Genomic DNA, 143,705 nt, shown 5'->3' with positions numbered 1-143,705 from the left:
ATGACAGCTGAGGTTGGCAAAGAAAAGGAGGGGGGGGGGAATAAATAAAACAAACGCATTCCCACACAAACATGCCCACTCTCATCCGTGTGATGTGACGTGTCCTGCCGTCTCGTAATGAGTCCCCACAGGAACGTGGTATTATCTTGTTCCCCTGAGCGACTCGTGGCAGCCGAGGGAAGACGAGACAAACGGCAGTTTGTCTTGTAAATGGAAGGATTTGGAAAATGTAAAATCGATGTTTGGCCTAATGGCCCCCTCTGTTGGTTGCGACTCGCCCGTCCGTGACACCATGTGTGTCCCTGGTGTCCACAGCACAAACAGTGTCACAGAAGTCATTGGATGCTGTGACGTGATGCACCCGTTCAGGGTCAGGGGCGGGCAGATTGTTTTTGACAGCTGCCATCATTTGAGCAGCTATTATTATTTGGGGCCTCCTCTGCCTCAGTATAAATATGAAGTAGTCGTTCAATTGCGGCCGTAGCTGGAACATACAGAACAATAAAATAATAATAGAGTTGAAAGGCGTGAGCGGGCAGGAAGCACAAAAGATGGCTAAGGTTTGAGAACTAAAATGGGCTCAGCAGGGTGATACAAAGTTGCACTTTTAGAGGGATTAAAACACTGGAGAGACGGGGACGCTAAGGGTTTAGCTGTGCATACCTCTCCTGTCATGTAGTATCTCCTATATAATCTGTAATTTCTATCCCATTGCTATCTCTTTCAAACTCGCAAACAGGCACTGGCATAGGGGACTTAAGACTGGGTTACATCTTGGACAATATTGGAGGAAATAATCTTCTTGGCTGAAAGTAAAACTAAAGGTCCCACCTTATCGAATTTCTTCCCCGTTTAGGACGTGTCTCCCATATCTGCTGTCCGGTTTATCTGATATGTTCCAAACGTACAGCCCAGCTTTGGCACTCTGAAGGTAAGACATGGTTACATTCAGGAGCAGATTGGAGAAACTAATATTCTTGGCCAAAGGTCTTCTTATCTCTTATGTTCATCTTCTCTGTCTCTCTCATATCGTCAGATTTATCTTAAAAAAATCAGCCAATTAAGTTAGTTAACATAGTCTATTACATGACAAGAAGGCCTAGATAGGCTTTTTAACTTTGCTCATTAAAATTAAAACTATTAACTTAAACATGGATTTACAATGTAATAAGCGGTTAAAGGGGCAAGGAAGGATATGGTGTTATTCTGATAAATTACTTTGCGACAAATGTGCGTGTATGTTTACAATGTTTGAGTGGTATGGGCGACATTGTGTGTGTGTGTGTGTGTGTGTGTGTGTGTGTGTGTGTGTCTGTGTGTGTGTTGTGTGTCTTTACTGCTCGAGGGACCATGACACCGAGGTGAAGGATCACCTTAATGTCCAAGTCACTGAGCAGACTCATAAAGGAACAGTGGTGTTAAGGGCTGATTATGGTCCCACGTTCACGCAACGCAAGGACCACGCAGACGCTTCAACGCAGTCGTGAACCTTTATGGTTCTGCGTCAGGTTTTGGTAAGCGGACCAATCACAGCCCTTGCTGCTGCGTCGCCTCGACGGAAGGTTACAATTTTTGAGAGGCGCCTGTCAGGCCCTTGCGGTGGACGCAAGGAGGGTCCGCAAGGACGAAAGGGGTCCGTAACCTGCTTGACCATAATCAGCCCTCTACTATGCAGGATTCCTTTTGTTGCATTTCTGTAGACACAGAGGTTAACTAGAGCCCAGTATGAAAACATCAAATCCCTTTCAAAGGCCTTCTATGAAGATCTGATGCACATGTACTTGAATGGCGTGAGTCTAAATTGGAACAGTTTGAAGTCCTTTTTTTTTTTCATCTCTCAAGACAGATTTTTTCTCCTAATGATGATGTTATTATAAAACAGGGCTGATTATTCACCCCGCTCCTTCTGACTAAAAATAAGTGCATAGCCTTCCACAATAATAGCGTCAATGGCAGCAAACAATAGTATAACCGTACTGGGAGAGAGAGCAGTGTTCAGGATGGCTGCGTTTTCAGCTTTTAATTGGCTTTTTCAAGCCACTTAAAGTTCTTTGTTTGTACTTCTCGTCTGTTTATTTTTACACACTCTGCAGCATATGTGCAACTGTACTATGTAGTGTAGGTTATATTTAAAAAAGACAGGAATGGCGATTAAGGTTTATCTTCATTAGCCTGAAACTAACAAATGCCAGTGTTTACGTGTGTCAAAAAAAATACTCAACTCCAAGCTGTTCCTTGATTGCTCTAACCGTTGTACTATACAGCATATGTTTAGTTTACTCATGTGTATTAACATCTTGAAACCTTTTTTTTTTTTTGGAAGAATACTTGGCAGCACTGCGGAGAACCAGCCCTGGCATCTCAGGCATGTTAACGTTTGATAACACTCTGGACCACTTCCAACTCCATCCTCGCAGCTTCTCTCCTCCTAGCCTTTTCTTCTTCATGGCATAATGGGGGTGTTTATAAAAACATGTGATCATAGTAAACTTGCTTCGTATCACAAATGCAAACGATAATGCGAACTGTGCATGCTGTTTCCCCGAGGAAGTAACTCTGGCTGGGGAAAGTGCAAATCTGTTGTCACAACGCATTCCCCGTCGCTGTGACACCCCCTTCACCTCTTCCTCGACCCCTTGAGTGACCCGCTGGAGTCAATGAGCGAGGTCGCTAATGCGAGCTCGTGTCTCGGTGGATTCCAATCAGCCTTCGGGGGAGGGAGGGGGGGGGGGGGGGGGGGGGGGGGGGTGGGGGCTGTATATACTGCCGGCTACGGAGGCAGGGTGGATGTTATCGTTGTTCCTCTGAAGTCTTCGATTTTCCTTTGAACACACTGTATCTCCTCCATCTCGTACCAGGCTGCAAATAGAACAACACAGAGTTACGCCCCCCCCCCCCCCCCCTGCATCTAACCCAACACCCCCACAGCCCCGCACGCTCCCTCGGAACACATCAACGTGGCTGGGAGGAGGGGGCTGGATGGAGGGAGCTGGGAGGAGGAGGCTGGATGGAGGGAGCTGGGAGGTGGGGGCTGGATGGAGGGGGCTGGATGGAGGGAGCTGGGAGGAGGAGGCTGGATGGAGGGAGCTGGGAGGAGGGGGCTGGATGGAGGGAGCTGGGAGGAGGAGGCTGGATGGAGGGAGCTGGGAGGAGGGGGCTGGATGGAGGGAGCTGGGAGGTGGGGGCTGGATGGAGGGAGCTGGGAGGAGGGGGCTGGATGGAGGGAGCTGGGTGGAGGGGGCTGGATGGAGGGAGCTGGGAGGAGGGGGCTGGATGGAGGGAGCTGGGAGGAGGGGGCTGGATGGAGGGAGCTGGGAGGTGGGGGCTGGATGGAGGGTGCTGGGAGGAGGGGGCCTGGAGGTGGGGTGGGCTGTATTGCTGAGTGAGGCGGACTGGGGTTTGGCATTCATGAACACCAGGTAACACCTGACAATAACGGTACATTTGTTAAACATGAATTAGTCAATGCACGAATTAGCTGACAAACTTTTCATTAACAGTAAACTAAGTAATCAGTTGCAAATGGCATTCTAGTTTACTAATGGTGTTCATGTTAACTGAGGTAGTGGCATTTTAATTTATCATAACCAAACCCACTAACCCCGACACTAACCCGTATGCTAATGCCATATAATAATACTTATTACTCCTTAACCACTGTTAATTAATGGTGAATTAATTTACCCTTATAGAAAAAAAAAAGTGTTACCAGACACCAAAATGAGAGTCCAAATGTCATCCATTCCCCTGCACATTCTCAACCGTGCAAGCAGATGAAGGAAGGAGGGAAGGAAGAAAGACACCAAGGCACAATCAAATAAAGAAACACAGGGAGAAACTAAGAGGGGTATAACGAACCAAAAGAAAGACATAATATAAGAAGGAAACTAAACTCGTAGCATACAGCTGGTGTGAGGTGCTCGGGCGAGGGGGGATAAGCATGACAACAAGAAAGAAAGAGCTGGAGAGAGAGACTGATAGAGAGAGGATAGCGAGAACAGATAGAGTCGAAGATAAAGACCTTCCCTGCTCTCCCTGGTGCTCCCTCCAGCTGCAGCTGTCGTGGATGGAAATAGACGTGTGTATGACACCGGGCCCCTGTGGGGCCCCCCGGAAGCGCTTGTGAGCTACACGGAGGCTCTGCTGTGGCTGTGCATTCAGACGTCTGTTGTTGATGCTGTTGTGCTGGATGATGTTGCACCGCCCAGCCGCAGCCGGGGCGAGGGGGGACCCGGGCCCTTAGCGGGGCCCCCAGAGGAGAGCTGACTTCATATCGCTGTGGAAACGCCAGAGCTTTCACTTTGCTCTCCAGTTGATTTATCTAGCTGCGAGGATGCTGGTCAGAACTCAGGGGCCTGAGTCACAGAGGCAGGGAGGCTGTGATTGTCCCCTCTGTAATATATATTTACCGTGAGATGTCTCTTAGTGCCAAATGGGTCATACCTCGGTGCTTGTTAAGGTCTTTTTGCATTATGTTTAAACATCCAAACAAGCAAACTCGGCAGGAAGTATAAGCATGATTGCGTGAGAGGGCATTTGTGTGGATGTCAGCATCTGCATATTTGAGGAGAAAGCACTGCGTACAGTGGCACTGAAATTAATAATTACTTCAAATGAATATATGTATACAGTATGAGTTTAGTTTCCCTAGGCTTCTGCTTGGTGATGTGTTTTATGTCCTGAAAAACCGCACGACATCCGTTCTTCATCAGCACATCAAAGAGTTTGTAGTTTTGCCTCCCACACACTGACACACACACACACACACACACACACACACGCACACACACACACACACACACACACACACACACACACACACACACACACACACACACACACACACACAAACACACACACACATCTGAATAGCTATCTCGCAGCAGGCTTGGTTTCTACCCGATAATTTTTTCTCTGGTATACTTATTGGTACAGCTTTGACACTACGTTAATAATTCAACCTCCTACCCTCCCAGCAGACGAAAGTGTGTCAAACACAGTTTGTTTCAACAAATGACGTCACAAATTCAATAATTAAAATCGTTTTTGCCAGTCAATCCATCCAAAATATTGTTCAGGCTTCATCCCTCAGCTACCAAAGCATAGTTTAGAAAAAAGTGCAGGCTGGTTGGTGCTCAAGGGGCGTATGATAAGAGATGTGTCTTTGTGTTGTGTGTTGACGTTGCAGTTTGCATGATCGATGCAGGTGTCTTACCTTTTGTTCCTTGAATGAAATGAAACGGCTACTTCTGGCAGACAACACGTCTCTGTGGCTAGAAGTGAGGCAATGTGGTTATTCATCCAGTAAACAATGGAGCCATTTAAATTTTATAAAGTTTGGCAGCAACTCAAACACTAGGAGCTTGCTTAGATGGTTACACCTGCAGAGCTGTGTGACAAACATTTAGACATCTTTAAAGTCCTGCAAAAAGACTGTGCTTGTGCAAAGATTATGCTATCAAATTGCTATTAAATCGTCTGCATATAGATCAGGAGTCCAATAATGTTTGAAAAAGATTCTATATTTTAATGTGTTAATGAATTTGAATTTAATGTGTGAATAGGCTAAATAAAAAATATTTTTCCTCTGTTCAGTGCAGCCATCACCCTCTGATTGTCACCTATATCAATGGGGAGGTCGTTCATTTATGTCAAGGACATGGTAATAGACTTGCATCACACAATTACCAAACAAAGTACAGCACTGTTTGAGATTACATTGTACGCTAAGTGCTTCATCAATCACTGTGTAAAGACGGATTATTACAAGCTGTCCAGGACGACATGATCAAGCAGTTCTGCAGCAGATTGCTACTGAATGACCCATCACATCTTCACTTGGTTAGCAGTGAGCCTTTAAATAACACATTCAGGACGGCATCTTGAGTTGGTATTCGCTTTTTAATATTCACTAATTAGGCTAATTATTAGGCGGCAAATCTGGCTGAAGATTAATTTGGGGTCGAACCATAAAATTTCAGGTTTTGACATTTGGTTCTCACTTAATTATTATACTAATCTGTTTTTCATGCCATTTATATTTAGAGATATTGAGGGGTGTAATTCTTGGCAAGATTTGAGTCCACCACAGCGAACTATAGTCTGTTGAATTAGTATTGATGGATAGGCTTTTGGATAGGTCTATTATTTTGGATGCATCGGTATTTTCCATATTTGGATTCAAAGTAAAAAACAATGTTAAACAATGTTACAATTGTCATTTAGTTAGCGATAAAAAACCCAAATTCTGCAACTAACAGTTCCACACGTACACCACGTACATCTTCTCTCACCCTACACGTTGTCCCGACACATATACCAAAGCAGATTCCTTTTTTTGCAATGTTACCTGCTTGTGTTTTCACACTGCAAACACAACACTCTCCTCCTCTCGGCCTGACGGATCTCTCCGTCTTTTAGCCCGGGCCTCCAACACCTTGGTGGTAATCTGCCGTGTGTGTGCCCATGTCCGCATCCTTCGTGCCAGACCGGAGGAGTCCCTGCGGAGAGCTGGACGTGCCTTTCGTGTTATCTTCTTCCAGGCCATTGGCAGGGGGAGACGGAGACAGGAGCAGACAAGGGGCCATCAGACAGCGGCCACGAGGGCCCCAGACCGGGGTCACAAGGTATCCGTCTGACATCACAGCCTCACACCTCTCCACCTGCGGGGCGTGGACGGTGAGGATCCTGGGAAGAGGCTGTCTGGATGCGTTTCCACACTCTGGCTGACACGCACACGCCTCGCTTTTGACTGAACTCCAGGTGCCCCGAGCAAGTGTGGCACGCTGCCAGGCGGTTAAGAAGGGCCAATAGGATTCGTCGATCGCTGTAATCCATTCCAAACATTGTACACCACTTCTGGATGTATTTCTAAACAATGTGATTTTATGGCAATAGCTGAGATTTAATTTGGCTGTGAATGTGAATTTTTTTCTTTGGCCTGCAGACAAACTTGAAGCCATTTCTGCCTCTCCGTATAGATCAAACATGGCACTAGTCGCTGCTCCCTGCAGCAGAGGTGCTGCTTATTCTGATGCTGCCAAGACCGGCAGACGCAGAGCTGCAGATCAAATGAATATTACCGCTCCCTGTGGACTTGTAGCTTTGGCTGCTGTTTAAAGCCCGATCAATAGAGGAAACCAGAGCTGTGTCTATCAGCCTTGTGCGGTGGACGAGGACAATGGGTTTCTGGGAAAATGCAAGAGGAAAAGTGTGGATATTTTAAATGGAATAGGTTGATATAATTGTGTTTCCACACCGCAGACGTTTGGAGAATTCAACAGTATTCGATGAAATGATTAAAAGCTACCTCGAAAGTCTGAGTAAATTGTTGAAAAGGCGATGAAATCCGGCTCTCAGGGTTTTACAGCTTGCCGACTATGGAGATTGGGCCGATTTACCTGTAGGCACTAGCTACCTTTCAATGTCCAAATCCATTAGTGATTCCTGTGCTGCTAAAGCATGGCTCCAAGGCAACCATTTTCTCACATTAATGTCCAACCATCCACCACACCACACCTCAATGGCTTATGCCTCCATCTACTTTGGCACGCCGTGTAAAATAACGGAGAGGTTCATCGCTTTGGGCTACTGAGGCGTTTGCAGGGTGGGCTCAGAAACCAGAAGAAAGAAAAGCCAATGGAATATCTTGAAGCAAAACCGATTTATTATTAAGAACAAGAATATCAAATAAGAGAGAAGAAAGAAAATTGTCATTCTTTTTAAATTATTTTTTTACAAATTTCAAACCGCTGCGATGTGGTGACTAATACAGCACAGAGAGAAGGACTTGCCAAGCTTGGGGATTCATTTTACATTTTTTTATGTGACCTTGGCAGTACAGTATACAGTATTGAAGAATTATTCCTAAGGCTTGAGATATCGGCCCGCTCTGTGGAAACCAGAGTTTACAATGGTAGTTATTACGAGGCTATTCGAATGGGTGTGGAAATGTCAGGTCCGTAAAGTGCTTCTCCCCCCCCCCCCCCCCCTCAGTCTTCCTGCCTTCCATTCATTCCCAATGCCCTCATCACAGGCAAGGCAAAGAAAGGACCCTCTCCCTCTTTGAGTCTGCCTGCCCAGGTGCCCTCATTGCCAGTCAAACGTGCGCTTCACCAGCCTGTAGAAGCTGTGGTTGTGCTCGCGCAGGTACGAGCGCAGCTTCTGCAGCACGGTGCTGTTCACAGCCGGGTGCGGCCGCCCTTTGGACTCGTGCAGGCAGCGCTCCCGCCCGTCGCTGCGGATGCAGTAGAAGCCCTTGGTCTGGTTGAAGTAGAAGTTAGAGGACACTATCCTGGGGGGCAGGTTGAGGAAGCGCTCCACCTTCTGCAGCTCGGGCAGCGGGTCGTGGATCAGCGTGTCCCCGTCCACGATGTGGATCTGCTCCAGGGGGAAGTGGCGCAGCCAGTTGCGCATGTGCACGTCGTAGAGGCTGCGGTGGATGGCCTTGTAGCGGGTGTTGAGGGCGCCGTTGCGCACCAGCAGGTTCTCGATGGCCTGCACGGGCTTGTGGCTCTCCAGCCGGTTGAAGTACACCTGGGTGTAGTCCGAGACCACCCGCTCGGCGGGGTCCCGCAGGATCAGCAGCAGCTTGATGGACGAGTTCATGGCGCGGATGCGCTCGGGCGCCAGGGGCGACGTGAAGTAGCCCGGCGTCTTCTCCACCGTGATCTGCCTGGGGTACGAGTAGGGCATCAGGTCGCGGTACCACTCGAAGCCCTTGGCGTAGTTCTCGTCCCAGTCGAAGAAGTGCACCTCGGTGGCCGCCACCGCCACCTCGGGGTGGATGTCCAGCATCTCCAGCAGGGCCCGAGTGCCGCCCTTGCGCACCCCGATGATGATGCTGTGCGGGGCTCGTTTGCTCGTGCCTGGGGGCGGGAGGTCCCCCGAGACGTTGGCGGATATTCCCGCGTCGAGGTCCAGCGGGTGCAGGCTGACCGCTGCCTGGAGCAGCTCCGGCGGGGCAGCGTACGACGGGAGGACCAGGAAAAAGACGGACGCCAGGAAGCGGGCCATGGCGAGGGAGAGTTTCAGGAGGAGACGAGGCAACGCAACAGGAAGCGGGTCATGAAAAAGGAGAGGATTCCGGTTTAGCTGAAGACCATCACGTCGGCCTTTCTGATGTCAACGTGGGCCGGAGCAGAACGGGAAACGGCGATCTTCTTCTTCTGCTGTTGTTGAACTCGCTTGTGAAGAGGCGAGACTGCGGCCAGGCCAGAGTACATCTGCAACAAAGACAAAGGAAGAACATTTTTGTATACATAATACTTTATGGAATAACGTGACAGAATAATCATTTCAATGTTTCCTTTATGCCCCATTTGCTTCTCCTTACATTGTTTCTCCTACCATTCATTGAACTTTTGAACCCACCTTACATTGTAATTTCTCGGGCTGGAACAGATTATTAAGCCAGACAGCTCATTACAATTTTGCTGCTGGAATGTTCAAGCGTGGCTCAAGGCCAGATCAGGAGGGCTGTTTCCCGGTGTGGGTCATAAGCCTTTGCCTAAGATCAATACACTTAACATCTGATCTGGGACAGCTCAAAGCCAGGGTGCAAGGAGAGGCAAAAGGACAAATTTATAGCAGGAAATCAGAGGAGTTCCGACTTCTAGGTGACTTTGATTTCGTTTACGTAAAGAAGAGTAAATCAATATAGAGGCAATGCAACTCAGCAGCTACAACATTAAGGGTTTAAGGTATTAGAAAGGCTTAGAAAGATGCCGAATATTTTGTCAGTCGAGAGAAACGCTGACATTTTTCAGTTCATTGTACTGACCCCAATATAAAAGTGTGCCATCTACACAACATTTTCGAAACTAAAACATGTATCACAAGTGTGTGCGCACAAAAATGCACAACGACAAATGAAAAACAGCACTTTAAATGTCATGGAATATGTTTAGGAAAACAAATACTCAAGATGCTTTCATGAGGAAAACAAGCAGAGACAGCTGCAGTGTACACTTTTGGAGTCAAAGTAACTAGGAGAGGACTATGCAAACATCCAGCTTCAACAGCTGAAAGGTCACACTGGGCAAATCTAATCTCACTGTGAAGTTCCCTGCTTGAGGAAAGAGCGAGAGATAAAGACACAACACACAATTCCCCAGCATCTTGCAAACCCAACATATACCCATTGGCATGGGCGCACACGCAGGCTTGTACATTGTTCTTTTGAATTGTCAGTCTAACAATGTCCAATATATCAAGAATAACAATTATGAGGTGCATAATAACTTCTTTTTTATTTTTTTTGTGTAGTATAAAGAAAGGTTTTTGAGGATGATGTTGAGGATGATCATGTTCATAATTCTGCACCAGGGTACACACACCTGCATTATTCATGTAGAAAATGCCATTCATGGAAAGTTATCATTTGTCTATAAACTATCTTACCCCACCGATATGCAATTGAGGGGGAAAAATTATTTTTCTCATACGCCTCGTCAAAGTTGAAACAGATTTCATGTGGCAGCTATTCTCAAGATTATTAAGAAATAATTTTCTACAGACAAAAATGTTTAAGTTAAGAATGATCTCCAAGATTGTTAATGGTTGAGGATGGTCAGGTTGAGGTATCCCATTTTAGTCGGTTAAATTCAGGTATATTAAATAAGGTATTTGACTGACAGGTGTTTAGGTACAGGTTTTCTCTGGTTAACGGCAGCAATGATCTGGACAGACGACCCCTTTCAGCCTCCCTCATTAGTAATACGTCAACCGTCTGTAGCGCACATCACCCAGGACACTGTAGATAGGCTGAGGCAGATTCTCACCAGGAGGGGATTCGTATACAATGTCGTTCTCAGGACAACAACAACCACAACAACAACAAACGACCACCACTGAGGGCAGCCTCGGCCGGATGACACAAGGCCCCGGCTCCACAAAGATAGCTGGGTCACGTAGCAAGAGTCGCAGTCTGGGAATCTGAAGGCAGGGGGAGAATGAATGGCCCGACCCACTCAGGCCCCAGGGGGGCTGAGAAGGCAGGCGGTTATGCGGTGTGACAGGAGTGCTTGCCTGTCAGCGTTTCCCCGGCAGAGAGCTGCCAAGTCCAATGCTAACAGCCAGGCAGCCAGACGAGCTTTCTGTCCCATCCAATTCCCCCTTGCTGCACCACTGCGAGGCCGCACGGCCACCTGGAAGCAGCCCTTGTTCCGCGGCACCAACGGCTCGCAACGCTCTGCTCCAATTTCAGCGTATCTATCCAGCATGCACACCCACCCACACAGACACGCATCAAGCATCTCACTGGGAACCTTGGGTTTGTGCACCGGGGCTAGACCTGCGGTCCTGTGTCACAGGTCATTCCCTCTCTTGTTTCAGCCCACCTTGTGGCCCTGCTTTACTGTCTGGGCCATAAAAGGCACAAAAAGCCCATCAAAAATTCATACATACTAAAAAAAGAAAGGGCTTAGAAATGTTATATTGGTTAAGGGCTACAGGGCCAAGCCATCAGGCCTGCTAGCGTGCAGCCATCCGCTCTGCACTGTTTATTGTGTTTGTGCTTATTGTGTTCCAGTAGACAGAGCAGGAGGGCGCCACAGGTTGGGAGGCTCTGCGGGGGGGCCAGCTTCCCTCAATAGGAATCCACCCAGCTACACCCCTAATACCCAGCAGCTAAAGATAGACTAAACGCTCATTTAAATTCAACAGCACCTCACCGCCACGCGCTAACGTAACCACAGCCGACAGAAAGTACAGCAAGGACAGCTTTGTTTACAGAATGAGAGCACATTGGAAAGGTGATGATATAATACCGTTATCAGTGTAATTTAGCCTGCTTTAAACAAAGAAACGGTGGATGTGCATCTTAATCAGCTCTTCTTGTTGGTGCAGTAGGAAGTGTGGCTGGCCCTCTAGAGGCTTTATATTATGACAATGTTGAAACCCTACCTTGGAAACGTACTAATGGATGGGCTGATGGTAAACAGACACACACACACACACACACACACACACACACACACACACACACACACACACACACACACACACACACACACACACTTTTTGTTCAGCAAACTTTCATATCCCTTTCCCTTTATCTCCTCCCTACTACCACCCTCCCTCGGCCCCTTTCCTCCTCTTGCTTCATCACTGGTTCCGATCTCTTCATCGCTGCTGCTGCAGTGACTTGTGACAGAGCTCTTAAAGCAGTGCAGTAATTATTTCACATCTGCACGCTCTCTGACTCCGATGTCGTGAGATGTCTTACTCCAGCGTCACTGGATGGGTTTGGAATAAGGGATCTATTTTCGCTGCCATTAAGGGGAACTCTTTTGGCCAACACGCCGTCTTGTCTTATGACAAGGTACATGCTTCGGCCATTTTCCACTGGATCCAGCAGGGATCAATTCTCTTGTTCTTTCCTACTCACAAGCCACTGTTCAGTTATTACGACTAGATAACGAAGGGCCCAGGCAAGGAAAAATGTTATATTAGAATGCAAAGCTTTCAGAAAACAGACTGAGACAAAAAAAAATATTCAGACAATTTCCCCAGCCTTCGAGAAAGGATCAGTGATATGCGAAGCATTTCTTTATCAGCAGATAACCGAAGGTCCAAACGGTTGACGATTGCATTCCTTTTTGTGAGAAAATGGTGAATTATGTTCCTTTTCATATAATCAGCACAACTATAGAGATAAGAGGACAAGCAAAATCATTTATACATCTATAATTTAGAGAGTAGTAATCTACACAACACTATATATAAAATATAATGCATCTTGGGTGAAGTCCTTTGTAATAAACTTCATCAAACAGTTATTTTTAAAAGTCTGTCTGGACTTCTACAGTGGCAAAGATTTGTTGACACAATGGCCTTACAAATGACATTCATTCTCGCCTATGGGTCCCCCTAGTGGCAGCAACACAGCTGGATGTTTAGCAAGTGCAACGCTTTTATGCGATGTGATGTTTAACATTCTACAATTAGGTTAATGGTGCCATTTTTTTGAGCTGAACGCCAAAGCGTAGTGTAATTGTTTGCTATCGTTGCTGTTTTGGTTTCTTGACACAGTGGTATTTGTAATCATTAGATGGCTCACCACACATTCCATCAAGGTAGAAATAGCATATGCAAATCCATCTATTCCACATTGGCAACTAATCAATAACCATTTTTTGACAGTTAATAGTAAATTGCATTGTGCAGAAGGGAACAGTGCTCCAAGCCTCCGACATGATAGGAAACAGATATTTGATGTCTAAGAAAAATGTGCTCTCGAAAAAAATGAAGACATTCTGGATCCACTTCATTTCACTTCATTTCACCACTTCATCGTTGACCAATCAGAGCCGTAAATGTAAACAGCCCTCACTGTGCAGCCTTGCATATGTGGCCATTCAACAAAACAGTACCTGCCACTCAGGGCGGAGGACGAAGCTGGAAGCATGGAAGGATGGATTAAGAAATAACCGAGAGAGGATGTTGGGAGTGGGTAAAACCAATATTAGGCTATTTCTTGACACCTTAATCCACGGCCACATGTTGACTAAAGTATTCATTACCACAGCTAGGAGGAAGAGGAGCGGGGTAAAGGGTAAGAGGGGAGGATGGTAATCGTCGATTTACCGCAACACTCAGACACGTCTGCCTTGTGGTCCAGACGCTGATTGTAGTTTTTTCACCTCAACGTCCAACCAAGGGTAAAATGATTGGAATCCAGGACTCGTCTCGTAACACTTTATTGCATAGACAAGCCTTTCCCAATTACAAATCCCTCGGCCCACTGCCATCTGTGGCAGCAACACTGTGATGTGCAGCACCTGTGTGTGCGCTCGTGTGTGCGTCATTGGTCGACGCTCCGAGGTGAACCTCTGAGCGTCAACTGACATTGTTCCTACAGTTCCCTTAAAGGCTTTTTGGCGGATGAAACATCACCACCACACCAACCGTTGGATGGGGTGGAGGCTTAGGACACCACTTGGCAAGCTGCGCTGACTCACTGGCTGTGAAGGCCCAGTGGTCGGCGCTGCTGGGGGCCCAGTGCAGTGACCGAGAGAGGAAGGATTCCATCTGGAGGGTACATGATCTCCATCCTGCCTGCCAATTCTGATTCAGCACCTCCTCTTTAGCCTGAGGCATGCATGATGCCACACACACACACACACTAAAGTTTCCGTCAGCACACACAGACAATTCTCCAACTCAACATTCTCCAACTCAAGCTTTGTTCTTTCACATCACAGAAAGATACGCACACACACACACACACACACACACACACACACACACACTCACAAAGACCTAACTGCTGCTTTGATTCTCTATCCTCTATCTCCATATATAAAAAGGCCTCAGACTTTGTATGCACTTTTTCGTAAAGCAATTAGCATGCGTCTCATTAAAAAGTACACATGTTAATTCAGCCTTAATCAAAACAAATGCCTTTGTTCTTTCTCTTACGTTTTTTTGTGTGTGTGTGTGGGGGGGGGGTCTTGTAGGCATTGTGAAATCTGAAAAACTCACATGAATTATATATTAATTACTTCATTAAATCAAAAGAAGCACATCGTGTAATGAACTGCAAGGATCATCTTAAACTTTGATGAGGCAAATCTGATGAATATTTTAATGAGGAAAACCAAATACAAGCCATTGGGGTGCCAACAAAGATGAGTGTGTTTTCATGGCCATGGATCATGTAGATACACACTACAGGGCAACACACTAACATTTCAAATAAACATTGAACTATGTAGTCCAAATCTAAATGGGCTATATGTAGCTGTAATTATTTGCAAACTTTGTAAAAGGCAAGTAGAAGAAGAATGGTCAACCATAAGGGACCACAAAACCAATAACAGCTAGACTGTGCTTTGACTTCAGCATACATAACAATTCCAATACTCAGATTCTTATGAAGAAAAGCTCAATTCTATTTTGTACACAAGAACTCAAGAATCCCTCCAGCTGCTTTCTGCCAGTTATATACGACTTGGAAGCTCAGGGCACAGCTCTGCTAGGCTTTTCTTCCCTTGTCAAAATGTGCTCAGATCTGCAGAGCTAAAAAGCTCACAATGTGAACAATCTGCAATGCGTTGTGCTGATTTGCCAAATTATCGTGATTCCCAACTCCAGACTTGGACCTCAGGAATAGAGTTAAAGAAAAAATAAACTACTCACCCAAAAGAAGAGTAGTTATTGTCTGAAAGTGCCTGCAGAGTGTAAAGCTCTAACTAAAGCTCCAACTAAGAACAGAGGCACTAACAAGGTCCGACTAGACAGCTTCTGGGTTGACCTGTTTAGGGCGATGAGGAGGGGAGCCTCCATAGGAGCCTAGGGGCAGGTATGGAAGACAGTACAGCAAGGTACATCTTACTTGGAAAACCGTATGTAGATACACACAGAGACAGAGAGAGAGAGAGAGACAGAGACAGAGACAGAGACAGACAGAGAGAGAGAGAGACAGAGACAGAGAGAGAGAGAAAGAGAGAAGTATGCAGAGGCTTAGTAGTGCTGGCAGCAGCTGCACAGATGTAATGAAGGAAAACGTATAAAGGAAGCCAGACTGTATCGGAGATGCTCTCTGGAAGGAAAGGTGTAACCCAGATGGAGAGGATCAGCAGTGTTATCAGCCTACCTTCAAGGCATAGCATGTATCCATATGCATACATATAGGTAGAGAGCTCCAGATAGAAGCAGGACAAGTTTGGTTCACTGAATCTCCCTCTATCTCTACCTCTTTTTATATCTATATATAAATGGTTATTTCAAGAGAAATTAAGTTTGTGGTGATTCTTCAGGGAGTGGCGGACAATTAAAGCAGTACTTGAGTGGCCAGTAAAGACATTGCGGGGCTGGGATCATATCGACCCCCAAAGCTCTCTTCCTCTCTCACTGGATTCTTGCGCTCACCCCTGCCGCCATCATCCTCACCCCCCCACCCCCAAACCCTCCGCCCTTGAACCCAGGCGCCCGCTCAGCATGTAAACACTGTGGCGGCTGGTTGTGTTAGCTCATCAGCATGAGTAATTTGAGTTGCTCCCTGACAAGCCGGCTATCGATCTGAAACCTAATCAGAGAGAGAATGGGCTTTTGTAGGCCAGGGAGATTACTCTGGTACAGTTGTTTAAAGGGGAATCAGCCATGAAATAATCTGTGTAGACATGCAGTGTTGTGTGGGAAACAAAACAGCTTTGTATTCTGAATGGAGATATTACCGGGATACTGTCATTGTTATTCAAGAGTGGTTTCACCTTTCATTATTTGTCGATTGTAAATATAAATATATATAGAACACCAGATTGGACCCCTTGGGCTATAATATCATGCACTTTATTTGAAACAAAAGTGTGCCTGTAATAGAAATGCATTATGCTGAGAAAAAAAACCCCGCAATAAATGAAGCCATATTTTGAAAACCGATCCCCGATCCAGGCAGCTGGAGACACAGAACCCGTCATTAAGCCCCGCCGTGTTGTTTTCGGGTTCCTCAGCGCTTTGGGGCTCCTAAAAAAAGAAAAAGTGGGCCACCTAAGATCAGGGCTTCCAGACGGCCTCCTTGTAATTCAGCCCTCCTCCCGGGAGCCAACCCTCGATGGAGGAGGAGGAGGGAAGTGCTTATCTATAATAACAATCTCCAGCTCCATTCCGCTGATGCCTGGGAACCAGGGCGCCCATCCGAGCTGTTGATTCGGCCAGAGATGGGGGGGGAAAACGATGCGAGCACCAGGCGGGGTCCACCTGGCCCCCCGTGCGACAGCCCAGACTCCATCGTTACACCGCTTCAGCCTCTCGCCCGTTAGCCAGCGCTACGCTTCGCAGCCCCTGCTAACGTGGGGCACGGGGGGGCGCGGGGCCACGGGGTCCCGCCCTCGCACTCTCTCCAGGTACCATGATGGTGGTGCTGGAGATGTTCATTCCGCTAGGGAGACGATGGAGAGAGTGGGGCTGTCGACCGGTACACCACCCTCCACAACCCCACTCCCGCTGTGCATAAAGTCCTTCACAGAGTCTTTCACCAGCGAACGCTCTGCCTTACAGCGGGCAGGGCGGCGCGATCGGTGAGACTGCCCCTGGGAAGCCTCCCAACAATTGCCCTAAATGGCATTTTTATTTAATGTTGGCTAACCTCTTAAAGTGAATGAGAAAAATGGGGGGTTTTAACTACTTAAAGCATTAACCTGATGGAAACCAATACTGTTATTTTAGTGCTGATTACTAATGCAGTTATTGGGCATTTTTAATCACTGCTTTAGATGAATGGTCCACTGCTAATTGGCCATTAAAATGTGTAGCAGCCAAAACACCGTTGCCCCTCTCGAACATCATGCGCCTCTGTGTTTATTATATTGAGGTTAACTTCTACAAATAGTCCAACCTGTCTGGAATTAGTTCGTGGTATTGATGATACATCCAGGCCCAGACACCGTAGTTGTAGTGGACTGATACTAAATATACACATTCGTATTGAAGCACTGACTGATGCACTGACTGATGCATCGATATGTTATCCATCTAACACCAGTGGATCAGAACAGCTAATGCATTGCAACAACCTAGATAGGGAACGCTCAGGTTGATTACAAGTTTGGAATAAAACTTGTGTTCAATGTGAGCAACCTGGTATACTTTGTTTTATTGCAGAATAACTTTAGTTTTAGACCTGATGTAGGACAAGCACAATTCCTTTAATGCAACTTGGCGCTAGTAAAACTATCGTTTGGAAGCAGTGAGGCATGGTTTTACATTATGAGGAGGCTTGAAGAGAGGAAGCTCTACTTCAAATACAGGTAAGGGGAGTTGTTAATGCAAGACACAATGTCGTAGAAAATAGCCTAAATGATGGCCTCACATAAATCGTATGATCTTTATGACTTTGTCTCCGGTAATCACAGACAATGTTATCACGATTACAATTCCACAAGCGAAAATCAGAGCTGACTATTCTCTGTCTTTTCGCCATTCTCTGAAGATAAACAAACCCACTGACATGACTCAGCAAAGTATGATGTCGTTTTAACATTCCCGAGCAACCCACGTCACACAGAATCTACATTTCATTATCCACCAATTAGCCTATACCCTATTGTACATGTCGGTGGGGTAGCAAACGCCATGAAGTCTAATACATTTTCAAACAGGCGTTTCTACCCCATCTAACAAAGTTAACTGTGGCAAGGGGCTTCTCACGATGCCACATCCGTCCAAGGCCCTCTTGTTCTACTGATGTCATGAATAAGTCATCAGTCTTCTCCTCTATCCCCCCTTGGCATATCGCCCATCTTCCCCCCCCCCCCCTGCCCCATCTCTGTGGGACACTACAACCAACTGAAGTGTTTATGGGAGATAAGAGACGAGAGGAGGTCGCCTCATGCAGCTCAATAACTCCTTTTATCACCCGGACGCTGTGCTGTGAGGGCCACTTAACGACAACACCGACCTAAGATGAATTCTTAATTAGCCAAGTTTGTGGACCCAACATGAGAGGCCTAATGGGGAGGATAAAACACAGAGGAAAAAAAGGCGCCCGCTTTGGTGCGGCGTGTCTTCTGGTCGCTGGAAGGCCACTGTGTTTCAAAGACACTGCTTCGCTTTTATTTATTTTTTAAGCCGTATCAGACGAAAAACACCTTGAAAAAAAGCCTTTTGTTGTTAGAAAAATGTCAGTTTTTCTAGACAGGTCTGTTTGGAAATGAGTTCAGGTAATTGTTTATTTTGGTGGCAGGCTTATCTTCATTGAAGTTAAAAGACCCTACCTTGTAAATGGAATGACTTCCTATAACGTTCAAGTTGGTTCCTGATATTCTCTTCTGTCCCCCAGGGACCAGGGGCTGCTACATCTGCCTAATAGATGGCACTCTGGAGGCTAATGTTGTCCCCTTTCTCATTTATTCATCTGACAAGATGTTATTTGCATAACCTTTCATAATACTAGTATTGTTGAACAATGCAAGGAATTGACAAGGCCAAACAAACGCATCACTAGATATGAAAACATGCTACTTGACCTGAGTAAATATGAGACTGAATAAATAACCTTTTCATTTTTTAAGGATTAAAATGATGTCTTAATTTCTTCCTCATTTAATGAAGTACAATGTTTTGAACAAAAGTGAATGTGCTGGAAGATTGCGCAAGCTTTAATTAGCTTCTCAGGCATAAAGGTTTACCAGAGAAGACCAGACCAGATAATGACTTGAATTATCTGTACATAGTTGCCTGCATAATAACCATGAACAAAAGAAAAAAGGGAATTAATTATTCGATCTCCCGAACTGGGAATGAGTGATTTCAACCTTGATTGCGTAATTCTGTAGCTCCATAATGTTCTCAACTCCATAGCAACAATAATGCGGGGGAATGTACATCAGAGAACCATTTGCTGGAATAGAAGCCATTGACAATGGTTATCCATTCTGAATGAATGCATAACACAGTGAGCCACATGCATGCACACAGGCACTCTCACTCCACACACAGATAATGAAGGAGTATACATCATTTTATCAAGCTAAATCAAAACTAAATTAAAAGTGTGATGCCACTCTCCACCTGGTTCGATCTAGCCGTGCCGAAACAGCAGCACACATTAACCACTTCTCCCATCGTTTAGGTTAAGGGGATTGGTTGGGGCTTTGCCTGATTATATTCATCCAGAGCAGCCACCTAGTGGTATTTAACAAAGATTAGCTTTAAATTAATGATTAACCTTTGTAATCCCGTGTGCAGTCGCAATGTCTCTCTCTCTCCCTCTCTCTATCTCTGTGTCTCTCTCGTCTTCACCTTGGCCATACAGAATAGAAGCTGCATTAGGGTACAGGGGGGTTTAGAAAGTAAATGAAGCAGCGTTATCTGACCAGTTCCCCACCAGATAATGAAGACCAATCCCCCTGACCACAGAGTCATCAAATATCCATTCCAAAGCTGACAATGTGTTTTCCACCATGCCTCTTTTAATAAATCCCTGATACACATTTGGACCCGAACAAGCAATCATCGGTAGCGCTACATCGAGGAAAAGGGCACAATCTGCTTAAGAGGAATTAGCATGCTGCCATTGTTTAAATGGCCATATTAGCGAGTCAGCACACATTAAATGGGCAATTTCTCCACAGTCAACTCAGACTAAAGGGGCAAGGATTTTAATTTCCTGGGCGATGAGTTGTCGTCGTCCTCCCCCGTAACCTCCTTAAAGGAGGCTATGACAGCAGGCATATCTATTGTGATATCACAGACTTATAGACATGGTGTAGATATTGCTGCTAATACAGAAACGTTGTTATCTTCGCAAACTAGTGACCCCATCGACAGTTTGACAAGAATCGACTGTCATTGGTTGCCATTTGAACGCGTTCTTATATCTAGCCTGTCTATCTTGCCTCTCTGCCGTTTAGTTCAATCCCATCAAAAATGGCCCCAAGATTTAGTCGCAAACAAATTATTTTAAATGACTTACTTTGGACAAAGTCTCATTTTGAAATATTCTACAAACTCAAGTTACGAAGCGATGCTAATTCCTTTGTCTGCGTCAACCAGTTTTTGAATGTACCAAGATCAACCACGGAGATACCAAACCCTAAACTAATTTCTTAAAATCTCAAAGTGTTAATATTCGAGCTGAAACAGGCGCTTCACTTAAACGTAAAAATCATTTGCTGTTAATTTTATTTCATATTTTTCGAAAAGCACGTCAGAATCACATGGATCATCAGAATCCATCCTGGTGGTCCTATCGGCTCCTGAGACCTCTATATCTGCGCAGCCCTGTGTGGCTTGGCCCTGTGTGGCTTGGCTTACTGGTGATTGCGGGAGCCAATCACCAGCTCGGTGATTGGCTCCCGCAAAAACGTATCGGAAGCAGAAAGAAATGTATTGCTCTTCTCCAGACCCTTGTGCAGGGCGACCTCAAATCGCCGGCAGAATGGCCGGGGCTACCCAGTCTAGAATAAGCCTACAATAGAGGCAACATACTGTATATCAGATTAGACCAACGAAACAATGAGTTGGAGTAAAACACGTTGTGCTTGGGCGTCTCTTGTTCAGCACCATGGAGAGCACCCCGTGTCGGAGGAGGAAGACAACACTATGCAAATGAACAGAAAACAAGAAGAATCGAGCAGCATTTAATAAGATAGTGTTTAGCACAATATGTTGTGATGCGACAAGCAATCTGTGATAGAATCAGCTTTCTAACTTGGTGAACGATATTGTGTGAATAAAAACAAAAAATTGATGCTCACAGTGAGTTATGAATAAAAGAAGACTCAAGTCTCTCCTGTCACCATTGAGGTGATCGGCTCTCTTTAAGAGCTTCCTACACTTAAAAAGCTTAACAAAAAAGCTGAGATGGCATAGATATCCTTAGCGGCCCGTTTTTCTCAGAAAACAAACACAAGAAGGTTTTTCAGGTATTTCTCCTGCAAGAGGTCTGACCTTCCCACTGTAAAAAAAAACCCAATTCAATGCCTTTTAAGATCAAATTTACTATTTGGACAAGCCTAACATTGCCACCTCTAGAACAAATGTCAAGCGCTGTTTGGGGGTGCCTTCTGAGAACCGACTAGTTGACATTTTGTTCTCCCACATATATGACCTACATCTGAGCTTAAACATGGACTAAAGATTAAATGAAATAACATAATTTTCAGAGAGATAAGAGCAATTAAATTCTACTCGACTGTGAGCGACTCATCTGCATGGCAAACAAAATTAAAGCTCTCTTCTGATCACCTTTGAGGCCAAGCCAGACGTAGGCATTACCCCTCATTATATCTGTGCTTATCACAGACTCATTCATGCACAGGCCCCTTGATAGGAAACTTTTCATAGAAAGTCTCTTAATCAGTCAGCCTGAGGATCATAAGATCGACAAGGGACATATTTATAATGGGCCATCAGAATATCGATATCTCTGCTCCTGGGGTCACGTTTAGCATATCATTTGAGTGTGTGTGTGTCTGTGTGCATGTGCGTCTATGATATGTGTACACACACCCTTCCTTGCATGCACACACACACACACACACACACACACACAAAAACACACACTCAAACTGCTAAAAGAGACTTGGCTGCATCGTCTTGAGCGCCGAACAATTCCCATTTCACAGGCCGGGGCAATGATCCCTCATAAGACCCTCCCTCCATTAGCATGACAAATGCGACACGGCACAGATGTGAATTGACGGGAACATGCATCAAGACACTGAAGCCAATCATGAGGTCTCAGGCTGAAGCCTTGCTCCTCATCCGCACTAGGAAACAAAGCCACACCGATGAATAAATAACTTGTCACCCATCAAGGGGAATGACAAATCTACTGCTCAGCGCGGCGGCGATGGCGGCTCGGGGACATATTTGCGCTTTCCCGGGTGCCATGGCTCTCACTGGGGTTATTTTTCTACCCGCTTCAAATATATTGCCAGTATAACAGGAACAATTCAACAAAAGACTTTCACTTTTTTTATTTGTTTCCTTATGGGACTTATCAAAATAATCTCTTTAAAATCGGTCTCCCTTTAAAAAGGGCCCCAACAGATATACGGATGAGAGTGGCAGATTCAAGGCAGCTCTTTACTTTCACACAGACTGCTGTTGTATGTCCTTGATGGAGCTCCAAGAGTGAGAGAGAGTGCGATGCACACAGATATACGGAAACACTGAATGAGAGAGGAGAGAGACAACACACAGGTCTAGAGAGCATATAGAGACCTAGGTGGTTGTTTCTTCTTTGTTCGCTTCCTTTCATACACCATGCATAGCGGCATTGCGCACACTCATGAATTATGAACACGTGCACAAATATGCAAATCCCAGTATTAGCCTAGTTACGCCCCTGTACTGTAAGTTATAGTGACTTATCTATTATGTACGACCTCCGCACCCCTCCCATTCCCCAAATCGAATGCAAGAAGAGGCCCTAGGCAGCCGACTTCACAGACCTCCATTCGCGGCTCTCGCTTGTCATTAGAAATAACTGGAAGCAGGGGAGGTAATACCCCAAAAACACTCCTGTTAGCCTGGCACCAAATCCCCGGGGTCTAGGAATAAGCTTGAATCTTCACGCTTGCACTGTTGACGTGAAATAACCACAACGAGGCCTAACTGCTTTAGGATATTGGGAATCTGTGGTGAGAAACGGAGGGAGGTGGTGAGAAGGAACAAGGATGAAATTGTTGTAATCCTTAAGCATACCGTTAAGGCAGACAGAGGTTGACACACATGCACAGCATGCAAGGAGTGTGTGCGCGCACACGTACGAGAACTGATCAATCCTTTGTGGCGGCAGACACAGGCTTCGGACAAACCCACACACATTTAATGAGGAGTTGCTTTAGCGTAACATTGATCATATTGAGCGGTCAATGTTCATATAGTCGTGTATTTGTCAACCCACTCAATCTACAGAAGACACGGATACGCGGACTACTAGATCTTCAAGTCTTCCTTCCTCTGACATGCGCCCACATTAATGAAATGTATAACGAACATTAGGTTGGATCAAAGGTGCCCCTTCAGGACATTGGGAACCGGAATGCTCTTGACACACAACGATAACTTACCGGCTCCTCAGTAATGTCCCCCGTCACTATGGCAACAAGGCACACCTTCGCCGAGGCCCTCACCAACCAGTGGTTACGTAACGGCTTGATCGGCCAGATCCCCCACTTAAATATTAATTCATCGAGACATTACGTGCCGAGACTTGGATCTGGCTGACAACTGCAGAAGAAGCGGGCTCTTTTCACCTTCACCAGCAACACCATGCACAGTCACACACTCTGCTCACACAAAAAAGCTCACAAATCCATCTCTCTTTTCAGACACTCACCAACAGGAACAATCCATACTCCGTCACAAGCACTCCTTCTCTTTCACATGCAGACATTATCTCTCTCTCACACACACACACAACTACAATTCATTCTCTCTCTCTCTCTCTCTCTCTCTCTCTCTCTCTCTCTCTCTCTCTCTCTCTCTCTCTCTCTCTCTCTCTCTCTCTCTCTCTCTCTCTCTCTCTCTCTCTCTCTCTCTCTCTCTCTCTCTCTCTCTCTCTCTCTCTCTCTCTCTCTCTCTCTCTCTCTCTCTCTCTCTCTCTCTCTCTCTCTCTCTCTCTCTCACACACACACACACAACTACAATTCAAGACTCTGGATCCCCCAGCTAAATGTCCTCCTGCAGAACAACAAACAAATCCTCATCAAATATTAATTCCCATCTTTTGTTATTTTTCATTAGCACTGATTAGAAAAATCCCAGGAAATAAATAAGCGGTCTGTCTGTTTCTTTTATTAGCAATTACTCACATGGAACCAGCTAGATAGACACTGCTATAAAACACGTTCAATTGACACAGGCAGGTCCTTCCTTCCCTGACTTTGCGATACAACATCCCATCAACTTCAACAAGGGTCATTCTAAGTATAAACACACTGATGTCATGATCCAATTGTTTTTCACAATTATTGATGCATTATAATTGAGAACACTATGTACTTATCTATCCAGAAAGACAGATACTTGGGTTTTAAAATAGGATAATGTGCCACCAGGCTTTCAGAGGTCTTTGCATGGTTTATAATTAACCCAAATGAGAAAGCTGTATGCGTGTTAATTGTGGTGCTGAAGAAAACAAAAAGAAATTAAAAGATGTGATTCATTGATTAGATTAGAGAACATCCTGAACAGTGCTGTGATTGACAATTGTTTGATTAATAACTACTTCATGATACTCAATTAATTGGTTAATGGTAAGACCCAAGAGACCATTTTCTAGTTGTTGTTGACATCGGCTATGGATACTGAGTACTCCATATACAGGGCTGGAAAGTTGTATCTTATTTCCTGTTATTAAATATAAATCTACATTTTCAGATATTCAATAAATCACCCTGCCTAGACATTATATGAGCAGAAAGTACCTTTCTTCAACATAACAGCACTGTCTAATTATATACAAATCCTTTTTTCCACCTGCTTCCCATTCCACTGAGATGCATGAGCTGAGGACCACACTTCCTACTGAAAGTCATGAAAATCACCACTGCAAACAACATTCATGTAAAAAAAACAGGCACGCATCAAACAGACACGCAACAAAGCAAAAATGCTCTCCTCTCCTACCAGCTCCCTGGTCCCCAGCATAGAGCACTGAGTGGCCCCCCTCCTGCCTAGGCTCCCAAACACATAAACACCAGCTCTGGCAACAGGAAAAGTACCTTTTATGGTTTTTCATATTTATAATGATTCAAATATTGATGTCATAACAACACACGTCCTGAAGGGAGGGAGGGTTTCGCAAATTCAACACAACATTAGTGTAATTGTTATACAACAGGCAGAAACTCAGAAGGACATAGTAGATTCATGACTCGATTAGATGAATAAATAGCATTGACTCCTGTCGGTTTGTATTGGTCATATCCTGAGAAAAGTGAATACCATCATGTGTATATAACTAAATCACTCCTTCTGACCAATCAATATAGTTGTCTGAGGTAATTTTCTTTCAAACGCCCAGCTGGCTGGCTTTCACCTGCTTCAAATAATTAATCTCAACACAGAGCTTGTCAAAGCCTAAACGCCCCATGTTTCCAAAGACATGTGAATTATCACAGCAATTTTGATGCGTTGGCTTGCTCCGTGAGGTGTAAAGGTGGCCATTGGCATGCAGCTCCATGGAAACACTTAATACGGGAGCATGAGAGGAGACCGCAGACGCCAGACTGACATTCAAATAGTTAGGCGACAGCGACCATGGCCATTTCCTGACTTTTGTGTCGGTCTGTCGTCTGGTGAATCTTGCAGTAAGACATTACCCTCAAGTTTAACTGCAAAAGTAACCTTCGTGGAAAAAAATAAATGTAATCCAAAGTCGATATGTGAACGTGGTTTTAACTTTAAATGTCTCGGATAGATTCGTACAGCACGTCCGCAGTCACCAATGTCCAACTTGAAATAAAATCGATCCAGTGTCAGCAGGGAAGGTTTTAATGAACGCTCCTGCGCCGAGACGGAACCCTGCACAACACCGCTGTATTATTTCATCTATAAATTGATGTTTCTGGTGAATAACAACAAATCATAACATTAAATTAAAATGCCAGAATCCCCTCTTTAAATTCCGGCAGGTTATAACGTTACTTATGTCATACATTGCATCGTAGCCTTAAAGTAGTCTAGGTTCTACTTAAATCACCTCGACAAAATATGAGAAAAAGATTTTACCTCGCATTTGTTTGGTGACCGGATCCGCTTTCCGAAGACCGGGGTTCTGTGATTTCAAGAGCCACTCTTTCCACTTTTGTGCGGAGGATCTTCTCGTTGTCTTCTTCTTGTGGAGACGCTCCCGACGGCCGATCTCATCACTGATTTATTGGAAAGAGGACACGAGGGGACGACGAGGAGTCCTTATTAATTTAAAGTGGTAAATTCGACTCCATCCTTCGTGCCCATGAGCTGCAGACCGCGCGCGCTGTGTCGGCACGCGGCTAATGTGTAATGTGCTCGAGCTGCTTGCTTAGTGCGTAGCACACCAGTTCTCATTCCGGGGAGGAGTCGCTCCTCTCGTCAGATGGTCAGGTGCGCCGAGGCACCTAGGAAGCACCGAGGAGCTTAGTTAACCAATTATTTGAGTTTAATCTGTAATTGTATGCGGTTTGGTTAGATCATCATTTGGAATCATTCGAGGCAATTAATCCAGTTAGTCCAGTCTTGCAATAGTTGTGAGCCAGACATTCACACATTTCTCACGTTCAACACTTTGTAGCAATATCCTTTTCTTGCTAAAGTCTTCACTGATACATGGTATACTTCTACAGTAGGCCGGCCTATATGAAGAATAATGTATGAAGTACAAGCTTATTACAATACCAGCCATCTATAGGCTTGCAGCCTAGCTTACAGGCCGGTAGACATCTACATTCACAGAGGATATGGGGACCCTTGTCCCCTTTCTCGACTGTATCTCAATTCAGCACACGCCTCCCCCATCCTGGCTTCAGTAGATGTGTGTCACTGCCTCTCTTAAGCCAGGAGGCTAAAATGGGAGACGAGGGGAAATAGAGGGAATGGTCCATGTATATTTTAACAGCAGAGGACAGGTAGAGATGGAGAGCAAAAGGTGAGGTAAGAGATCCAGCTATAATTGCGCTTGAGAGAGCAAGGTGGAAGATCATAGCTTGGAAGGGTATGGAAGGAAAGTAGCGTGGTGGTAAGCCATCTTGAATGGCCATCATTTTGACAGTGTTAATATTGGACAGAACACACACCGCTGTACACTTAGATGGTGGGGCAGAGCACCATAGCATACTAGTGGAGTGGTCCATCAGGGAATGGGCTCCCTATTGGCTTGTGTCCATATCTGCCTTATATGTTTTCTATAAAAGTACAACACTTTGCTATAAAATGTGCAAAAAATCTATCTTGTGCTCACATAATATTTAATAACTACTAATGAAACAAGTGCAGAATGCTTACTTATCGCAGAGTATGGTTGTGTCGTACGGTTTCTACCGTGGTGATTACCTAGTCTTTGGGACCCCCGCCTAAGTGATTAATAAAATGAACTCAGTGCTGACTCAATGGTATTCTGATTAAGAGAGGCAAAACGCAAAGTTATCTTTCTAAGGATCTATCATTAAAATCAGCGGTGCAATTCATTGTCCGTAATTGGAGAGTAATCTTGAGATCTTTTATGCTACGCCCCCCCCCCCCCCATAGTTCCGTATTGTTTTGCCATTACTGGATCACAGTAACTTTTGTTGTTACTCTCAGAATACAGAATGGCTACAATCCAAAGACGTTTACATGGCGAGATGAAAGAAGTATTGCTGTTCCTCCAGCAAGTGTTGCTGTGCTTTGATCGTAGAGAAGACGAGACAACGGTCTGACTGGCTCCCATCGCCGTCCCCGGCAGCCACCTTGCTGGCCTGGAAAAAATCTCTGGCAGATGCATTTTTCATCGGGGCAGACGAAGTCAGGCATAGTTTCATAATTCCCTCCGAAGTTACATCAGCTCACCCTGATATAATTCCATCGTATTCCAGCATGGTGAGGTCGGGTGTCTTACCCTTAGCTTAGCATGCCTATTGTGTTCATGGGTGACCTCTTTCCAAGGGTACCAGGGTAATACAATACTTTGGAGTAGAGCGGCTGTGTTGGCAAGTAGGGGCATTATTTTTTGTGCTTCACCATGTGAGAATTTTATTATCCCCTAACTGTGAATGAAATGATGCCTTATGGGTAAATGGCAAGAGTGATTGCAAACAATTTCAATGAAACTGCTGGCAGGTACTCTCACATTTGAGATGTTATTTTGCCTTAGGGTCATGCAGAATACCTTCTGGTGGCGGTATTATTATTAAGTATTATATTAAATGAGCACTCCCGGAAAACAAAAGAATTATATGCATCATTTTTTATGGTGTTGTTCTCGTTGTAGCTTAGAGCAGTATGAAACTGAACAAAAGATGTATCAGTAATTTGTAGTAAATATTATGATGACTCTTTAAATATGGATATGTTTTGGAGTCATAGCTGTCCTCAAGGCCTCAGAAACAATGAGGGATTGTAAACTCATGTTTCTATGTCAAGCTAATAAAATGTCCACTGATAAAACCATGCTGTTTGAAAATTAATGGAATGCTTTCATGAAGATACTTTTTGTTATAGGTAGGTCATTTGGCAGGATATCTGCTTTGTGTTTGTTTGAACATACGAAATTGAGAGTCTGTCTTTAGTTTGAGAATTATCTAGGTTGCTTTTGACAGCCAACCAAAACTATGGTGAAATGAATGCAAAGGTTGTATTTCATTTATTAAACATCCCCCAAAATCACATCCTCAACTAATGGACAAGTTATTTGACGCCTACATTTTTAAACAGGCTAAGAAAATGGATTTAATGGGCACTTCAGCTTTAATTGCCGTCTTGATGAAATATGAATGGACTTTTTAAAGATAATCCCCAGCTCAGGAATATGAAGGAAGAGAAACCCTCACCAGCCTTCCTCCAAGCCTTTTCCAGGCCTCGCAGCACTACTTTTTAATGCCTTACCAAAATGTTAACGAAGGACATGAATAATCTTGCAATTGCGACGCCGGCTGTACCAACCCACCGTGATTCCTTGTTCAGCGTGTTTTGTGATTTGTTAAATTTTTGTAGGACGACCGGCCAGGATATTTTCCATGATTGCTCACTGCCAGGTCGTTCACAGCAGTTGAAGATGTGATGTATTGTGTGGGAAATGTGTGGTGAAATTAGTCACCATGGCGACATACAAATCTTTGCATTGTCCCACCAGAAGAGGTGGTGGTCTCGGGCCTTTAACCCCTCACTCTTGCTCTCTACCTTTCTCTGATAGTGCTACCTCGCACATCCGCCTTCGCAAGCACTCAGCTATGATTTGTGATATTGTATAACACCATATGATACGTTACATCATGCCTGTCTATGTGGAACCATGTCATGCCGTAATGTATTACATATTAACATAAATACATGTATTGGTATAAAGATAAAATACATATATATATATATATATATATATATATATATATATATATATATGTATATATATAGCCAAGCCTATATAAATTATTTTTCTTGTAACATATTAGAGGCTATACTTATATTTTAACATAAACGATTATTATGTAGAATTAATTTTTTGACTTGTATTATCTTGAGTTAGTTAAAATAAGCTCTATTTCAGTCAGTGTATCTAGGGGCATCTCACTTCGTATGTGACAGAGAGCCATCAGTAGTGTAAGCCAAGATACTTTCCCAGATCAGCCTTGACAAATTAGAAGAAAGTTATAATTGTTGTTATGTGCACATATTCATAGCTAACAACGTTACCATATATCACCTGTGGGAACTGTACACCTATCATGTAACGTTCGTACCACACCGATTTTCACACATTGTCTCAATTCTCTCGCCTGTGTTTGTGTTTCTTTATACCCTGCTTTTCACTTGGTGAATATCATCCTTTTTTTATATTGCTTCTTCTCTTTGTCACCTAAGTGACAATTTTAAGGTCTTGACACTTGAAAGGCACAAGTTCAACATAAATGGTTTCACACAGCACTGTAGATATTTATAGCCCCATTGTTATTATTTCGGAGGGTTCGAGTCTGAACAACATGAAATTTGAGCCTTTAACAACACGCCAAATGTCACTTCTCTGTAATGTCTCTCTGTCCCTCTCCCTCTTTCTCTCTCTCTCGCTCTCTCTCCATCTCCAGGAGTACATTATCCCACTGTTAGCTCTTCGCTGGTGAGAAAGGGAGCCATGGCCCCGAGTGGGCAGCAAGCGGGGCACCTGATGGCCCTAATCTTATCCTCCACAATGGGCTGCTGTGAATGGGAGCGTAATCAGATGGCTGGCTCCTCTTCTCTTTAACTAGCTCAGCCTGCCTACGGTGCTTCTCTGCACGAGAAGCACTCGTCAAGTTGAAGCCGGAGGTATTTCAAGACTTCTCCTTAACTATTTTGGAAGTAGCGAGACTTCCCCTGTCAGACGTACAGAGCCCTAATCCTCAGACGTGAAAGGCCTGCTGCCGACTTTGAAAATCAATGAGGGCTTGATTGACGCTGAGTCACAAGCACTCTTGGCGATCAGGTTCATGTTGGTGTCTGATGGCAAGTTGCATTGTCGTGTAAGAGGCGTCATCCCTTCTTACAGAAGATTGATCTGAATAAGGCGCCGTCTCTGTTGAGACGTTTCTCAATTATTGTGAGAAGTTGTCATCCTGGAAGCAGAATTTAGTCTGAGCTGTTCTCAGAGTCTGAGAATAGTCTGAGCTGCTCTAAACCATAACCTTGTCAGTCCTGTCTGCCCAATCGCTGATATTTTTCAAATGAGTCATAAAAGGGCATAATAAGGAATGTGATAACAAACTGTATGGAAAGGAGTGAAGAAGTTTCAGTCTTCTTGGCCTGAATTCACCCCCAGCACTAACAATCAATCCTTTGACACACAAACACACGCACACCTACACACATTAACACATGCACACACACCTACACACATACAACCACCTACACACAGACACACATTTAAACACATTTTAACTCACACATAATTACACACACACTTACACTTGCATTCACACACGCACGCACATACGCACACACACACATTCACACAATCACAAACTGAGACACACAACCGCATGCACACCTCTCGCTCTCTCTCTCTCTCTCATTCCCACTCTCTCTCTAACTCTCTATCTCTCTTCAGAAGGAGGCCTTCATTAACAATGAAGTAGCTGACACAAGCGTGATGTACATCCACCGTTAGCAGATCCGACAGGGCTACATCGAACGTCTCCCTGCTCACTTATTAACAGCCAGGGAAATAGGTCAATCACAAAAAAAGGAGGGAAGGAGGTAATAGTCTGGTGCCTTACATATGTAACACCCTCCAGGATAGTACTTAGTATTAGTAAAAGCAATACCAAGAGATTTAGACTCAAGGCTGAAATATTTGCCATGCTCATATCTGCTTTTGATGCCGAAGTGTTCATGAAAGTGATTTTGGATGCATCACATATTTTATGAATTGCAAATTGGGTTTGCTCCAATAGCAGATTCAAAACTACGCTATCCCAAAACATTAAACACAGTTCCTGCTAATTAGTTCCCTTTTCCCCTGCTTGAGCCAAGCAACAGTCACAAGCTAATAGCCAATTAATGAATTTGTTCGTTCCTCTTTCAAGCTGACTAGAGAAAGCTAGGTTGTTGTGTTCACAGTGCATGCTGTGGCCTTGCTGATGTTATCCATGGAAACCTCTGTCTCACGCAGAGTTTAATTAATGCAGAGAGACTACTAAGGTCGTCAATTACAGTGATAAGGAAGCACCTAGGTGTGCTATTTGTCCTCCGTGTGTACTGTGATGTGATGTGTGAGTTAATAGGGAAAGTTGAATCCACACCCTTGTGATATGTACCAGCTTTAAACTGTTCACTCTGACCGGGTGATGAAACATGAGTTTATTTTCAGTATGACCTATTTTCAAATTTGTATCCATCTTCTTAACCAGCAAATGCAAATCAGATGACTGAGCCACCTAGCTGAAATATGCGACTATAGTGGGGAAAAAAAACCTTGATGCACAGTATAACTTATGCATAATCACATAAATAAAATGTAAATTTCAAATGTATTTCAATGGATCCACCATGATACAATGCACACACGAGCAGAGAGCTGAAGTAGCTCCTTGTAAAAAGAGGTAAAGAGTAAGAGTGATAGAGAATTGTATGTATTTTAGCCCCTGCAACATTGGAAAGCAACGCTCATGAAAATGCATGCTGTGATATTTTACCTTCCACTGTATGAATACCTATCTATAAATATATAAATGGTAAAACTGTATCCGGCTTGCATTCTGGTAACATTTCAAAGCTGAGTGGATAAATATTTGATGAGGCAAAAGAGATATTTCCTGATATGCTGTGTTTGCATATTTTAAACTTATTTGCTTTTAAGGCTCGGCAAACAAATAACAAATATGTCAATTGGCCCACAGAGGATCCAATAAAGTTGTCATTATGGGAAGGCTTGGCAAAAGCACTCTCTCTCTCGCGCTGTTTATATCTCATTTCAGTTGGCCCATAACGTGCCCTGTGTGGCCCCATAACTCTGAACGTAATGCACCGCACACAACGCAAACACAAAGCACACAACACAGTGATGGTTGAATTGGTCTGATGATTAGTGCTGCTGCTGATGATTATAGCATTTAAATATATAAATATAAATAAATAAATATAGAAAACATAACAGCAACAATGTGGATTCCAGAGAGAGAGTGGGAACCAAGACCTAGTTCTCAAAAACTGTTTTAACACATTTGAGTAATTTTGTTGACCCGCAAAATAGTTTTGCTTCTGCACAGAGGAAGCATTCCAGAATAACATCTTGAAGCCTTGTTGAGAAAAAGCAAACGCTAAATACCACAAATAGCTTTGCAGCCATTTCCCTGGATATATAGAGTGAGTGAGGAGACAAGAGATGTGTGTGTGCGGGTGATGGGGGGGAGTTCTCTTTTCATTAATTTTTTTGTCAAGAAAGCTTTTGAGGCTGATTTTGTTTCCTGAGGCAAAGTGTCATCGCTTTTTACTCATTGTAGTTATTTTTCCTTTTGTTTTCTTTATATTGTTCAGTCTCTTTTTGCAGTAAAGCATAAGGTAGACACACGGTGGCTGTGTCTTAGGGCAGCTAGAGTGCAGCTGGGAAGATCTATAGGTTTAAGAAGTGAAGATCAAAACACTGTTTGATTTCTGTGGTACGACAATGGTACCTATGTTATCCAAGGGCATCCGGTCTTGATCAAGCAGAACATAAGCATGCGTTAATTGCTAAGAACTTGAGAGCCACTGCATCCCTAAATTAGTTGACAGTTTAAGAATATAATTTATTAGAATAGAAGAGCATTGTCCAACTGTGGCTATAAATTTAGCAGGCTCATTTAAATTAGTATGTCTGCTGAAACAAATACATACATCATGTATTTTTAAGTGGAACGGATGCATAATGTATAAATTACCTCTTGTGCCATCTGTATTGCAACAAAGGCCTTTTAGTCTGTCTGAGCTTGCATCTCAGGTACTTTTACTTTTGGTTCCAGTATATTTTGTGATTCATGAGCTTGAACTCCCTCTCTGGGCCTTGTGTCCCCAAGTATATTTCAGTGTGTCACCAACCAACATTTCACATAATTTGAGCCACAACCTGACCATACATGATCATGATTTTACGACTCAATAAAAAGACTGTTGCAGAAGATACTTTCCGTTCATTGGGACTTGCTTAAGGAGCCATATACTCTAGCTGCATAGGCGTCAATTCCGCTGGGGTCGCTGGTGACGAGTACCCACCAGTTTTCGTCAAGATTCATTTTGTATCCACCACTAAAATAAACTTGAGTTGAATTACTATGGATTATTACACGGCTCTTTTCAATGCTGTTGACTGCTCCATTCACTTGTATGGGCCTTCCAAACGTTCAGCTGTCAATTATTTTTTGTTTATACCATGGTCTGGGGGAATACTAGATTCTGATGGGCTGCAGGGTGTGCATAACCCCTGATATACGGACACCTGCTAAGTAGTTCCAGTCAAATTGTCTGTTCAGCCTTCAAAACGAGAGCTGGTAAATTGTGAAAAATGCATTAAACTGTAATCAGAAAACGCTGTTTATATGCTATAGACTCTATAGTATCTGTGGTATAAAGGCTGGGACGAATTTCAAATGATAAATATGTACAATGCATAACATTAGCTCTCTGGCACATAGCTGAGCGGACTAGAATACCTCCCGTTGCCAAGTCATAGCTAAGGTCCGTCCTATTTACTGGAGGAGTGAACAACGTTTCCGCTGCATAAGAACTTTACGGGAGGGTAATGATTGTTCCAGGTATTAGTCAAACCCTCAGGCGTTACCAGGGAAACAAAATTATGGCTTTTGAAAACTTTATATTTGGATTGTAAAACGCATGAAAATATAAATGAATGGTCTCAATTTATTTTCTTTGGCAAGTGACCATGGTACAAGCGGGTTAATGCCCCCCGGTGTATTCGGTTGCTAAGAGACGTCAACGTCTTTGGCAAACTATTTCTCTGCTGATCAACACTATGAATGATAACAAATACATTGTAAAAAGACACACTGTGTGAAGTTATTTTTATGATACTCTTTGGCTGGGATGCAATGATGAGGCATCAGACAATCAAGTCATTTTAGCCTGAATACATAGGTAAAAAGCACCAGACCAAGTTGCTAGTACCAAGAACAGTATCAGAGCGATAACCTGTTGAACTTAATGGATGTGGTAGAGACCACTGCAACATAAATAAAGGTAAGACGCGATATTTATTGCTGAAGATTTGCTGTGCTGTGGCGAGGTCTTTTGTGTTTTTTGCACTCAAGTGGTCGGCTATTTTAACTTGCAATTGATAGTCGTGGAGTTAGTCTCTTGTTGACACAAAGTGTCTTTTGGTCTTTCTTGCTTTGCTTGAATTCTGGAATCAATTGTGGTGGGGATTGCATGAGTTTTGGTCAGAATGCCTGATGTAGGCTAGATTGGAAGGAATGCGTGAAGTGAATTGAGAACAGCCAGCTCATGATGTGATACAGCGTTCAGCTGTGCAAGTAATATTTTTTTCTTTTTCAATCTTGACGACTTTTGTAGTGCTGTGTGTAACCACACGTTTGCCCCTTCTGAACTCAAACACGCAGTTCATTTCCTTTCCTAGCTCCTCTTGTTTATGTTGGTAGCTTAGCCATATCATGTCACTTGTCAACATTGGATACGTGGAGCAGAACATAGTGGGTCATATGTCCAATGCTTATTGGAAACGTTTTCTTCATAAGATGTGCCAGACAGATTTTGTATACATTTTATTTCTTAGTAATAAGCATAATAATGGGAATGCTGTCTTTCAGAACCATTCATTACCTGCACTAAAGAGAGAAAAAAAGAGTGCATCCTCATTGTACCCAGCAATTCTGAAAATGCACTTCCAAATGCGTCTCTGTCCCCAGCACATTTCAAACCAAACTGACGCCCATGTCTAGCTGTACTTGTATTATGCATAAACAGTTACATGACATCCATAGGGCTTTATGTACTTGCCTATGCCTCATTTTCTTCAGTGTCAAACATGTGTACAGATGTTATGGTATTCATGAAACTAGGGCTGGGCCATATATCGAATATATGCGATGTATCGCGACATGTTCTCTAGGCGATGTATAAAATGCCCCTGTCGCGAACATCGAATACAAATTGGCACGTAATGTTTCTTTTTGCCGCCGCCGGCATACTCGTTGTGTTCCCTTCTCTCGCTCTTTCCTGTGGCTCTCTGCCTCACAGACTCATATGCATTAAACACACTCACTTCCCCCGCGAGATTCTAGGATTCTACGCGCGTGTGTGACGGTCGCGTGTGTGACGTCACACACGCGACCGGTGAGTGAGAACAGCGACCGGTCACTCATCTCCTACCGTTGAGTGAGAACAGCGAGAGAGAGAAAAGATGATGGAAACGGAGGATTTGGTTTCAAAAAAAGAATAGTACAGGATCCGTCGTCTGGCAGTGGTTTGGCTACCGAAAGGAAGATGTGGAACAAAAAACGGCTTTGAGCTCTGTTTTTGCTCGAAAATAATTAACGGTTTGAATAAATGCTGTGTTGGTAAATCTAACTTGCTGTGATTTTCCTTTTCTTATGTGCAAGTTCTAAATTCTTCCAATAGAAAGCACTAATGAGTTTAAACAATATGTTGTTTCATGTAATCTACATGCAGACTTATGTTTCAGGAATATTCGAATTATTATAACATGTAGTAACATTATGCCAGACATGGTTGAATCGAGCATTTATGAAGTGCTCTAGAGGAGATTCAAAATATATCGAGATATATATCGTGTATCGAGATATAGTAAAAAAATATTGAGATATTCATTTTGGCCCATATCGCCCAGCCCTACATGAAACACACAAGCATTAAAGCGGAACCTTTTGGCTGCATGTAAAAGGTAGCATCAGGATCGTCTTGTGAATAAATGTACAATAAACTATAGTTTATTAGTCTGAAAGAGTCGTGAAAGTCAAATTTTCATGTTGTGCTTGATTTCACTGCTATCTAGTTTCTGAAGATTGGTATTCTGTTTGAATAGTGTGGGACTATATATTTGTGTCTAATCTTAAGTGCCAAACAACAACAAGCAATGTTTTATTACACATCAGATGTTGGATGCATTTTGGAGTCCTGTCAAAAATTATTTATATCTAAATCTCGCATCCAAAAGTCCTACTATATTAAGGCAGAACTTCTGGGGGGAGGCAGCACAGAGACTGGGCTGGAAACCAGAAACTGCAGATGTATGCCTTGTGTACTGTTTGCCACTGAGTGATTATACCGAAGAAAACTTTTTGATTTAAAAAAAGTGTTTCCGCCGCAGCCATGCTGCACTGTGTCGTAAATTACCGATTTTCATTCTTTCTTGTGTACCCTCTTACACAAGAAGGTACAAGTTTTTCTTTGAGTAACTCAAAATAGATTTTAAAATAACAATGGATCTATGATTTGATAGGGGATTCAAACAACGCATTTTAAAATGATGCAGTAGTAGTAGCCAGTGGAGCCAAGAAAGAAATGTGAAGCACACAACTTATCTAAGCAGCGAGGGCTCATCCAATAACAGGGGTTTGCTCTGAACTCACCAAATTCACAACCTGGCTCTTGCACCAAGAATGGCTGCCTAATCTTCCCCTGGTCCATCATTGGATTGCATCAATCCTTCAGCTCTCCACTGGGACGGCCAGTTTGTGGTGAGCGTTCTGGTGAACACTTAGCCTGGCTAACGCCAGACCTCATCTCAATCTACATTGAGATGAGGTCTGGGAACCAGGCTGCCTAGCAGCGCGAAATGAAATCGCGCGCAAGGCAGCATGGGTATACCCAGGCTGGTGAACACTGGCTTTTGCGCAAAAATGACCTTTTTATTCTTCTATTATTCACTGTTTGGTTATTGAATGTTAATGTCCATTTTCTAATGTACAGCTCTGTAACGATATTGATTGATTTTCTTAATAATCTTATGTGACAATAGATTGAAATATGATATATTCCACTGGGAAGGGGGTTAGCTATTAACAAGGTTGATTATGTACATCAAAATAACTATCCAAATAATGATTGAGTATTTCTTTATTTTTAAACACCCTCTTTGTCCCATTAGAGTGCAATTATATTAAAAATATCAATTAATGACCAGACTCCCGAAACATTAGCATTGTCATCTATTTGCCATCTACCTGAATTCAATAACAAATAAATATAAATTCTCACACAGCTGCAGTTCATTCTACACTGTGTCGACTCACAGGGACATTACGGTTCACGGCGAAGCCATTCAGGGCTGCTCTACACAAACGCCCACTCCCTCGCATTCACATTCAAACTTGGTGCCAATTGCCTCGTCTGTTGGGGGTTGTGCAATTCACCTGTACACTAAAGAAAAGAAAACTGGGTTATGAACTTACCGTGACACCGGCGCGCGAATGAGCCTCGTCCCACGCCCTGAATAATTTGTGGGCCTCTGAACCAACTGAACCATTCAAAATGGTCTCCGGGTCCTTGAGCGTGGGGCATTCTCTGGCCCACAGCGTGAATCAGCCCCCTTTATGAAACCTCCAGGACTCCATCTGGAATGGAACAGGTCATGAAGGAGACGCCCACGCTCCAGGTGTCTACAAGATGTATGTGATCAATAAATGATTCAATCTACATTCAAGATGGTTTTGGGGATGATTTCTCTCACAAATGTGTTGCCTGGCGATGTGCATGTAGATGTATGTCACTGTTTAAATTCAGCAAATGAAATACAGCAATTATAAAAGTTTATAATGGTTTGATTTGCTGTCTGGGACTGCTGTTCCTGAGATGTGACTGTCCATCATGTGCAGGACATAATTGGTTACTGTGTAAGAACGTTCACCCACCCAACACTGTTATTAGATTCACCCACTATGCTTGATTGAACATAATGATATTGTAAAAAAATTAAGTCTGGTTCCAAAATAAGTCTACAACTCCCCCCAAATAACCGAACATGTGAATAGAAGCAACCATTCAACGAGGTATTACGTTATGTGCAGTACACGTGCGCCCTAGTATTTAACTCCACATAGTACCCTTTAGAAAGACCGAGCTGAACCAGGGGTTGGCTGTGTCCTGCTCTGTGGAGTGTAACATATTGAATAGCCGGGGGGTTGCAGGGATGCTCCGTGTCCGGGGTCTCGCTTGAGGGAGTGTAAACTATTGGGTGTATAAACAAGAAGGCGGGGGAGTTGGGGAGGAGAACCCTTCTCTTCCAATCATGTTTGCGCGTACATCTTCCAATTCCCCACCGCTCCAGTGCAGCTGTCAACAGCGAAGCGTTTACTGGTAATCAGTGTTATGTTGGGCTAGCTGCATTTTGGGTGTGTGGAGGAAAAAAAACAATTTGAGCATCATGCAAGACACATGTTGAAAGACAATGGTGTGTAAATACTACTTTTACTTTACAAATGCAAGGGAGGTACAAACTACAATCTGTACAATAACATAGATACTAGATATGATTTGATGAACACACTAAACCACCAGCTGAGTCAGGTGCCCATGCAGAATATCCCATCTAAGACCTCCACACACGACACAAGCCGGTGCTAATGACGTCTGGTAACAGCACACTTGTTCAATATTCCCTTAATTGTTAAACAAGTAAACGACTGCTCAAAGCAGGAGGCCTTCAGACCATCTCACAGGCTCAAGTACCGCCGGCAACAAAAAGCACTCACCTCACTGGAGCATGAGTGGCCCCCCTGTGGTTTGGGTCCGAGGCTGACATCGCACCCCCCCCACCCCCCCGCCATCTCCAGAACCGCCAAACCTCCCAATCTTCCACTTGACTCTGCCCACAGAGCTCGGAAAGATGAGGCACACTAGTGCCTCCACCTTCCTCCCCCATGCTCTCCTATCTCGCCTCCAAAATTGGCGGAGTGACTTTCTATACGGCGGTAGGAAAACCCAGACCTGGCCTGGTCTACATCCGTCTTAAGAAAAGCTGTTAAAAGAATCCTCTCCCAGGTGAAGATTTCCTCTTCCTCTGGTGCTTTTAAGTGCCCTTAAAAAGGTGCAGTTTGACTCAGTCCCTCTCTCCTGCTTTTTATCCTCGGCGTTGACAGTTTTTTCTTCCTATAGCAGAATGATAATCATCCCAGGGTCACTGGAATGAGGCCCAGATCGTTTAAAGCCACAGCCCTGCGCTTCCTGTTCGCTCATTTACGACGTTAATGACCGAATGCTGCAGCAAGGAATCTAGGGTAATAAGCAGGGTTTCTGCATCTCCTTGATTGCCTACTTCCTTACACTGCCTCCTCAGAAATGAGCTTGTTGATTATCCCAGTCTAAACCATGTATACAATTTAGCCTCTACTGCTAATTAGAGGTAATCATGCTGTGTAATTTTTTTCAAACAATCACAGATATAATTATGATTTAATTAAACAATGTTATCATGAAGTTAAAGTTTCCCTATCCATGGTAATAATCTATTGTGAATGACTGTTGCCAAATTGTGTTGTCGCCAACTAACGCCCACTACTCCGCTGTGTGAATGAGGAAAAAATATATATATTCTTCCTTCACCACTTCATCAGCTAACACCCACACAAGTACGGATTTGGCACAAGGAGATTTCCCCAGTTCCTCCATAAAAAATCCCACCTCATCTGCTACCAGTGGGAAGCACCCACCTGGGTGCTGCACAAAAGCCAGTGTTCACCACAACGCTCACCACAAACTGGCCGTCTCGATGGAGAGCTGAAGGATTGATGCAATCCAATGAGGGGCATGGGGAAGATTAGGCGGCCATTCTTGGTGCAAGAGCCAGGTTGTGAATTTGGCGAGTTCAGAGCAAACCCCTGTTATTGGATGAGCCCTCGCTGCTTAGATAAGTTGTGTGCTTCACATTTCTTTCTTGGCTCGACTGGCTAATGGATCATTTTATAATGCGTTGATGATTGGGCCGGTAGCCTCGGTAGTCAGGGGGAAAACCGCTAGCGGAGGTTTTTGGATTTAAAACTGGTTTTGATGGAATTAATAGATAGCACTTAGCCTAAGTCCACCTTTTTCATTTTTTTTCCAGCAATCCAAAGATTTCTGAAAAATTATCCAAAAATTCAAAAAAAGATTTGAGCCTGGACAAATCTTATCTTTTTTTACATTCATGGATTTATTGTCTTAGTTAAAAAACAATTATTTATGGACAAAACATCAAGATGTCAAATGAAGTCAAATGTCTATTCATCAGACAATACATCTAAGACGGCCCACATTATAAATAAAATAAACACAGTGAATAACATAAAAGCTCACTGAGAGCAATATTACTGTTGCAAGGATGCTTTTACTGCAGTCCAAAGAGACATCAGCACTCATAATGGAGTGTGGGGCTCCATCCATAGTAATGTTTTTAAAGGTTATGTCTCTATATTCAGGGTCAGAGAACATCGTAGCAGACGCCATGATTTCCCGAGTGAAGCTGCCTCCATGATGCACTTATAAACGCTGCAAAGCTGCATGGTACACATCAGTATAAACACAGACAAAGACACACACACACACACACACACACACACACCAAAACCATACACACTGAGACATATACGTAATCAGTCACAAACAAGTGCATGTAATCAAACAAACGATAAAGCTTATACAAAGGCATGAATAATTCATAGTTAGTCTTTTAATAATGTATGCTTTGTGGATGAAATATTTCTGGTCGAGGCAGAGGTCCAAGACCCTGGCTGCCTCAACTGAACTGCAGCAGAATGCTTATCAGGAGTGTTTTTGTGTGTGTGTGTGTGTGTGTGTGTGTGTGTGTGTGCGTGTGTGTGCGTGTGTGTGTGTATGTATACACAAGTGCTTGTGCAGAGCATCTTCCTGTGACTAGCGGTTTGGCCAAACGGCGCAACAAATTGGAGGTCCCGAGATCAGAGAGGGGAAACAAGGCTGCGAGCGAAACACATCTTTAATGGCGATGTTGTTGTCCTTTCATCCCATTAGAAGCCTGGTAAATGCTCTACATACCAGGCAGAAACACTGAGATAATTACTGTTAATTTCCGGGCGGCCCCTCGGAGCCCTCCTCTGAACGCCCGTCTCCGCGGGCCCCGCCCAACATCAAAGCGTCTGGAGGACGGGGCCTCGCAGGGGGGTGGGGGGGGCCCACGCAGGTTAATGAGGGTTATTGCTTTTGTCAAGGTGAGTTATAGGGAGTCAAGTTCAGCTGATTCTCTCCGTTTCACATCCATTCCAAATGGTTTGACACACACACTTACACCCTGGGTAACTAAGATGTTTTATTCGAACAAACTTGCACTTTTTCTCTTCTTCTTCTCGCCACAGAAGGCAGGGTGAACGGAGGGGAGAACAAAGGCCAGCAAGACACAGTAGCTTCATGTTCATTTGCATCCTATTTGCATGAGACCTTTTCCCTCTCCATTACTTATGTAAAGTACAAGCCAACCCATCAAGTCCGATCCACCACTTTCCCTCTCCGTTTGCAGAGCATACAGCCGTGCACTCTTCTTAGGCCCATATCATTACTCTCTACCCTTAGGGAAGGAGAGCTCAGGTCGTAAGGCCCTTTGTAACGGCAGACACACTGATTTCGTACACTTTGGAAGATAATAACAGACCCAAAAAAGTCCCAGTAGATTAAATCTTTCCAGCAGCGGTTGGGGACTTAGTGTATTGCACCGCCTAAAGATGTATTCCAGGACCGTGAACATGCCGTCTACATTAAATAATTGATTTAATATAACTCTTCTACCAATTCAACAAACTACTGAGAGTGGTTTTGCAGCAACACCTTATCCTCTTTTACAATGTCTGGATCCATTGGTATGCTCAATGAAATGTCAAAGGAATTGCTTCTATCCATTTCACACTCAGACATAGTTGTCATATATGTCTAGCATAGCAAGGTTATGTTACTGTGTAAATATAGCAATCTTTAGCCAGCATTTCATTTAAGTCGAAAGCACCACGCACCACTTGCTTTCAGATTGAATGACAATGATTTATTTTGCAGTGTGTTGAATCCTTGTAAAGCATGAAGCCTCAAAGGTGGGTGAATGTTAAACCAGTTCTTGGATAATGCCCATTCTCTTATGATAGAGTGATTCACACATGGGGTTAATGGTAATGATATCAGTGCTCTTAAACAAGAGCCTGAACAAGATTGTCTGTCGCTGCATGTGTTTCAATGTGCTGGGTTTTCAATTCCTTCGCTGTAGAGAGCCATGGTTGCCTGCTTAATAACGGCATTTTTTTTTTAAAGTATGAGTTGATGTCTCCCCTTTCTGTCATTAAAACCCTCAATAAACCGTGTGTGTTTCTGCCCATTGAATATTCGGTTTGAACATAGACATGTCTCCAAGAGAACCAATCCATTAAGTGAAGTAACAGAGGGGCATTATCAGGCCCAACCATAAAATGTAATTTATTTTAGCAGAAGATTAGGAATACCTGTCTGTATCTAGGACTCATAGGGACAGTAGACAGTCATCACTGGACCAATGTGGTGAGTAATTCACTGCATTAGCCCTTCAACGATGCTACTCTCAACAAACCTGGCATCAGCGTATGAGACAGCTAATTACTGTTAATTATCAACACGATGGCCAGATATTCCCTTCAGCAGCCTGTCGTGCCAATGCAATCATTCCACACATCCAACACACATACAAACTGCCTTGTTTTTTATAAAAACATTTTAAAAAGCTTTGGCTGAACAAGTGTTTAGATAGGGGTCGTAGGTAGGAGGATGCAACACTATGCAGTAAACTCATTTGTGAAACCACTAAAGTTAATGAGCATTCACCCAGATGCACCATAATGATAATTATTTACTGGTGAAGTGAAATCATTTGGCAGTTTACAGCACTAATGGCCAATGGCACTTGCAGTCTTTGTCAGAAAGACAAAACAAGGAAGGGAGCCTGGTTAAAATGAAGTCTACATTAGTGCATAATTAATGGTTTCAGCTGTTCACACTCACAAACTACTTACATAAATACTGGCAGGTAACCTGAAAGTAAATGGGAAATAACCAACCAACAGTCGGATCCTTATTTGCTGTCAGCAGGTCCATGGTCATTTCTAGTACATGATTATATATTTTTGTGCTAATGTTATTTCTTCTATCACTCTATAAAGGTGAAGTTTGTTGCCGATTTGCTAGAAGAATGAAATAGTGAAGTTGCATGATGAAAAATTAACACCTGTTTTCAAACTTTCAAGCTAAACTTATGATTCAGCCAAAGTCACAAAACTTTTAAACTGATTTACTATGTTACTATTCGGATGATACTCGAACGTCAACGCATTTTCATCAAATCAAGCCCTCAAAGCGATAACAATTATTAATATGAAGTACCTTTACCCTTTTTGAGGAAATAATTCAATTCATACAAATATTTAAAGTATTCACCAAACAATATGCTGAAAACTCAAGGACATTATAATATAGGTACTTAAGCATTAAGATGATAGCACAATTACCCAAGATCAGGACGATATTGTGTGCTGTATAAATGCAGAAAAAAAAAGTTGGTTAAGAAAGTGTTGACCCAGTTTTCTTTGGTCTAATGTTTTCTCATATTATGAGGATTATCAAAATAAAAACTGGATGAAAGTGCTTGTATGAAACCAATTTGTAAAAAAGAAATCTATCAGTTAATACAGTTCAACATTTGCTTTGCAAAGGCATTGAGTGAAACAAATTATTCACATGAGCACTATCAGCCTTCTAACACTTACTACACTTCTAACCACCTGATTAAACCTGCATTTTCAATCAATAACTCAGCAAAACCACCTGAGATTTCCTGGACCATATCTCTGATAAATCCTCCTCCTAATCACAATAGTGTTGACTGTTACATCACTCCTCCTAGCATGCACAATGGAGACATACAGCCCCCGGCACGGTGAACCTCTATATCGGAAATGACAGCTCTATTACCTTGCGTGCATGAAGAGCATATCACGGCGCTGGAGATGAATGCTCCCGTATCCCCCCCCCCCAGCAGGTCTCAACGTTATTTCTCATTGTGCAGCTTGTAGCATCCGCCGTCTTCAGTGAGCTGCTAGAGACCAGCCGCGCAACTATTAATACTCATTGTGAGACGACACTGAAAAGCAGGCATTTCGCCACTGAAGAGCATTATTTTCTGGTGGGTGCCAAAACATTATTAGATCCAATGATGAACCGACCTTGGCATTATTACACTATCTATTACTTTATCGACGGCCCACCCTGGTAATATAAGGAGGTGTGAGAACGAATGTGGGGGGCAAGTGCGTTCAGGCGTGAACATGTGTCTGTAAGGGGTATGTGTGTATGTGCCTGTGTGTGTGTGTGTGTGTGTGTGTGTGTGTGTGTGTGTGTGTGTGTGTGTGTGTGTGTGTGTGTGTGTGTGTGTGTGTGTGTGTGTGTGTGTGTGTGTGTGTGTGTGTGTGTGGTATAGTGGGTGAGCAGGAATACGTATTAGTCTTTCAGGGCGCTGTTTATCCAGGATTATGAATCTCTCTCTGAGTAAACCCGATTAACGATGAAGGTCCCCTCGTGTCCTCCTGAGCCACCTCGCCCTATCCATCAGGCCTCACCACCAGCCATAACCCTCCTCTCCAACCCCTTCTTCCTCTGAGACTCCTCTTCCCCTTTTTCAGACAAATTGGTGTTATGGAGTTGGTGGTGGTGGTGGTGGTGGTGGTGGTGTGGCGTAGGTGGTGGTGGTGAAGGTAGTGGTTTCCCAATGATGGAGGTGATGGTGGTGGTTCAAGTTTCAAGTTCAAGTTTCAACTTCAGTTTTTATTCATACATTATAGGAGTTGCGGCCAGTGTTGATGGTAACAAAGTAATCCATGAGAGTACTCCGATTAGTTATGTTGCTACGAGTAACGTCACACAGATACATTCGGCCATGGGCAGGTTAGGCCTTGTTTCCTGATTTGTTACAGAGATATTCAACTGAAGAAAACGCTGTCATCTCCAGCCACTGTATTTCTACAGTGGACAGTCTGCACAATGTCCATTTGAAACCCTTACAGACACTTTCTTTTAGGGTTTACTGCTGCAGGCCGAGATTGTGTTCGCCAATCATGAGCTGAGCTCCAGCAATACGGTTGTTGGAAAAAATGTTTGGGCTTGGTGAGAGAGAGGGGTGGTGGTGGCGATAGTGATAGTGGTGTGGTGGTAGTGGCGCTGGTGGGGATAGTAGTGATGGCCGAGTGATAGGGGGGCTATTGTTGGTTCCATAATGATGTTGGGGATCATGCTAGCGGTTGCGGTTCGATTAGCATAGCAAGAGCAGGAAGTCACAGGTCATTAGCACGCCTTGCAGCCATATTAATTGGATACAAGCAACCGCTGGGAAGCAGCTGTCTGCCTTCTCATTGGCTCTAATTTGATTTTCACACTGTTGGGAATAAGACGTCTCACCTTCTTCTACAGCTGTCACAAGTTGTCGGGCCAGCATGCATGGAATGAGTAATATTCAAACACAATTTCAAATTGATTGTCATTACCGTTCTAATTACAAATGTTTTGCCACCGCTAGAATCACTTGCTGTCAGACTGACTGTTGGCAGCAACACTATGACAGCACCAATACCCCATTGCAATGTCGATTTATTCCTGTGGGATTTATTTAGTCAATTGGATAAACTATCATAAACCAGCCCCATTTTAATCTAAAGCTAGTTAGAAGAATCAATGCTCAATTAAATCGACCAAACACAGTTTTGATATGCATCCCGTTCACCACGTTAGGACTCACCGGCCGGCGGTATTGATACTTCATAACTTCTGCTGTGGTCTTCGTCAGTCTTTGATTTATATATCAAATAGCTTTGCATATCAAAATAGCCTATCCCATTTTCTTTTGCACACAATGCCAACACTGGTTGAAACCCCCTGTTCCGGACACGCCCCCTGGATGTGATAACCACGGTGTTCAACGGAAGGCCACGCCCACGTCCCTTCATACGTGTTTCGCCAACGCGCTCTACTCATTACCCCGGCCCCAGAGCAGCAGCTCATCATGGGGCCCCCGCCATGCAATTTAATTGACCGCGTCTGCGAGCCCGGAGCAGGCCGGCTCTGTCTGTAAACAGCCCGATAGTCGGGGCCAGTCCTTCCTTCAGACACCAGATGATCAATACAGAGACAGGCGGGATCTAACCAACCAAAATAAATCCCAAACCCTAGGGAGGCGCTGTGGGGGGGCTGCTGAGCATGCCCCGCACGCAGGAGCTCCGCAGGTCTCAACCCATTCACGCCACGGCTTCCATTCGTGAGCAATCACTGGCGTTGTCCACAAAACCGCCGCTTAAACATGGTGTTACTTTTTGTGATTCGCTGAGAGTTGGGCTGCTGCTATTCTGGGCTGCATGGCACAGAAAGTCTTGGAAATGCCCTGTTTTCCTTTGTGTATGATATGAATATTGACCAGGTATAGGCCCCGGCTCCGTGCTGTGATCGATAACGATGTGTAATGTCTCTCTCGGCTGGTCTCAGTAATGAGCCTCTCCAAAGTGTTCTCATTTTGTTTGGCTTCGGAGGGGAATAACAAGGTTGTTAGGCACAGAGGTTACATTGATTAAAATCCTGTTCCCCTCGCTTGTTCGATGAGTAATTCTTGGTAATGGGACATGCTTTGCCTCAAGAATCGATCCGGTGGATTCATGGAAGAAGATGAAAATCTATCTGGGGGAAATAAACGAGGGCATGGCGGCAGCGCAGACATAGGCATAAGCTCCTTGGCGGGCTCTTCCCAACACTGGAGGTCTACAGAGTACAGCACAAATATTGGACATTTGCTCTGCAAACACAAATACGTCAGTCTCGTATCTGCAGAAGTTGCCAGCGCTGCAATCCAGGCTTTAGTGCCACGAGTCCAGGATATTTTGCAAAACCCACCAACGGAGCCGTGAATACAAAATAGTATGTGGGAAGATCACTTCCAGCACACAACCTGTTTGTGAGTCATTTGATTTGTGGCCAGGAAACGACATAAAGCGTGCCAGGGAAAGGAGACGGGAGAAGGGAGAGGAAGATGAAGAGACGGAAGAGAACGCACGCGGTACCCTATGGAAATAACCACAACTTCTACCTCCATTGTTCTTTTGTCATGTAAAGCTTATTCTCGCCTTCTCAAAGCAAGGAGCAGTTTTTTTTTTTGGACATTTCAATTAAAGGCACACACACACACACACACAGCATTTCGTTAAGGCAGATCATCGGCATTCTTAGCGAAGTGAGCAAGAGATGGCCTTTTGATCATAATCAACCCCCTCTGAAAGCCCCTCCACCCCCGAGCCTGCCCCCCCTTGGGTCTCTGTAAATGAGGCAGACTTCGGTGCAGGACCAGATGGTGTGTGCTACACTTGTTTCCTCACCCGTTGCCGACTGTTATTTATATGCTGCAGAGGCAATGTCCCCTCCCCCCCCCCCTGCCCCTCCTCCTCCCAGCAACGACGCGCGCACACACACACACACACACACACCAAAACACAAACACACATGCTAAGGCACAGTGGCTAGGAACGTAGCCGTCGGAATATCTCACCGTGAGTCTGGCGGTATCCGCAGTGAAGGAGGCTATGGATCTCTTTAATGTCTCCTCGCTCAATCACTCGCAGGATGCACAGTGGGGGGAGGGGGGTGGGTGGATGGATGACAAGACCCCTCTCCCCCATGCCCCTCCGCTTCCCTTCTCCTTCCTCTCCCCACATGATCCCACCCTCCGGTCTTCTAGACTTCTCCTCACCCACCCCGCCCCATAGAGGACCACCACCATATTCTAGGGTTCCACAGACGCAGCCCCACTCTAAACTGTGCGAGAGCGGCGTGGCACCAGAATGCAAGGCCAATGATTAAGGCTTATTTTACCTGATGTTGTTTCCCGTCCCGTGAGCCGTGAACAGTGAGCTCAGCGAGGCACGGCGAATTAGGGTCCAGCTGGTGTGTCGCCCCCCCGAAACCACCAAGGGCCCCGAGGAAGGGGCCCGCAATGTTCCTAACATCGTTAGTGCTTGTAATGAGAGGCAAGAACCCAAACTGATGAGTAGATCCTGTTCTGTGCTGGATATCTGTAAGTCTGTCTGCCTCTTTATACATCCGTCTGTCTTCCCATACTTGACTGCTGAACCGCCTAAATGATTTTCTTTGTTTACTTTAGTGTAACTTTAGAGCCACCTCCCCAAACAAACTGAACCAATCAGTCTAGTGAGTCCTCAGCATCAGGACCGGTCCTCCTCCTTCTCCACGGGAGGACCATGGCCTGCTGGTGATGCTTGGATGGTTGGAAGCACACGACTTGCTGATGCAGAAACAGCTAATTATCTGTCCTGTCAGCCCACTCGCCTGCCTCGCCAGCAGCCGGGTGTGATTGTCAGCGAAGTCGGCAACCATTTTCTGCTGAAGAGAAAACAATGAGGAGGAGAGAGAGGAGAATGATTACACCAGCGCTGGGGGTCCTTTCAAATGGGGGGCTCAGTTAATCTCATTAAATATTACTTGTTTTCATTTTTTGGAGTGCACTGGTGTGTGTATGTGTGTTTGAGAGATAATTAAGTGTGCAAAGGCCTGTGTTTATTAAAAAATCGCAGCTTTGTTTAAACTTGTTTCTTGATAGTTGTTTTATGGATCAATGCATTTATCCCTTCCACTCATATCCGTCCATTAATTTATTTGATCCACTCATCCATCCATCTATTTATCTATCCATTCAACCACTCATCCATCCATCGATGGATGGATGAGTGGATGGAAGGATGGATCCATTCATCCATCCATCCATCCATCCATTTATCCATTCATCCATCCATCTCAGATTTTAGCAAGTGCACTCACACTGACGAGTCAGAAACAGCTCTAATCACTCGCCGTGCACATCTGGAGTCATCAGCGCAGCCAGATGTGGCGCCGACACACGGCCCTGTCTCTCCCTCCTGAAGGAAGACGGCGACGGTGGCGCCGACGAAGACGATGATGATGATGGGGCCGGGTAAACTGTTTACCTCAACGTTCACGACGCCATGAAATGGAGCACACCTGCGCGTTGACGGCTGACTGCAATTAGCCCGGGCTGCAACAGCCTGCGCCGGGGTAGGAATGAATCGCAACCAAGCGAGTATAATGACTTGTTATTTCAACCAGCTCTCTGGTGGACGAGAGGGGGAGGAGAGATGAGCGTTGTATTAGGTGAACTAAATGAGGACGGGGACTTTGGTTTGGACCAGATAAGAAAAATGCCTTGGGAGGCCATCTAATGATAACAGCCGTCTCCGTCCGCCGCCCGCAATAAACGGGAGCAATCACAAAGATTGACACAATGAGAGCTTGGTGAAAACAGATCAGTTCAAAGACGGGGAGACGGGCATAGAGAGCCACTACCAGCCTGTTGGGTTTAACCCAGTTCCTCGTGTGCTCTTCCTGAGGATCTGAAATATTAAAAAAGTGACAGTATTAGCGCAGCGGGAATATGATCAAAGACGCAGAAACAACACACAGGCATGAGCACTGTACCTTGTTACACTGTGAATTATTAAATATGTGGGCTTATATAAGTATCTCAATTAAATATTGCCATCGAGTTTATGTGTTTTTTACCCTCGTTTTTTTTAATGTTTACTGAGGATTAAACAGCAGATATAGCGTCAGACTTAACAGGAGTGCAGTACAGTATATTTCAAATACTTTTTTTCCCTTTGATCACTTCCCACAAGGTGGCTGTTTTAGGTGTTTAATGAGCATGAAATTAGTTGATGGCTAAAAATATACAAGGGATTATGCGTGTGCGTGTTGTCTGATGTATGATTTTGTGTATGTGTATGTTTGTTTGTTCACCTGTGTGTGTGTGTTCGTGTGTGTGTGTTTATTGTTGTTTGTGTGTATGTGTGTGTGTGTGTGTGTGTGTGTGTGTGTGTGTGTTTGTGTGTGTGTGTTTGTGTGTGTGTATATCTGTTTTGGTGTGCTGTATAAAAGCGTAGCGTTGTGTAGTATGTTTGTTTGTTTGCTGTGTAGTACAGCTGTGGTAGAGATGGTAGTAGAGTGCGTGGAGCTGTTGTCTGGAAGGGTTGCGGTGGAAACAGAGATTGGTAAGACACAGGCTAGACGGAGAGAGGAAAGAGGGTCAGAAAAGCGCCTTGGGGCTGGCTGAACTCACACACACACACAGAACTACACACACACACACACACACACACACACACACACAAACACACACACACAGAACTACATGCACACTCAGAACTACACACATACAGACACAACTACAAACAGATACACACAGACAGAAACACAGCACTACACACTTATACACACACACACACACACACATACATACACACGCACACACAAACAAAATTACAGAGAGCTGTGTTCAACCACAAAGCTGTAGACATATGTCTGGCCCGGATTCTTTCACAGACACACCGAGACATGACCTATGGTCAGATAGACAGTAGGAAAGGACACGAGGAGAGGAGGGCAGAGGAAAGGAAGGGAGGACGAAAGAGAGGAGAGGAGAGGAAAGGAGGGGAGGACAGAAGAGAGGAGGGGAGAGGAGGGGAGGACGGAAGAGAGGAGAGGAAAGGAGAAAAAGAAAGGGAGGAGAGCAGGGGAAGAGTGAAGGGGAGAGGTGGAGAGACGAGTCCAGGGGAGCAGAGGAGAGGAGATGGAGAGGAGAGCAGATGGTGCGATGTCTCCTCCCCCACATCCTCCATCTCCATTTCTCCGCGCCGTCGTTCGTCTGCCACCTGTGGAGGAGGGGCCCTTCTCCGTGGGGCCATGCTCCCACAGCTCACGCCTCATAGGTCAATTGTCGCAAACAAGAAAGAACAGGTCACCCCCAAACTTTAACCGAGGAACTCAAAAGTGGTTAATAGGCGACAGATCATTTGAATCAAATGTGCAATGATAGACGAGACACGTTCAAGGCCACCCTGACATCAATTGCTGAATTTTTGTCTTTTGATTGAAACAATCCCTGAGCGATAAGTATAACGTAAAGTGTCTTTCAGTTGAAGGAAACTTCTCGGGGTGATATTGTGCGGCAGCAGGCAGCAAGACATTTCAGTGAAGTATTCTGATCCCTATGAAGGTCTTTATTTGCCGAGCACACAAAACAGAATGAAGAAGGTCAAGATCGCGACTCCTCGTCGATGACACCCACGCTTCGTCTGGGCGGGAAACTGTCCACGGTGCGACCAATGCCTGCTAGGCCGCGCTAACTGACCGACTGACTGGCTGGCTTCGCTCCTCTCTGGTTGACTGGCCACCATGACGAGCCTGTGAGAGGTGAGGATACAGGCTGTCCCTATTCTGTCAGCGCTCTCCCGTTTGGCTCTGACCGGCCCTCAACACATCCATTCAGGCCCCCTGCGGCTCAGCCAATAAATCACTGTCTTCCAACACAATGTGGACATTTGCACGTTTTTTTTCGCTCACTGAACCGAGCTCCGTCAAGTTTGAATAAGCCGACATTCAAGCATGTTCTATTTGTGTCCGAGTGTGAGCCGTCTTTAGTGTCTCGCTGTAAGCGGACGTGTAGCTAAGCGAGAGCAGATCCGGTTGCCGGCGCACATTGCCACCGGGCCAAATTCAAGAGTTGTTAAAGATGCGTGCCTTTCTTTGGATCGCAACCGTATCGGTCTCAATGGAGCCGCATCCCTCCAGAACCGCCACTTCAGTGGTTTCCTCATTTCCAGCATTTCCCTTCAACTCCTCCACCCCACCCTCACCCTCTCATTCTCTCCCCCCCCCCCCCCTCCCCCCCCCCCCCTCCCGGATTCCGTGGGATGTTAAGTGTTTCCCAGCTGCTAAAGTCTCATGCGGTCTGACGTCTCTGAGCCAACCACATTGTGCTACCCCCACCCCCAACCCCCCCCAACGACAACATTTTATAATTCGTGTTGCCTTCCAGTACCGCGCCAAACACTGACAACCCTGTCTCGCGTCGCTCCTAAAGACGGAACACTGTCACCGCTCTACCTTATCTGACGTCGCCAAATGTGGAGGGAGAAAGGAGAGAGACGCATTATTGGCAGTGGCAATCTGTCTCTCCACACGAGTTTTCAGTATCTGGCTGCCACGCTAAGTCATTAATCTCCGAGCGCTCTTCTATCAACGCAAAGTGTCCAGATATCCCCGGACCCGACTCTCCATCAACTTCACATTATGCACCGTGAGAAATGATAGCAGCTGTCCCGTGACCTGATGGAGATATGTGTGCAGTCATATGGGCCCATTCATGGGGAGGCCCCCGACACTCAATCAGTCAGTCAATAACCACCGATTGGGCCCTACTGTGATGGATGTGAGATGAAAGGGATTTAGTGTCCAACAAGTATGAATGAGGGCTGCTAATGGTCGAGTCCCGCCGAGAGCAAACTGGGTGTTAGGAAATAAAATCAAATAGAAAACATTGGATGGCAGAATAGAACGTCTTTTTGGGTCGAAACGAATCAAGCACACAATTCCTGCAGGCAATTGTTCGTACATTCACGCACCTGTCATCACTGTCAGATCTCAGAAATTGAACATGCAAAAAAGTGAGGCATTATTTTGCTATGCTCTGTGACCAGAGGCACTCTTTTGCATGGAGAAAAAGTAGGGCAGCTGGGATTGGCTGGAACTGAGGAGTAGGCAAATGGATGAACCCACAGAGACTCTCCACACTATCAACACCTGGGGCCCTATCTTGCATCCGGCGCAATTGACTTTCTCACTGGCGCATGTGTCGTTGCTTGTTTGCAACTGGCGCAGAGCGTTCTTTTCCCTCCTGCGCCATGCGTCGGTAAATTAGGGAATGATCTTGCGCCCCAAGGGCCGGTTAGGCGAAAGGAGGAGGCATGTTCTGGTGCAAACGTTCCCTGGTGCTTTTTTGCAATTTTTAGAAATCACTTGCGCCACAAACCAGGAAATACCTGGTTTAAAGTCAGTGGCGCGTTGTTCAGATGCTATTTTAAGGGTGCATGCATAATGTTGCTTGTGCACCTCGCGCATACACTTTGCTTCTCTCATCTAACTAGCCACACATTCTTGGTAAATTATTTGGGAAAGAACAGCTGATACAGCGGTAATAAGTTGTACTTTTAAATCAATGCATCTGCAAACACTGTACAGCAAACACATATTTTCTTGACACAGACATCGTGTACATCTTTTAGGATTGATGAGTATTTTATTGTGAGAAAACATTGTTACCGCGAGTGACGGTTAAAAAGAATGAATGAATGCGGGCGCGCGTGTGTGTATGTGTAAAAGAATTAATGAATGTGGGCGCGTGTGCATCCATCTGTTTAAACACACGCAAACTAAACACGTAACGCATAATACAGTCCATGGCAATGTATATTAACGGGGGGACACATGCATATTAGGAACACAAGTCGATAACGATAATGCATACAATACTGATAAGAAACAATGTTTATAATGTATTGCGTATATCATATAAATCATATAAATAGAACCACAGTTACCTCATATCATATGTGTGTTAAGTTTTCTTTGCCGAAATTTATTTGAGTATTTCTGAAGTTGTGGAAGAAAACCTTATTCCATGTGTGAATTAGGCCATATTATTTGACCATAAACTGAGCCATTTGAAGTTTGAAATTCATGTGCATCTGTCTCATCGGAGACTGCAGACGCGCAGTCAAAATATCAACCCGTCAGATTCAAATGCGCTCATGGATCTTAAAGGGGATGGGAGCTGGCACTTTCATTGGTTTATTGCACGTTACGCCCAAACCACACCTCCGGATAATTAGGCTACTTCAGACCAACCCTTTTTAGATTTGCGCCGGGCGCAAGAGTCATTTATGCGCCTGTAAAATAGCAACATTGCCATAGAACCGCCCACAAAGCTACTTGCGCTTGGCGCTTCTCACTTGCATTTCAGACCGTTAAAATAGGGCCCCTGGACTCACACCTTAAGAAAAAGGTTTTTTATGGACTATTAGTATTATTGTTGTTATTTTTCTAGCTGTAGTAGTAGTTGTAGTTGTGGTAGTCATCAAAGTAAATAATGGATTGAATTTATATAGCGCTTTTCTAGACACTCAAAGACGCTTTACAGTGAAGGGGGAACCTCACTAACCAGCACCAGTGTGTAGCACCCACTAGGGTGATGCGCAGCAGCCAATCTGCGCCAGAACGCTCACCACACACCAGCTTGAGGTGGAGATCCTTGTTATTTCTACATATGATCTACAATGGGGAGGAAAAACATTGGAGAACAAGAAGAGAATAATATTAAAATAACTTTCTTAATAGCGCATATTCTAATGAGAGTTACTGGAGCGAAGGGTCAATGGTTTGTTGATCTTTACTATCGATGCTAGTTATTAATGTGTCAGTTAAGATTGACGCCAAGACATGTTAATAACTGCTAATAAGTGCTCCTTAATTAAATGTACTAAAAACTTCTCCATCAGTGGATGATCATTGACATTCACCATGTAAACAATGGTGATGATCAATTTGCCAGCCCTTAAATCAATGTGGATGAGTCCATCTCCCAGAGAAAACAGAGGGTCCACTGATGTAATTTATTTATCTTTTCAATCCAACCAATGATGACCCAACTGGTGCATACAATTGCAGCCAAATCCACCTCATTAATGACTTTATGAATTAATCAGATAATTGCATAGTTGGGGCTTTGCAAATGCACATATTGAGGGGAACACATGAGAATGAATCATAAGATGTTCTATTAAACAGTATTAAACACTTAAACTCCCCAGACATAATGGCACATAATGGAACTTGAGTAGGAGTTAGCCAGATGGCTGATTTGAAAGAAATGAACCCCCTTTTTGAACAGTCCAGAATGTATGTCATCTTTAGCTCCGTGACATCACATCATCACACAGCGCTTACAGGGTGTTTTACAAGTGGCCAAAGAATTCTCAGAAACGATCCACAGGGATACTTCATCCGAGGAGAGCCGAGTTGAGTTGAGAAATATTAAAAAAAAATAGAAAAAAATACAAAACTCAGATCTTTCCCCAAATCCTTTCTGAAGCAAGGCTGAGGTACAGAAGCTAGTGAGACCCGGCAGCTCTGCAGCTGAATTGAATTCATATTCATGTTTTATTTGGTTTCTGCTTCATTATTGATTGCAAAGAGGAGACGGAGATCTATATAAAAAAAGAAAGAAATAACAGCCTGGTAGCAATGTAGAGCGATAGAGAGCAAGAGAGCGAGACAGCGAGAGGGAGAGAGATATAGAGAGAGGGAGAGAGAGAAAGTCGAGGTCGAGTCTTCAAAGGGCCAGACTGCTCTACTTAAAGATCTTTAAATAGTGCCCTTCACCAGAATGCTTTGCCCTGGTCGCCTCTTTCCGGCTTGCACTGATTCATCGTGGGTGCACCAGGGGCCTTGCAACATGTCTCAAATGGCCCTCCATTGAACCTCAAAGTCCAAATGAGCTACAGCTATTGTCCAAATCTTGGTGTAGTCTGTCCCTTCAAAGTCCAAACAAAAATAACTTTACACACACCGAGAGTGATTTAATGGGGGGGGGGGGGGGAACATCATCCACATGATGAGCAGCCATCTTGACCTGCTGTAGTGAACCCCTGTTTGAGTGCAGTGCGCCATTGATTGGCTTTCATTTCACTGGGGGCATCATTTGGGGCAACCAGACACACAGTAGTGGGATATTGGGCCTCTGGCAGCGCACGTCCCAAAGCCTGCTAAACTAAACGCTCTCAAGTGGACGTGGGCTTGAATGTAGGCTAAATGGCTGCAATGAATGCCTCTGTCTCTCGCGCTGTCGCTCATTACCCTCCTCTTGATTCCTGGGAGCCTGTAGTGTGTATGTGTGTGTGTGTGTGTGTGTGTGTGTGTGGGTTTGTGGGTGAGTGCGTGCGTGCGTGTGTGCTTACCGCGCATCACTTGCCTGCATGAAGGAAGGTGATTACAGCATTTTCCTAGAGATTGCAGCCAACCTCCTCTTCTCTCATCTCTCTTCGCCCATGCTCTCTCGTCTCTGTCCCCCATGCTTGCTCTCGCTCTCTCTCTCTCTCTCTCTCTCTCTCTCTCTCTCTCTCTCTCTCTCTCTCTCTCTCTGATTGGCCGTGTTCACCACCACAAGTGAGTCATGATGAGTTCTAAAGACAATCGTTTAATCAAAAGCAGAAAGGAGAATAGGTCGAATCAGAGCAAAAAACGATGTATGTCAACAAAACGACATAGACAACACAAACGACAGTGAATATAATTCAGGTGAGTATTGATGAAAATCGATCAAAATCAAGGCTGTTGCGGCCAGGGGTAACATGGGGATGCAGAGGTGTATGCGCGCGTCTCGGGCCTACGCGTTCCTGAGCTGAGGCTCAAGGTACTCAAGACCCAGATGGGCGAAGATGTCTTCCTCACGCTCTGCATCCAGGAACTCTTTCTACAGAGAGGGACAGAGAGAAAGAGAGAGAGACAGAGACAGAGACGGGGGAGAGAAAGAGAGAGAGAGGGAAAGAGAGAGAGAGAGAGAGACGAGGGGGGGAGGGAGAGAGAGAGAGGAGGGGGGAGGGAGAGAGAGAATGAGATAGAGGATGGGGGGAGAGAGAAGGACAGAGAGAGAGAGCGACAGAGAGAGAGAGAGAGAAAGAGGGAGAGGGCCAGAGAAAGAGAGGGAAAGAGATAGGAGGAACGAGGGCGAGAAAGAGCGAGAGAGAGAGAAAGAGAGACACAGAGAGAGAGTAAGGACAAATAGATCCATGGACAATAAGTGAACACGTCTCATTGACTTCTTGGGCTAGCATGGCCGGGTCGGAGCTTATCTGATCAATGAAGAACAAACACTGTTGGTTCTAGTGTGGGGATCAAGTCAGAGACAAGAAAGACACTCAAGTCTGATGGACTTCCTGGATGAGACTCCAACCGGATCCAAAGCCATTCAACAATGGAAACACTGCTATAGGTTTTTTCCGTGCGTTGTTCTGCACCAATCACGCGGTGGCGTGAGCAGTGGGGTGCGGGGGCGGGGGTTACCATGGCAGTCCGCTGCACCGCCCCCTTGTCTTCTCCCAAGTAAGCACTTTAACCTTGCTCCGGGTGATTACACGCTGTACGGCCAGATGACCGCTTTCGCTGACAAATCACGACAGGGCCTATTAACTGCCGGCCATTTTTTCCCCCCTCCCTTTCTTCCACCGGAGCCAACCCAGTGGCCCGGCAACACTGTGGGAATGGAGGCATCACCCCCCCACCCACCACCCCTAACCCCCCCACCCCTCAGCCCTACGGTGGGGGTGAGGGGTGGGGAGACTGACTCACCTTGGTGGTGAGAAAACAGCCCCCGAGAGGGGAAGGCAGCGGCTGACACATCCGACCATGGGCGAGGAATAAAGCAGACGTGACGCGGACGCCAAAATATTACAGAGAGAGAGAGAGAGAGAGAGAGAGAGAGAGAGAGAGAGAGAGAGAGAGAGAGAGAGAGAGAGAGAGAGAGAGAGATGTGTAGAGAGAGAGAGAGAGAGAGAGAGAGTGATGTGTAAAGAGAGATAGAGAGAGCGATGTAAAGAGAGATGGAGAGAGAGAGAGAGAGAGAGGGAGAGAGTGATGTGTAGAGAGAGATAGAGAGCGACAGAGAGAGGGAGAGAGAGAGAGAGAGAGAGAGAGAGAGAGAGAGAGAGAGAGAGAGAGACATAGAGAGAGCGAGACAGGAGCACGTAAGGTTTGCAGTGCCAGCCAGAGGCAAGCGAGAACAAATGGTGGCACGGCCCCCGCTGGCCAGGCGTTTGATTTATAGCGCAAACGACAACCCGCCACACTCGAGTTCAGGTGAACGTTGGATTACAGACGCCAGCCACATCCCAAATGCTACCGCTGTCCAGTCCCCATTCCCATCAATCCTGTGGACCTCATGGCCACACTGTCGTACACACACACACACACATACTCACATACAGCCCCGACATGCTCTGTACACAACGGCCTGGCGGCTCTGTTGGCATAACAACACACAGCGGCCGTGTTGAGAGGTGTCACCTTAAAGTGAGACTGGGCGTGGCCAATAGAGTGCCAACGCCCTCGTTCTCAGCTCCTAATCCCAGAGAACAGGGTGAGAACAGAGCGACCTCGCTGAACCAACAAAGAGTGATGACACTGTTACCAAGACAAACACGTGGAAGTGAACCGTCACACAGTCACCGGCGGCTGGGTGGAGGGAGACAGGGAGGAAGAGGAAGAAGAGGAGGAAGAGGAGGAAGGGAGGAAGAGAGGGAAATACGTTTCTATAAAGAACAGACGAGAAATAGAGAACGGAGGACAAAAAAAAGAAAGAAAAAAGAGGAACAATAAGAAAGACGATTCAAATGAATAAACAAAATAACCTTTTAAAAAGATTGGACAAGAAAGGGAAAGACAAGAAGGAAAGAAAGAAAGAAAGAAAAGAGAGGAACAATGAGAAAAATCAATCAAGAAAGTAAATCAAGAAAGAAAGAAAGTTCCAAAGACCTGAAGAGCTAATGATAGAGCCAGGAGGAGAGGTCCAGGCGGGCTCCGGCCGGCGGCAGGGTCAATGTGTTTGGTGTTGGTCCGTCCCACCAGTGGACGTATTGTTCAGCGGGATCAGGTGGGCCTGTGGAGCTCCAGGTTACCGGGCAGATAGAATAATACAAGAACGCGGAGGGCCCACATGAGATTCCCCTCACATCGCAATTCTTCCATTGTCCTGGATCAAGAGTAAACCCTGGCTCACACAGGATTTTGCCCACTCTCTTTTGCTACAAATCCATACCCCCCTCCCTGACAAACACACACACACAAAAAAAACAGCACATCAGAGACACACATCCACAAGCCCCCTCGCCCACCACTAGCACACGAGCCCAGAATAAAACAAATGTACACTAAACCCCAGTTCCAAGGAGGGAATCAGTAGTGTTCATGCCCCCCCCCCCAGTTATACAACAAGGAGTTTAAAGGCATGCCGATGGTAAATGAGCAAAGCGAGCGTGTCTGAGATTGGGCTGGCGATAGCTCTCACCCTGGCAGGCGACTGGCAACGGCGTAACGCCTCCATGGGCGCCAGCTGCTCAAGAAACACCAAGTGCTGCGTCTGTGCGTGTGTGTTTGTGTCTGTTTGAGTGTGTGTGTGTGTGTGTGTGCATGTGTGCGTCTGTGCGTGTGTGTTTATTTGTGTGATTGTATGCGTGTGTTTGTGTGTATGTGTGCATGTGTGTGTCTGCATGTATGTGTGTGTGCGCGTCTGCTTGTTTGTGTCTGCTTGTGTGTGTCTGTGGGATTGTGAGTGTGTGTTTGTGTGTCTGCTTGTGTGCGTGTGGCCGTCTTCTTGTGTGTCTGTGTGTGTGTGTGTGCTTCTGTGTGTGTGTCTATGTATATGTGTGTGTGCGTGTGTGAGTGTCTATGTGTCTGTGCGTGTGTGCGTCCGCTTGTGTGTGTGTGTGTGTGTCTGTGTGTGTGTGCGGCCACTTGTTCTTTGTCAGTGTGAGTGTGTGCATGCTCACGTGTGTGCGTCCGCTTGTGTGTGTGCATGTGTATGTGGGTATGTTTGTGTGTGTGCGTGCTCACACATGTGCGTGTGTGTGTGTATGTATATCAGTGGGCCCGGTGTCCTTGGCTTAATAAGCTGCTAATCAGAGCCATGTTCCTCCATCCGCTGTGTGACGCCGTCCCTGGTGGACCGCAGTGTGCGTGAGCAACGGTTAGCTGGCAAAACGTCTGCCCCGGTTCCGCTCGCCGCGGCTATCGCCTAACCCTGCTCGCCACCCCGACCCCCCCACCTCCCCCCGACACCCCTTCCCCCGGCTCGCCGGCTTATGGCTGGCTGCCCACCCAGCATGATACTGCTTCAAAGAGGGGGGAGAGGGACGTAAAGCATTAGGGAGAGAGAGAGAGAGAGAGAGAGAGAGAGCGAGAGCGAGAGCGAGAGAGAGAGAGAGAGAGAGAGAGAGGCGGGATGTGAATGAGAGAGCGAGGGGTCGAGAGAAGGAGAGGGAGGAAGAGAAAATGGGAGAGGGCGAGAAGCGGAGAGGACGAGAAGGGGAGAGGTAGGGGGAGGCTTGAAGAGAGTTTATGAGGGACTAACCACAATATTGTTTGTGTGCGTTTTGCAGAAGTAAAGAATAAAGATTTAGGAGGTTCAACAGACGCAGTCGTTATGGTCGGTAATGCAAAAGGCAGGACAGACGGGCGGGCGGACAGACGGACAGACACACAGAGCTGGACTAGGCACATCCACTGTCGTAGTCTTGTGATTTGCGATCCCAACCGCTCTACCAGACACTGACTGAGTACGTCTCAAGGGCATATTCAGGTTGTATTGACTAGAGCTCTGCTTTCATGTGTGTGAAAGCACTGCTTGAGACTTTTCTAGACTAGAATCGGGATTGTACTACCTGCTTGTTGAGAAAAAAGTGAATATTTGACATTTATTGTAAAAGTTCAGAAGAAAGTGAGGCCCTTCGCTTGAGACTCACAACCCCCGAGCGCACTCAGGACAGGAGGTAAGGAACAACCAAAAGAAACGTGGAAGTTGTACCCCCACCTCGCCAGACAAACTTTTTTCCCCCCCTCTCCTGTCTTACTCGTTCAACCTCAAAGATCAATCGTGAGCGATCCCCCCCCCAACCCTGGGGGTGATCTAGACTACAAACCCGCTGCCACGGTCAGCCAGACCAGACCTCAGGTTCACGTCACCACCAATCACACGGCCAATTAGGACAAGCTCCACAGAGCGCTGGCCGGCCTCCATAAAACACCAGCTATCGTGCAGTCAATCACTCCGCGGTTCCTCCCTGCCTCCCCCACTGCTGCCCTCTGCTGATCAGCGACCAGGGGACAAACACGGACCAAATGATCAAGTCCTGGTCATAAAGCACAGGATTTACGGTGAATGCGCCGCATCGGTCCTGCACCCTCACTCACATCTGCTCTCTTTTAGTGCTCTTTGCCTCCGCAGGGTTGTAAACATTTGCAAATCAAAGGTATTTCATTTGATTGGTTGATTGTGTTTTTTTACAGCCTCGTTATAAGTTTGGCAACTTTGGAGCCATTGATACCTTTTTGAAACCCGACCAGTATATTGCTGGTATCTGTCTGCCTAAGACAAGACACGTTAGATAAGAGGTCTGTTTTGAGCTCTTTGCAGGAATGTGCCCTCTGCTTTGAGCTAATCGAAGGGTCCCCAGCGGGGCAGTACCCCACGGACCCACTCCATGTGTAGGCCTACACAAATAAGGCCTGCTTCAGACACTTTCCACGCAGGTTTCTGAATGTATAGAAATAGAAGAGTGGTGAGGTTTTAGGAACTGGTGCGCATCTTTCAGACCGCCCCTTTCCATGCATGTAATGGAATGACTACAAATCCACAGCCGGTGAGAATATGCGTACATCTTTCACACCATTGGTACCGTTTAAGGTAGGCTTGTTAGTTTCAAGTGTGAAGCTGCAAAGTGGCAAAGAATTATTATAAAAGTGTATGGCACAATTGATGGGATTTTTCTTTCACTACATTGTGTTCTGATGTTAAAGTCAGAACAAATTATAACAGTGATGACTCGGTGGTTAACCACCATTTTTGACAAGCCTTCATTTCGTTCTATCTTGAGTTTGTCGCTATGCATCATAGTAATTATAATGATCATTATTTAAATAAGCAAATAAAATGCTTGATCTTTCTAAAAATAAACAAATAACTAACACTGTGCGCAGTTATGCACTTCTTAGCTCACGCTGGAAATCAGATTATTTATTTCATTCTCCATCTGCCTCCGTGGCTCACATCTAACTTCTTCTTCTCATTGATTTGGTTACTTTCTAGCATTCGACTTGTTTCGTCTTATTGGTAACGCCAGAGACCAAATGATACGCGTTTTTCTTCTGTCAATTATTCCAGGTTCACAGTTTGTCAAATGTTGCGTCCACTTCTCCACCAGATTTTTAAATGCCATTTCTCCTCAAAAGTAAACTAAATGCTATTTATAGTAAATTATAGAAACGGATCCCACGCAAAAAAAACGGGGAACAGACATAAGTGGGGTTTAGTAATGGGGACATTTCCTGTTTAGCATGTTGACAGCTTGCTACAGCTAAATGGGTCTAGATGCCAGGGCTTCGATCACTAGGGTCCCCCCTGCATGCGTGTCCCTCAATTGGGAAGGAAATTGCAGACGATCTGAGGAGACTACACCTCTGCAAAGAAACATAGACTCCAATTTGACGCGATCCATAGACTGTATGTGATGGGATGGGTTCAGTCCCAGGTCTTTAGGAGATGAGGTTCAGACCGAGGACTGTATGAGATGGGTTCAGACCAAGGACTTAATGGGATAAGGTCCAGGCACAGGGCTGTGTCAGATAAGGTCAGACCCAGGACTTTTAGAGATGGGGTTCAGAGACAATCTGCTCCAGTGCTATGAGTTGCAGCACTAACCATTGGGCCGCAATGGCAGCTTGTCACACACCTGTCATAGCCAGTGACAGGTTATGACAGCTTTCCTCAACACTATCAGCCCACCAGCAGAGATGCTAATTTTGACGATGCCAGGGGATAAGTGTTGTTTTGCCTCTCCGTTTGGCACTGGCCCCTTAATCTGTTTCATGTTATGACGGGGAACAATGCGAGTCTGCATTTAAATAGGACATTTTCTGGTACACTCTTTGATATTTGTGCTGAGCTAGCGGTCTGCGGTGCTAGGGATGCAACACAACACCCTCGATGTCCACATGAGGAACTTTTAGTGAGATCTGTAGCGTCAATAAACCCGCACGCCAAAGCCCGGCTGTATTAGACGGTTGGAACCAATGGGGCTGGATCTGTTCGTTACTCTCCTGTATTGAGGTCCAGAGAGCTGTTTGGAGGTTATACCATCACTCAGATGCGAAGAGGGTTCTGAGGCGTATTTCTAATGATTTGAATGTGGTTGTTTACAGTTCATCAGTATTACAGCACGCAGGTGTGCTCCAGTACAGACATAAGAAACGATTGCATCTTGATCAATGAAGGCCTGGTTGACCCCTTGCAGGCTCTGGAGCGGCAGACGCTCCTTTAGATTGTGTGAAGTCCTCCCGGCCCCCTTGTCTTGCCAGCATGTAATTGTAGCCCTGCTTTCCTCCAGTATAGACCCAAACAGAACACTCTCCTAATGATAACAATAAATTAACTTTGTTTGCTCCACTGAAGCCCGTAAATAATTAATTGGTTTGTTTGAAACGGGGCTGGTTTTGCATGTCCGATGTGCTTCCTGCAACCAGAGCGTGTGTGATCAGATTCGTCTGCGTCAGCAACACGCGCTTTGTTCAATTAAAACAACACGCGCAGCCAACAAAATATGAGCTCTGGAGCCAGAGAGACAGAATCACTTTAAGAGTTTGCCCACCGTAACACCTGCCATTGCTTTTGGGCCTGCTCAATACTGATCCGCTTAGTTTGTTCATCGCTGGGGCCTCAGAGGTTTGATTGAGACTGTGTGTGAGCCGGTGTGAAGCCCCAGCAGATCCTCGCAGGGTTTTTGTTTGTGTGAAGATTTGTGAACACAGCGCTTTTGAAGAGGGGCTGGTTCACTGCTTATTCCACTAATTACAAAATTAGCTAATTACCACTACAAATAAGAATGAGCAGGCTGGAATAGTTTGAAATAATGCTCACTGATTGTAGCCTCCTACAGCCACTCACAGGTCGTATTCACTGAGATAGTAGAATCTTAAGAATCTGAAACACACTAGAAGTAGGTTGTGCGGACATTGATAAGAGCTTTAGAATCTGGTTGATATTTTCTGATAAAGCAACCTAAACGGTACCTCTGCTAGCTGTTAAGTTACCGCAAGCCATTTTAAAAGTACTTATACTAATAATGTTAAAAAGTATATTGCATATAAAGTATATAGTACATAAACAGTTCCTTCAGGATATATATTTGCATGGAGGGCCTCAATTTGTATGTCCTGGGTGCATTTGCTTTGCTCGATGATATAATAATATAGTATTGTCTTGCAAAAATGTATTTCAGGATTTTGAGCCCCATTCCCAGTAGCTAACAATGTACCACTCAAAAATATGCACAATATACACAGGGCAAGAGCAGAACACACGGGTATGGAAGAAGCGCTGGCAGCCAGAGGTTTGTGTAAATAAATGAACAAGATGAATGGGCCTCCAAAGTATGGATACAGCAAAAAAAAAATGGAACCCCCCACCACCACCGTGCAGTTCATTAAGACCAGTTACCAACAAGTTCTGACGGGCAGGCTAGTTCATCTGTCTCTGAAGCATTTGGGTCAACCCTGATGAAAAGGGCCCATATTTGTCAGTGAAATTGCTTATTAGCCTTGAACCTGGCACATTGCAGTGGACCCTTATAGTTCATTCTATGAAGATCCAATATACTTGCAGCTCTACTTTACCAAAATTGAGAAAACTAGGATCTATGAATGCAATTTGAAAATACATCCATGCTGCTCCCACTAAAAGCTGTACCCTCCCCTACTCGGAGAGCATTAGAAAACAGGTGTAGCCTAAGTGGTTTATTCATTGAGATGTATGTAAATGGGATCGAGGCCAATTTTGTTTTGAATGAGTCAGGGAGTGGATGCAGTGGTTGGAGCATTTTGATTTACCAAGCCTGCTTGGTGATTTACTATGATAAAAGACCTGGGTATTAAATGTGTGAAATGGTTCTTAAGACGGATTCAGATCAGGAGGGGCGTGCAGGTCTCTATCTCACAATCAATCTTTTTGAAGTGAACCATCTCCATCTCCCAGTGAGCACAGTGCTCGCCGTGTTGTCATGTGTGCGTCAGCGGAATTCAGGCATTTCTGCAGCTTTATTAACGTGACTGAAACAAGATTGAATTACATGAGTGTTCAACTGTAGAGATATGATTGTAGGGTACAATGGTTGCATGTGTTAATGATTTTCATCTTGATTTTAATCTGGCTATACCATAATTGCGTTAATTGTGGTAAGTACTAGCCAACACAACGTCTTGCAACAATCTATTTGCATCTTGCAAATGCCACCACGCCACTGAGCTGAGGAAAATGTATGTAGCTGTCTATGAAGCGTAAGAGCCCAAGTAATGTCAGACACAATGAACCATAGAGGAGGTGGTTGCCATGCATCAGTATTCCCCAGATTGTACCCCATTATGAACGCGGGGGCTCTATCACACAAATTCCCGTACACGGTTACAAATGGGTCGTGGACCACTGCTGGGAAAACACAGAGCTCAGCCTCGGTGGTCCGCAGAATCCATGGATGACCACATACGTGCGCTGCTGCTAGGTGCCTGTTAATGACGTCAGACACGCCCCGCAACCACAGCACTGACTTTCTCGTGGGAGGGACCACCCTTGAGCCACAGAGCAGGGTGCAGGAGCTGAATGTTAAGCAGGTGGCCAAAGCCCTGCTTAAGGGACCGCTTCCCTAAGCAAGCAATCACCCGACACTTAGTGTAGCCATAGGCCGGCATGGTGACACAAATGTTCTGCATAATTAAGGGATGCCGCTTCCGCGGGCTCGCAGCGGACGGAGCAATCTATAGGAACATACAATGATGTGAACCTGAGACAGCTCCAAGCGGCTACGCGGTCAAATGGCTTTAAAATATGTATGTATTCATATGGATTTTACATGCATTGTTATCAAGCTATGGAACCGGTTTGACGCTGCAAACCATAAAGTGTGTTGACAGCGGTTTCTAACGGAGCACTTAAGAGAAAACAATGCATGCTGCTCTACATATTCAAGTCACACCATGTGGTCTTATCGGAGCAGTTTTATATTTATAGTGCATGTATATGTGCATACATATACACTCCGAAGAATATGTTCTTATTTGGGCCATAGGCTACAAAATAATGAGGTGGGGATGGATGTGTTGACCTGGAAGCAGCCCTCACCCCCCCACCCCTCACTACCCTGTTCTCCCTCCTACCTCACTATCCGGTCCCCCCCCTCCAAACCTCCTTTTCCCACAGTAGAGATTGGGCTATGATGCAATTTAAAACTGTAACCTAATTTGTGGGTTTGAGGGTGTAATAATATTCTTCTGTTGTAGTTATTTTTTACAAACTCAGATTTGTTGCTCTCCATGTCCCAGTGTTTTTTTTAAAACAGCAGACTGTGATGATAAAGGACTCACAGTCAGAAGATGGTAAGTTAAGCTAGTCATGTGAAGGTTGGCGAGGAATGAGATGGAGTCGGAGTTGAAATGGGGAGGGCGAGTGTATAACGCTCACTCCGAATCGAAAGTGTTTTTTTTTTTTTTCATTGCTCACACATGTTTTTTTTTGCTTCATTGCTCACATAATGTGTTCCTTGCCCCCCACCTGTGGCCACCGCGGGTCAGTCTTATTTCTGACGTTGAGTGTCTTTCTGAATGTGCTCTGTCATTAACGTCTCCTGGCCCCCATCCTGCCCCCAGCCCTGCCCTTACACTCACTCAAAGTCACCGGGCCATAGCTCCCTATGTAATTATAGCAATGCATTTATCCATTATTTATTTATTTCCTTGCTCAGGTTTAAAATCCCACTGTGTCGTGAAGGAGAAAAACAAGCCGGTCTTTGTTTTAAAACAAATTGCTTTTCTAAACGACTTTCTAAACACACAGTCACTCACTGTCACTCACTGACTGCCCCACACCGTATGGCGTGGGCCTTTGTGTCCCTACGTCTGCATATTTTAAACCTGATTGCAGTGCTTATAACGATTCCCCCACACAAAGGACCGAGGTGCTGTCCAGCTCTCCTGGTACCGAATGGCCTTCACAGTGCCAGGGTTCGATTCCCACTGGGGCCCAACAGTGCGCGTAGTTAAAAGACTCGGGCCTGTGCAGCCAACTATCATATTGAAATGCGCACACGCATGCAGACGCCAGCGGTACGGCAGCAGCCTACCCTTCACCAGCTTCCCCATCACCCGTAATGGTTTCAATGACCTTGACCTCACAACGGCCATCGGGGTGGTCCGGGCTATTCTGGACCTCGTGTAGGGGTCTGTATATTTATGGCTCAAGTGGATCCTGCTGTTGAGGGCCCCCATGACAGAAGCACCAGCGAGCAGCATCCAACCTAATTGATGGTGACAGTAACGTCCGACGGGGTTGCACAGTGTTGCAACATTAACAGAGTTACAGAAGGCCAAACGTTTGTGATCATTTTGGAGCGTACCGAGAGCAGAAGGGAATGGGATTGCTGCCTTTGAAATAACACACGCAGACGTGAGACCTGCCTTCGGGAAGAAATACAGGAAATTAATGCCGTGGCAATGGTTTCCAAAAGACCATGGTGACATTTATTCAAACTATTTTCTTGTGCCTGTGGTTAAAGATAAATGAAAGCGTTAGGATTACTAAAGCAGAAACCAATATCCATTCACTTGAAACAAAACAATATATATGCATAAATATATTTAACCGTTGTTCTTCACCAAAGCTTCTTCTGGCTTATGGCTGTGTTGAAAACCTTTAACAAGAGGAAAACAGCAAAGTCTGATTTTCGTACGTGCGTGCGATGTGTGCCTTCATGCTTGCATGCTGTGTGCATGTGTGCATGAGTATGTGTGTCGCTCCAAGATTTGCCCGGGGTGCTGACAATAGTCCCTGGGTTGATGAGGTTGGGAGGTGTCATTTCTCTCCTTGGGACGGGGAGGAGTGGCATGATGTTGGATAGAGAGAACAGACTCATTGTTCAAGGAGAGGCAAGGACAAAGGCAGGCCTCCTGAGCACGTGGGTTAATCGAATGACATGATTATAATGACACGACGACAGGCTGACAGTAAAAACTTTGGATGGATGAAGGACTCTTTCAGGTTTTTTTTAAGAGAGGACGTTTTGTTTGATTGGTTGACTTTGAAGGTCGTTTTTTTGTATTGTGGCGGTGAACTGTACAACTCATTTCTTACACCCAGAACATAAGACAGCATTTGATATATGCGATAATGGACAACCGTATGGCTGAGAAACCAAGCATATCTTTGCAAAGAATAAAATAATGGTAAATAACGCAATATGGTCAATCTTTGTCGACCAACAGTAAGGAGATTTTAATTCTGCCGAAAGGTACGGAGTTCGATTCCCAATGTCCACACCCTCCCTGTAGATAAGAGGCCTAACCACCAACTAGCTCCTTCATGGCATGCATCTCAGACACTCAGAACACAGAGAACACACAGAAGCGGCTGCTAAATAACTAAATAGGAAATAAACATAAATGACTGTTGCCCAATTATACCAGTCGTTTATGTTCAAGGTAGCATAACTGGGCTTGACAAGTGCTTTGGTTACACGACTACCAAAAAAGACACACTATATATGGGATCAGATAAACACACATATGGACTAGCGCCTTCCTCAAGGATAACACTTTTCCAGCCATATTCATGGGTGTACATGGTGTGATCAAAGCACAAAATTTAATTAATGTTTGTCTCTCTCGTTTTTTGAGGTGACGCGTAAGCCCACCCAGACTGATCTGTCTGACGCCGCCTTACAAAGCCGAGTGGCAGTCAGTGGTTAGCTATGCAGCTCGAGGATTTATTATTTATTTCCATCTCAGTAGATTCAGCCAGACAGGGAGACGTGATGCGTGGACACAACACACAGGCAGCGGATCTAAAGTTAGACACTCCACATGAAGGAGAGGCTTATTAATAGCGGCTTGCGCCGAGATTGGATTCAAGAGGCAGCAAATTAATAGCAGTCAGTGATAACAAGAAAAGCCTTAGCGGAAAGCTAAATAACCCAGCCTGGGGCTTCTTTAATGTGCTGCCATTAGCAAGAGAGCAAAGACTATATGTCCAGAGAACACCAGGGCTGTTTAAACTTTTCTACAAAAACACAGCAAATACTGCGAAAGGTTGAAGAGAGATAAAATGCAGAATCACAATTAGAGTGTGCTGTAACTGAACTGAACCAGACGATAAGATAATTAGACTCTGCCCAGAGGGAGAAGGGAACTGATATTGATTGTGCCTGAACTCAACACCAAACACAGAACCCAGGTTCCAATTACTGCTGTTGCTGCTGTAGTTTACACAATTCTCCACCAACACAACAGGACAGTGCACAACCTGGCTTCTAATCACGTCACTTACAGCCGTGTAACACCACTGTGTAGTACTGGGTGAAGGTTTCATCATTTATTCAGCTTTATTCCACGAACACCATGCAATCTATATTTACGTCAACTTATCTTGAAAGCCTCTGTGTGGAATGTTGCTGTACAAGATGTTTCAGGTTAACCTAATGAGGCACTGTGTGTGTGCGCGTCTGCTTGTGTGTCCCGTTTCAATCGGCTGCGTGCTGTTGTCCCTGGCTAAACCCTTCCCGAGATCCCCTCCTGGATCGTCGTTTCCTAAACGCGTCTTAAATTTCCATTTGATTCATGTTCCTCAAGCTAATGTTCTCCAGACGTTCCCGGGATCAATTCGGCATTACGCGAACGCCAATCATCATGAAAGTCATTCACGTGAGAATCTGCGGAAGTCTCGGGGAGAAAAATGATCTTCAACGCCACACACACACACACACACACACACACACACACACACACACACACACACACAGACAGGCACACATACTCACACACTCACACACACACACACACACACACAGACACACACACACACACACACACACACACACAGACAAACACACACGCACACGCACACATAGGCATACATAGGTAGATCCTGAGGGGAAGCGAGGCACTTTCGGGCGAACAGCAGAGGCGACTGTCTGAGCTCCATGGTCACACAGAGCTCCTTCAGGTCTATTCATCTCGCCTTTAATTAAAATTCACAAGAACAGACGTGGCACCAAGGTCGCCGGATAAAAAACTCACGCAAACCGACTGCTCCTCCGTCCCTCCCTCCCTCCCTCCCTCCCCCCCTCCCTCCCTCCCTCCCTCCCCCCCTCCCTCCCCCCCTCCCTCCCTCCCTCCCTCCCTCCCCCCCTCCCTCTCTCCCTCCCTCCCTCCCTCCCTCCCCTTCCCTCCCCCTAACACCCGGCCCACCCACTCAGCCGCCCGGGCACCCAACCCACGCCTGCGTGGCACGGTGTACCGCTTGACACTTCTAAACAACATTGAGAAAGTGCACGGCGGCTGACAGCGTGCCACCGCCAAGAGGACAGCGAGCCGCCATGTGAGGATGTGTGAAAGTATTGTTTCCCTTCTTGCGCATGTGTGTGTGCATGAATGAGTGGATGCCTGTTTTTCCTATGTGCATGTTTGTGCCTGTATTAATGTGTGTGTGTGTGTGTGTGTATGTGTGTGTGTGTGTGTGTGTGTGTTTGTGTGTGTGTATGTGTCAAACTTACGTGCGCGCGCGTATGTCCGTCTTGTGTGCATGCGTGTGCTTGTGGTTTGGCACCCTCCAGTCCGGCACGGATACCCTGAAGAACTCAGTGCCGTCATCCGCTAAATTAAACCGGCCCACCCCGCCTACACTGACTCGACCCCCGCCCCCCCCCCCCCCGCTCCTCTTCTGCTCCTGCAGAGAGTTGTGACTCTTCTGTGCGCATGCTTCCCTGCCTGCTACGCACACCGCGACAGCCGGGGAGCGCTCAGGAACGCTCCCCAAAGCCCAGTGCAATTGCCCTGTTATTGTCCACTCATCCACTGCTCCAAGGTATGAATGTGTGTGCAAAGGTGCGTGTGTGTGTGTGTGTGTGTGTGTGTGTGTGTGTGTGTGCTGGTGCCTGATGTTTGTGTGTGTGGGTGTGTGTGTTTGGGTGTGTTTGTTTGTTTGTGTGCCTGTGTGTGTGTACCTGCGTGTGTGCCTGTATTTGTGTGTGTGTGTGTGTGTGTGTGTGTGTGTGTGTGTGTGTGTGTGTGTGTGTCCATATGTGTCTGTGTGTGTCTGCTTATGTCTGTGTGTGTTTGTGTGTGTCTGTGTGTCGAGGATGTAAGGAGGTGTGAGCTTGGAACATCTGCGGTGCTGGAGGTTTTGACAGCGAGAGTCATGTTGTTTTTTTCTGACAGAAGTTCAGAAAGCGCGTCTTAAAAGCAGCAGTGTGAACGCCTAAACTTTACTTTGCAAGTTACCTTAATTGAGAGCAGAGGCATACTGCACTCTTTTTTACGCTGTTCATCAAGACGCCTGGCAAGTTTATAATGAAACACAATCATCCTGACACAAAAATAGCCCTCCTTGATCGTCTGTGCAGATCCCCTTCGGATATCAACATCCAGCGAGCTGTAGGAACTTGTTTAATGTTCATGAGGCAGAAACTTGCCTACATCATCAATTCACTACCCCTGACCTCTTGAGGTCCCCCATTCACACGTCTGCCCCCCCACCCCCTCTCCCTCTCTCTCTCCCTCTCTCGCCACCATCAACTAAGCGTTTGCATCTTTCAAACGTGTGGATGTGAAGGCCTAAGCATTTGCATTCTGGTTTCTTCCGCCTTTTGCCAGTTTATGAGGCGGTTTAAATCAAGCATATTTGCATGAGAGAACCAACAAATTTTTGCTATGTCCGTCTACCTGAGGGTTATATAATAGTTGGTTTCCAGTCGTTCCTCTTCTGTAAGCAAAATTCCATTATATTGCTGGGTCAAATTTGCAGATGATATAAGACACAGCAATACGCATCCCCCAGCCTGAGGTGAATTCTCCTCATCACTGTTCCCCGATGGGATTTCCACCACGCGGCAGAGCAGGGAAACCACTTCCTCATAAGATTCTGACCAGCGGGGGTCCGGACCCTCCACGGACCGTGGAGGGCAAAGGAAGGAAGGAACGAACGAACGAACGAAGGAACGAACTAACAAAGGAAGGAGAGAGGGAGAGAAGAGCATAAGGTCTTCTGTAGCCATGTGGCAGGGCTCAGGGACCCACGCAGGGGGGGACGGGGACGGGGGGGACAGAGATCCGTACTCACAGCCCCTCTGACCAGCAGCTCATTAATCACACACCTACACATGACATAGAGTAATTACTCCGCCCGAGAAGGGAGACAACCACACCCGCCCACGCGCGCAGGAAGCACGCAGCCAGCCATGTACTGTGCTGCACCGCGCGTGTACCAAAGAGCAAGATGATGAACCGTACAGTCAGGTCACGAAGGGAAAAAAAATCCTATACATGCTGGAAACTGAATTGCATTTACATGAATTTCCGTGTGCGCATTGTGCCTGCCCGGTGCGGTTCATGCCCAGACATGTGTGCATAAGAACAGCGGCCCACATGCACCAGCCCACATACACAGGCCCACTTAGCTGGCGCATCTGCTGTACAGGTCTGTAGGCTTCTATGGGCATTCATGGGCTTAAGCTTGGGGACGATGGGAAACCGCACACACACACACACACACACACACACACACCCGCAGTGGGTTCTCAAGGGTAGGTGGTGTGTTTTTATTTGGTGGAGGAGGTGGTGCTGGGCAGGTCACCGCCCCCACTGGGCCCAGGGAGGGAGTCAGTCTGGCTGGGCAGTGATGGAGGCCTCAACCTGTCCTCATTCATCAAGCCCACCGCGTATTAATTATCACAAACCTTCAGAGCTACAGCAGAGGACACACACACATGTACACACACACACACACACACACAGAGGCAACCCCCCCCCCCCCCCCCCCCCCACCGTGGACCACACACCCCTCCCCTCCCCGCCTGCCTCCCTACCGCGCCTACACCCCGAACACGTTACCCTCCAAAAAACATTAACCACACCGCCTTGGCTTACTCACACACACACACACACACACGCACACACACACGCACACACGCACACACGCACACACACGCACACACGCACACACACAAGCACACGCACACGCACACGCACACACACACACACACACACACACACACACACACACACGCACACACACACACACACGCACGCACACACACACTTCCCCTCATCCCAGAACCCCACTTCCACAGCGAGTGTGCGAGTGAAGGCGCAGTGGGGGTATTGATCCGTGGAGTAACTGACTACAACAGGAGTTACGAGTCAGCCAGCGTCTGGTTTCTTCCTTCTCCTTCTTTATATTACTTCCCAGGAAGTTGAGCTGTCAGGTGCGAGGCTGGCACGCGTCCCGGCGTAAACCTGACAGCAGCGCATCGGCCTTTGTTCTGCGTGAGCACCTTAAGGCCCCCACCTCAACCTCACCAGCCTGAGCCTGAGCCGGAGTTAATTGGGAGGAACAGGATCTTTAATAGCTTGGACCGCAGCCCTCTCTGATCTTTTTTCAAGCATTTCATAATACGAAATAAAAGGCTCCAAACGCCGTGACTTCAAGTCCACGAAACGGCCCTCAACTCACCCCCCCCCTCCCTCTCTCCTCTCTCAACCGTCGTCCGACGTGACGGAGCAATTAGAGAAAACGAATGGAAAGATGAATGTGTCATTACGGCGCCACCCACCAATTCACAGGGCTAGGGCGGAAGAAGCGGGGGGAGAGTTCGGTTCGGAGCTGGTTCTGTACGGCGTCTGCCCAAAGCAGAGAGCGGGGAGCTAAATGGAGGTAAAGAGCCAGCACTTTGCGGAGGCAGCAGCAGCAGCAGCAGCCCACACCCCGGGCCAGTTAATTGATCTTCATTACAGTTAATTACGCCAGCGATGTGGACCAACGGATGAGGAAACGGATCTGGCCGCTGAGCGATTCCGTCGCAATGGGCCGCCGTTAAGCTCCCTGACAACCTTGAAACTAACGGGGAAAGAGGGGGTCGGCCGGGACTGTCACTTCTCTGGCATTACTTTTCTGTGACGAGCGTGGACGCGCGCGAGTGTGTGTGTGTGTGTGTGTGTGTGTGTGTGTGTATGCGCGTGTGTGTGTGTGTGTTTAAATCATTGTTCAGATGTGTATAATTGGTTTGTTGAACAGCAAATCGTTTTCACAGTCAAACTAAACCATACCCATGGACTCACATCACCATGATTTAATATGAGCTGTCCCAGTGGAAGCCTCTCTCCATTTCACACACAAACACCCACACACTCACACCCACACACACAGTCAAACACACACACACACGCACGCGCACGCACACACACATACGCATACAAATAGCCACATACACAGACAAACACACACACACCCACGCACACACATAAACAGTCAAACACACACACGGTTAACAGAAGTTTGTAAACTGCCTGTGAAATGCATGCCAGTTGGCATTCTGAAAATTGCTTTTGCATGTTTGAAGGGACGCTGGGTGTGTTGTGTGCTATTTTCTGTTTTGGCCGATGTGCGCCCGTGTGCGAACTGACCGGCATGCTCCCCGGACGGCTGCTCGGTCAGCAAAAGCCTGCCCGCTGCCCTTCTTGTATTCATGAATAAACACCATCTGATGCAGCCGCCCGTGTATAATATCTGTCAGGGAGACGCTGGCCTGTGATCCCGACGCTCCGACCCCCATCCCTGGGGAGATCTCAGACTGAGTAAGGGTTTGGTGACAGAGTCCCTACGCCCCCCCCCGCCCCCCGTAACACTACCGCCTTCTCGGCCTTCCATATCCCAACCTGCCATCCATTGCCGCCGGAATCTTGTCTTGTTCTGCTTCAGGAACGTCGTGTCCCCCCCCCCCCTCATCTCATCCCCCGCCCTCCAGTATGGAAATCAGAAGCAGTGAGTTCCAGGAAACAGCAGAGGGAACGGGGAGTCGGGGTAAATATTCACTCCAGGTAGAGTCTGTCAACCGTCAGCCAGAGTGATGCTCCCTCAAAAGTTGTTGTCGACTTTGATGGATATGTGAACTGCGTTTCTTCCTCTTGCTGGATTGTAGAAACCGGGTGTACAGGTGGAGCCACACTCTTTCTGAAGATTTCTGTAGTCTTGGCTTTTTACAGAAGGACAAAGGCATGCAGCGAGAGAGACTTGATGTTGCTGCACAAGGAGCCAGTTTGTTTCAGAGACCTGTACGGCTAATGTCTCAGTATCAGTTCAAAATCCACATCAAAGAAACTGAAAAACCTCTGAACGCTAAAAGGGTTGCTAACCAGCAGTCTTTCTCGTCCCAAGCTTACCGCGATGTCACACGCTTCTTCAGATGTTCCCGAAATTCGGGCCGCTAACTTTTCCTCAGACTCTGTGTCAAACGTTGTGTCAGAATAGATTGTCGCATGTCAAGACAGAGTTATCAGTGGCGTTAAGAAAACCCATGTGTCAAAAAGCGACAGTTGTGACAGTTCTTTAACGGAAATGTCAGAACCGGAAAGCACGGCGGTTCGACTGACAATGCTTGTAATACGGCAGAGCAATTAAAATACAAACAGACGCACACACACATGCATACACACACATACATACACACAAACACACACACACCTACACACACACACACACATACACACACACGCACACACGCACACACTATTGATGTCAGTCCTTGAGTTTTGGACTTCACAATTAAGTTCCTTACCCAAACAAAGGCCAGGTGTCACTAAATATAATCAAATTAAGTCTGACTGCATGGGTGAGCAGAGAGTTAATTGGTTATTAAATCAAATGGATTTGCCGTTAATTTATTTACATTCCTTTTATTATTGAATTGTTTGGTTAAGACTGTGATGCAATATTTTTATTTGGCAAACGTATTAATGTACCCTGCATTGCAATGCAATCCGTCTCACCCTTTTCCAAGCCAGCTGGTGTCGTGATACAATAACAGTTGGAGGCCTTTCCTTCTTATTTACCTGATGTTTATGTGTGTGCGTGTTTGCGTGTGTGTGCGCGCATGTGCGCGTGCATGCCTGTTTAAGCGTGTGTGTCTGCGAGCGTACGATGTGGAGGACTTAATTAGCACATAAACGCCTACCTTGTAGCAATAAAGCTATAATTAAAAATCGTGCTTTCCTGCTATCGGGTTCCTGCACACCCACAAAAGAAAATACATATTTCACGGAACGTTTTCAGATAATTTCTCACGCCTCCCCACTGGTCCAGTCAAACAGTCAAAGCTAATCCCCTCTATTGCCTTCAAGGTTGAAAACCGCTGGATAATTCCACATCCAGATTCACAAGCACACTTTCTGCAGGCTACACATTGGGCAAATCCCCGGCGATGGGCCGACTCTGGAGAAACACACGGTTTAGAATGCTGCAGCGGTAGCCCAGTGAAAGGCCAGGGAACACTCACTGCTCCTGCTGCCTTTGTTGTTTCTCCCCGTGATTTACATGGATCAATATCTTACGGCTCCTGCGCATGTGTTTTTAAGTCCAGCCGTCCACCTGGCAGTATTTGCGTAGGGCTCCTTTGTGCCATCACAAAGCTGACGCGTGATTGGCTGGGATTTTGAAACGGTCTTTGGTTGAACCCCTGCGTGGTTCTCAGTAGGATGCCTGCCCACTGTCAGCACAGCAGGTTTTGCTACTCTCATTACTCCTTTAGTTAAGTATTCCAAGAGTGGTGAGGTTACAACATTGATGGGATTCTTTTATAATGTCATTTTAATGTTATCATTTCTGACGCGCCATTGGTCCCAGTAGGTGAAGCACCCTCTGTTTGGGGGAGGACGTGGAGGAGGAGTGCAGGGTACCTTGGTCTTGTCCCAGAGGCCATGGTTGTCCAGCAGCATTCTCTTCTCCTTTCTGGCAAACCTCCTCAAGTCTCTCTCAAATTGCTGCGGACAAAAGCAATCGATGATGTGAAATTAGATGCAACTTTTCCTGCCTACAGTTCAAAGGCACTGAAAGGAAATAGCAACTGGAGGAAATACCAGATTTCACTTTTTTTTTTGCATCTGTGTATTGGATAAACGTATGTTTCAATGTTTTTTTTCTTTAATGGTGAACATGAGAGGACCTTGTTTTTGGTTGTCTCAGACCGTCAGAAAAAAAGGTTTCAAAAAATGTGATCAGATGTATCGAAATATTGGTTTTACAACACAATCTCCCCCCTGTTAAAAGGGACTCAATAGACATAATCAACAGACCCTAACACTTAGGATGAGTTGCTGGATGGAGAAAGTAAAAAGTGATATTTCGGCACATCCTAAAGTGGAGATAGCAATCTATTTCCCCCGTAAAAAGTCCCAAACCTCCTCCACCATAGTGCTTGTTGTAAACAATCCACCTGAAAGTACCAAGTCTTAGGGATCCAATCCCAGCGGTTCTCACCCTGGATCCTGTCCAGCCGAGCAGAGTGTAGGCGTAGCGCTCCATGGGCGGAGCCACCACGTCCACCCTAACCGCCCTCCAGCTCCGGCCGTCGTGCTGCCCCTCCGGCCGCTGGACACCCCCCTCCACCTGGCGGTCCTCCAGCCGCAGGATGAGGAAGCTCTTGGCAAAGTGGTCCATGGCCTCGAAGCTGACGGCGGGCACATTATTGATGTCAAAGGTGGAGGGGTGGTGGTCGCAGTACAGCAGAATGCCCTGTCGGGGTCAACAGAGAGCAGGCCGTCAATCAGTCGCAGGGCCGAGCGTCCACATGGCAGGCTGTGTTGTCTCCCTGCTGGTAAGATAAGAATGTTTATCGTGAATCATTGTTTGGGAGTATATCATCGCAAACAATCAGACAACCAAGTCAGTGATGGGCAGTGATGTGAATCACTGCCAAGACTGTACATTAGAGCTCTGAGTTCTGGTTTAACTGTTCTGCTGGTGGGTTCCCCTGCAGGTCTGTTGGGCTGTTCACATGCGCAAGCTGAGTTTCTCCCGTGTAAAACAGCTCTACTGTGTAGCTTGTTGCAATCTCTCTGTCAGGGACGTTAAACGCGTATTTAGGAGACTGAATTATATAGGATGTGTCTATGGGAGTCTTAGAGAGGAGAGTTAGATTGTGTGAATAACCAATGTAGAGCAAGTGAGGAAAGAAACGAAAGAGCGATAGCTAGGGATCGATTGGCTCTGGACCCAGGCGGCTCTGATTATATAGACTATGGAGCACCATAATGCTTCACCTTACAAATCCTCCATTTAATCCGGCCAGCCAATGGAAATTTCGGGGGTCCCTGGAATCCCCAGGGGGCCAATGGATCAGCCTCTCTTGGCTCGAGCAGCAGTAATAGCCCGGAGCAAAGTGCCCCAAACCACGGCCGCCCGCACTTCCCATCCCGGCAGATAACCGGGGTTAATGGCAAAGCGCCCTCCTCTTCCTCCTTTCTGAGAGGAAGAGGAGGGCCTGGGTTCCTGCTGATAGCGGAGTACTCATTAACCGGCAGCTGAGCTTCTTTTGAGTGACACGTGTGAAGTCCCATCCCCCGCCTCCTCCATGTATGTTTCGCTCATCAACTATCTTCTGAGGGGTCGCACAGCGGGCGAGATAAGAAACCCCCCCTCACCCCCCTGCGTCAAATCGACCGTCCCCCGCTCACCCTGATGGCAAAAAGAGGAACACGCACTTCACCTCCCGATTACACATCACACCTTCAAACTACAGAGAGAGGGAGACTGGGTGAAAGATCCTGACTCCAAATGTTCAGCAAGGGCGAGGCGAAAGGCAGTGACACTCTACTTTGATAATGAGCCTAAAGAGCGACAGAGCGAGAGTCGTCTGAAATCCCCCCCCCCCCCCCCCCCCACTCAACTCCTTCAGACCCACGAGCGAGCCAAAGTGCAGAGAGGATGTCTGCAATCCGATCTCATACAAGGGGGCGAGCTTATTCGTGGAGACACTCATCACAGGCTGTTCTGTTTCCCCAGATGATTCCATCCAGATGCCTTAAAAGCAAATACAAGCAACTAATGACTTGTGAGCGTGTCTGTCACGCAGTCCATAAGGGGGCATGAACGCCATTGAAACCAAACCGCGTGCGAATCCAACGAAAGGAGACAAGCGGCCTTGTCATTCAATTTAACTTCCTGTCATCCTCTCGTCTGACGTCTGTCCCTGCTGCTTTCCAACATAGCTCTTGCAAAATCAAAACGGCAAAAACAAATGAAATGCACACCCAAAAACAGGGAAGCTGTGACGCGTTTTTGTGCGTCTGAGCAGCGCCTGAGGGTTGTTTAGCCTGCCAGCGGTCTTTAATCAACTCCCACGCAGCAGGTAATGTCAGCCGCACTCTGAGAGGTAAGCTCATTCCACCAGAACTGTTTACACAGGGAATTACCAAAGAGGAGATAATTTGTTTTCCCCAAAGCTTTTTTTGCTTTTGAGTGAAGAAGAAAAACAACTGAATCACAAGATTCAACGCTGTGTCGGGAACAGTGATGCCAGGTATCAGAGCTCAGGGTTTCTATGTTTGTTTTTTACTAAGTATTCTTCTGCATAATTATCTTGTTTTGAAAGGGTCAGCAGCACGGCCCGCCCCGGGGAACAGTAAGTGCTGTGCAGTCAGCGATCTAATGACATGTTCCCCTCTGACACAGAGAACACATCTCGCGCCTGCCGCCAAGTCACAGATTAGCATGTATTAGTGGGGCGTGTTGGAACCCCACTCGCTGACGTTGATTCAGCCTGAATAAAGTGATGGCATCGCTAATATGGTGGCGCGGCAAGTTTATAGAGAGGGTGGGGGGGGGGGGGGGGAGAGAGAGAGAGAGAGAGAGGGAGAGAAAGAGAGAGAGAGAGAGATAGAAAGAGACAGAGAGAGAGACAGAGAGAGACAGAGAGAAAGAGGACAGCTGGTGAGTGTGTGCTGTGTGTGTGTGTACAACATGCAAAGCCAGAGCATCGCCTTTCGAATCAGTGTCAACAGAAAAAAGTAGCCATTAGCATTGAGCAGCAAAGTGTTACTGTGACTCTAAAATAATAATCGCACTTCCACAGAATCACCGATGTGTCACCTCTCACATCCCTCCCCGGCCCGGTGGGCCTTGGCTCCGCGCAACCAGGGCAACCGCGCTCCCGAACCCGGCGACATTTCTAGCACGCCCACGGAAAGCGATGAGCTGTGTTCATGCATGGGACTCGGAGGCAGAGAGGGACGATAGATAGAGGACAGCCTGAAGCCCCGCCCCCACCCGGCTGCCATCGGAGGGAGGCGAGGACCTTGAAGCTTATCGGGTCCGGAGCTGCTGGCTGACCTTGCATCCTGTTACCCCCCCCCCGCCGAGTTACACCCCTCAGCAAGCAGGGAGAGGAGGAAGAGGCGGAGGAGGGACACACTAAAAGATGAACCCACCGGCGCAAGGACGTTGCCAGATAAATGTACGTTTCACCTCCCCTCGGGTGGTGGATAGGGTGGATAGGGTGCTGATGGTGTGTGTGTGTGTGTGTGTGTGTGTGTGTGTGCGCTCCACAATATTATATTTCATAGTTAAGACATACCCAAAACACCCGCCCGCACTCCCATACTCTACCCCCCCCCCCCACCCCACACACACACACGCACACAGACACACATACACAGACACACACACACACACACACCCACACCCACACCCACACCCAACCCCAGAGGCTCGGTTGCAGATGACAAGGTCATGCGGCTTAAGAGCCCACCTTTGCCACCGCTACTTAATCACCCCCCCTCAAGCCCCACCCCCCGCCTCCCCATGGTATCACCCATCCCGGCCCAGTTCTAATCCCATCCATCGCCGACGCTACACTTATCCATTATCCAGTACTCCGCACTTCTGCAGTGGGCCCCGCCGGGCTGGAGCAGAGCTGTAGTGGGAGTTTGGGGGGGGGGGGAGGGGGGGGGGGGATGGTAGCAGACAGCCTGGTTTACACTTTTGCTGCGAACCGCTAATGAGGTGAGTTTAAGGTGATGATGTCTCCTCCTTGATGCTGATCACAAAGAAATGTGTTAAATGTCATCATCGTCATCCACATCCTCATTACACTCCGGAGGACACACACACACACACACACACACACAGTGGACACACACACAAAGAGTGGACACTCACACACAGGGGACGCACACACACACACAGGGGACACACACACACACACACACACACACACACAGGGAACACACGAACAATGGACACACACACAGACAGTGGACACAATCACACAGGGGACATACACACACAGTGGACACACACAAAGTGGACACACACAGTTGGACACACACAGGGGACCAAATAAAGTGGTCACACACACAGTGGAAACACATTGTACTCACACACAATGGACACACATTGTACTCACACACAGCGGACACACACACATTGGAGTCACACAGAGTGGACACACACGATGGCCTCACACACGTTGGACACACACAGTAGACACACACAATGACCTCACACACAGTGGACACACACACACACACACACACACACACCCACAGTGGACTGGACACACTGTGTGCGATGACTTCCACTACTGCTTGTGTGTCCTTTGCTGACTGTTAAACCAGATTCATGATGCACCATGTCTGCAAGAGACAGGGCATGTACAGGCTCGACCCGGGGCTGCAGCAGTTGACAGGGGCCTATTTCGTCTCTGTCTTTTAGCCGGGTGGCGTTCTGTTCTCTTGTCCTCTGCATTTGCACTACTTGGTGGCAGTGTTGGCGCCGCGTGGGCCGGAGCCCAGCAGCGAGCTCCAGCGAAGATGGATTGGTCCTACACCTCTGCAGTGTCGTCTCTAGATGGTCTATAAGCCTCCCTTTCAGATTGCCTGCAGAACGACGGCCTAGTTTAAGTTGGCCGTGCAGGATGTTCCCGGGCCGATGGTTATCTGGCATTCTGATGAAACGGCAGAGATATCTCAGCTGGAGTTGCGGGATCATCCCCTATATCCTCCTTGAGTTGGATCTCTGTAGGACCATTAAGTGCACTACACAGAGTTGCCAGGTCACTTTCGGGATACGCTGAAGGCACTTAAAGTGAATGGGCTCAGGCTGCTTAAGTAGAGCTTCGAAATGCGCTCCCTATTTCTGGACAATCTTGCCCACTTAGAACCAGTGTTCTAAATGGGCAGACAGTGGATGTTCCACGGCCATTTCCTTCTCTGACCAACAGAACAGGCGAAAGGATCCGCAAATACAAGTTAGGTAATAATGAACCGGAATGTCCCCTGAAGGGAAAAACATGTGTGTGGATGTGAGCATGTGTGTGTAAGTATGTTTGTGTAAGAGTTTGTGTGTGCGTAAATGGGTGTGTAGGTGCTTCTTCTTGTGCATGTGTGTGCTTGTTCTTGTGCGTGTGCGTGTGCCTGTGCCTGTGCCTGTGCGTGTGTGTGTGTGTGTGTGTGTGTGTGTGTGTGTATGCGTGTGCATGTACGTGTATGCGTATGTGTCTGTGCGTGTGTGCGCATGCGTGTGTGTGTGTGAGTGTATCCTTGGAAGCATGGGGAGGGTGGATAGAGAGAGACGTATTTTTAAACCCGTCTGTCTGATGACAAAGTGGGCACACTGTGGTTCTCTGGACCACTCTTTCCTCTGCGTCTAGCCCCACTCTGGGCCTTCCCCTGGGGAGCTGCAGCTCCCCCTGGCCGCCCTACACACCACGTCCTTGTGCCAAGTGGTGTCAAGAAGGACAGCTTAGGAAGTGGTTCACACGCGCTGTCGGCAATGTCAACAACAGCACGCCGGTCTGGCTTAAGCTTGTATGAGGTGGCTTAGGCCGAAACGTGACCAGCTTCAGTATATTAATGAGAATAATGGTGATAAGAAGAATATTTAAGTAAGAAAAATAAATCTTGACTCTTTGTGAATCTTTACTCATGGTTAAATGTAATTTAGTCATAGAAATGGTACATTTTTTATTTTTTAAAAAGCTACAAATAAATGTTATTCTTCTAATGTTATTATTTTTTCATATCATCCTCACTGCCCTGGGGAGGCCATTGACAGGTCAAAATAATATAATATTGAATTAAATTACATCATACAATATAATCTGATAGAATATAAAGCAATATGTAAGGAATCAAGTACTGCAACTTGCTCATTATCACAATTTAAAACTGACAGGGTGACGCAGGACTCAAAGAAACCCCAAAGATAAAAAACTAAGATTACAGCGTCCATTGCAATGGCCTGTTATTCATAGCAGCGGTCTGCTATTCAGAAATAACCTCTGAATGCCGTAATTGACCAGATCAGAAGTGAGTTTTCAACAAAGCTATGCAATAAAATTACGTATTAAACAGACATTAACAGACACTGTTGGTTCTGTTCAACCTTCGAAATATAAGTAAAACATAACTGTAACAATAAATAATGTGAATTAGAGAGGGACCAGGACATGAAGGGAGGCTTTCTCAGACCGAAAAAGGATTCTGCTGGTGCATTTGACCGGTAGAAGGAGTTTAAAGAGGAGAGTTAAGAGGACTCTGTTCCTACACATGCATCATTTTTTCAGTCCATTAGCATATAAATTGTGGAAATTGCACAATTTATATGCATGGTTGTAAACGATGAAACTGAACAGAAGTTCCTCACGACCTGACGAGACAACAAATTATTCTCTCCAGCTTTTAGCTTTAACTCCTTCTATTTAAGGCGACTTCAAAGTATGTTTCTCATAATGAGCTGTCTAAATGCGAAATAAATTTGTATTCCTAAAATTAGCTTGTATTTTCCGTTACACAGCTGTTCGAGGCATGAGAGCAAGAAACAGTGTGTCTACATGCCCTCAAATTAAATATTTGGTTCACGTTTGGAACACATTTTGATCATACAACTCTGGAGTGCGGTGGCACCAGCCTCACTGCGGTGACAAACAGTGCTCAATAATCCCCTTGAAAAGAAATGGCCAATAATTGCATCATTAATTTCGAAAAATTACATCATTACGCGATGAAGGTGGAAAGCGCGCACTGCGTTCGCTCCATCTCGGTCACTCAGCTCTTCACAGCCATCCTCTCATCCTTTCCTCCCCGCCTCACAACCTTCCCACTCCCCCTCTGGGTCTTTTCTGTCTTTCTTTCGCCGCAGATTTTCCATTACAGAATCCATTTTCGGTCCAGCATCCTCTCCCAGCTCCTCTGGTCTCTGGTATTTGTTTTTTTAAAGTGTGAAAGTGAGCCACTCCTGAAGAAGAATGGCTTTTCTTGTAAAGGGCTGTGGTGCCGGTGGTAAAAAGTGGAAAATAATATAGCTTTGATATTCTGTGACAAGCCCAACCTGTCTGTCCCTCTCGGGGCCCGGGGAGGGGCTCCGGAGCACATGGCAGAACGAGCCCCCGCTGGTGCGCTGTGAACACAAAGGGCAGGCGCCTCTGTCCGACGGGGTCTCTGGGGGAGTTGCCTTTGCAGTTCAGCTGGCTCTCTGAGACACTGAAACTTTGTGTCAACTTTAGTTCTCAACGTCTAATCGGCTCTTGGAGACACCTGCCTTGAATCCGGTCTCCTAGGCGCTGAGGATATTTATGTCGTTTTACTATGACAATCGTAGAACAGAATTGTGAATAACTGAGTGAGTGCTATTGAGAACGAGCATGCCGGAGCAACCCTCATCAACGGGGTTCCGACTCCAATAGGCCGAGAGAGGTCCATTGAAGTATATCGAAACAACCTAGAGAAGGATATTAAACTCGTTATTTTTACAATGAATTTGGCAAAGGAACATCGGAAACGGAAACGGACGCCTCTCTATCGGAAGGCCCAACTTATCTCGACCTCCCGCCCCTCAACCCATGTAACTGAACACCTGTCGCTTCCTCCACAGCATGCTCGGAAGTCCCGCCCTCTCCCAGCTCAGGTGCAGTTCGTTTATTTGGTATATATATGCATCCAAACAACACAGTAGTAGATACTTAATAAAAGTACTCCAGATCCCGGCATCAATAAAACCACTCATACAGATAATTTTAAACGGATTAGCTTCAATATCCTACTACGACTTGTTCATCTGTGTGATGGATGCTAAAACAAAGCTTATTTTATGCTTCTTTGTCCTGCACTTTAGGAGTATAATTTCCAGAAGGAAGGTACGAAGACAACCTGTCGCCACACTCGGTCGAAGCACCCAATCTCAGGCGTTACAGGGTAAAGCGAGGACCCCTGGGAACGAGGAAACCCTTCAGTGGTTCCTCTGAGGTGGGGAGCATTGAATTCTGATGAAACGCATCACATTCACAGCTTGATTTCTGGGCTGCCTTTATGTGATGGGCGTACGCACGCACATCGCATATTACTTCTTCCCTCTCAAAAGTCCAAACTCGGATCAACCATCGAAAGAACCACATGCTATTTTTGTCGCCACAGCCGCCCTATTTTCTGCCAAGGCCGGGACAGTCAGTGATACCAACCTGCGTCCCAGCGACTCCTTACCTGGCGTCTTAGGCTGTCCACCAGGCTGAGCAGTAGAGTCTCCTCCTTGCCCTGCTCCGGTGTGCTGAGCAGGAAGTCCACGTCATGACCAAACTCCTTCCCCCTGGACAACAACAAACAGACATCAACACACAGACGCATTTAAGTCAAAATGCGTGGGCCGCAGTCATTCGTAGCGTGACTAAATAACCCACTTACACTCACTCTTACTCAACTGGTAGTTGTTTAAGGAATGAGCTGTCCTTTAACACGGCTTCTTGAAAAAGATGTCTAAATAAATATATATACCTATTTTAGATGCAACAGATGATAGGGGGCGTGAGATGGGCTGGCAGAAGGTGCTGTTAAAAGCACGCAGCATGCCGCGGTCAGCGTTACAGCTTTTTATTCCCCCCGCTATAATTCAAACTATTTGTCTTAAGTTGTTAAGTCTAAAGACTCAATTTTTACGGCAGCTGCCGGTGTGTTTAAAGCGTTCTAGGAGAATCATCATTTTCCACTTGGATCCATGTGATAAGCTTTGTCCATATGGAGCCGCAGCCACGCTGCAGTATGGCAGGCGGGGAGGGTGATGGTGCGGAGGCTAGAAGCAAAGTCATTATCAAGTCATTGCCAAGTTTAGCAAACACAATGTATACACAGATAACCTCTCCGCAGGTTGACCCCAGGCTGCTGTGCGACGCCGCTGACACAACTCCCGGGTAGCCGGCTCGGTTTGTTTGGTTTGGTTGTCAGGATGCTTGGCGTCTCGTTTTGTACCTATTTACCGGTATTTATGTCTGCGACCTGTTCTGCATACTCTGTATTGTATTCGCTGTTTCCTTGTTGGAGCTCCGTCTGCATCAACCACGGTCAGCATGGACTCCGGTTGCTCTTGTTCCGCCTTTCCCAAAGATAAGATAGCTCTGCTAGAGAGACGTATCTGTCAGTTAGAGGATGAAAGGGTGCGGTGGTGCGGCCTCGCACTGTCTCGAGGTGTTAAACCACGACTTCTTCCTTGCTAATTCAAGGGAGGTTTTTCTTGCCCTTGTTGCTTGGGTAAAGGGGGGTGTCATAAATATTTGGCCTGATAAGCCCTTTGAGACTGTAATGGTGATCAAGGGCTATACAAATAAAATTGAATTGAATTGAATTGAATTGAATTAGTTGAGCTGTTGAATACCCCTGATACCTATATACCCACACAGGTGCGTTTGATGAATAGCTCTTATGAACTGTGATCTACACATTCATAAGAGACAAAGAAAGGAAGAAAAAACATCTTAGACGTTATAATTGCCATGCTAAAAACTATTTCCTCTGAACGTGGGAGTAATGGAATTTTCCGGACCTCATTTTCTCTCACCTCCTGAGTAATATATTACTAATAAGATTGGGTTCATATTATTTTGATGAATACATTGTCCACCATATCCGCCTGATTTGCTATACATTCACACCTCACGGGGAAATCAGCAACCATTGTGGTGGAGTGACATAATGTTTTATGACAACCACACGTTCATTTCAATGCATATGCGTCTAAGTTCTCCTTCAGACATGTGGTTTGGTATCTCGTATCTCGACGTCCTGACTCCCACCACGGCACCCCCGTTGGGGAGGCAGACACACCACGATACACCACTTGGCCTTGTGCGGATGGCGGGTGAATACCCCTCGAGCCCCATTCTGCCCACATGAAAGGGGGATCATGGCCGTGCTGACGCAGGCCCGCAGTCAGCTGTGGTGGCTGTAACGCTGCCTGGGGGGTGGGGAACACAGCGGCCGGACTCGCAACAGATCAGGATAATCCTGTTGCACACACAGCAGGCCAGCTGCCAGCTCTTCTGCCAGCCCATTAGGCGCTAGTTATTGCACGTTGACGCACATAGATAGACACACACACACACACACACACACACACACACACACACAAACCTACTCACAAACACGAGTATTACGTGTTATTATGAGGGATTCCACATCAGTCGAAGGACTGCATATTGATTCACCGTTGTGAATTCTATTGGTTTCTTCCATGTCTCCTCTACAGTGCTTGTCCGTGTTACCATCTTTATAATAACTTTGAATATCATCCTCAGTGGCTCTCCTCCATATTTATAGAAGGAGTGTCAGAAATGTAATGCTTCAAGGGCATAAAAGGTACCCCCCCCCCCCCCCCCCGTCCAACAAATTTTATTGGACGATTTGAGTTCTTTATTGAACATGCACAGTGTAAGCCTACAATTGAACCAACGCTCACAGGTCTCGATATACAAATACACCATAAATGCAAAAAAAATGAGCAACCAGCACCAAATCAAATGAGGGGAGCCAGGAGGGCAGACCATTGCATGGCTCTCCGTGGCTAATTCACAGGTTAAGCAGGTATAACTAAACAGCTGTTTAGTGCCTGACAAGGCAGTTACATGAAATGGAATGAAACTAACCCTAACATTAAAACAAAGTGTGTCCATCAGGCATTGAACAGCCCAGTGCCTGGCTGCCAATTTTATTCTTGCCAGGTGATTCTGCAGGATTGGCTGAGATTTAAACTATACTGAATGTGGTTCGATATTAACATGTTTTTTCTCTCTCTACTCTTTAATGAACCAAGGGTTAGGGTAAGTGTTATTTGGGCAACTAAATTCATGGTTGCAGGTTTCTGGGGTCATTTTTCACACCTGTTGACAGACGTTGTCCTTCTATGCTAACCTCTGGGACGATCTCTAGTCCCAGACCTTTTGGCCTATTTGAAAACCCGGTACCTCCGCTGCCCATCTGCTAAAAGTGCTACTTTCCTTCCAGAATCTCCCAACACTCTTAAATGGCAACGCAGCATTTCGGAGATCCTTTTCTGAGGGCTCATGCAGCTCCTCTTGTTGGGAAAAAAGGCTTTGCTGCGCTAGCAAAATGCACTGGAGTGCACTGCGTGAATGTGTGCCGTGAATAGCAAAATCAAAGCAGAAGATCATCAGCATGAAACCAGTTTCCCTCCAATCAGCTCTTAAAGCCCCGAGATTGTATTGAAGTGTCTATCAGTGTCAGTGTGTGTGTGTGTGTGTGTGTGTGCATGTTTGCACAGGTGTTTGTGTGTGTGTGTGTGTGTGTGTGTGTGTGTGTCTGTGTGTGTGTGTGTGTGCGACTGTGCGGTGATGTAGACTGTAGCTTTCTAAAGCCAATTTAAGGAAGCAGAGATTAAACAGATTGAGCGAGGACATTAGTGGGTCTAGGAGTTACTGCAGATGCTCTCTTTAAATGAACCGCATACAGTGGGAAAAGGGGAAGTCAGCATGTCATGGCACCTTCTCTACAGCACAATTATTGTATTTTCCTTCTCTCTCTGAATAACGACGTAAGCTACGCTCTCACACAACACGTTTATTGAGCATTGTGCGTCAGCATTAGCTTCAGCCATGTGGAGGCGTGTGGCCGGTTGGAAATGCTAAAACTTTCAACCTTGGGTTGATTTCTCACAGTAAAAGGAGTAAACATGTTATTTAACGAACATTAAAAGAAAGTGTGTCTGAATTGTCAGCGGATGGCATTTGACGATGACAATGTTTGGACTTCAATTTCTGCTAGGGCCACCACTGTCTGGGAAATGTATGCACTCATGGCAAGTGATCCAATAAAGGCCAATGTTTCTGGGACCTAGCGCTACATTGCCCCTTTTCAATCCACCTGATGCTAATGTAGCTAACAATGCACCTCTATTGCATGAGGAAAACTATTTATTATTAAACTTTGCCATGAAGAAGCCATGAAATATGCAAGGATATTCGCTCATTTAAGAAGAGGATGGAGTGAATAAATAATGGCTCTGTGGGAGGCACTTCCTCAGAACTACATTCAAGGGTGGATCAAGCACAGATCATAACGCCTTATGGTGTGGTACATAAAGGCTTTGCGGATGTGTGGGTTACATCTCTTTCAAGAGCCATAAACATCTCTCTTTTTGATGTAGGCCTATACAATGAGAAAATGCCCCGGTTCACTGTTTTTTTTTGTAGATAATTGTGACATATGGGAATTGATAACGAGCAAAGCCATGAGGCCGGGATCGGAAATTGGAGATTTGCAGCATGGTGTCAACAGCCTTTTAGCCAGCCAACATTTTTTGTGATATAAGGCCTCAATAAGACACAAAAAAAGAGACATGAATCTTTACTGGCGCCGCAATTGCGGTCCATGGTGACAGGGAAGGTATGTTCAGCCTCATATCTTTTTACAATCCTCCCCTGCAGGCAAACCACTTTGGGACGTGTCACCTGCATCTTAAAGAGGTTCTTAGAAGAGGAAGATCAGTCTATCTCCCACTGTATCCCCCTGGCTCTCATCCCGTTGCCATCGCCCGTTTTCTTTCCAAGGTAGACAATTTTACTTAGCCGGGGCCAGCAGGATGCACTTCATCGACTGCGTTAATATGTTCTGATCGTTTTTTTGAGACATTGAAATAAGCAAATTAGAGACGAGGGAGATGAACTGTTCTCTCTTTCTCTCTCTCTCCCTGGACGAGAGACAATGGACTAGAATGCTAAATGTCTCGGGTAACACCAGAAATCATGGCTAGGAAAGCTGAACTTCACTATGAGTTCAGCTCTTTCTACATATATATAATTAAGCTAAATTAGCGAAGCCAGACATCTTCATTGGACTCATAACTGTTTCTCTGAGCAGTGGACTAGATAAAGTTGCTAGCTCCATTTCAATTATGTAAATTTGGCGTTTTTCAATAATACAAAAAGTTAATTACGGACTCACAACACATCCATTACCCTCTTACTCTCTCGTGTGCGTGCGTGCGTGCGTGCGTGCGTGCGTGCTTGCGTGCGTGTGGTTGCTCGACGGCATCCAAGGTTCTCTCAACACACACGTTGTAGCATCCAGGTAATACGTGGGCTCCGTCTTCCTGATGTTGAAGACATTAGGCCCGTCTCTCGGGGCCATCTCGCGCACGTCTCCGCAGCTGGCTCCTGGCCCATAACAATTTATAGCGCTCCCCTCCCTCCCTGCCGGTGTTAACTAGCCATGATGCACTAATCACTTTTTTCAAACTCGTTTGCCAAATCCCCCTCTTGAGGAGTTTATATTTACATCCATTCCAGCTGTCGTCTTTCCCTTGAATGTTGCTGGAGGATTTTTTCTTTAATGTGGGCTCAGGGCATCGTTACACTGACATAAGATACTGTTGATTTGATCATATGACTTTTCGATTGTGGCGGCCATCTTTATGACGCCTGTTGTCATGTAGCATATAACAGCAAGGCAGCTACTGTAGTTAGTGTAGGAAGTATTGCATCTTAAAGCATTTTTTTATTTTTTATAGAAATGTATAATTGCTTGCTATCTTAGCCCTAAGTAAAAGTAAAAAAAGAGCACAGTGTGCAGTAAAGGCAGATGGCGAGGCTGTTCTTTTCCCTCACTGAGCCGAGACTGCTGATAAGTCTCATACTCCGATGGAGCATCAAAACATAAAAGCATGGCATGACATCCATCTTGTTTAAATTGATATTTGATATTGCTTACGGGGATCTATTGCAAAGATAAGTCGCTGTGTTTGGCCGTTTTTATAACTTTTGCTTTGCATATGTGGTATACATTCCCAGCAATTGTGTCTGATCCATTTCCTATCCGATACATGGAACATAGACCTATTGACAGATCAGTCCACCACCTGCCTTTATGGTCTCAGTATAATTCACTCCCATTGAGACAAGGTCAATATTCACGCAATGTTCTACTGCTTATCAGACACTTTCATCCAAGCGGAGGGGATAGGCTGCTTGCTCACAGAATCCTAAAGGTTAAGCTGCAGTCATTGGGTATCAAACCTAGTAGCTTTCAGACACTTTATTATCCTGCCCTCTCTTGTAATTTATATTAATATTAACATGAATAAGCTTCAGTTATTACCTAGTAGCCTACCAAGTGTATTCAACTACAGTATATATATGGCATTTTATGACAAAGTACAAGCCAGTTACATTGTGTTTCACATAATACTTTTCGTAGCGATGGTGTATCTATTTGGGGAAGTCATCAAATATTTACAGAGTAAAAACAGTCTTTATTCAAACTCACTCTACTTTCTTTCCACTGTTAATCTCTCCCTCCTTCCACTTCCAGAGTTGCAGTGCGTAGGATGAATAAGATGTAATTTATCTTTGATGACAGCTGTTTGGACAGTGTAAATCTGGCTAATATTTGTCCTCAGTGGTCCCGAGGACTCTGGTTTTGCAAAAAAGTGCAGCCAAGTGCAAACAATGACCACCTGTGGACAATGACCACCTCTAACAATGTTCAGAACTTCTGATTTCAAGGCAAACCAATTACTGTATAGATAGGGGGCACTTAAAAAGTTGTTTTCTTTGTTTTCCCCTACACATCGTCGCAGCACAAAATAAAAACGCTCTGCGTTAAGACGGCTGGTACTGTCACGCCACATACAGACACAAACAAACACTCCCACTTAGTGCTCCAAAATGACCGAAACACACTTCTTTGGATACTTTGAAATGTGCAGAGAAAAACTAAGCAGAAGAAGACGTGAGGAGAGAGAAGAAAGAGAGAAAAAATTGCCCCTTGCTTCCGGTAAACACACACATACACACAGTGACCAGGGTGGGGCCCCCAGACAAGGGCTTGCTCTAGAAAGGGCTGGCACTGCAGAGCCCGGTCAGTATACTAGCACTACTTTACCCCAGCCAACTGCCTTTGAATTATTGAGCAGCCGGCACGGCACTGGCCGCGGCTAGGGCCAGACCCAGCTCTATGCAGACTGCTCTGTGCCTACTGACGGGGCAGAAAGCACATTAAAAAACAAGTGCAGTTCAAAGGGGCCTCGACAAGGGGAAGGGGGATGTGAGAGATAGCCTGAGCCAGTAGGACCGCTCGCCATGTAAAGACCGTAGCCCCCCCCCGTGAACAGCCCTCAGGGGGTAATAGTGATTACAGCAACACGCTGCAGAACACAGCATAGTCTGCATACAGCCGGGGGAGTTCTCCTGTGAAATCAGAGCGTTGGAAAACTATTGCAAATCTACCCCATGTAATCCTGAATCATCCGCAAATGTGGACACAGCCAGATAAGCCTTGAACCAAACGAAACATTTTCAACTGTGTTTCTAACAGGGCAGCACTACTTACAGAGTGTAAGTACCGCCGAGCATGATGGGAGCTCTTTCTCTCTTGAGTCCTACCTGATGACCCTCAGATCCACCAGTGATTTAATAGCATTAAATATAATCACTCACACACACACATACACACACAAACCAAGATCTCTCTTAAATGACAAAATAGCTAATTAAATCGACATCTTGCAGCTAGACATGGTCCGAGCCTTTAGTCCGTCTGAACCCGGACTTGGAGCCTGGTCCCTGAGTCGGGACCCGCAGAACCAGGAGCGGTCGTACCTACGAAAGCCGCCCGCCAGCACCAGGACGGCGTGCGCGGAGATGCCCAGGGCCGCCTGGTGGAGGATTTCCTCCAGGGCGAGGGCCTCGGCCCGGCTCACAGCCCTGGAGATGTCCCCATGGTGCCGGAATCCTAGGGAGGAAGAGCGGACCGCTGTCAGATACACTGACGTCATCAGGGAGCAGGTGGATGCGGGGCCGCCATTGAGCCAGGATTCCTGTGGGTAGGCTGCGGACAACGGGAGCCGAACACAGACCCAGGAAGCAAAAGCCAGGGATTGGACTTTTGATGGGCCAAGAGAAAATTGGTCGGGCCTTGTATAGTGAATTAATAATTCATATATTATTTAAGCTTTCTGATTGGGTCGGCTGATTCCCTGGTGGCAGGCCCCCCTCACAGCTATGTGTCCGCTGGAGGACAAAGAACCGAACCGCTATGCACTGTACCGGCATTCTGCCCCCTATAAATGGGGAGTCGATGAGCAGGGACATGAACCCTGCACCTCGAGATTAAAAGTTTGCTGCTCCACTGTCGGAGCAACCCCAGGCTATGTTATTGTGGAAGGAGACAAGGTCGGAATCGTTTAATTTATGAGCAGGAAGTGGGACGTCAAGGGGAGACGGGATGATGAGCGGCTTGTTGTCTGAGGGCCGTTGGGCGTCTTACTGTGGATGGCATTCAGTGTTGTCGTGACGACTAACTGTGGCAAACCTTTGTTTATTCTATCGTTTGTCAATCTTCAACAATGTAGAAACCACTGCCAATAAAATAATATCTTTTGTTTACGCATTTTGCTTATTGTTTCCCTTTTCACTTTATTTTGAAATCTGATTTCGTTGCTAGTTATTGTTATCCAGCAACGATAACAAAACTGACAGACTTGATTCAGTTGTCTGTCAGCATAATGCATTACGGGAGGAGGGGAGGGCCAAATGGGCCCGTCAACTTGTCCCAAGTCATTTTGATTTGCCATCTGATGCCTTGCTTCACACAGTGAAGGATTGTCCAGGCAGAACGGGTTTGGCATAAAAAATAAGTGGAAAACGGGGAAAAAAAAGGCTCAACATGCACAGTTTTATTGAAGGGAATTGAGAGCTGGGGCTCTTAATACATTGTGGGAATTTCGTTCTCTGATAATATTTGAAGTGTTTGTCTAGCCTTAATACTCTTAATTCATCAAATTAATTAATTTAAGGATGTTAACGTTATTATGTGTCAGAATTTATATGACAATTCAATACTTATATAACCCTATATAATTTCCAGTTTCACATTTAAGTTATGCTTTATTGTCCCTTTTGGGGAGAAATTCTTTCTCTGCTTTTGACCCATCCGGGAGCCACCGAACACATGCACACCTGGAGTAGTCGGCAGCCACAGTGCAGCGTGCCTTCAGGTGCCTTGCTCGAGGGCACCTCATCCGAGGGTGAGGACGTAGGAGAGTGCTGCACTACTACTCCCCCGACCATAATTTTTGTGTACCGGTCTGGATTCGAACCGGTCACCCTCCAGTTACTGGTCCAACTCCTTAACCAGTAGGCCACAGATTTAAAAGAAGGGACTATACTAATGGCTGAAATAACCCCCAGCATGCACCACTATGTGTGTTAAACAAGTCCTCCCGCACCTACAAATCTCAAGGAAGAACGCAGCCTTTGCTTTCTGATTGATGAAAACTAGTGCTAGTGCAGTTCCACAATGAGCTTTGCCCTTCATAGCCACAGAGCATCGATTTTTATAACAAATACTCAGTATTTTTATTGCTTTCTGACTGTAATCTCAATACTGGGCCCCTTTCGGCCCACAATGGTTGTAATGTTCTTCCTTCACCTAGCTCCTTCAATAAGGGTTCTCCCACCGGACCACATGAACGCGTTCAAAAGGTCGCTGCTACAGTTGAGCTATTGCCCTTTTTTGTATCTCTGTCTCTCTCTCTCTGAAGTCCTGACTACTGCTTCTTTCAGAAACCCATCATTTCATTGAGAGGCAGTGAAATAGCGATGGCTCCACTTTACCTGCTTTCTGCATGGTGTTCAGTTCAACACTGGGGTCTTCTAGAGCGTCATTGAGCGTGCGAAGACCTCCGCGGTGCCACTTCTCGGCTGTCTTTGGCCCAACCCCAAACACGCTGGTGAACAGCTGGCAGGAGAGAGAGGCACACAAGATGACAAGCTCTGAAGAGAGAGTCCTTCCGGTGCAGGCCTGTGGTTACTCACTGATAACTTGTGAAGGCAATCAGTAAAATGACAGGGGTCTCATTATAAAGCAGTGCATTGGGCCCATACTAAAAGGGTTTGGTTGTAGAAAACCCCAAAATGGCGGGCGGTAAATTAAGAGGAGTAAAACCATGCGGTCACACAACTACAGGTCATTTTCATGTAACAGTGATTATAAATCACAGTCCACCTGGAAATGTGGGAACATTGATCAGTCTACGCAAACAAATCCAACGATAAATGGTCAATGCAAAGTACCACATGAAGCTGGATCAATATCTATTAAATGTTGATCAATTGTACATTGATCAGAATAATGAAGATGAAGAAATAAAAAATCTGCCACATAAATGAAGGTGCTTGTGGGTGTTGTTTAGTGACCAAGGCGCTGGGGTCACAACCATAATGCAATGAGTGAGAACTCATTAGGCCGCAATAAATGCAGTGCCTGTGACAGACGAGACAGGTCATGGTCACTGCAGCGATTTGACAACTAGAATCATAGGCTTGGTGATAAGTGCACAGTATTACGTTATATAATAAAAAAATCAAATAGCACTCTGTTCTGCTATTTTTTTACAGCTATTTGATGTAGACTTTCCACAAATCAAATCAGCCGGCCCGTCCTCCGGCATACAGTCGGCCCGTCCTCCGGCTTCGGGTTGGGGAATGTGATGGGGATACATCACTGATTAAATATTGAGGGGGATTTGATTGAAGATTTGAGTAGGCTCAAGCTATATCCTTTCCAATTGAAAGGTGCTTATGGAATAGTTATGGCTCACTACAAGCACAAGAACAAATAACAGGGCCGGTTTGAATGTTTATGATAAAGGGAAAGTATCAATCAAGTGAAAAGAAATGTGGGAGAGGCATCATCATACAATCTGGCTTAAATTCACCGGCTCGCCATTTACATCGACAACATCCCCTGCTCGCAAAATGTTTGCGTACAAGTACACACCTTCTCCGGTCAAGTTTGTTTAGCTGCCAAGTGGGGTACGCCTCTTTCAGGCCCCGTTTTGTGTGTTGGCAGCAGTTATAATGGGGACCCCAGTGGTTCAAAAAGCACCAAACAGAGAAGAGAAGAAAAATGAAACACCTAGGAAATGTTGGAAGTGACTCACTCATTCCCTTAGTCCCCATTCTCTGCACACTGAACACTATGTAGCCCACTGCTTATGAACGAATTTAGCCAGAGAATATGTGGAATTCATAAAACAATTATGAACCGGTCCGGAGAAGAATGGCTGCCACGTGTATTGGTTGCATAAACAACATAATTTGCATAAATAACTAATATGGGCCGGACCATCTCTATTAGATGAATGCCATGACACTGAAAACCGCTATGCATCATGGGATGCACTGGGGGAAATAAGCTTGCATCAGGTGTACTCTTGTTTTATGCTGCGTTATCGGAACTGAGCAGTGCACTTTGTAGGGAGCCACATTTATACACTCACAATGTCGGACAACCCTTCAAAGTGGTGACATCCTAAGAAGTAAACTATAGAGGGCACAAGCGGACCGATTTGAACACAGCCCAATTCGTCTTTTAGCAACATACCTTCAGCCTTTGATATCTGTCATTGCAAAGTATCTTCTCCACTTCAAATGAACGGCCGTATTGAAGGATCTCCTGAAAAAGAAAAAATAACACAACAATAACACCGCAAAGTAAAACAAGAACAATGAAGACAACGTCGTCGTGAGCAGTGTGGTTTGCAGTCACCGTTCGATAAGCCCTGTGCTAATAAAGCCCTGCAAACATTTCCTCACTTGATAATATCATCCACTTATCACAAGCGCTTTGTTCAATCGGTATTCCTATTTCTCTTTCCTGAGACTAACGGCCTTGTTGTTCTGAAACCTGGGATTAATACAGGTTTCATGGCGTTCATAAAAAGCCCCAAGGTAATATTTTTTACACTTGGAAAGTTTGTTGTGGAATGGTTCGGTTCCAAATTTAATTGGCTTCTTCTCTCGGCAGCGCACAGCCTTATTTGTTGATCACATTATAACTGTTCATTTTGCAGCAGCTGTAAACAACAAGTAGGAGGGAACTAAGCAATAAAACAACATCACAGTAATATGGTTAGTATTGGCCTGGCAGCATGCAGTCGAAGCCACTATTTCACCCAGCACACCCTAATATTTATCAGCGTGCCCGAATGTGAGAGAGAGAGCAAGCGAGAGTGAGAGAGAGAGAGAGAGAGAGAGAGAGAGAGAGAGAGAGAGAGAGAGAGAGAGAGAGACAGAGAGAGAGAGAGAGAGAGAGAGAGAGAGAGAGAAAGAGCCTGAGCATTTCTGCAGCATGTGTGTTATCTGCTATCGGGGACAAAGGATTCATTCCCTGGTCATACTTGGACCGCAGCCTAGTTTGACAAGAACCTTTGAGGCCCTGGCAATTCCGCCACCGCTGCTCTAACAAACCCCTTAAGCTTTGAGGCAGACCCCCCCACACACGAATGCACGCACACACAGGAAATGACCACGAGAGGATAGTAGGCACAAAGCAAGTTACCATGCAGACTCATGCAAAGATACACATAAATACACATAAGTTATTCAGGCTCCAACGTTGCCTCAATACTCCCGAAACTTTTGCATGAGGCAGGCATTTGTATCGTTCGTCGTCTTCCTCTTTGTTCCCCCTCGGCGCACTCCTTTCAAAACACAGTCTCGCCCATGTGCAGCAGTAGTGTGCGTCACAAGCCGTTGTTTTTGTTCTCTTGGTGGTGTTCTGCTGCCCTGTGTAGCTTTCTGTTCATGAAAAGGGACCTGCCTCTGCAAAACACAGTGCACATCTCGACACAGAAACGCAAACAAGGATGTGTTTGGTTTTCCCTTTTCCCGGCTGGGGGGGGGGGTTTGCTGAGTAATGAATCTGTCCATGCTGTGATGCATTCATTGCATTTTGAAATGTGCTCTGTGGAGTGTGTGTTCGTGTGGATGGGGATCTTTGAGTGTCAGTGAATAAGGCTCAACTTTTAGCCTCTATCCCTCCCTCGGGGACCTCTGCCTCCTCTCTGAGTAAACATGTCCTGATGCCTCCGCCTGACAGCCAGCCATGACTGCTGCCCTGACAGGGCTGGTGACAGAGGGAATGCTTACCAAGTGACCCTCTATGACACGTTCTCAGGGAAGACGGGAGGTGGGTTTCTGTGACAACTCATGTGTGTGGGTTTCTGCGTTTATCTGTGTGTGTCCTTCCCCTTGTGCTGACATTTATGTGTGTGCGTTCTGTGTGTCTGTGTGTGTGCGTGCACGTCCCCATGCACTGTCCTTGATGTGTGTGTGTGTGTGTGTGTGTGTGTGTGTGCGTGTGTGTGTGCGAGTGCGTGTGTGTGTGTGTCGGTGTGTGCTTTTGTGTGTTGTGTTTGCATGCCACTGATCCCGTCCACCCATTTCCTCTGTGTACAAAAATATACTGTCCATAATAATCGAAAGAAAAAGAAAAAGCCCATGTTGCATCACGTAGCTAACCCGGCCCGGCCAGCCGGCCAGCCTGTGTCTGCTGGCTGCGTGCGTGTGATGGCTGAAGGAGCCAAGAGCGGGGAGGGACAGGAGAGCCCCCCTACCTCCATGACCGCCCTGGTGTGCTCCCCTAGGCAGGGCAGGCGGGTGGCGGCCGCCAGGCGCTCCACCGGCCAAGGCACACTCTTCAGCACGGAGGCGGCTCGCCTGAAGGCCAGGCATTGGCCATCGCACTGGCTGAACTCATAGCTCTCTGCCATCACTTCAAAGGCATCCTGCAGGTGGTGGAGAAGGGGGAGGGCGGGGGGAGAGAGAGAGGGAGAGAGAGGGGGAGGAAACATGAGTGGAAGATTTGAGTGCATCGGCGGCACCGAGGGAGTGACGATGAGGCAGGAGGAACGCAGCACCGACGCGAGGGCTGAGGCTTTGGGGGAGGGGGGCGATATCTAAATGCTCACTGCTTCTTCTGCAACTTATTAAAGTGAGCCCTGCTCTGTTCCCCTGCCTGCACGCTGACGAAGTCTGGCCCTGGGGATGGAAACAATGCCTGTAATGCCAGCCCTGATTGGGAGAGGAAGAGGAGGTTTTGATCTGTTCTGTTTCTGTGTAATGGGGCCATGACTCGGCAGTAGTGTCGGGCGTTGTGCAGCAGTGATGCAGGCCACTGCAAAGCGGATCCCCACGAACCAGCACCGCCTCGTCCTAGACAGCGCCTTCTGTGAATGCATTGTTTTAGGTGAAGGTGAGGTAATGACACTAAAAACATGATGGGGGCTGGGGGTTGGAAAGGTGTGTCAAATGTGCACTCAACCGTGAGGTTCACTGCAGCGTGGTGACAGGGATCAGACCACCCACCCCCCCTCAGATCCTGTCCCTGATGGGTACAGAGCCATCCCTTCCAGATGACCGCTCTCTGAGGTCCCAAGAGATCTGTCATCAGGAGGGGTTGAGGTAGAGGCGGTGTATGCTTATACTATGAATACACCATCTAAATTATGGTTGATTTATTTTCCCCATGCACACATTGTTACTGTCAAAGCTGATAATGTGCATAGCAGTACTATATAGTTATACGAGTGGTAGGTTCCACCACAACATTTCAGACATGATATCTACGACTTAACGATCAAACTTTAACTTGCCTTGAAACAGTGTAGATTAAGAAGTTGACTGTATGGCGGCCTATAGATTCCAAACAGAGACCTGAATAAACTAAACCAAACAATGCCATTAAAGTGCTGTTGGACGACAACCAGCTAAATTTGGAAAGGGTGGAAAAACACTCACAACCGGATGCACGTTTGAAGTAATACTCCATTAAAGTAAAAAGTGCTGGCAAGGCGTCAGAGTGCTTGGAGGTACTGAGGCAAAAATAAAGCCAAGAATGCAGGTGTGTTAAGTTTCCATAAAAACAATATGACTATATATATCAGGCAACACTCCTTGTTGTTGTTGTTGTTGGGAGTATTTCTAGCTGACAGAGCAGCCTCACCCGTAGAAGTGATCTTTAAAGGTCTTTTGAAGAGGATCACCTGCTTCCCTCCCAGCTTGCATCACTAGACTCCTGTTTGTTAAGGATGCATGGATTTTATTTTTTATTTTTTTTATATAATGTGGGTTGGCTGTGACAGTCTAGATCCAAACACTGACGTCCAATAAGGAATTGAACAGCAAAGAAAATGCATCAATGTCGGCAAGCACTTTTGGCAATCTTAAAGGATTTGGCACGTTTGTTTAGAACCTAGGTTAATTGTTGACATTGTCAAGATATAAACCAGCCATGATTTTTGTTCAACTCGCCTCTTAATGTGTAGCACTGGGCAGAAACTGGGCAGTTATCCATCAACTGACATCCATTATATCCCAAAAAGAGCAGCAGCTCACATAGCTGTATCTGTTTAGTCCAACCCAGGTTAGCGCACACAAACTGCCCTGGCTAGCTTGTTTCCCCAATGGTGCCCACAAACGAACAAATCAACCTGTTTTGATCCTGTGTTTCCTCAGCGCTGCGCGTGCATCCAGGACACCAGGCCATAACCCCTACTCTTGCGATGGGTGTCATGGGATCTTAAGTGAGCACGGGGAGTCAGGACCTCGGTTCAGCGTCTCATCCGACAGAGGATGAGCGGGGAAAGAGGGAGGTGAAAAGGGGAATGATGGCCCTGGCAGAGATAACAGCTAGGAATGAACGGCATGAGTGAAACTCGTTTGTGGGCTGTTTTTACTGCAGTGTTGGCTCAGCCGACACCTTTGGCTCCCCATGGGTCTAGGATGGGGAGAGAGGCGGGGCGGGGCTGGGTTGGTGTCAGGTGAGCCGAGCATGTCAAACACAGGTCGGACAACGCAGGAGACAGACTGACCCAGCAACCCAGCGGTGGGGTGACCTCTGTACACACACACACGCACACATTCACACACTCACGCACGCACGCAATTACACACACACAAAAACAGAAATTCCCCACACAGCTGGCCCCAACTAGAAGGAGCAAGCCCCTCATTAGGAAGGCGGGAGTTCACGTGTGCGTGTGCGTGTGCGTGTGTGTGTGTGTGTGTGTGTGTGTGTAGCGTCTTTCCTAGGATTATTCGGTGGGGATAGCGGTAAGAGAGGAGAGGGGTGGGGGGTTGGCGGAGGGGTTCTGACCAACGTTACTCCGCCAATCTAGTGGGGCGCTGCAGCCTCCCTGTAGACCAATTAAAACACGCTCATGTGTTAAAGTGGCTTGTTAGCCCCAGCTAGTATAAAACACAGTCTGCTAATCCAGTTCCTCATGGCGAAAATCACTACAGAGGGGCGTGTTTCAAAATCACTACTTTGAGGGGTGTAGACTAAACGTTGTCGTTACCTGGTCATTTAAAACAGCCAGTAAGAATGAATCCATACAAAACCATGTGTTAACCTATATAGGGCAAATAAGAACTTATTTATATCTTCACCTACGTTTTTAAAACGTTGTGCATAAAGTCAAGTAAAGATCTGTCCCCAGGGTGCATCCATATCACTGCGATGTCACCCACTACATCACATCACATCACATCCTCAATAAGTTGTTCAGATGTTCATTTCATTTTCCTTTAAAGAGCAGATAGGGGTCTGATGATCTTCCTTCAAAGACGCCTACAGACTTAAACTGCAGAAATGTGGGTTTCAAACCCAATGCCTTTTGGTTTTCTTCATCTTTTAGACACAACTCCCCACACGCAAACCTCCTACCAACCTACCCACCCAGCTACCAACCTACCCACCACACACACAAACAGCTCATCCCCTGAACAGCCAGTGGACTGTGAGCGCGCTCCACATCAGTGAGTGGAATAGCATTCATCTCACTAATGATGGATCAGGATGAGGGCGAGAAGATGGATGGGGGGGGGGGGGGGGGGGGGGGGTGCACAGCACGGGGGCTTCGATGATCCAGCGTAGCCCATTTACCCCCGACGTGTTGCATCCGGAGGGCCTGCTGTCCAGTCATGTTCTCGCAGCAGTTCATCTCTCCGGGCGAGGAGAGAAAATAAAAAAAGAAACAGAAATGGCATAATGGTGAGAAATGAATGTGGTGTGGGGAAAAAAACAGGAAGGGATTTTAAGAAAGATTAACGGCCTCTGGACAGACGGAGATGGATATTAGCGATGCAACGGCACTACCAGCCTCCCACCCCCCCCCCCTTTCTGTGCAAATGAATGAAGGAGTGCGCCTGATCAAATGGATGTTGCTTATTCTCCTGGCTGTCGCTCCAGCGTACATCACTGCTGACCGACTGTAGAGCGGAGGTTCTCACCACACAGCTCAACAAAACAAAGTCCCAAACTACCTTGTTGAGGGGCGTCGAATGTGTCAGCCATCAAGCAGCCGTGTCCGGCCGTGTCAAATGTAATATGCAGTGGAGACACGGACTGTATTTAATATTTCATTCACCTGGCAACCCCCAGCACAACTTTGCACTGAGGTCGCACGAATCCAGGAGCACATTTGGCAGGAGTCTGAACGCCGCAGTTGGCAAGGGCCAGCCGTCGTATGGAAATGATTATTTCCTTGTTAAAGGTCTGGGATCCGTCCTCGCTGGATGCTCTCAGAACATCCACCTGATGGACGGACCAACCAGAGGCTGCCTTTGTAACAAGAGGCAGGTCTTAGTTGATAATGCAAGAGAGACGACATAGGATGCGGACACGGACAGTGGATGCACACATGGTTTTGAACATAGTCTACTAAATTTGAACAGGTGTAAAGGCATGCATTTCTGTTAGTTTTTTGTGGTTGGGGGGATTGTAACATAAATCACTGTAAGGGGTTGCTCTGGTTTCGAAGGTTTTGGAAAGCACTGCAGCAGAAAGTGCAATAGATTTTGATCATGGGAATATACGAGAATCGTGTTCCCTGTTCTTCCGAACGGATTCGAGCTGAATTCATTATCTTGCTACGTTGGTGAGGTTACGTTTATCTGATTGGCTGAATGTGTTATCTGTCAAGGCATGGCTTTAAATCAATTGCTTACAGCAAATGGCCAGACTCTCATGAGAAACTGACTGAATAAAGCTTGCAAGACCACTTTCGGTAGCAGGTTAGGTTAAATTAGCCCCGGACGTAACATGGAGTTGGATCTAGCAAGAAAATAGTTGTGAAAGTATAGACTTGTTTTTTTGGCATCTAGTTTGAGCCTTGCTGGCTCCATACAGTGCAGGGTTAGTCTGTCTGTCTTGCTTGTTGTGGGAGATGGGAAAGATCAATTGGATGCAGTTAAGGATGAGTGGAGCATACAGTATCACCCGGACATACACATCACACCACAGCTTTTATCAATATGTTGTATACAGAGCAGAGGCTCGTAGAAAATTACATGGAAAAAAAGAAAGACTCTCTCTCTCACTCTCTCTCTCTCTCTCACTGCTCCATCACTTCCTCTCCCATCACTCATTCAAGAAAGAGAAAGAGAGTGGTTGTGTCTCTCGTGTCCACTGGTATGTCTTTAGGTATCTGTGTGTGTGTGTGTGTGTGTGTGTGTGTGTGTGTGTGTGTGTGTGTGTGTGTGTGTGTGTGTGTGTACATGCCAGTCGATGTGTCCATGTCAGTTTGGATGTCTCTGTATTTTAGTGTTTAGGTGTGCACGTGTGTGCGTGTGCGTGTGCGTGTGCATGTGCGTGTGTGTGTGTGTGTGTGTAGGTATTTCATGCAGCCCATCAAGCAGCGGTGACGTGAACATCAATATTTAGATCTGTGTTAGGCAGACACAGTGAAGTTCTGACAAGGCAAGTATAAAAGCTAAATGAGAGAGGATGTGGGGCAGGTTCAATATTGTGTGTGCATATGTGTGTGTGTCTGTGTGTGTGTGTGTGTGTGTGTGTGTGTGTGTGTGTGTGTGTGTGTGTGTGTGTGTGTGTGTGTGTGTGTGTGTGGTGTGTGTGTGTGTGTATTTCTTTATGTTTCCGAGTCCTAGCAACACAGCCAGAAAAAAGGGAAAATAAATAAAATAATGCACTTCAGAAGTAGTGCTGTTGCGCGTGGGTGTGTGTGTGTGTGTGTGTGTGTGTGTGTGTGTGTGTGTGTGTGTGTGTGTGCGTGTGTGTGTGTGTTGGGGGGGGCGGCAAAGAAATAAAGAAAAGTGCAGGGAAATGTGATCGGGGGAGCCGGGGATGGGTGAGGGATAAAGAGAGTAGTGGGATGAATAAATCAATAGCGCCTGGCTCTGGAGTCAAGGGCTGCTGGCTGCTAGGGGCCCGCGATTGACAGCTCACTGGGGCGCTGTCGGAGCGACCATGCCTCTTCCTCTCCCCCTCCACCTCCTCCTCCCACTTTGTGGAAGCTGCCATCTTCCCCAACACCCATGACTCCCCTTTATTCCTCTCCTCCAGGACCCCTGGAGTCTTCCAATCACCATCCTCCCTGAACACACGCACGCATGCACAACCACACACACACACTCTCTCTCTTCTTACTGGTCCCATACTCTATTATGAAGGACAAGCTTATTCATTTGACATACAATAGCATATGTAAATGTTGACACTATGAACTGAACAGGTGCATGCGCATTCACACAACTGGAAAACTTTTAGAGTTTCACACACACACACACACACACACACACACACACACACACACACACAGACACACGCACACAGAATGGCCACCAGGCAGTTATCACATATTAACACCCCTCCGCCCCTGCATGTCACATGGCCATACATCAGGAGAGCCTGACACCCCCGTGTCGTCATGTGACCTAGAGAAGGTGGATCAAGGAGAGGTTTAACGGCCGCTGGGGGGTGTCGTCTGCAAAGACCTTCCTTCCTCTCGGCCCGGCCTCGGCGGCGTGCAGGTCCTGCTCCGTATCTAGCGTAACTCTGGCCACGATTTATTTTTATTCTTTCTTCCCGTGCGCAGAATGACTCGGCCTTGGCACCATTCTCATAGTAAGTTGACGCTTATAGATATGTGTGTGTGTGTGTGTGTGTGTGTGTGTGTGTGTGTGTGTGTGTGTGTGTGTGTGTGTGTGTGTGTGTGTGTGTGTGTGTGTGTGTGTGTGTGTGTGTGTGTGTTAATAATTCGGGAAAGAGAAAGGCATTGAGATTGCTAATTAGAGATGCAAAGCTGCGGAAAAGAGATATGGGACGAAGCCATCTCTCTTTCCCCCAGGTGAAGAGAGTGTGTGTTGCATGCAAACGGGCGTGAGCTGGTAGAAAGTGTATGTGCATGCTTGTGTGTGTGTTTGCAGGGATGCGTGGGTTTGTGTGTGAGTTCATGATGGAGCTTTGCAGTCATGGCGGATGACTGAAGTCCTGGTGAAACACATGCGTTGCAGTAGGGCTGTGCACATAAGGTCACAGACTTATCAGCAGGGCTCCGCAATCCCACACAAATACACATATTAGCTGTCAGTCATAAAGGGCAGCTTATTTTTGTCTTCCATGCATCGCCCACATCTTGGAAGCCAAACAGAGAGGTTTGGTGCGGTTTGAGTCCTTGAAAAAAATTATAGATGAATCGTTTGACTTGATGAACAAAGAGTTGTTCTTCCTTGTGCAGCACGCAGAGTGACATCTGTTATTCTATACAATCGCTGAGAAATGAGTTGCTTCTACAAATATGTTGAACAGACACGCTGTTTGAGTGACAGCCCACTGCCTATACAATGCCTTTGTTCACCAACTTTCCTAGACCTAGCTACTAAACCAGCTGTGCTATGTTCCAAACATTATTATTACCATTTACCATTTAGCCACTCAGAAGCAGCGTGGCATTTTGCTCAAGTACGCCCTCTACAGGCAAACAGCGGACATGGGTGTAGGGGACGGCACATACAAACCAAGAGCCTATTCTAAACACAATCCATTAACATGACAGCTATCTTTCGGATCAAGCATAAGCCTGGCCTGTTTGCAAACGTGTTTGCAGACGGCTCTATGGCCACTCGCTCGCAATCTGCCAGGGGGGCGAAGGACAGACCCCCTTACCGGCGGTGAACTTGGGAGTCCCCTGAAGCCCGCCCAGGCGGCGAGCCATCGCTCAGGCGGGTGATGACACACACACTTACGGAGCTTGAGGCATGATCCACACCACAACGAAACATGTGCCTGTGTGGGCATCTGTCAGCTGATCCTGAACGTAATCATATGTGGCGCTAATGAGATCGAATTATGATTGATTACTGAATTCTAAAAAGTCATACGTGGCCTGCGGCGACAACACAGTCACACTGAACTCGTTTTCATTTGGTTCATATCAATCAAATATTTTTATCTATTATGTAAATGCGTAGCCTACTCTTATTTTTTTAATGTTTAAGCTTTAAACACCACAAGTCAGTTCCTAGCATATATATATATCACTTCCGCTTGTGCCCCAATCCTATAAGTGGCTTTAAATATAATAATTTATTTTTGTGAAGACCACCACATTTCCAGTACTATTATGCTTCTTTTTATGCACCATGGGAGGTGGGGGCGGTGGCTGTGTGTATGTGCTGGGGATTTAAGCATTGCTAAATCAGTCCCAGCAGGAGAAAGGGGTTAAGGGAGGTTGCCATTGTTTTGTCCTTACCGTGAAGATCTCATTATGGTTCTCAGTGGATGTCCTTCTCTTACAGGCGTAGCGAGACAACGCGACCACTGGAAGATGTGTAGAGGCCTCCGGAATGATTTCCTGAGTGAAAAATATGGAATCTGTAAATAAATATCTTTTTGTATATCATTTTCTTAAAAGCCATGTACCACATTTCCCCCCACCCACCCTTACACCCACACACACATAATGACACACACAAACACGGCAACACACAAACCACTGGATATGCAGTGTACAATTAAAGGTAAAAAAAAATAATTAATCCCTTTGATTATTTTCAGGACAGGAGTGTATTTTTGCAAGTATGCATGAGAGAGGCATCACTGACGCAAGCCAACATTTCTAATTGAATTGAACACAGAACAAAATTGCCACAAGTTACCCTCCGTAAGATATCTTTAATGAGCTCACCCCCTCCACAGGGAAATAGATTAATGACACTCATCTCAGAGTTTGTTGACGTTCAAATCCATTACACGCGTTCACCTGTGGCACCGCGAGATCTGCAAGCCATCATCCAATTTGCCTCTTGTAAATTGCCTATTTTTTATTCTGTGATTTAGCGGCTCCCTCTGTTTGTAATATACATGTCAACTGGATCTCCGGCGTAAGACTAATGTTCTTTAGCAGAAAATTTGACATCAGAAAGTAATGTCGGGTCACAGGGAATTACCAGGGTGCCAGGGATGTGGTGGCTCGCATGAGGAGCAGAGATAAAGTGGCTTGTACTTTATTAAACCCAGACGGGAAACTCAGGAGCGAGGTGGAGACGGACAGAGACGGGATGGATTTTTTGTCGCCATGCCAACTTGAACATGATGGCTAGGATAGAAAGAACCTAGCCATCTTTCTGCAACAAAAACCTAATTTTGTTGCAGAAAGTTCAAATGAAAAGATGTCATAGAACGCGTGCATGTGTGTGTGTCTGTGCGTGCGTGTGTGTCTGTGCGTGCATGTGTGTGTGTCTGTGCGTGCGTGTGTGTGTTTGTGTGTGGGTGTGTGTGTGTCTGTGCGTGCGTTTGCTTGTGGCTCTTAGGCTACATTCTTTCTTCAGCCACAGATTGTTTTATGAAATTAAATTACATTATAACATCCCATTACATCATCCTGCAGCACATTTCCCGCCTAAAGCGGCTGAGATAACAGTACATTTTTCATCTTTCGCAGAATAAGCATTAAACTCAGCATCAGTAAAGACTCCAGTAAGGGACTATGGGGGAGTTTCCACACGTTCAAGGTCACACGATGACCTTGATGATGCTGAGGTCAACCCGGCTCCAAGCACCTAGCACGGTATGACACACACAGCGGATAACCCACACCCTCCAGCCTCCAAAAATTGGCAGGGATCCATTCCGCGCACAGCCTCCCTCTCGCTCACCGTTCGTCTGTATAGGTCACACAACTGAATCCACCTGAGACACCCCCCCGGTGGCCCCGCCCCCGACCCATGGGAAATCCCTTCCAACCCGCAGCCTATTACAACACTAAGAGACAGAGGACACACATCAGCACAGTCCCATGGGGGGGGAACATGTCCTCTACCCCCGGGGGGGGGGGGGGGCATGCTTCCCCCTCTCCCTGTGTCCCTGGCTCCCCTCCAGGAGGTGGTTAGCAGCATCTCATCACCTGCCACTTAGGCTGCAAAGAGTCCCCTCCTGCTGCAGGGAGACACAGAGGAAACATTCGGCGTGAACGGCTGTAGTTCTTTAGTTTTGCTTCCTGATAGTTGCCCTGGAATATTTATAACACAGAGGGAAAATAAGAAGGAGAAAAAAAGAAGAAGTGTTGGAGAACAGCGTTGGCGAATGATCGGACGTGCTGTGGATTCACAAGGCGCTCGCTTTGGGGAATTATGTTTATCTCTGCGCGCACATCCGCTCGCGCACACACCCACGCACTCGCACAGGAACACACACACACCCACACACCTGACGACACACAGACGCACACACGTGTGCACACACACACACACACACACACACGTGAAGACACACAGACACACACACGTGTACATACACACACACAGATGCGCAAACCACACAAACAAACCGTAAATAGATTTAGAACTCATTAAACAAAAAAACAAAAAAAAACACTGGGAGCGGGCGGTGTGAAAATAAACAGTGTGCGTGCTCCACTGGCTTGCTCTCCGTCTGGATAGGAGATACATCAACGGATAAGCAGACAAGCGGGCCTTCCTGTTACCTTGGGGATACGGGTCAATAAATGTCAGCCGAGCCGTCGTTAGCGGGGCTATTTAATGATGCAGGCAGATGGAGGAGGGAGGCAGGAATACTGATGAACCGCAACGCTGGACACACAGGAAGCAACACTGGAGACGCAAGAAGCACGGCTGGACCAACAGGAAGCACGGCTGGACCAACAGGAAGCAACGCTGGACCCACATGAAGCAACACTGGAGACACAGGAAGCACGGCTGGACCCACAGGAAGCAACACTGGAGACACAGGAAGCACGGCTGGACAAACAGAAAGCGACGCTGGACCCACAGGAAGCAACATTGGAGACACAGGAAGCACGGCTGGACCAACAGGAAGCGACGCTGGACCCACAGGAAGCAACAATGGAGACACAGGAAGCACGGCTGGACCAACAGGAAGCGACGCTGGACCCACAGGAAGCAACAATGGAGACACAGGAAGCACGGCTGGACCAACAGGAAGTGACACTGGACCCACATGAAGCAACACTGGAGACACAGGAAGCACCGCTGGACCAACAGGAAGCGACGCTGGACCCACAGGAAGCAACACTGGAGACACAGGAAAAACGGCTGGACCAACAGGAAGCGACGCTGGACCCACAGGAAGCAACACTGGAGACACAGGAAGGCACGGCTGGACCAACTGGAAGCAAAACTGGGGACACAGGGAGCAATGCTGGACCCACAGGAAGCACGGCTGGACGCACAGGAAGCCACGCCGGCCACACAGGAAACAACGCTGGACGCACAGGAAGCCACGCCGGACACACAGGAAGTAATGCTCGACACACAGGAAGCAACGGCCAGGCATTTCGGTGCATAAGTTCAAATAATTGTGTGTGGGGGGGACAAGGAAGTGCTGAAATGTGACAAACAGATGTTGTCCACGAGTTGGACCAGAGCGAGGCACACACACACATCCTCCCTCCCTGTTAAGTGTAAGTGAAACCCCTGGATCAGCCCTCTATTATTTTTCTGTTTTCGGCTGAGCATTATAGGAAGGGGGGGGGGGGCATGTTATCCCCATGGTTACGATCAACAGTGACTCTGTGACCGTTGTTGTGTATGAGCCTTATAATGAGCGATGCTGGATATGAAATGTGCCACACGCCGTGGCAACTATTGTTGCCACAACTGTCGTGCTCATTATAATATTATAATGAGCTATGTTGTCTATGACTTCACACAACGTTGCGTAATAGCTTTATCTGTCTATTCCTCTCTCGTTGCGGCCATCAACATCAACGGCTGTCCAGACAAAGCTCAACACATCCACACACCTAGCCGCCTATGTTCCTTGTTGTGAAATCCAAGGCAACACTGCACGAAAAAACACAACTTTAGTTTGGAGCAGAGTAGACCAATCTCCTGCAACTAGATTGCAGAGACTATAAAAAACATATGATTTTACACTTGTTTTTCTCTAAACAGGGAAAAATAATTGACAATTGTATTCATTATTAAGTTGGAGAAACGTATTAGCAAGATTATAAGGAAGGAAAAAGATAAATTGGGTTCAATGCCTCTTTATTGAGAGTGGGCCTGTTTTCTACTGCAACCACTGGGGAAAGTTTTTTTATGTGTGTGTGCATGTGCATGTGTGTTCGCTGTGGTGGGGCTAACACAGTGTCAGCCAGCTGCAAGCCAACACAACATTGTGAGCAGATGCGGAGGGAAAGTTAAAAGCGGAGTGTGTTTTTTTAGCAGCCCCTGTCAGGAGGCTTGATCATGATTAAAGTTGAGGGTGGAGGCAGAGACGGGGTGACACCGGCACCCTCCCACACACACCCCTACTTAGCCCTCCACTCCCCTTGATCTCTCTCAGTATCTCTTTATCCCGTCGCCTCTCTCTCTCATTATCTCTTTATCCCGTCGCCTCTCTCTCTCTTATTATCTCTTTATCCCTTCCCCTCTATCTCTCATTATCTCTTTATCCCTTCGCCTTCCTCTCTCATTATCTCTTTATCCCTTCGCCTCTCTATCTCTCATTATCTCTTTATCCCTTCCCCTCTATCTCATTATTAGTCTCCGTCCCCCTCTCCCCCTCTCATTCTCTCTTTTCCTCTTCCCCTTCTTTTTCCCTCTCCCTCTAGCTGTCCCTCTGTCATCATTCATCTCTCTCTCTCCCTCTCCCTCTCCCTCTCCCTCTCTCTCTCTCTCTCTCTCTCTCCCGGTGTAATGTACGATCTCAGGGATTTAAGAGCATGCATAAGCATTGTGTCTCTAGCGCCCCTTTGGTGTTTGGTCCTGGTTAGACATGGTGATAAAAAAATGCACTTTATGTACAGCACTTGCTATGCATCCTGTTTGGTCTTAGTAGTACCAGGGCACCCACCCACACATGCTCCAACATGCTATTTCCACACAGAAATGCTTGAGCTGGATCTTTAATGTTTAACCCTAGAATGTCTTGCTGTGAGCCAATCACACTACGCAGCAGGCCTTTTTGGCACCATCCTTTGTCAAAAATAGGCTGAATTCTTGATTCTGGCTGAACAGACTCATCTTCTAGGAATCCAACTGAGCTGGGTAATATTTAACACATGCTATGACAGGGTCATTATGACATTGGTGCAATAAATGACATGAATGTTGTATTATTCATCCTTTTAGCCCTTTCATCGCCTTTCATGTTTTCTCATGTATCTTATTTACACTTGACTGTATTGTACATCTGTAGGTTCATTTTACCACAAGGAATAAGGAAGTGAACTAGTGGCCGCGTTTCCATGATAAATTCACCAGTGATGTCATGACACAAGACTAGATGATGCCAGGGATAGGGGATTATAGTAATAACCTGATAAAGCCTCTATGTTTTTCTCATAACCTAGCCTTGAAGCTTTCATTACTGCATAGTGATATAATTTTCAGATTCCAATTTGCTCGATAGCAAACCTACAGAAAAATAAATAACAGTCCCTGTAGGAAAATAGCTTATTATTCCTGCATTACTTTTATGGGTCAAAACTCAAAAATGTTGCAATATGAGATTTGGTGTTCACCTGTTCTATATCTTACATCTAAAATCTCAACACTCACTCCTGCAAAGGTGAACCAGGGAAAGCAATCAACATACGTTTAGCACACAACACCATCCATACAATTTTGGGTTACATCACATATGCAGGATTGGGGGAAAAACATCTTGTACGGTTTGCAGTGCCATGGATACCATACATACTTACACATAAACTGAACACACATATGATATACACATGCATACAAATACCATAGGCCTACATATACAATATAACCAGACATAAATAAAACAAATCCAATACAAACATATACATACCCTATACAGTAGGCTTGGTGCGGTTAAATTATTTGCACAGAAGTAAGACTTTTGCTCAGAATACCCACACTGGTTATACTGCTGGCTGCCACTAGGTGGGGAATTTAGTTAAATAGATAATAATGAAAGAGAATTATTATTAGAATTAGAATGATTCACACACACAAAAAGAAAACTTAGAAACCAAAAACTTTTGCAGAACTTGGATTCAATAGTACACAGCAATTAAATTGAAAAAACAACTATTTATTTTAACAAAACGGAACAGGTAGCAAGGTTTTAAAACGGAACTGGTAGCAAGGTTTTCCGATTTCTAGCCAGAAATGGAAAAAGCCTTGCTACTGGTTCTGTTTTGCTAAAATAAATATTATTATTACCAGAAATATAATTTTCTGGTAATAATTTTGCAGAACTTGGATTTCAATAGTACAAAGCAATTAAACGTTAAACAACTGGTTTTAATAATAATATATATTTTAACAAAACGGAACAGGTATTAAGGTTTTTCCATTTCTGGCCATCCATCGGCAATTATAGCATATGTGTTCTATCAATCTGGGTGAATGGCACTACTCCTGCCATGCAATTTCCTCAAAAGTTTCCAAATGTTCGAAAAGTACTCAAACATTTGGAAGCACTCTCATACTAGGGAAGTCGTGTGTCTTCGAAGCCTTTAGGCTGCACTGAAGCCCTGTCGTAACTGAACGGGACTCAGTTGAAAAAACAAAATTCTGCAGCAATGGTCACTGCTCTGATTCAGGCAGGGAAAGATACACACAGTTACGTATTTATTATCAACTCACATAGCACATATTTGGGTATGGACCTGCCCCGTATTCACATATGTCCAGTGAGGAGGGGGAGGAAGATCCTCCTTAACATTGTTGAGAATAAAAAATGTAGATTGCCCAGACTACTGTAATGAATTAATGCCCTTAAATATGACTACTATAATGCCTTTGTATATGTAATCTTCGTTTCCCTGGGTAAAGGGACATTAGCACCCCCTATCGCCTATTGAGAATAACTATTGACAATTAACCCTTCAGTCATTGAGGGCAAATTAGGCCCAATGATAGGCCCAGATTTTTTTATTTAGTCTTACCATTCAAGAGTAGGCCTGATTTGACTCATTGGCTTTGCATCCTTTCCTTCTGCCCTTGTAGTCCAAGAAATGCTGCCCACCAGCTTTCAAAGTACAACGCTGCCACTGGTGGATTGGTATCAATTTTATTCACATAATTATCCCTCCCTGCTATTTTGTAGTTCACCAAAATACCCTGCAACAACTTGAGTCCACATACTTATGCCAACATAAGCCACTAACAGTGCATGTATGCCAATGGCAACCAAGCGCGCAGTCCTTCCTCCCTCACTTTAAAAACCACCAGCCGCCACTGGTATACGGGAAAGGCCAACTTTGCCCTCCAACCCTGGTACGGCCGATACACATGCACAGTTTGTTTTCCATCGTCTTTGGTCATAGTTTTCAGTTTAGACAGGTTGAAATTATAAACCATGGGTAGGCTCCTTTTGACAAAAAATGCTCCATTTCCTTGCCTTGCCCTAACATGAATGTCCGGCCTACCATGAAATAATACTATTTGGCCCTTTATTTATACTGTAAGATATCTTCTTTTAGAAAAATAAAGAAAAGAAATATACACATTACAGAAAAAATAAACCAATAGGCCTATAAAGTGCAGTAATCGTAGACCTGTAATTAAATCCTGAGTCTTCAATTGTGGAAAATGACTGTAAGCGCTGTTAAGGCCATCAACACAGCTTTATTGATTACTTTTTATCGATTTGGTTAAAAATGTTGGCTTAACGCAAGAGGAGAGTTAGTAAGTGAGTTAGTTGTTGTTTAGCTTAAGCCCCGTGGAGGTCTAGATGTAGACCTCCATGTATACTAATATATAATATAAAAGAGTGATGTCTGTGGAAGTGAGTCACCTGTATGCGATGCCTGGCTTCCAGAGTGACAGGCCTCCCCTCTCTCATGCTGTCGGTGAACCAGCCGATGTCCAACACATGCAGTGTGGGCAAGTTACTCAGAGCCAGCCCCCTCAGCCACTGCCACAGCTCTTCTGCCTGGTTCTGTTCGGACACCACATGAGTGACCCGGTCACTGTGTGCAGGGAGAAACACAATGACGTCAAAACAATGTTTAGGTTTTCTCGTATTAATATTCGCTTTATTCGTGAATATACATTTTTTGCAAGTTTGCAGGAAGAGTGATCTTTTATTGGAATTATATAAATTGTCGCAATTAAAAAAAGAACACCTTTACCAAACAGTGACATTATGCATATTAAAAAATATATATGAATGGTCCATGTATTAGCAAAGGCTCCAGGAATGCAAGAAAGGCTTGGCATTTGTAGGTCATCTGTATCTCTATCTTATATGTAGTGATTACCAAACTGATGTATGCATAATTTAAAAATAAATTAGTTGTCCATGTATTAGCAGATATGCTCAGGAAAGGCACAGCGGCTGCGCATTTGTCACCTGCTAGCCTACAGTAGGTCATCTATGTCTTCATCTTTAATGTAGTAATTCATTAACCTAACCTTTGCGTACGTAATACCTAAACATAGCTTTTGTCAGCACCAACCACCCACCCACCAAAGGGTATTTGCATACGTCGGCAATCAATCCAGTGGCATATAACTATTGGCCTCTTCCACATCAGTTGTAAGATAAACACTGTAACCCTATAACTTGCTCCATTAATAGCATAGTCTGTTTTTAAAGATTGACTTAATTAGTTCTCGATACCTCTGCTACGGCATAGATAAATACACTATAATATTCAAAATGTATTCTTACACCATGATGTTGTTTTTAGAGACACAGGAGACACCTGTGAACTTCCTTAATCTTAAAGGGGACATATTATACCACCAGGTGTGAGTGTGATAAGCCTTACAAGCCGTTTTGAAAATCTGCCCCATATGACATCACAAGTGGGCGTGTCCACCTAGATCTATCCAGCACAGATCTAGGTGGACACGCCCACTAGTGATGTCATATGGGGCAGATTTTCTAAACAACTTGTAAGGCTAATCACACTCACACCTGGTGGTATAATATGTCCCCTTTAACAATGTATCCCTGATTGGCTGATGTCACTGGAAAAACTATCTTGTGGCATAATTGTTTGGGGTTGACAACTTCTACTACAGGTGCCACATAATGTATGGACTGCGAGTCTTTCAAGCATCATTACAAATAGTGCGACAATTAATGAAGCTGAAATGTATTCTGCAATTAATTGCCTTTTTTTTTACCCCCCCATCGGAGATGTTATTTTTTTCAAATACTTGTCCACCCATGGTGAATAATTTACGATGCGAATTAACGTCAACTCTGCATAGACGTAGAGCAGTTTGTTGGAGCCATCCAGAATGAGGACGACAATGAAGCGATCCGTTTGTTCAAAAGTTTGGTATCGGCCAATATATATGACATGTAAATGAGATCTCATGCAGTTTGGCACCAGATTGTAGCTTTATTTAAGCTTAGAGCCAGCCAGGACAGGGGGAAATGATTCGACTTTGATCTTTCATCTATCAATCTTTATATCTGCCGTACATTTTTCTTTCTGATCTTCAACCAAATTAAATAGACATAATATCCCTTTCCTGGGGAAATGGCAGCCCAATATTCTAATGTTAATGGATTTGCGATTTGGGAAGTTTTTCTACTAATAATAACTACAGCAGCAGTGACAAAAGGAAAAAATGCCACAGCACTAGGTGATCTATTATGAGACTGGCATTACATTTACCTATGCATGTTAAACCCTGTTCAGCTAACTTGAGCTAAGCTGTGATATGACATGGTGATTCATTCATCACAATTCCCCACACATAGTCTCATGGTATCACCAACAAGAACGTCTGACAATGATAAGTTTTAATTCGAATTTTGTGTATGTTTGTGTCCATGCATCTTATTCATGCGTGAACATAAATGCCACATACACTTGACTGTCACCCATATCAGGGTGGTGTGGGGGGGGGGGGGGGGGGGGGGGGTGTTGACAAACTGCAGCTGATATCAGCTTTGTCAGTGTGCAGAATTAATGACAGTTTGAGGCAGGCATGCTCAACTTCCTGTCGTTGGTTTCAAACTCTTATGTCACACCAAGTGTAACCGTAAGAGAGCTCAAGCTGTGTTTCTGGGAATGCTGCCATGGCCAAGCTGGCGCACACTGGCACATGAAGACACGCACACACATGGACATGCAAGTATACATAAACACGCATATCCAGTACAACAAGACACGTGTTTATGTTATTCATCTGGAAACATGCACCCAAATTACACAAACACACTCACACACACTCTCTCTCTCTCTCTCTCTCTCATATATAGACACGCTTGGCGGCTTCACGCGTCGCATGAATGTCTCAATGTGGTCAGATGAACCACCTCTCAGGCTTCACATCGATGCCCCTTCAGCACAGGGATTTATATTTCTATAATTTAAAATACATTCAAATTATACATTCAAATTACTCTGACAAATTTGTTCGGCCATGACAGCTACCCTTTAATTACCCATCCTTTATTGGGATTTTATATATATTATCTAAACATAACAGATAAAATCCTGAAAAAAAAATGAATGATTTTCTAAATCATTCAGTGTTATCATCTCTGATGATGCCTTCTATTTGCACGTATAAACCCCTAATGAGTTCTTCTGGAGAGATAAGTGCTAAAAGACGGAAAATGTATTTTCTATTTGCATCCAATTACCCAAACTGTGTCAAATTGTCTTTTTAATAAGCGGCCCCTGATCTTGGGAGGACTGGCCTGCCAGACAGAATACATTATTGTGTCACATTGGATTCTCTCCTTAATTTCCCGTCCCAAGAGTGAAACTCCTGTAAGCTCCTGGACTGAAATACTATTCACTAGAAGTTATTAAATCTATAAGAAGGGAGGGGAAAAAACCTAGTCAGCTATAGGTCACTGTAAGCCTGGGAGAAAATATAGTTAATATGCAGGGGAGGAAAAAACGATATAGTAGATTGACCATTCTCTGACTTTTCCAAAAGTGATCTGATTTATATTTTGACGTGTTCTCTTGTTGTAAGTTAAATGTCGCCTGTAAGGTAAAATGGACATCCAGAGAGTTCAGCAATATTCCCAACCTGAGGACGTCTTCCACCAGGAACCCCTTGGCCCTTGCCAGCTGGGCCAGGAAACCCCTCCTGGTGGCCCCCATCTTCTTCTCCACCAGGTACAGCCGCACATCTGGAAACTTCACCTCCACACCGTATCTCGGACCCTCTGTGCCCTCTGTGCGCCTTTGTCTTTTCCGCATCGGAGGTAGCATCGTAGCGTGTAGCATCTCTATAACCTCAAGCGCTCAAGGTCAACGTTACAATTATCCAGTTCTTGTAACTCGGGATATGTTGATGTTTTTCTGTATTCCTTGTGCGTCCCTTTTATATGCTTCTATCAAAAGAAAACACCCAGTTTGGCAAGGTACCAGTTGTTGATTTATTTTGCCCAAGACTTGATGACAGTTGGCATAGAATTGGTGAGGATCCCTTGCAGACAGGAAAATACGCTGGCAACAGGTGCTCAGGATTTGGTGTTTGCCAAACAGATCAACTGCCAAGATGAAATGGAGTGCGAAGTAGTACAGCAGAATAATGCTTTAGAAATAGTAAGCATGGTAGGCTCCAGTCTGTGCACTAAAACAAATATTTGTAGTACACATTATATATATATATTATATTATATATATGTATAAAATATACATATAATATTTTAAATCCTTAACTAATCCTAGCAAAGGTTATGAATATATTGTAAATCTCTCTCCTAAATTTCATCATGAATGAAGCATTGACCCTCCGCAAAGGGTCAATAACAAATGACAAGATGGGACACAAGAGGAATCAGCAATTCAAGGATGGCTGGATGTGCCTCAAACAGAGCCCATCCAAGTTTGCAGGTTGTTGTTGATCTAAAACAACTGAGGTTGAGGGCCTTTCTCCAGGGACCGTAATCACCTCAGAAAACAACCCCACAGCTCTCTCTCTATCCTTCCCTCTCTATCCCCCTCCCTCCATCCCTCCCATTCTCATTATGTCCACGCCAGGTCTGCCTGCCATCTGCAACCAGGCTTTAATTAGTCCGCTGTCCTAAATGAAGAGAGCCTTTGAGGGCCCATTCCCTAAGAGACACCTATATAGGCTTGCGCAAGCGCACAGCCACACGTGGACACACATGCCACTGAATAGGCCAGATCGTGTTTTTCTTCCAGCTCATAAAAAGAGGTGTTTAGCAGTAGCTGTCAGGGACACAGGCTGCCAGGCAGTTCAATCTGTTTGGATCATTTGTACCTGCCTTCCACCGACTCATTTACATGCATTGCATTGTGGGACTTTTCCCTGATGAACAGTGGGATGAGCAAGTGACCTTTCTCCCAGAATACCATGTAGAAGAAAGGTCAACACACTGCAGGTAATTATCCTCAGTTAGGACTTTGCTTGATATTATAGGTGCGAGGAGGGTGTACAGGAGGCGGATATAGGTTTCTTGTTAGCTACAATGAGCAACCCTTTAGTACATTTCCGCACAGTTATCAGGGAGTATCTGACCCTTGCTATGCACAATATATCTGTGCACTTTGTCTTCACTGGGGTCTTCTGATCAAACCACAGTACAAATGTTGAGAATAATAGTGCCACCACGCCACCTCCCACACCAACCCCAGTTCTATCTAATCACTCAAAGTGTTCAACATGCTGTGGCTTGGCTCAGGTCCAGAATGAGAGGAAGAAACAAGAGCTTCAAACACTGAGGCCAATGGTAACAGAGTCCTTTGGTTTGTCAAAGAGAGAATCTATGAATTAACTTGGATTTCTAATCCGAATCACAGCGACAGAATGTCTGGTCCTGTAAATATATTAATCGCAATCTAACATACTGAGACCACACCCCTTGTGTGTGGTCTCAGTATGGCAAACGATGGGTGTTGTCCGGTAATAATTGTAGTCATGTCCAACTAAACGTGACTCATCTTGTCAGACCAAACTTGCTTCCTCTCTCAATGGTGGAACTTTCAGGTTCCGAAAATAAAAGCCCCCCTCTGTACTTTGTGTCACTATCTCGATGTGTTCATTAGAATTACCTATATAATACCACCAATTAGGGACAGCAGATGGGCCAGTGGATGGGTACAAGATCACAACAAACTGGGATTGAGTCTTTACATGTGGCTGTGAAATCAACCACTGTAGTGCACTCTGTTACAGCATTCAAAACCATTGCTTGATTTTACTGTAACAATTATTTACTTCACCAAAAAAGCTGTCACCATTCCCCCTGAGGAAAAGAAAATATGGACGGATTTATTTCTTTATTAAAACAATCTGCTTAAATCAGGGTTAACCACAGATGTTCAGCTAGTTTATGTGTAATATGACAAATTGAATACCATGCATTAATACAATACTGCACTGTTCCTGATCTGTTTAATGATGTGTGAAAGAAGTTAAACAACTTCTGGCAAATTATTAACTTTCTTTTTTTTTCAAGTTTAAGGAAGTCTCCATTTCCCTTTTCAGGACCATTCTTTGATACATAAGGTTCTGCAACCACAGTTTCAAACATCAGTTTCAATTACCCTCCTGCTAATACATGAAGAGCAGAGAGGGACGGACATGAACCTGCCATCTAAAGAGGAGTGTGAGTGCTGGAGCCCCGAGCAGGTGGCCCGCTTCATGTGCAAGGTAGGTTGAAAGACGGCCGGGGATCTTTAAAGAAATGTTAATGTTATTTTTGTTTTGCGTATGTGACACCAAATTGATACAGATCCACATTTCCAGAAGGGAATGCGTATGTGGTTAATGTACTTCATCAACATACACATACATGAATTATTCTTATTGTTTGCACACACATCACATGGCACATCTCTTTATCTAAAGTGATTTGAATGCTTATAATCTTTGGTTTGTTTGTTGTGTTTATGCTCCATTCAGAAACAAATGCCAGAATGTGCTGAGACCGTCAACATATTTAAAATTAATGGGCATAGACTCCTGGTAAGTTCTCATATGACTGTCAACCAACTGTTCCTGTGGTAGTTATGTTCTACAAGGAAGAAAATGTTATTTGCAATATTAAAAATGTATTCAGAAAAACTGAATTGGCCAAGGAGGTGATCACAGAAAATGTTCAGGGAGGATTTTGTCAGACCTTCCGTTAGATCCCAGGCTTGTGCAATTGATATTTAAATATGGGCTGCTGCTAATGAGGAAGTTTGTTTCTTCTGCTTTCCGAACCCCTGTGCTCTGACCTCTTCTTCCACGCTCTGATTGGAGCACTGTGAAAAGGTTCCATAAATTAAAGTGAACCATGTTGGATTTGATATTGGGCATAGAAGACAGAGAGAAACAAGATAGATGAATGGCCCACTTGTCTGCCAGCAACCAGCCAGCAACCATCCCAAACCCCAAACCCCTGTTCAGATGCGATTAGAGCGCCTGTCGTCTCATCCGTTCACGTTCATGTTTTGCCGTCGCTGTTGTTGTTTCTGGTTGCCTCGGCTGTTTCATTTGTATCAGCCTCTGACAGGATTAATTCAAGCTGGGGGTGTCGTGTGTGATGAACTTTAAAAACAGGACTCGTGGTGTTGCGTGAGGAAAACAGCGCTCCGCTTTTACTATTCATAATTCATTGACCCTAGGCGTGCTCTCGTTTTAGTAGCGATATCATAGCCATGAGCTTTACTTAATAAGAGCCATGCAATTCAGATAAGCTGCAAAATCATTTACAATTCAATGCCCACCTCATCTTGTCTCCCTCGCCCCTATAGCCTGCTTCTTCCTGCTCCCTGTCTATCTGTCGATTTGGCTCGGCTCCGGCTTTTGGTCAAGGTTTTTTAGACCAAAATCAATTCAAGTGATTTAAATTGCATCGGATTGACTTTGAAGTCTGCATCGTTAAAGACGATCAGGAAAGAAAAATAAATACATGGGTGCATATGTCCTCGGATCGATCGATTGCATTGCCAACTGACTTGCACTGATGCAACACGGCGATGGGGTGATGGGGTAAACTTACCTGAGATTTTACCTCTGTGGGTTTCTGGTGTGTTCAGGTCAGAGCATGGACCACAACAGTGGATCAAACTGCCTTTGGTGCTTTATGATTCAGAGTATTAGCTCGTGAACTCTCTCTCCAACTCCGACTTGGTCCGTCATGGCTTTAGCTCTCCCTGCAGTATGACTATTAGCAAGCAGTAAGAGGACTTTGATGCCCTTCTTCGGGTTATATATCAAGTTTTTATGTTTTATTTATTAGACTGGGCAGGATTTATGTGCATTCATTGTACTCTAAAAGTCAGTAAGCAGGTTGGAGTCAGAATCTGAAAAGGTGGTTATGGGAAGTGAGGGACCTGGATTTAACCTCTGACCTCACTGTGAGCGTGGAAGTCAAGAACTGCTGCATGAATTGAGTGTTATGTTTATAGTGCTGGATTTGGTCTGTACTCATCAGCTGAATGCAAAATAAACTCACTTATATGAAATTAAGTTTCAATCAAAAAGCACTATACAGCATTCAAGCTGCCCACACAAGAGCATATAAAAAAAGGTTACACTTGGTAACCATAAAAATATGAAACAACAATATATTCCAGTGTGGGCTTAACAAATCAAAACATTGTCAAGGGTCAATAAAAAAACTCTTGACCATTATGACCGAGACACTAACAATTTCCATTTCCATCTGTCCCCATTCCTTTACCACGAGCTGCAGCCTACAAAACAACACAGGCCCTGAACAGGGTTGCTAAGTTACATGACACAGACACTGGGTGCTCTCTATATGGATGGCTAGAGTCCAGTCCACTGCTCCTTGACTACTCATATCTCAGAGACTCTGAATGAACCGTCTGCTCACTAAGGCGATGATTCATCCTGTTAACCAGTGAGCGGGAACAGATCTGCTTGGTGACACGCCGATTTTTTTTGTTTTGTTATAATTTTTAATAATAATAAGGGATCATAGATCAAATATCACAATGACAAGAATACCTTGCATTTCTTGATTCATTTCGTGTCATTCATTCCTCATTCATCATTCTGGTGTTGGTGTTATTATATTGAAATGTCTGATGTGTTATGACGGAGTAGGAGGGACGTTTATTTTTAGCGGATTTTTCCCTTTACACCTGAAGATGTGGGTGCGGCGTCTCATTTGAGCTGGCAGAGACACTAGCCATAAATTATTCAGGCAGGGAGGCAGACAATGGGGCAAGCTACCTGATAATATATTCAGTGTCAAAAAGCTATGTCTGATTTGAAACAGATGTTTTTTCTCGCCCTTCCGCTGTAACCCAGCACCAGGATCAAGCATGCTCTGTCTGTGGTGGGGGGGGGGTGCTCTATGAAACGGGGTAAAGCCGATTTCATGTCAAGTCCTGTGACTCATTGATTTTTTTTCTAATGATTCATTCGCAAACAGTGCTGGCCTATGACGTTGGCGTTTTGCTGACGTGTTGCTGATACTGTACCATCCACCAAACGTTGCATACCAGGTCCCTACACACACACAGAGGAAAGGTGGATCTAATGATCTAATGAACATATGTTCATGATCTACTATTATATATTGATTAGGATAAGTTGCATAAAAAATAGATTAGCATAAATATGGATCCGTTTTTTTTTAGGGAAGGGAACAGAGTAAGAGGTGACCTGAAGCAATGAATTATGAATGGAAAGGGAAATACATAATTTAGAGGTATTTTTTGCATATTTTATGGTAATCATTTTTCTTTACTTTACAAACCAGTTTCCTCATTTGAAAACATAACTACTGTAACCAAAACGAGGAACTATGAATTGTGATTATTGTATTATTGCATATATTTTCCGTAACATACTTTAAACTAAATAGTTGTTGATTAAATAAGATATGTATGAACAAATATGAACACGTTTTTTATTAAATATAGACCCCAAGTTGTGGGGTCTATAATTAAATTCTATATCTAATACACACACACACACACGCTTGCATCGAACATACTCTCCTGGATATACTGCCATCTTGTGGCTATTAACAGATGTTGTACTTAAAAGTTTTCATTATTTCCTCCTGTTGTAGTTTGTATTTATGATATGTCGCTGTTGAATTCTCCGTTTCTCACTTTTTTTACAGACTCTGTCCCACAGTGACATCAGCAAGTTCAGCCTCGTCCAACAACCGTAAGGACCTATTCACCCCCTCTCTTGTTATGTTCAAAAGCTAATCCAGTAGGCCTTTTATTTTATGTTAATATATATGTTAGCGCTTTATTGAACACAGACCAGAAATGTGGACGCAAATGTTACGTGTGTCTACAAACGGGACTGCATTCTTCGTAAAGTGTTAAACTGTTGCATTTACATTCCTAACCAGTCATGGCTGATATGTAACTAATATTAAGTAGGTCATCAGCAGCAACCCTGTTGACTTTCCATGTAGGCTATATTCTCGCAAGTTCCCTTTTATCCTGTCAGTTCCGACCGTAAACTCTTGTAATCAGGAAGTTGCAGAGAGAGATTCGACTTAAACATCATCTCTATGGTTACATAACATCAATGTACACATCTATAAAACTTCCCATAAAAGTCAGCCTGTGATGCATATATCCAGTATGACTGTATCTAACTTGACAGCAATACAGCTCTATAGGTGCACTGTACAATATCGAACATTATAGGGAGCAAGGTTTGGGAAAGTTTTAAGTTAAAAAAAAATCTCCATGAATAAATATAAAAGCCTCCCTTTCACAATGAATCTATTTCTGGAGAACAGGTGAGCAATGCATTTCTTTGTATTATTGCCTTAAATTACAAGTTTTAACTTTGTTTGTTTGAGTCCTTCCTGGTACCTTCAGCGTGAAGGAATCCTCTTGCGTCTCTCTCTGTCTGTCTGTCTGTCTGTCTGTCTGTCTGTCTGTCTGTGGTCATGGATATTTACGCAATTTCAGGTTACAATTACTTCATCTTCATAGTTGCCACTCACACACATAACACACACATACACACAAAATAAATTAGACCCAACATGATTGGTCAGAAAGAGGTTTTGCTTGACCAAATAATCATTGTCTTATTTTAGAACTTGTAGGGGGAGTGTCAGAAAGGATGTTTGTAGGAGGTATGCGTCGTGTGTGTGTGTGTGTGTGTGTGTGTGTGTGTGGGTGTGTGTGTGTGTGTGTGTGTGCGCGCGCGCGCGCGCGCGTGCGTGATTGTGGGAGAATTGCAGGCGTGGAAAGCAGAAGTGAGGATTCTTACAGCAATGGTTTGAATGAATCCCTCCCTACTATATGCCAACGCAATGACTGTCTTCATGCAGCTAACTCGTACGCTTGGAGACATGTTTTAACCAGTACGTAACGGCTGAAGTAATGAATAAGTATGGAACAATTCAGTAGATTCGCTGCTCCTGCTACTGCAAAACTTCGGTAAGAATATGAACCTTATTTTGGTTCTAGCTCCGATTCCTTAATTGGTTGATTGATTGACAGTTTATAGAAAACGTTTGACGACAACAATAACACCATAGATCGCTTGAAATTCAGTGGAAATTGTAATATTCAAAATAAAACACAAATGTAATGTTTGATATCTTTTGCTTTGTCCTCATGTTAAACCACCTATTGATTCAACCAAAAAAACACTGTTTACCATGGTTAGAAGACGTTTCTAAACAAGCTTGGAATTAAAGTGTAGCATAAAGGCAAACTGGTCATGATCGGGGAAGCTGCTGCTGCCAACGTGGAGTGGGAGATCGTAGACTACTTATTTCTCATGCCCAGCTAACTTTTAGTGCGGGCGCCGGTGCGGCTATGTTCTTGTCCGTTTTATAGCTAGGAGTGGATAACAATGAAGATCAATTATATGTTGGTTTTCTTTAGGCAACTCCAGAAAATCGTCCAGGACATCAATAAGAATGAAGGCAGCATCCTTAACAAATTGAGAAGGTGAGATTTTTCTGTTAATTCTTATTATTAACCGCCAACTCAAATGTTTCCTTTCAAATCACTCTATTTTGTCCGTACACGAATCTGGTTTTAGAGCAAATCATAGTACTATCTCTGCAATCACTCTGGTCACTAATATTATTGTCTCTGCCTTAGATAATGGAAAACACTGTGCTGCCCTGTTTATGATATTAGTACAGCTTTTAATACGGTCGACCATTCTTTATAGTTAGATAAATTGATAGCATTGGTCTTACTGAAAATGCATGTAACTGGTTCAGTAATTACCTATCTGACTGACCGATTTCAATGTGTGAAACCAGGTAATGTCCAATCTGATTTCTTCCCCATAACCAAAGCTGGTTCTTAATCAGACCAAAACAAAATTAATGTTGTTCTCAAGGACAAGAGATATCGGTCACAATAGTCTATGCATTTCCACTATCAGTGAGTCTATAATTGAAAAAGTCTCTGAATACAAATATCTAGGCATCTAGCTTGATGGAAAACTCACCTTTAAATCTCATATTGATGAACTTGTTTGCAAATTACGTCAGAAAATTTGATTTTATAAAGGAATAGAACCAGCTTCCAAATGGTATGTAGAAAAACGATAATTGAAGCAGTGTTTTTATCAGTGCTGGACTATGGGGATGTAGTTTATAAGCATGCGTCTGCTTCTACCCTAAAACCTTTGGATTCAGTATATCATTCAGCTCTTAGATTCATTACAGGTCACTGCTTTAGAACCCATCACTGCACCTTGTAGGAAAAGGTTGATTTGCCTTATTTTTTAATGTGACGTGAGAAACACTGTTTTTATATATATATATTTAAAGCTTTCATTGGGAAAAAGTCACCCTACATGTTGAACATGCTCGAATGGGACTCAAACACCTATTGTACCTGGTCCAGTGAGCTGCTCCTCATAAAGGTTCCCTGAGCTCAATCCAGTTTAGGAATGACTGTCTTTTCATTCACTGCTCCTAACTCATGGAATGCTCTGCAGAGCAACTTAAAAATGACTGCTCTCCCTACGTATGATTTATTATAATCTATGATTTCTGAATTGTACACATATCCCACTGTAATTGTTTAGCTGATTTCATTCTCATTTAGTATTTCATCCTATTTAATTCTTGCTCTTTTTGTATTGTATATACTTAATAGATATATTTTAGCGTAATTTTTATATGTTATCCTTGTAATTGTGTTTATTGTGTATGCTCGTCGCCACTGTAAATGAGGGAAACCATAGTGCCTTTGTATTACAATTCTATTGTATTGTATTGTATTGGTAGCCCACTTAAATAGTGATTTAACACAATGTTCGCTGATTTTCTTTTCCAACCACCCCCTCCAAAAACTAATATTACACATGGGTGCACCCATGTGTATCTGAAGAGGCCAATTCCTCTTTCATTTAAGTTGAAAATAGACACAGAAAGAATCATTGAAGAACCTTAACAGCTGGCTGCTTTCTCGCTTTCCTTTCTAAAAAAAAGGAAGACATTGAAACTATCAATATAGTACACATGCTAAGACCGCCAAGTGAAATATGCATTAAATGATATGTGTAAAAGAAAAGGATGTTAACCAAATTATATTTTCCCCTTTAGACTCAAAGTCAAACCAGGCCCAAAAGTCCCAGAAAGAGATTACCAAGGTACCAACAGCCCATATATTGCACAGAATTTACATTTAATTTGAGTTATTACGGTATTTTAGCATGTTTATTATCAATTATCAGTGGAATAGAAAATATCATCCTGGAAATATCTTCCACATTGAGACTGACCCACTAATGAATATATGGCCCCCTCAGTTGATTCTAGCAAATATTTACAAAGAGTTCAAATAATTTACTGCTCTGAGCATAGGAAAGAAAATATATTGACATGTAAAATAATCTGGTAGCACTTTGAAATAACTGCAGCATTAATAAGTAGTAGTAAATATAGAATTTAACATTTATAAAGGATTGTTCCTACATTAATCCTCATTAGTAAGCAATTCATAATCACTTATACATCATTTCTAATATAATGAGAAAATGGTTCAGTAGATCAATTCTAAAGTGTATATGGATGATTTACAAATGATGTTGATTTGTTAATAATGCTTAACCATTAAGTTAGTTTTTAGTTAGTTTTTACCTAATGCTATAATGCATTGATAAAACCAGCCTTTAATTATCATTTATAAATGCTTAGTAAGGCATAGATAGTCCTCACTTTGGATAAGCTCACACAAAATACTAAACTCATCATGAATTTAATGAATCACTAAGCATTAAGTTTTGAAAAGCATTATTAACACATTGTAAATAGTTTGTTAATCATTCACTTGAGCTTTATAACTGATCTTATGGAAAGGTATCTAATTGTCTTAATAATAATTTATCAATGATTATGATAATCTGACTATAGAGTATTCATGGAACAATGCTTAATAAATAAGGAATTCACTGTTTACTACAGATTTATTAATGCACATCAGAAAGATGAATGATGTGTTAACATTATTCACCTTTTTGGGCTTCCAGGGGAACATGTGGACGACATTGAGAGATGGTCTGAAGTACGTAATGCTCAACATTTCTAAATCATTTTGCAAATACTACAAGTGCTTCTCTTATTAATTGTTAATAAGGAGTATGATTCTTCTTATTAATTGTTAATAAGAAGAATGATTCTTATTCTTGTTATTAAACATTATAACTGTCATTATAATAATCCTTATAAGTAGGCCTAGTAGTAGTAGTAAAAACAGAATATTGAAAAGTGTTACATAATCAATATATCTATCTTCCTATTGACGAAGGAGAGTGGTGAATACGAGGAAGAGGGCGGTGCCTATGAGCCTCCCCCTGCTCACAGAGTCTTCACCCCCTCGTCCTCCTTGCCCTTCTCCAGGGATGAGTACGTCGGTGAGTAGCTCCACCTGGGCAGTAGGTCGGCTAACCAGCCCAAAAAGGCCTCATGTCAATGAGCACAACAATCCGGCTGCTTTTATTTCTTGAAACATCATTATATTGTGTTCTTTGCTTAACATACCTTCTCAATAACTTCAAAACACAGAAGTAAAGTAAATATAAAGTGAACATAAGCGGTGCCTCCCCCCAGCTCCTTAGTGCCTTCTGGCTAGCAGCGCGGTTGGGAATGAGCCACGCGCTAGCAGCTGGACCAGCTCCCTATATCGCCCTCGCTACTTCATCACGCTTTTCTTGTCAAATATGGACCTTCATTTTTTGTAATCGCTACACCACAGATTGCTGACTTTACGCTGTAGAAAACTAGAGCATGATGTGGGGCTCCACACTGGTGAATTAGCCAAACGCCTCATACCTCGCTTCTGCTTCTCTTTTCTAGACAGGTGCCGAAGCGAGAGTCGATGCGATCCTCTACCCAGGATACCCCGGCCCCCAGCCAAGACCAACAAACCACTGCCCCCAAAGCCACGGCAGCCCAGTGATGAGGTGACGCTTGATTTAGAGTTGTGGTGGTGGTGGTGTTTCACCATATAGGCAATACATTTGTACATACGTTTCTGTTATGGATTCTCTTTGTGAACCATTAGATCTGTACAGATGCTTTTGCCTCCTTCTTTCTTTGTTGTTTGTTTTTAAAGATACACTGAAGCAGGCAAGGGGCTATCATATTCACACCATCAGGGGTCGAGGGGTTTATGACTCATTCATGTGCTGTTTTGTTGTAGGACGATTACATCGATCCAGAGCTGGGTGAGCGAGACGACTACATAGAGCCAAGAGAGACCCCCCCACTTAGTAAGAATTATTAGTGTGTGTCCCTTTGATGAAAATGGTTCTGCATCACGAGGAGAATAACAATAAGAATCTTAAAACCTCTAATACATGTCACAGGTGTAAATAGCAGCCCTATGGTGTCAAAAACCCTATGGAAACTCCCATGTGATCCTGGTAAGTCGCATTTCCAGTCAAAACCAAGCTATCACTCAGAACAGCTAATATGGGGGGATCCTGCACAATAATAATGTTGACTGTAGAGAAACTTCCAGAAATGCAACTACTACATACACTACAATGTGGGAGAGCATTTATTAAAAAATAAAGAGTTAAACTTTCGGCAATCATGAACATGAACATGCAATGATTCATGAGCTTTGAAGAAAACTAAGAAAGACTTGGGAAACTGAGTTTCTAACTTTGTCCTCGATTCTGTTTTAGATGTATATGAAGTCCCAGAGGTAGGTCCAGTTTAAAATAATGATATTAATACACATTGGTAAGAACACAAAAATAACATTGGAACTGACATCTGGTTCTATGCTTTCCCATCTTAAAGGAGAATATTCCACCAGGAAGCAGGTTAGTTTCACATGCATTTATGATTTATATTGTTGCTATTCCATTCATATCTTGACATTTTGTATTTGGAAATCCATCCACCTGAGACATTATTCTTGTGACTACATGACAGATTCGGCCTAAAGACACCAACACATTCAATGACACCAATAGTCAGACCCAGATAGGCTAGTAGCAATACCAGAGTCAATTTACATTCATCTTCCAACAATAAACACAGCCTATTGTGTGTTTTTGTATCACCGGAACAACATTGTCTATTTTTCCTTCACCAGACTCATCAGACCTCAGGTAAGCAAGATTAACTGACAAATCCTGCTAACCTTTAAGTCTGTATATATGTAATTAATTCTCGTTGGAATACAAGATGATGATATTGATGATTGTTGTTTCCTTTTCTCTTTATCCAGATCCCTGAATCATCTCAGGACACGTATGAAGTTTGTGACCCTGATCATAGTAAGCGTTAAACTAAATCAACCTGCAATATTGATACTCATCAATATTCAATGTAAAAAAGGAAAAGCTTCAATATTAACAAAAGCGAATAAGTGATATTCAAATGAAATTCCTGTAATCAAATTTCAGTTTATGACGTTTTTGATTTGTTGATTGTTTGATTGCATCTAGGTCAAGGTCTAAGGGCCGAGAGGGACCTGCCTCTACCGCCAAAACCATTGCTCAGAGAGTACGGTTTTTGTATCTGTGAATGACAAACAATATTTTTCCTTTGTTAAGATGTTAAGTAAAGGCTTGATTCATTGTTAATCACATTTAATCTCTCCTTATTTTAGAAAACCACCAAAAACAGTTCCAAGAACGGTTAGTTACGTTTTCATGACATGAAATCACTATAAGGACATGTTGCGTGTGTGAGATTATGTGTGTATTACTCTATGTATGAATGTGTATGACATTATGTATGTATTCCCTTTACATATAGAAGCAAATTAAACACCAAGAACCTCAAAGTAAGTCCACAAACCATTAGAATTTACCATTGAAGTATATGACTATACTTTATCCCTCAAGGGCTACCGTAGAAGTCTCAACCAAAGTATTTCTACCTCCCTACAGGCCAAACACTGCCCATGATTAACAGTGACCCGCCACAGCCTCATAAGCCGTTCACTGCTGATTTCAGAAGACCAATGTGAGCGGATTCAAGTTATATTACCGCAAATCTCTATAAACTCACTAATCAAATTGAGATTGTATTACAGCTAGTGTCCTGGTCGACATAGTTGGATAGTTTTGAGGCTGAACCTTCACAAACTGTCCCCTTCCCCACACTGCAGGATTCCTTTTCATCAACAGATGTTGAACCCCCAAAGTAAGTAAGAACTCCTCGTGTACGGTCAACAAACTCCTCCAAATCTCCTGGTCATGAAACTGAGAGCCAAAAACCCACCTTTGACTGTCGGAGTGGAGAGCATACTCTTGACTTGTTTCTCTGCCATCTTAGGACAAGCCGAACTGAGCTCAATGGTTGAAAATGGATTGCAGGACATGGACAAGGTTATTCATTTCTCAACTCCCTTTGCATGACAACCTGATGGTTTCACGATACAATCAGGGTATAGGGAAGAGATTTTTTTAAATAATGTTAATGTATTTATTTCTATTCATAGGAGTCAGACATTTACAGACAACCCTGGTACGCCAACACGTGCGACCGCAAGGCTGCTGAAGAGGTCCTGATTCAATCCAACAGGGTCAGAAAACCATATTATAAAAGATCAGTGATACTGATCTGAAGTCAGTCATGCAGTTTTTTAACAACATTCCCTCATAAGAGGCCATGAACAAGCCAGTAAGTGGTTATTCAAGGTGTCTGTGTTCCCTTTCTACGTCAGGATGGCTCCTTTTTAGTGAGGAACAGTTCTGGGCAGGACGTGGAGCAGCCCTACACGTTGGCGGTGCTCTACAATGGCAAGGTGTACAACATCCCCGTGCGGTTCATCCAAGCCACGCAGCAATACGCACTCGGACGGGAGAAGAAAGGAGAGGAGGTATAGCGCATGAGATGACATGTTCCTCCATGCTTGGAAGTCGTTCATATTGGGTTGTTTTGTTTTTAAGTTAAGGTGAAACAAGGGGCGTATATATATACTGTCTATAAAATATCATATAACTATGTTTGAAACAAAACAAAAATGTTTTTGGGATCACTGCCCATAAAATGGTCTGATGCACATATCATAACTACCGCGTAACTGCCACAACATTGTGAAAGAAAGTCATCTGGAATCGCCGGCCAGATACATTTTCTTTAATCTATCATCATCTTGGATCTAACATGGCTCCTCCCTCCCTTCTAGCATTTCTCCAGCATCTCCAGCATCATCGAGAACCACCTTAAGAACCCTCTGGTGCTGATTGACAGCCAGAGTAACACCAGGGACACCACTAAACTGCAGCATGCAGTGAGGCCTTAAGTCATCTCACCGTTAGTCCACACACAAGACTGGCCCACGGTCATCAGCGGCATCTTCATCCACTCAGCTGTATCAGACCGCTGTTCACAGAGCTATATTGTGGGCAAAACTCCTGACGCGGCCGATGTAGGAACATTTGGCAAGAAATGGATTCATAATCATCAGGCTATACTTGTTTGATTTCCACTGAAAGAACAGCAGCGAATGTGTAGTTTCAATTGCTGCTCAAGACTGCAAGAAACCAGGAACTCGTTCCTCAAATCAAAGGGAACCGATAACCAGCTGTCGAGTTTGATATAGATGCTCTATGGCCGATGTGTCTCGTTAAAAATTCTATTTGAGAAGCTAAACACTAATGTTCAGAATCAAACATAAATAGCACCTTCTCCTTAACTGATTGATACTGAGGTCGCCGGGGTCGGCGCTGGGCTGTGAATACCTAGGGTTGATTTTATTCTTTCCATGCACACAATGACAAGGCCCAGACAGCATTCGTTCCCTCTCAGCTGTTCACCTATGGGCCTGTGTATGTGGGTATACGTGTTTGGGTGTGTGATAAATGCGGAAAGAGAAAAGCATAAGATTACTGATTATATAAATGTGTGTGTGTGCGTGTGCGTGTGTGTGTATTCATAATGGATCTTTGCAGTGGCAGCGGATGACCAAGAAGTTCTTGTGATACACATGCCTTGCAGCAGGGCTGTGGTAAGCTTTACTTAAGACTAATCATTAAGGATTAACACTCCCACGCAACTAATGCATATGAGCTGTCAATATTACTCATATTGCAACACTCATGTCAGTGAAAGTGCGGCATATTTGAAAAAATGCGGCCCCCGCATGAATATGCGAACTTTGGATGATTATGTGTTGAATTATGCGATCGCATAATCACGTTTTTCTGGAGGGACTGTCGTATCCTGAAAACAAAACAAAAAAAAGTTTTCTTCGAAAAGACAGGAAATATTTGTTGGACTTGATGTCCAACAAAGAGTTGTGTTCCTTGTGCACCGAGCAATGTGTGACATATGAAAGTTCTCCTGTTATTCTGTACATTGAGTGAGAAGTGAATTGCCCCTACGAATCATATTGTAGTCCTGAACGGACACATGCCCACACAATGTCTTTGTTCACCAGCCTTCCTAAACATAGCTACTCGACTAGCTTTGCTATAATGTACATAGCTGTGCTGTAAATATTATGATGACCATTTAGTCACTCAGGAGCAGTTGGGCATCTTGCTCAAGGATGCCCTATATAGTCACACAGCAGCCATGGGGGGAGATACAAACCCAGAATCATTTATATTTATTAAAAAATGTAATACCATGGGGTAATATGATACTGAACCGTGCCTTTTCCTCAATAAAATTGTAGCTTTACCAGGCTGCACGGCTTTGGTTTACACACTTTGGTTCAGGGTCATTGACTGATCTGGCTCTGATAACACACTCCGCAGCTACCCTAACCCACATCCGGTCCTCCCTTGGGACATACACCTATACACCATTTGGGACAGGGTAATCTTCTAGGCCTCTCCACCATACGTTCCTGAGATTTACGCTCTCCCACACAATTATACAAATACAAAGTCATCTTCAGGACTGTGAAAAACGGGAAGAAAGAGGATATGTGCCGAACTCGCACGACGGGTTTCTTTGAATCTTATTTGAGAAACAATAGTGCCTCTATTTGTGCTATACTTCCTACTGTATCTCTCTACCTGTGGCCTACTCTTCTTAGCTATAAGGTCATGGAGTAGTCCTATGACAATACATAACTTGCGTGGAAGCCCTCTATTCTTATATACTTGGATTATAGTTAACATTAGGTTCCAACGGTTTAAAAGGTTTATAGTTATATTAATGCATGCTTGAAAATGTACCTATTGTGGTAATTTAATCAATTGATGGATTAAACACTGCCTGTTTAGTGTTTGAGTGGAATCTTTTGTTGATTCATATATTTTTGTTTTTGCCATTTACTTTGATGTAACTTAAAGGAGACATCTCATACCGCCAGGTGTGAGTGTGATTAGCCATTTCAAGCAGGTTTGAAAATGTGCAGCATTGTGACATCACAGGTTGCCGTGTCCATCTATCCGTCACACATCTAGATGGACACGCCCACGTGTGATGTCACAATGCTGCACATTTTGAAAACGGCTTGTAATGGCTAATCACACTCACACCTGGTGGTATGATATGCCCCCTTTAATAATATAATTAATAATAATATATAATAAAACTCTTATTTTGCATAGCGCTTTTTTTAATACTGTACCAAAGTATTAAGGACACTTTACAGCAAGAATAATATCACATAATAAAGACATCGTAAAAAGCAGTATGACATTTCTTTTGAATAAGAGATTGAAAATTGTGGCACAAAGACAAAAACATGTCTACATTAAAAGGCGCATGTTTGAAGGGACGGGTTCTGAGGGAAGACCTGGAGCAGGACAGGGGGGAGGGGGCCTGGGTGGTTGGCATCTGCAGATGGGAGGGCCCGGGTGGGTGGAAGGAGAGATCAGAGAGGAAGATGCCAGGTGGTGGAGAGCTGACTTGTAAGAAGCGGTTTGAAGTCGATGCACTGTTTGACTGGGAGGCAGGGGAGGGTTTCAGGAGGTGTGTTGCGGGAGTGAGGAGCTGATTTATGGATGTGTTGTGTTGTAATGTAACGGTGCCCCATTCAAGGAGTTACGTTTAGATTGTTTTAAACCACTTATCAGGCTACATTATAATGTTCGAAGGTGGTTAAACTCGGGCACTTCAATCACATTAAATATTGAGGCTTTTCTAATTTCAACCCCAACTTTTCAATAGTCCCAGTAGGCCTTATTCTACTGAACCAAATCCATACTGTATTCATACACGTCTGTATTTCCAGCTCCTCTTCCCAACAGTGTCACGCTAAGATGGATTTGTTTCAATAGAGTAAGGAGTAACACGTAGCAATGAATAGAATGGGAAATACATCATTTAGTGCTCTTTTTTGTATACTTTAACATAACAACGTAACATTTTTTCTTTCATTAACAAACTACAGTTGCCTCATTAGGAACATAACTTACCAATATGAGGAATTATGAAATGTGATTTTTGTACTTTATTTATTGTATATGTGAAAAGCGAGGGTCGCATTTCCCCAGATCCTACCATTTAGCCCCGTTTACCTGTGCATAAACACATAGCACCACACTACAAACAACAACCACACACCAGTTTAATCCACTTCATTTATTTACATGATACATAATTCACACAGTTAACCATACATTAATTTGCCTGTCACAACACAACGCTCACAGTTCAACTACCCTTCTCCCTGTCCGTCCCGGCAAACTGGTCCATGGGGAACGCATGCCGCATGGGAACCAGGGCTTTATTTTCTGTTCCGGGACAGTTCATTTGGTTTGCTAATGGCGGGGTTGGTGAGGTAGCGTTTGTGCTTCTGAGTGTCGTTTTTATGGTTGGTGTGATTTATTTAAGATTGTGTTGTGTGTGTATATATATTTGTATGCATCGTTTAATGAATATATAGTGTTTGAGCTATTGTTCTGTGGCGTTTGATTGATCGTGGTTGTATTGATTTCTCACCTATCCCAGTGGGCTTTCCCAATCAGCCTCTGATTGTTAGGCCTACTTAATGGGGAGACATGGTGTAAGTTGGGGCGGGCATTTGAGATGCAACAGCTTGAGGAGGGGCTGTATTCTTTTGTTTGCCTTTTGCACGTTTTTGGAAATTTAAATTAAGCAACAGCATTATCCTTAAACTCTCTGAGCCTCCTCCTGCTTTCAAAAAGTTCACTCCTTGGGTGCGTCCCATCCCACATGTGAGGTCGGGGTTCAATACCTTTCTCACAGTATATACATGCGGGACATTCACATACTTTAAACTAAATAGTGGCTAATTAATGAATCCCCCATCTCTCTCACACACACACAAACACACACACTTTCAAGGATATACTGCCATCTTGTGGTTTGAAACCGGTGGATTGTTGTAGGCCTACTTATGCTCCGGACATACGTAGGCTGAGCTTACAAGTCTGTTATTTCATCAAACAGTAACACCGTGGTAGATTTGTTGTTGGATATTCGACAGATATTCCCATATTCATTTCGGGTTAATCAGCGATTCCTGCTGTGCTTTCAGACAGTCTTGGCGGACATTAGCTGTCCGCCAAGACTGTTGGCTGGACTCCCTGCCTCTGCGATTAAACCCTTGCAGCGCATCCAGAATGCGGCAGCGCGCCTCGTGTTCAACCTACCAAAGTTCTCACATGTAACCCCCCTCTTCCGAGACCTCCACTGGCTCCCTGTTATAGCTCGCATCAGATTCAAGATGATGGTACTGGCATACAAGGCAGTCGATGGAACTGCCCCTGCCTACCTCCAAGCATTAGTAAAGCCACACACCCCAGCTCGATCCCTCCGCTCAACTACCTCAGCCGGACGTCTGGCACCGCCATCGCTAAGAGCAAGCAAAGGTCGATCAGCAAAGTCACAACTTTTCTCTGTTTTGGGACCTCAGTGGTGGAACGAGCTCCCTACCGATGTCAGGACCGCAGAGTCGCTCACCAGCTTCCGCAAAAGACTCAAAACTCACCTGTTCAGAGTTCATCTCGACTCTGCATAGAAACCAATGCACAGCCACCATTGAATGTTGTACGTCCTGGCACTTGTACAAGGTACTTAATTGTGTAGCATCTACAGTAGCTGCTATCGCTGCTTTACACGGGGAATGGGTTAGCCTAGCGATTGTAATACTTGCACTTGGTTCTATGAACGTCTTTACTGTACCGACAGCGATATATTGTTTCACTTCTTATGACAAATGTACTTATTGTAACAAATGCACTTATTGTAAGTCGCTTTGAATAACAGCGTCTGCTAAATGCCCTAAATGTAAATGTAAAATGTAAATGTACATTAGGGGAGGTATGTTTGTAACACATTTTTCTTCAGCACCTAAAAAAAACAAAACCTTTTAGGCAAAGTACCCACATTTGTCTACTACAAGTGGCAACCATATAAATCTCCAACTATATCACGGAATTTGTGAGATTATGACAAATACAATGTATACCTTTGTTACAACCTACCACTACCGGGGTAGGTTGTAACGCCTACTGGGGTAGGTTGTAACAGGTAGACAAAATGCAAAAAAAAACAATGGGACTCCATTTGATATGCCGATTTAATTATAAGCATAAACAACAGGGTTTGAAAATAGATAACAAAATATTCTTAAACTGTATTGTAAATTAAGACATATGCATCCTGTGTGTGAATGTGTGCGTGCATGTGTGTGCATGTGTGTGTTACATTGGCAAAGGCAGGCTGGATGTCACACACATCTATATGCCTATACATGAAAAATGGTAGGCTACATTCAGTAACTGTAGGTATACAGAAAAAAATAGAATTGTATACAGGGTTTATACAGAAATTCTTAAGACGAATTTACTACCTTTTAATACCTTTTTTAATACCTTCACCATATTTCTTTATACCAGCATGACTTCCAGAGGTGTCTTGCTTCGCCCTGAAGGGTATTATTTTCAATAATGACGGGTGACGTTCTATACATTATTACACTGCTCCTTGCCAAAACAGCAGGGCAATAGTCCGCCAAAAACGTTGACGTCGCTTAGAAATCGGACACGCTGGGGTTGATAAGTTACTGGACTACTTACGGAGTGCCAAGAAAGACGTGAATCAGGCAAAAAAAAAACACTTTCCTTGACAGCGGTCAAGTTCGGTATGCATAAAAGTACCGACTGACCAATTGCGAAATACTGCAGCTGCTGATGCCATCTCTCTAAGTTATAAAGGTAGCCGCACCCACCCCAAACCAATCGGAATAAGTGTATGTATGTCGATTATAGCGGACTACACCACCTCTTCTATTCCGCATGGAATTATATTCCAATCAGAGAATTGTATTACGATTGAGCCGTATATATGATCATTTTTTATTCCAATTGAGCTGTTCTTCCACTTCTAATCGGATCAGAAATGTCCATGTAAACACGGCTGTCTACCGGTCACACCAGTCTCACGGTAACGTCGTAGCTCAATTTCACACCAGTGTACCTTCTATAGAGGGATTATCAGTCTACGTCACTCCCCGCTCTACGAGCATATCATATGCAGAAAGAGACGAGAGCGACAACGGCCGCAATCATGTCTTGTTGTGCGTGTTGTGTGTTGGTTGCACAAACCGTTTTATTAATTTATTATTTAATTATCCCATTTATTCTACTTCTTGCTTGCCAACATAATAAAACAATTCAAATACTTTAATAATTATGCTTTTTCTTATTCGTATTGCATTCTTATTAAATGTATACTCTGTTTGAGGTCATCCCCCTCTTAAAGTAGTCCCCTTTAATTACGATCGATCAAACATGTTTTTGACACCTCGAAGGGCATTATCCCGCTTATACCATGGTTTTATACCATTTATATTTTCATGCGTTTTACAATCCAAATATAAAGTTTTTCACATAAATAGGACGGACCTTAGCTACGACTTGGCAATGGGAGGTATTTTAGTCAGCTGAGCTGTGAGCCAGAGAGCTAATGTTATGGATTTTACATATTTATAATTCGAAATTCGTCCTAGCCTTTATACCACAGATACTCTAGGGTCTATAACACATAACCGAGTTGTCTGATTAGTTTCATTCATTTTTCACCATTTACCAGCTCGTTTTGAAGAATAATCACCGCGCCATTAGTTTCAATGGGAATCGCGACGGTCTATACTTTCAACATAAAGTGTACATATTTATAATTTGAAATTCGTCCCCGCCTTTATACAACAGATACTATAGGGTCTTTAGCATATAACCGCGTTTTCTGATTACAGTTTAATGTAACAGTAAGGTGACAACATCGCTAATTAACAACGCAACTGCAAATTAACCACACAGATAACCATGGCAACCGGTCAAACAAATGTTCTTTTTGCATCATTCTGCGCGCACATCCGCCGTGTTGATAAACAAATAATTCCCCTATATGTTTATACCGTACAAGTCTTTAAATATCGATTCCTCCAGCCAGAGGTCCGAAAATTTGCATTTCCCTTCATTGTCTTTCAATTGACTAACAGAAGCGAACTCGCGAAGTGGTTTGGCAGCAAGCCAGCCGGGTATATCCAGTTTGTTTCAGCGCACACACCACGTGACAACATTGATATCATTCAGGTCCTACTTGCAACATAAAAATAAATCCACGCAAGTTTAAGTAATCTTAGGAGATAGTCCTGCACGTAAATTGCACAAATTGAAAAACTCATAGGCCTTGTTGGAAATTTAATACCTCGTCAGATAACGTTTATTACTTTTTAATACTTTTTAATGGCCTTAATTTGGGCTAATTTCATTTACTACCTTTTAATACCTTTAACAACCCCGCGGAAACCCTGTGTATAACATACAACCCATTATTCACATAGAGAATAAAGATCATATTAATGTTACGAACAAAATATAAAAAGCATAAGTTTATACTTGTGTGTGTGTGTGTGTGTGTGTGTGTGTGTGTGTGTGTGTGTGTGTGTGTGTCTGTGTGTGTGTGTGTGTGTGTGCGTGTGTGTGTGTGTGTGTGTGTGTGTGTGTGTGTCTTGAGAGAGAGCTGAACAGTTGTTGTTTTTTGAGAACAGGGCAACATCTTTGGTAACAACTTTGTATGTAAGGGGATGGTGGTAACACTTTGAAAACATGCGTTACAACCTACCCCGCCCTGCCATCCATTGCTTAACTAGCTGTATTGGCATGGTGCTTTGACATTAGCAAGGGTGAAATACACCATTCTTTACTATAGAAACTATAGTTTGACCTGATATAACTCATACAACTTTATCTACAACGGTAAAAGTACTAGAAAACAAACTTTCTTACCTTAAAATTTGGATTTCTCTTGTAACTCCTGGAGAAATGGCGCCAACTAGTGGAACATTTCCATGGCTGTGTCTCAATTCAGGGGACGCATCTTTCGAAGTGTGCATTCGAAGGGCGATTGCGTGACTGCGACGCGTCAATGCTGTCCCATTTCGAAGGCTCCTTCAAATGCGGCCGACAAATGCAGCCTTCTTTTCCCGGATTTGAAGGATACACTGGATGGATCCTTCACGGCCCAACGTACCCCAAGATGCATTGCGCGTTGGATTTTTTTCAGAAATGGCGTCAGAGAGAGCGGAAGCGGCAGCTGCAGTAAATTACATATTCAATGACAAAACTATGTAAACACATTTTTTTCTATTAAAATAAAGTTGGGATTATTTTAAATTTGTAACTTTATTGTCAAAGTTCAATTTCATTTACACGAGCCATATAACGTTAAACTAATTAACGTTATATTTTATATAATTATTATATAACCGAATCAGAATCAGAACACTTTATTGATCCCCGGGGGCAAATTGTTTTGTTCCAGGTGCTCCGTACAAATAGAAATTACAAGCATAGAAGATAAGATTATAAAAAATAGAAAATTATAAATAAAATACAATAAAATAAAAGTAAGAATTGTTACGTATTTTAAACACATAAAGCTACCCACACATAGCCACTAGGAAGTAGGATCGAACACATAGGCCGTAATTACCATACATAGCCACTAGGAAGTAGGATCCGACATTTTAAGCTGCAATAACTATTCCAGCCATAGAGGGCAGCATCTTTAGACAGGTGAGGAGGGCGAAACCAATACGTCATATAGGCCACGCCTACTCGGTATTGAATCAGGGCCTGAAGCCAACGAGATCAAAAACATCCGGCAGTCCATGCTAGGGAGTTAGGTACAGAGGCCTGCTGTTGGTCGCTCACACGCGTGTCCATACAATTTACATTTACATTTACATTTAGGGCATTTAGCAGACGCTTTTATCCAAAGCGACTTACAATAAGTGCATTTGTTACAATAAGTACATTTGTCATAAGAAGTGAAACAATATATCGCTGTCGGTACAGTAAAGATGTTCATAGAACCAAGTGCAAGTATTACAATCGCTAGGCTAACCCATTCCCCGTGTAAAGCAACGATAGCAGCTACTGTAGATGCTACACAATTAAGTACCTTGAATAAGTGCAATGTACAAGTGCCAGGACGTACAACATTCAATGGTGGCTGTGCATTGGTTTCTATGCAGAGTCGAGATGAACTCTGAACAGGTGAGTTTTGAGTCTTTTGCGGAAGCTGGTGAGCGACTCTGCGGTCCTGACATCGGTAGGGAGCTCGTTCCACCACTGAGGTCCCAAAACAGAGAAAAGTTGTGACTTTGCTGATCGACCTTTGCTTGCTCTTAGCGATGGCGGTGCCAGACGTCCAGCTGAGGTAGTTGAGCGGAGGGATCGAGCTGGGGTGTGTGGCTTTACTAATGCTTGGAGGTAGGCAGGGGCAGTTCCATCGACTGCCTTGTATGCCAGTACCATCATCTTGAATCTGATGCGAGCTATTACAGGGATCCAGTGGAGGTCTCGGAAGAGGGGGGTTACATGTGAGAACTTTGGTAGGTTGAACACTGCCGGCGCGCTGCCGCATTCTGGATGCGCTGCAAGGGTTTAATCGCAGAGGCAGGGAGTCCAGCCAGGAGCGAGTTGCAGTAGTCGAGGCGGGAGATGACCAGTGATTGGACTAGAAGCTGAGCTGCTTCCCTTGTGAGGAAGGGCCGGATCCTGCGGATGTTGTAAAGTGCAAATCTGCAGGATCGGGCCACCGCAGTGATGTTTGCGGTGCAGCATAACTGATTGTCCAACACTACACCAAGGTTTTTGGCAGTTGGAGAAGGAGATACAGTGATGTTCTCAACAGTGACCAGTAAGTCCATGTGTGGGCAATCTTTCCCTGGTATTAGGAGGAGCTCAGTCTTGTTGAGGTTAAGCCTCAGGTGATGGGCAGTTGTCCAGGTGCTGGACTTCTGCCAGACATTCAGATATGCGTGTTGCAATCAGGGCTTTGTCAGATGAGGGAAAGGAGAGAAATAGCTGAGTGTCGTCAGCATAGCAGTGATAGGAAAAGCCGTGGGATGTAATTACAGGGCCCAGAGATCTGGTGTAGAGGGAGAACAGAAGAGGCCCCAGTACCGAGCCTTGAGGGACACCTGTATCAAGCGTGCAAGGTTTGGACAGGGAGCCATTCCATGTTACCTGATAAGTGCGATTCATCAGGTAGGACGTGAACCAGGAAAGGGCAGATTCAGCTATGCCAAGCTCGGCGAGAGTGGCGAGGAGGATCTGGTGGTTCACAGTGTCAAATGCTGCAGACAAGTCAAGGAGAATGAGAACCGATGAGAGGGACGAGGCTCTGGCCGCCCGGAGGGACTCAGTCACCGCGAGGAGAGCCGTCTCAGTGGAGTGTGCTTTTTTGAAGCCTGACTGGTGAGGGTCAAGCAGGTTGCTAGATGAGAGATAGGAGGACAGTTGGTTAGCGACGGCACGTTCCAATGTTTTAGAGAGGAATGAAAGAAGAGATACCGGTCTGTAATTCTGGATGTCAGTGGAATCAAGCGTTGGTTTTTTGAGGAGAGGCTCTATTCTGGCAGTCTTGAAAGACGTTGGAACAATGCCAGAAGTGAGGGAGGAGTTAATAAGTGCGGTTAGAAATGGCAGGATGTCGTTTGACACAGCCTGGAGGAGGGAGGATGCTGTTGACACAGTGGAGGTGAAACCTGAGAGAAGAAGGAGATAGTGAGATAGATCATTAGGACAGTCTGATTTCTTCCATTTCCTCTCAGCTGTCCGCAACTCTGCTCTATGGGTCCGCAGAGATTCAGACAGCCAAGGAGGGGGGGGTGAAGATCGTGCCGGTCTGGAGTGGAAGGGACAGAGGGAGTCCAAAGAGGAGGAGAGGGAGGATAGCAGAGTCTCAGAGGATTCCTCTGTGGATAGTTGAGAGAATTGTTCAATAGAAGGTAGTGAAGACAGAACAGTTGAGGCAAACATAGAGGGAGAGAGAGTTTTGAGGTTGCGGCGGGTGGTGACAATGTGGGGACTAGAAAGTAGGGGGGGAGAGGACTTTAAGGGGAGAGAAAAAGCAACAAAATGATGGTCAGACACGGGGAGTGGGGTAACAGAGAGAGCAGAGGTGCCACAGGACCTTGTGAATATCAGGTCAAGCTGGTTCCCTGCCCTGTGTGTGGGAGGAGAAGGGGATAGTGTTAAGTCAAAGGTGGCAAAAAAGTTGGTTAATTCAGGTGAGTGCAACTTCTCTGGCAGGATGTTAAAGTCGCCAAGTATAACGAGTGGTGTGCCATTTTCAGGAAAGCAGCTGAGAAGGGCATCCATTTCGTCATAGAAGTCACGAAGGGTACCAGGGGGACGGTAGACTACCACAATGAAGAGCTTGATAGGAAGGGTGACAGTGACAGCGTGGAGTTCAAATGCAGATCTGGCCAAGTGTTCTAGTGGAAGGACCTGATAGGACCACATCGGAGAGATGAGGGGTCCGGTCCCTCCTCCTCGCCCCGAAGGTCTAGGGGTGTGTGAGAATGAGTAAACAGTGGAAAGGGCAGCATGAGTGGTAGAGTTCTCTGGAGTGATCCAGGTCTCTGTCAGGGC

The 143,705-nt window shown here is 44.9% G+C and overlaps 3 protein-coding genes across 4 annotated transcripts; 1 reads left to right on the top strand and 2 right to left on the bottom strand.

Moving 5' to 3' along the window:
* Positions 1-8,088: 8,088 nt before the first annotated feature.
* hs3st1l1 (heparan sulfate (glucosamine) 3-O-sulfotransferase 1-like1) lies at positions 8,089-9,015 on the bottom strand (the record flags this gene model as incomplete). The annotated part of the gene is made up of 1 exon (XM_079758800.1): positions 8,089-9,015. The coding sequence occupies one exon, from the start codon at positions 9,013-9,015 to the stop codon at positions 8,089-8,091; it is 927 nt and encodes a 308-aa protein (XP_079614926.1).
* Positions 9,016-56,926: 47,911 nt separating this feature from the next.
* Positions 56,927-117,703, bottom strand: dntt (deoxynucleotidyltransferase, terminal; the record flags this gene model as incomplete). Its single annotated transcript, XM_079730846.1, has 11 exons — positions 56,927-57,013; positions 77,074-77,157; positions 77,654-77,908; positions 85,651-85,753; positions 93,048-93,180; positions 95,064-95,187; positions 96,835-96,906; positions 98,849-99,019; positions 106,784-106,885; positions 114,289-114,463; positions 117,504-117,703. 11 exons carry the CDS (start codon positions 117,701-117,703, stop codon positions 56,927-56,929), a joined length of 1,506 nt encoding a protein of 501 aa, XP_079586972.1.
* Positions 117,704-119,993: 2,290 nt separating this feature from the next.
* blnk (B cell linker) lies at positions 119,994-133,963 on the top strand. Of its 2 annotated transcripts, XM_079729710.1 has the most exons (23): positions 119,994-120,098; positions 120,351-120,413; positions 123,538-123,584; positions 125,282-125,347; positions 126,967-127,013; positions 127,893-127,927; positions 128,171-128,276; positions 128,719-128,825; positions 129,065-129,134; positions 129,231-129,287; positions 129,555-129,574; positions 129,673-129,695; positions 129,971-129,986; positions 130,106-130,154; positions 130,326-130,383; positions 130,490-130,517; positions 130,639-130,666; positions 130,773-130,848; positions 130,994-131,028; positions 131,161-131,213; positions 131,327-131,410; positions 131,552-131,707; positions 132,017-133,963. In XM_079729710.1, exons 1-23 carry the CDS (start codon positions 120,030-120,032, stop codon positions 132,131-132,133), a joined length of 1,410 nt encoding a protein of 469 aa, XP_079585836.1. In that variant the 5' UTR covers positions 119,994-120,029; the 3' UTR covers positions 132,134-133,963. The 2 variants fall into 2 exon arrangements, with proteins under 2 accessions (XP_079585836.1, XP_079585837.1); XM_079729711.1 differs by lacking the exons at positions 119,994-120,098; positions 120,351-120,413; positions 123,538-123,584 and adding an exon at positions 124,706-124,828.
* Positions 133,964-143,705: the final 9,742 nt, after the last annotated feature.

This window comes from Pollachius pollachius (genome assembly GCF_949987615.1).
Source record: "Pollachius pollachius genome assembly, chromosome: 2".
Taxonomy (NCBI): domain Eukaryota; kingdom Metazoa; phylum Chordata; class Actinopteri; order Gadiformes; family Gadidae; genus Pollachius; species Pollachius pollachius.
This window is presented reverse-complemented; position numbering and strand designations above follow the sequence as displayed.

Excerpts from the sequence above, each read along its gene's own strand:
- blnk (XM_079729710.1), top strand. The coding sequence starts at position 120,030 with ATGAACCTGCCATCTAAAGAGGAGTGTGAGTGCTGGAGCCCCGAGCAG. Across the intron at positions 127,928-128,170 it reads ACATTGAGAGATGGTCTGAA|GAGAGTGGTGAATACGAGGA; the intron begins GTACGTAATGCT and ends CTATTGACGAAG. Across the intron at positions 130,155-130,325 it reads AGTTTGTGACCCTGATCATA|GTCAAGGTCTAAGGGCCGAG; the intron begins GTAAGCGTTAAA and ends GATTGCATCTAG.